At 44.9% G+C, this 105,837-nt stretch overlaps 2 protein-coding genes across 3 annotated transcripts; one reads left to right on the top strand and one right to left on the bottom strand.

The window, feature by feature from the left end:
• The first annotated feature begins 15,463 nt into the window (after positions 1–15,463).
• On the top strand, positions 15,464–49,143 carry GSK3A (glycogen synthase kinase 3 alpha). 2 transcript variants are annotated; one of them, XM_089687359.1, is made up of 12 exons: positions 15,464–15,678; positions 31,564–31,751; positions 31,874–31,957; positions 32,343–32,453; positions 32,547–32,677; positions 34,595–34,701; positions 34,840–34,937; positions 37,124–37,219; positions 37,734–37,920; positions 38,282–38,350; positions 41,244–41,299; positions 43,396–49,143. In XM_089687359.1, exons 1-11 carry the CDS (start codon positions 15,543–15,545, stop codon positions 41,282–41,284), a joined length of 1,248 nt encoding a protein of 415 aa, XP_089543485.1. In that variant the 5' UTR covers positions 15,464–15,542; the 3' UTR covers positions 41,285–41,299; positions 43,396–49,143. The 2 variants fall into 2 exon arrangements, with proteins under 2 accessions (XP_089543485.1, XP_089543486.1); XM_089687360.1 differs by lacking the exon at positions 41,244–41,299 and having other exon boundaries at positions 15,469–15,678.
• A 39,660-nt stretch (positions 49,144–88,803) lies between these two features.
• LOC149454581 (zinc finger protein 574-like) lies at positions 88,804–96,811 on the bottom strand. The gene is made up of 2 exons (XM_089687357.1): positions 96,674–96,811; positions 88,804–91,667 (listed from the first exon to the last, which is right to left on the bottom strand). Exon 2 carries the CDS (start codon positions 91,638–91,640, stop codon positions 88,887–88,889), a length of 2,754 nt encoding a protein of 917 aa, XP_089543483.1. The 5' UTR covers positions 91,641–91,667; positions 96,674–96,811; the 3' UTR covers positions 88,804–88,886.
• Between the last annotated feature and the right edge of the window lie 9,026 nt (positions 96,812–105,837).

The following is a 105,837-nucleotide window of genomic DNA, read 5'->3' as shown; positions in this document are numbered from 1 at the left end:
CTTTGCTAAAAGTTGGTAACCGTAAATAGCACGGCTGATTATCTATCTTATGTCCATTGACCTGAAGTGAATACTTTGTTGTAGTGGACATTGGAGTGGGTGGATTCTATTGACAAAGGCTGGGCATGGTTTTATCTCTCCTCCAAGGTGTTTTTCTTACTAACTTTTCCTTGTAGATGCGATAATCACACTAATGACTCACGAGTCCCAGCTGGGTGTATTTTACAGTCACCTAAGACTTCTGGAACCGGCATCTGCGAGAGCAAAAAACATTAGAGTTCTGAAGATGTGTAGTAGTTCCAGGGCTGAAAAATTGGTCTAACACTTTTGTCTAAGCCCTGGTTCACACTGATGCAGAGTTTTCTGTGCAATTCTGCACTGCGTCAGAATTGCACCATATTCGCGCGAACCGCTGCGGGTGTGTGTGTTAACCCGAAATCGGTCCGCAAAACGCGGTGCGATGTGCAGAATCTGATCACATTAGTGTGAATATCCATGCGATCCGATTCTAGTGCGGACCAAAAAAAGGTCCTGTACCTTTTTTGGTATGGTGCGATTTGAGCCATATGAAATGTATGGCTCCAATCGCAGCGCACACAATTCACATGTGATTGTGCGAATCACATGCGCTATACGGCACAAATGTCAACCCAGGCTAAGTCTGTCCAACACCAAGTCCTTCGGGGCGTCGGTCCTCCCTGGTCCGTCGGGGCATGCCCTGGGGGCGGGGGAGTCAGTCTTCTGGTCTCCCGGGGCGTTCCCCTGGGAGGGGGGGGGCGTCGGTCCTCCCTGGTCTCCCGGGGCGTTCCCCTGGGAGGGGGGGGGGCGTCGGTCCTCCCTGGTCTCCCGGGGCGTTCCCCTGGGAGGGGGGGGGGCGTCGGTCCTCCCTGGTCTCCCGGGGCGTTCCCCTGGGAGGGGGGGGGGCGTCGGTCCTCCCTGGTCTCCCGGGGCGTTCCCCTGGGGGGGGGGGGGGGCGTCGGTCCTCCCTGGTCTCCCGGGGCGTTCCCCTGGGGGGGGGGGGGGCGTCGGTCCTCCCTGGTCTCCCGGGGCGTTCCCCTGGGAGGGGGGGGGCGTCGGTCCTCCCTGGTCTCCCGGGGCGTTCCCCTGGGAGGGGGGGGGCGTCGGTCCTCCCTGGTCTCCCGGGGCGTTCCCCTGGGAGGGGGGGGGCGTCGGTCCTCCCTGGTCTCCCGGGGCGTTCCCCTGGGAGGGGGGGGGGCGTCGGTCCTCCCTGGTCTCCCGGGGCGTTCCCCTGGGAGGGGGGGGGGGGCGTCGGTCCTCCCTGGTCTCCCGGGGCGTTCCCCTGGGAGGGGGGGGGGGGCGTCGGTCCTCCCTGGTCTCCCGGGGCGTTCCCCTGGGAGGGGGGGGGGCGTCGGTCCTCCCTGGTCTCCCGGGGGGCGTTCCCCTGGGAGGGGGGGGGCGTCGGTCCTCCCTGGTCTCCCGGGGCGTTCCCCTGGGAGGGGGGCCGTCGGTCCTCCCAGGTCTCCCGGGGCGTGCCCCGGGGAGGGTGGGGGGCATCGGTCCTCCCAGGTCTCCCGGGGCGTGCCCCGGGGAGGGTGGGGGGCATTGGTCCTCCCTGTTCCATGCCTCGGGAAGGGGGGTGCTGGTCCATGCCCCGGGAAGAGGGGGGGGGGTGCCGGTCCTCCCTGGTCCGTTGCTCAGGAAGGGGGGGGGGGTGAGAACGTCGGTCCTCCCTGGTCTGTCGGGGTGAGCCTTGGGAAGGGGGGGCATCGGTCCTCCCTTGTCCGTTGGGGCGTTCGTCCTCCCCGGTCCATTGGGGCGTGCCCTGGGTGGATCTGTCCTCCCTTGCCCGTCGGGGTGTGCCCTGGCACCACCAAATCATGGGCCACTCTCGTGGTATTGTCAAAGGGTGGCCTGTCCCCTCTTGCACAGTTGGCTAATGAAGCCACCATCACAGCAGCAGGGTTAGGGGGCCACACTTTGCAAAGGTGCCTTGGTGTGGTAGTGGTGTTTGCAACATAACCTGTCATTAATTTTCCTTTTTGGAAAAGTTTGATTCGTTTTTCTTGTGCTTGGACAGCTAGCTTGAATGTTGGTGTGTTTTGTAATTTACACTGATTTTTTCCCTGCTCATACCCGCCTTCATTAGCTGGTTAAGTACTCATTGATCTCATTCAACCATCCATGGCTCCCTGCTTTATTTTGTTGAGAAATCACTTTGAAGAACCCCGCCCCCTAGCATTTCTAGCCATGGCCATTTTGAGTAAGGGCAGATGATTAATGTTGCATTTACGTCTGGTATCTGTCTGCCTTTAGTTCAGGCAGGAGGGTGTGCTTAGCTGAGAGCCCCTCCAGATGAAAGGAAAAAAATGCGCGCGTGTGCGTGTGTAAACAATATAATCTGCCCTCCTATCCTTACTAATTACTAGTTACTAATGCTAACAGCAGAAGGGGATCACAAATTAATATTGGTTGAGGGAGTTTAGTTCAGATTTTAAGTAAATGGGTGTAGAGGCACATTTTATGTTAAAGTACAAGGACACCATAAATATCATTTCTATCTTTATAGTTATGCAGTGCTCTTAGATATGTTACTAAACTGAAAGATAATTTTCTTTTTGTGATTTTGACATTTGTCACTCTTGGAACAAGTCTTCATATACGCGGTGAAGCACACCCCATTTTACGCCCCCTGCACACGGTACGGTTTGAGCATCTGCTTTTTTGGACGTAATTTCAGGCATTTGTTTTGTGAGTATTTATTTGCATATTTGTGCGTTCGTGCATCTGCGCACACAATATAGTCTTAGGGAAAATTCATTAATATTTATGCTCATATGCACATTTGTGCACATATGTGGTGTAAATGAATGACTAAAAATATTTTTTTTTTCTTTACGCGCCTGTGTGCAATGGCACTTTGTAAATATAGGGATACATTTGACCTCAGTAAAAAAAAAAATGCTGTACTGAGCTTTTTCAAGCTGCAGTGTGAAAGAGGCCTTAATGATGGGGTTAAAGCTCCACCTATTGGCAAATCTGGGTTAATGCGAACAGATTAAACGACTGTCTCCCTATGTCGTAGTTGGTTGGTAGAAAATGTTCGTTATTGGGACATAATAGAATGAAGAAAATCCTGGTCATTTTTGGCTGTTTGAGAGCTTTAGAGGGGGAGATCAGTAGCTTTGATTTCCTAAGCCTTTACAACTTTAAAACAGTAAGTTTTGCCCAAAGGCAAATATTTATTATATTGCAACATACTAGTTCTTGGGTGTGGTGGCTGCATTAATTTTCTTTTATTTTTATCTGGTGATCTGGCCAGTAGGTCTGTTTTTCAGCTGAATACGTTCTCCTGCAAATGTATCAGTTAGTGTTGAGACAAACCATTTACCACTGACGGGTGCTTATAATCTGCTTTTATTTATGTAAAACCTTTTATACCAAAAGAAAAAAAGTTGCTCAAGCTGCTTATAAAGTGTGAGCTGGAGTTTGGCTTCAGTATGTTAGTGTATGCAAGTCTGCTAGTACATCACCTTCCCCTCCAGACTGGCAATGCAGTCATCTGCTGTGCTCCTGTCTGTCTGTCTGCCTGCCTACAGAAAAGACCCTTTAGGAGGATATTGCATGCATGACACATCACACCTGGCTAGTTGTCACCGAAACAAGTCTCTTCCTGTTCTGGTGACACTTCAGACAGTTCCCTTCCATTTCATTCCTGGTAACAAGGGTCACCAGACAAATACGGGGAATCCCCATAGTGAAGACACAAAGCTGAGATGGAATTCCTTCTCCATCCATAAACCCAGATTTTTTTTTTTTTTTTTTTTTTTTTTAGTTTTGGACAGCTGAACTCTGGGATAAGCAAATATTGTCTAAATACAAGAGTTGGGTATTCATATGTATTTGTTTGAAACTTTGCCTCTGTCCAGGAGCTTCCTGTAATAAAGACTGGTCACTACTGCTCTCTCTCCTTGTGCAGGGTGACTGGTCTCGTCTCCGCCCCCTCCTGTGGTTTTCTGCAAGCAGCCTGTGGTGGGTGGAGCCTGTTGGGTCCCTCCCACGGCTCTGCTGTCTGCACCGGCTATGTACACCACAGTGATGTCTCTGCTACTTTTATATGGAAATGTCTGGGTTTGCAAAGGTGCAGAAAGTAATTTATATCTTCTGTGGCTATTGAGGAAATATATTTAGGCTCTCTTCACACGTGTGACTCCATAGTCATGCGACTTGAGTCGTAGAGAGTGCAGGAACCTTTTTAAAGTTGCTGTGATGTTGCGTAGATCCAAACGGGTGCCTTTGAAAACAATAGGCTGCGATATGTCATGTGACTGTGTCCAAAGTCTCATGACAAGTTGCACAAGTATGTGTGGAGCCTTTAGCTTTAATTTTTTCATGAATTCATCTATTTAAAATGTTACTAACCCCACAACAGTAAAATCAGTCTGTATATGTAGTAAAGCATGCTTGTTATACTCACTGTGGAATCTAGGGGGTTAATCCTCCACATCTTGTGTAAAAAAAAAAAAAAAAAAAAAAAAACCTGTTTGATCCTGTCATCTCTGATCTTTCCTTTCTTCCCTACTTCATCTCCCGATAGAACAGAGCTTTGGGGACAATCTTCACATGCTCAGTTTGGAGTGTACTGCTAGTTTTTTGTTTTTTGTTTTTTCTTCTTGGGAGGGTGCATGAAATCGGCACAGAGCCAAATCGGCACAGAGCCAAATCGGCACAGTTCAGACAGAGGTCAGGGGTTATACACCCTCATAGGACAATCGAGGGAGATTGAGAACTCCTCCTCCTACAAGCTTTAACCAATGCTCAGCTGGACACTGATAGAAGTCACACAACTGCTATTTACTGCTGATGAGAAAAGGTGTTTATATTTACTAAAATAATTGCATTTCCATGTTTTTGTACTGTGGGAGATCAGATATAGTGAATGTGGGGTCTGGGGAGAGCGGATATAGTGGAGGCGGGGTCTGGGGAGAGCAGATATAGTGGAGGCGGGGTCTGGGGAGAGCAGATATAGTGGAGGCGGGGTCTGGGAAGAGCAGATATAGTGGAGGCGGGGTCTGGGGAGAGCAGATATAGTGGAGGCGGGGTCTGGAGAGAGCAGATATAGTGGAGGCGGGGTCCCGGGAGAGCGGATATAGTGAATGCGGGGTCCCGGGAGAGCGGATATAGTGAATGCGGGGTCCCGGGAGAGCGGATATAGTGAATGCGGGGTCCCGGGAGAGCGGATATAGTGAATGCGGGGTCCCGGGAGAGCGGATATAGTGAATGCGGGGTCCCGGGAGAGCGGATATAGTGAATGCGGGGTCCCGGGAGAGCGGATATAGTGAATGCGGGGTCCCGGGAGAGCGGTTATAGTGAATGCGGGGTCCCGGGAGAGCGGATATAGTGAATGCGGGGTCCCGGGAGAGCGGATATAGTGGAGGCGGGGTCCCGGGAGAGCGGATATAGTGGAGGCGGGGTCCCGGGAGAGCGGATATAGTGGAGGCGGGGTCCCGGGAGAGCGGATATAGTGGAGGCGGGGTCCCGGGAGAGCGGATATAGTGGAGGCGGTGTCCCGGGAGAGCGGATATAGTGGAGGCGGTGTCCCGGGAGAGCGGATATAGTGGAGGCGGGGTCCCGGGAGAGCGGATATAGTGGAGGCGGGGTCCCGGGAGAGCGGATATAGTGGAGGCGGGGTCCCGGGAGAGCGGATATAGTGGAGGCGGGGTCCCGGGAGAGCGGATATAGTGGAGGCGGGGTCCGGGGAGAGCGGATATAGTGGAGGCGGGGTCCGGGGAGAGCGGATATAGTGGAGGCGGGGTCCGGGGAGAGCGGATATAGTGGAGGCGGGGTCCGGGGAGAGCGGATATAGTGGAGGCGGGGTCCGGGGAGAGCGGATATAGTGGAGGCGGGGTCCGGGGAGAGCGGATATAGTGGAGGCGGGGTCCGGGGAGAGGGGATATAGTGGAGGCTCATGTATCTGTAGCCTAGACTGGCTCTGTTGCTCCATGGATGGAGAAGTTGGGTATCCTGGTGTTGGGGATGGGAGAGGCTGTCCGACAATAACTGAAGATAGGATTCTATATATTGGGACAGTGTTAATCTGATCACGGAAGTGATTGAATAGCCTGAGATTTCACTTCAGATGTCAGAGATCAATTGTCTCCTTACTACGGGGAGATTTAGTTGGATTAGAAGAACAATGAGCAGTTAGCTTGTTTTGATAAATGTAAAATCCAGAATAGAAGGCAATCAACCTTTGCTATAAGGGAGTCTTAGTTAATTTCGTTCTCTATCTTCTCTAAATACTGTCCTTTTGTCCAAACAATCTTCACGGTCTGTTTTCCATGATCAGCCTGCTTACACTGGGGTGGTGTTGGACATAATATAGTGGAGATACTATGTCACAATTGGGATGTATTGAAGTATATTCTGCTTCGATTTTACCTTCCCTGGCCCTTCCCTTCCTCATCAACATGCTAACGAAATCCAATAGTCTTTCAGTTCCATCAAATACCTTCTTTTAGACCCAGTGACATCACTAGGCCTCTGTGCTTGTCTATGCAATGCAGACTGACCCTGTATAGTGTTTTTATACATATTTCAGTATTTTAGTGTGGAAGATTAACTTTCTGTTCGTAAAGTAACAAGTATTCACAAAAGCAGCTGAATGATGGGGGGAGGCACAGCCACCTCCTTATGATTCCCAGTGTTGGATCTGTTCAGATTACATATGCAGCTGAATCTGAGGCACCCCCCCATCACCACCACCACCTTGTATGATTATGGAGTATCCCAGACAGACGGTCTTTACTGATGGTGTTCTGGGAACCCTAAACTCTACATCTGGACGCATCAGCATTATGTGCTATGGCTGCGTACACACATTGTATGATTAGCTGCAGCCACAGTCAGCCTCTTCACCTAAAGAGCTGAGAGCACATTACGGTGATATCAAAATTTTATGTTTCTAAAATAATAAACATGTTATTAATCTGCTCTGTGCAATGATTTTACACAGAGTAGGCTTGATCCTTCTGTTTTTGGGTACTCTCTGTACTTCTGGCTACACCCCCCTCCCTCCCCCCATCCCCCTTGTGTACCAAGTGACTTGCAAGGGGGTAATCGTGTGGGCACAATCCCACGCTGCATTGTGTGCATCTATTGACACACAATGTGTGGCTCAACACCGCCTCCCCTCTCACTGGGTTTGATTGGCATCAGCGAGAGCCTATGACAGTCTAGTGAGGAGGGGGAGAGAAGCGGGGTTGCTTTTGTGCACACCACTGGACCGAGATAATGCTCGGGTATGTATTGGGGAGGTTGGGCAGCTGTACCAAAAAAAAAAAGTTTATTACCTTAATGCTAGTTATGCAGATATATTGGCTGCTGAAAATTATCGGCCAAAAATACGGTTACCTGCGTTTTGCCAATTGGAAAGGAAAAAAGGTACCAATAACGATTATTGACTTCAATGCAAAAGCGTGTCACGTTGACTTCAATGCAAAATGGCCTCTATTTAAATAGGTTTCATTTTGTGTATACTTATTTTTATTTTTTGTCCAATTTTTGTTACAATCCAGTATAGTTACATAGTTAGTCTGGCTGAAAAGACAAAGTCCATCCAGTTCAACCATTAAAAAAAAAAAAAAAAAAGTTTTATCCTACACCCACAGTTGATCCAGAGGAAGGCAAAAAAACCCAACAAAGTATGATCCAATTTGCTCCTGCAGGGAAAAAAATTCCTTCCTGATCCCCGGGAGGCAATTGGATATTCCCTGGATCGACTTTACCTATAAATGGGCAGCACAGGGGCTAAATGGTTAGCACTCCCGCCTGGCAGTACTAGGGTCGTCGGTTCGAATCCCAACCACGGCACCACCTGCCTGGAGTTTGCATGTTCTCCCTGTGCCTACGTGGGTTTCCTCCGGGTACTCCGGTTTCCTCCCACACTCCAAAGACATGCTGGTAGGTGAATTGGCCCCTGTCTAAATTGGCCCTAGTATGTGTATGTATGAATGTGAGTTAGGGACCTTAGATTGTACGCCCCTTGAGGGTTAGGGACTGATGTGAATGTACAATATATATGTAAAGCGCTGCTTAAATTGACGACGCTATAGAAGTACCTGAAATAAATAATAAATAAATGTTAGTATCCAGTTATATTCTGTGTATCCAAGAAAGAATCCAGGACTTTTTTAAAGCAATCCACTGAGCTGGCCAGAACCAACTCTTGAGGGAGTCTATTCCACATTTTCACAGCTCTTACTGTGAAGAAACCTTTCCATGTTTGGAGATTAAATCTCTTTTGCTCCAGACGTAATGAGTGCCCCCTTGTCCTCTGATGACCTCAGGGTGAATAAAAACCTAAAATAACTATTAAAAAGTCCATTATAATACAATTCTATATATATTTTTTTAAAAACTGTCCATTTCGGTTTCTAGCCATGTGCATCCTGAAGTTTTGGTTTCGGCCCAGAATTTTGGTGCACCACTGCATAGTGTTATTAAACCCACAACAGTACAAATCAGTCTGGATTTGCAGTAAAGCATGCTTGTTATACTCACTGTGATACCAAAAGGGTTAATACTCTGCATTGTGTAAAAGGGCTGTTTGATCTGGTCTTCTCTGATCCTCCCCTTCTTTCAGTGTCTCCCTCTTATCTCCAGATAAGACATATCGTGTGGAGACACTGTGCACATGCTCAGTTTGGTGTATATTGCTGGAGAGGGTTTGTTGGTTCGTTTTTTTTTTGTTTTTTTTTTTTACTTCGGAGAGTGCATGTGATCAACACAGGGCCAATCGGCACTGTCCAGACAGAGGTCAGGGTTCTGCATCCTAGAGCGAAATGAGAACTCCTCCGGCAAGCTTTAACCAGTGCTCTGCTGGACACTGATAGAAGTCACAAGACTGCTCTAACCGCTGAGAAAAGGTATTCAGCAGTTTATATTTACTAAAATAATTGCATTTCTATGTTGTATGTACTGTGGGAGACCAGATATAGTGAATGCAGGGTCCTGGGGAGACCGGATATAGTGAATGCGGGGTCCGGGGAGACCGGATATAGTGAATGCAGGGTCCGGGGAGACCGGATATAGTGAATGCGGGGTCCGGGGAGACCGGATATAGTGAATGCGGGGTCCTGGGGAGACCGGATATAGTGAATGCAGGGTCCGGGGAGACCGGATATAGTGAATGCGGGGTCCTGGGGAGACCGGATATAGTGAATGCGGGGTCCGGGGAGACCGGATATAGTGAATGCAGGGTCCGGGGAGACCGGATATAGCGAATGCAGGGTCTGGGGAGACCGGATATAGCGAATGCGGGGTCCGGGGAGACCGGATATAGCGAATGCGGGGTCCTGGGGAGACCGGATATAGCGAATGCGGGGTCCTGGGGAGACCGGATATAGCGAATGCGGGGTCCTGGGGAGACCGGATATAGCGAATGCGGGGTCCTGGGGAGACCGGATATAGCGAATGCGGGGTCCTGGGGAGACCGGATATAGCGAATGCGGGGTCCTGGGGAGACCGGATATAGCGAATGCGGGGTCCTGGGGAGACCGGATATAGCGAATGCGGGGTCCTGGGGAGACCGGATATAGCGAATGCGGGGTCCTGGGGAGACCGGATATAGCGAATGCGGGGTCCTGGGGAGACCGGATATAGCGAATGCGGGGTCCTGGGGAGACCGGATATAGCGAATGCGGGGTCCTGGGGAGACCGGATATAGCGAATGCGGGGTCCTGGGGAGACCGGATATAGCGAATGCGGGGTCCTGGGGAGACCGGATATAGCGAATGCGGGGTCCTGGGGAGACCGGATATAGCGAATGCGGGGTCCTGGGGAGACCGGATATAGCGAATGCGGGGTCCTGGGGAGACCGGATATAGCGAATGCGGGGTCCTGGGGAGACCGGATATAGCGAATGCGGGGTCCTGGGGAGACCGGATATAGCGAATGCGGGGTCCTGGGGAGACCGGATATAGCGAATGCGGGGTCCTGGGGAGACCGGATATAGCGAATGCGGGGTCCTGGGGAGACCGGATATAGCGAATGCGGGGTCCTGGGGAGACCGGATATAGCGAATGCGGGGTCCTGGGGAGACCGGATATAGCGAATGCGGGGTCCTGGGGAGACCGGATATAGCGAATGCGGGGTCCTGGGGAGACCGGATATAGCGAATGCGGGGTCCTGGGGAGACCGGATATAGCGAATGCGGGGTCCTGGGGAGACCGGATATAGCGAATGCGGGGTCCTGGGGAGACCGGATATAGCGAATGCGGGGTCCTGGGGAGACCGGATATAGCGAATGCGGGGTCCTGGGGAGACCGGATATAGCGAATGCGGGGTCCTGGGGAGACCGGATATAGCGAATGCGGGGTCCTGGGGAGACCGGATATAGCGAATGCGGGGTCCTGGGGAGACCGGATATAGCGAATGCGGGGTCCTGGGGAGACCGGATATAGCGAATGCGGGGTCCTGGGGAGACCGGATATAGCGAATGCGGGGTCCTGGGGAGACCGGATATAGCGAATGCGGGGTCCTGGGGAGACCGGATATAGCGAATGCGGGGTCCTGGGGAGACCGGATATAGCGAATGCGGGGTCCTGGGGAGACCGGATATAGCGAATGCGGGGTCCTGGGGAGACCGGATATAGCGAATGCGGGGTCCTGGGGAGACCGGATATAGCGAATGCGGGGTCCTGGGGAGACCGGATATAGCGAATGCGGGGTCCTGGGGAGACCGGATATAGCGAATGCGGGGTCCTGGGGAGACCGGATATAGCGAATGCGGGGTCCTGGGGAGACCGGATATAGCGAATGCGGGGTCCTGGGGAGACCGGATATAGCGAATGCGGGGTCCTGGGGAGACCGGATATAGCGAATGCGGGGTCCTGGGGAGACCGGATATAGCGAATGCGGGGTCCTGGGGAGACCGGATATAGCGAATGCGGGGTCCTGGGGAGACCGGATATAGCGAATGCGGGGTCCTGGGGAGACCGGATATAGCGGAGGCGGGGTCCTGGGGAGACCGGATATAGCGGAGGCGGGGTCCGGGGAGACCGGATATAGCGGAGGCGGGGTCCAGTAACCCTTTAATGCAGGCTTTAGAACCACTTTAATTTACATCTGCCCTTCTAGGCTGTAACCCTGTAAATGATCAGGAGCCCAACAGTGGTGTATGGTATGTGGTTTTTTTGTTTTTTGTGCCATGAATGGAGTTCTCCTTTAAGTTTACACATTGCTGAAAGGTTTTCTCAAAGTGGAAATGGTGATGAGAACTGTGCTTGATTTTGATGATAAAAGGAAGTTGCAGAGGAAACAAAGAAAGGAAGGAGTTTGTGTGAAGTTGGTAACATCTGGTCGGAAAACCCACACTGTGCACCTTCAGCTGTGGAGCCTTTAATTGTTTAACCATGTTTGGTGCACCACATCCTTGGGGCTGCTGAGCCTCTCGCACGACTTCATTGCAGATGCATGAATGTGGAAACTCTTCTCTGTACATTGTCTGTAACTGGAAGTGTCTGCCGGGATGTATCGGGCTTAAAGGAGATTCCAGTCTGTCATCTTCTCAAACAATGTAAAGCTGGAGATTTAAAGAACTCCAAGGATGAAATTCTTTACACTTATCTTGGTGGTGGGGAAATAAAATTATATATATATATATATATATATATATATATATATATAGTAATATCCCTACCTTTACCCTTGCACAGGCAAAGGACAGAAAATTGCCTTAAGCCGGTCATAGATTGTTTGAATCTCGGCTGGTTCAGGGACCAGCTGAAATTTGAACCATCTATGGGGCAGGCTGATTGTACCCAATTTGATTGTTGCATGACTTTGGCACAACCAGAATGTTGGGTTTTTCATGTGATTATTGCCAACAGCTGTAGCCACTAGCAATAACCGCTGCTCCCCTGGTGGGGATGGCTCTCCACACCGCTCCCACCGGGTGAACACAATAGCTCCATGGGAGGGATTCCCCCATCCACACTGACTCTGTTGATGTGGAAATCAAGTGATTATTCTTTCAACCTGTGGTTGCAAGAACAAAAATTGCATAATCTATGGCCTGCCCTAGTCCCTTTTTGTTCTGGTGTGTATATATACAATTGAAAGAGGTTTATCGGTTTTGAGAAGGTAAAAAAAAGTAAGAGCTGTGAAAATGTGGAATAGACTCCTTCAAGACTTGGTTCCGGCCAGCTCAGTGGATTGCTTTCCTCGATACACAGAATATAACTGGATACTAACATTTATAGGTAAAGTTGATCCAGGGAATATCCGATTGCTTCTCGGGGGATCCGGAAGGAATTTTCTTCCCCTGCAGGAGCAAATTGGATCATGCTTTGCTGGTTTTTTTGCCTTCCACTGGATCAACTGTGGGTATAGGATTATAACTTTTTTTTTTCCTGCCAGACTAACTATGTAACTATGCCAAAAATCTTGTTAGCTAACAACTTTGTTCTATCTGTCTGTGCCGTCATCAGTTACATTGTTCTGCGGTTTACAGAACCACATCCCTCCATTATCTTGTGAGGATGTCTGAAGCCTAGTAGACACAATCAGAAAATCGGATGTAAAATACCGCTTTCAATGCGATTTGTAATATAATCTGATCGTTGGTAGACTGCTTTCATCCAAAATTATTCGAAGGGACAAGCACAAAAATGTTTCTAGTACAATACCAGATTGTACAATTTTCATTTAATCGTCGGTACAGTTTTCGTCCGAAAATACAATACATCACTTCCAAATTTTTATTCTGTGGTACAAGAATTGGCTAGCATGCAAAAATACAGGTGATCATTTGTCCAATATTCTCATTGCATGCATACGGGGCTTGAGGGGGAATTAATGATCAGGATGACACTAATAAACCTAAGAAAACAGAATATAAAGGGCTATAGGAATTAAACTATAAACCAGGGGTCTGCAAACTTTCTGAAGAAAGGGCCATTTTATTGTCATTCATTCTTCAGAGGTGCCAGACTGTGGCCAGTGGGATTTTAAATTTTCCTGGCATCAGGGGCAGAAAACAGCACCTCATTTTGGTATTCTAAAGAGGAATAGTGGCCTATCGTTGGTAACACTAGGAAGCATAGTGGCCCATTGGTGACATTGGGAAGAATAGTGGCCCATTGGTGACACTGGGAAGAGTGGTGGCCCATTGGTGACACTGGGAAGAGTGGTGGCCCATTGGTGACATTGGGAAGAGTGGTGGCCCATTGGTGACACTGGGAAGAGTGGTGGCCCATTGGTGACACTGGGAAGAGTGGTGGCCCGTTGGTGACGCTGGGAAGAGTGGTGGCCCGTTGGTGACGCTGGGAAGAGTGGTGGCCCGTTGGTGACGCTGGGAAGAGTGGTGGCCCGTTGGTGACGCTGGGAAGAGTGGTGGCCCGTTGGTGACGCTGGGAAGAGTGGTGGCCCGTTGGTGACGCTGGGAAGAGTGGTGGCCCGTTGGTGACGCTGGGAAGAGTGGTGGCCCGTTGGTGACGCTGGGAAGAGTGGTGGCCCGTTGGTGACGCTGGGAAGAGTGGTGGCCCGTTGGTGACGCTGGGAAGAGTGGTGGCCCGTTGGTGACGCTGGGAAGAGTGGTGGCCCGTTGGTGACGCTGGGGAGAGTGGTGGCCCGTTGGTGACGCTGGGGAGAGTGGTGGCCCGTCGTTGGTGACGCTGGGGAGAGTGGTGGCCCGTCGTTGGTGACGCTGGGGAGAGTGGTGGCCCGTCGTTGGTGACGCTGGGGAGAGTGGTGGCCCGTCGTTGGTGACGCTGGGGAGAGTGGTGGCCCGTCGTTGGTGACGCTGGGGAGAGTGGTGGCCCGTCGTTGGTGACGCTGGGGAGAGTGGTGGCCCGTCGTTGGTGACGCTGGGGAGAGTGGTGGCCCGTCGTTGGTGACGCTGGGGAGAGTGGTGGCCCGTCGTTGGTGACGCTGGGGAGAGTGGTGGCCCGTCGTTGGTGACGCTGGGGAGAGTGGTGGCCCGTCGTTGGTGACGCTGGGGAGAGTGGTGGCCCGTCGTTGGTGACGCTGGGGAGAGTGGTGGCCCGTCGTTGGTGACGCTGGGGAGAGTGGTGGCCCGTCGTTGGTGACGCTGGGGAGAGTGGTGGCCCGTCGTTGGTGACGCTGGGGAGAGTGGTGGCCCGTCGTTGGTGACGCTGGGGAGAGTGGTGGCCCATCGTTGGTGACGCTGGGGAGAGTGGTGGCCCATCGTTGGTGACGCTGGGGAGAGTGGTGGCCCATCGTTGGTGACGCTGGGGAGAGTGGTGGCCCATCGTTGGTGACGCTGGGGAGAGTGGTGGCCCATCGTTGGTGACGCTGGGGAGAGTGGTGGCCCATCGTTGGTGACGCTGGGGAGAGTGGTGGCCCATCGTTGGTGACGCTGGGGAGAGTGGTGGCCCATCGTTGGTGACGCTGGGGAGAGTAGTTGCTTAGACTTCAATGGAGACTCTGCAGATAATGCATGTAGTGCATTTTTTATACGTTTTCATGCATTTGCCACATTTTTTTTATGCATTTTGTGTTTTTAATCTGCTCAGCAAGAAGTTGACCCAAAAAACATGAAAAAAAAACGCATCAAATGTATGTGCAAAAAGCACTACAAAACAGAACAAATAAAACTAGACGTAACAATTCTGAAAACCGAGAAGTTAACATTAAGGGCTCTTTCACGCGGGCGTTCCTTATGTCTGTTTTCATCTATCTGTTTATGGATGAAAAATGACACTCATGTATTTCTATGGACTAGCATACGTAAACGGATGGATAAACTGATCTGTTTTTGTGTTTGTTTTTCTTTGTGAAAATGTGACGGAACTGATGAAAAAAAAAAAACGGAACGCCCGTGTGAAAGGATCCTTGTTTCATAGTTGTCATTTTTGCCGTTCCTTATGTGATGTGGAATATTCGTTATTTGGCTACTTTCATGCTGATCCACATTGTTAGTGTTTGCATTTTTTTTGTTTTTGTTTTTACAGGACGTGTGACTTAACCATGCCAAAAAATGCAACCTGGCTGCCTTTCTACATTTTTCCTTTGATTTCAGTCAGGTGCGTTTTTGGTGTGGGTTTTTTTTTTTTTCCCTGCACCAAAAATGCAACCAAGCAGGATTTTAATAAACGGAATGGATCTGTGTGAAGAGTTCCATAAGGAATACAAGGTCACATGTTTTTTGTTTTTTTTTATTTATTTTTTTTACGTGAAAGCGGAAGAAAACGGATGAGTGTTAACAGAACCAGAACCTTAGTTGTTTTTCCCTCTCCTGTGACTTTGGATGGGGATCGCCCTTTACTGGATGTGGTGTTGTATCCTCCGGACAGCAGAGGGCGCGCTGTCTAATCCTTGCCCTGTGGCACACTGGGAAATGTAGTCTCTCGGTGTCGCCTCTCTGGTAGTTCGTGCACTCGGTCGCCCACAATCCCACGTTCCTATGTGGTGTCGTGGGGCAGGCTGGGAGTTGTAGTCAGGAGGTCGGTCGGCGCTGATTGGCGGAGGGGGGGAGAGGACTCGGGTTCCCAGGAAGCTGCGCGGCCCGGGAGTGTGTGTGTGGCGGCACCATTCAGCGTCTGCTCTCCTCGCTCCTCACTATGAGCGGCGCCAACCGGGCCCGGCCCGAGGCCTTCGGTGACCCGGCCCAGGGCGGAGCTGCCAAGGGCCCCCCCGGAGGAGCCGCGGGAGGGGCCGCCTCTGTGCCTGCCGGCTTCAGCGCCATCAAGCTGGGCAGTGAGTACCTGAGAGGGGGGTGGGGGGGCCGTGCCAATATGGCGGCGGGGGAGGGGGGGGTCGGCGACCTTATTTATATATGATGAGATATTGTGGGCCCCGGAGAGGAGGAGAGCTCCCTGTGCTGGGACTGGTGACCCCGGCATACAATGTCCTTGTTATATAAATGTTCCAGCTTAGAGGACTTCTCAGTCATGTGTGCTGGTGGGATGCAGACCTCTCCACCACCAGGAAGGGACGCTCTCTCATCCTGGGATTGGCCCCCAGGAAGGTGGCCCTTGGTGCTGGGAAGGTGGCCCCAACAGCTGGGTATCGGGGTCACTGGGTAGGTGGCACCCAAAAAGGTGACCCCTGAAGCTGGGGATGGAACCCTGGGAAGTTTTCCCCCAGTGCAGGGAATCTGGGTCCTCAGGAAGGTGGCCCTTGGAGCTTGGGATTGGCCCCCACGAACGGTGCCCCCGGTGCAGGGGTTCAGGGTCACTTGGAAGGTGGCCCCTGGAACTGGGCAACCAATCCCCAGGAACGTGGCCCCTGGAGCTGTGGACTAGCCCCCAGGAAGGTGACCCTCGGAGCTGGGGTTCAGGGTCACTGTGAAAGTGGCTCCCAGAAACATGGTCTCTGGAGCTGGGGATTGGTCCCCAGGAACATGGCCACTAGAGCTGAGGATTAGCCCCCCGGAAGGTGCCCCTCAGAGCTGGGGTTTGGTGTCACTGGCAAGGTGGCTTCTGGGAACGTGGTCCCTGGAGCTGGGGATTTGCACCCATGAACTGTGCCCCCGGCGCAGGGGATCAGGGTAACTTGGATTGGTCCCCAGGAAGGTGGCCCCATGGAGTTGGGCAACCAATCCCTAGGAACATGGCCCCTGGAGCTGAGGATTAGCCCTCCGGAAGGTGGCCCTCAGAGCTGGGGTTTGGGGTCACTGGCAAGGTGGCTTCCAGGAACGTGGTACCTGGAGCTGGGGATTTGCACCTATGAACTGTGCCTCCGGCGCAGGGGATCAGGGTAACTTGGAAGGTGGCCCCTGGAGCTGGGCAACTAATCCCCAGGAATGTGGTCCCTGAAGCTGAGGTTTAGCCCCCGGAAGGTGGCCCTCAGAGCTGGGGTTCAGGGTCACTGTGAAAGTGGTTCCCAGAAACGTGGTCTCTGGGGCTGGGGATTGGTCCCCAGGAAGGTGGCCCCATGGAGTTGGGCAACCAATCCCTAGGAACATGGCCCCTGGAGCTGAGGATTAGCCCCCCAGAAGGTGGCTCTCAGAGCTGGGGTTTGGGGTCACTGGCAAGGTGGTTTCAAGGAACGTGGTCCCTGGAGCTGGGAATTGGCACCCATGAACTGTGCCCCCGGGGCAGGGGATCAGGGTCACTTGGAAGGTGGCCCCATGGAGTTGGGCAACCAATCCCCAGAAACATGGCCCCTAGAGCTGAGGTTTAGCCCCCCCCCCCCCCAAAGGTGGCCCTCAGAGCTGGGGTTCAGGGTCACTGTGAAAGTGGCTCCCAGGAATGTGGTCCCTGGAGCTGGGGATTGTTCCCCAGGAAGGTGGCCCCATTGAGCTGGGCAACCAACCCCCGGAACCTGGCCCCTGGAGCTGAGGATTAGCCCTCTCAGAAGGTGGCCCTTGGAGCACTGGCAAGGTGGCTTCCAGGAATGTGGTCCCTGAAGCTGGAGATTGGCACTTATGAAGGAGGCCCTCAATGCAGGGGATCAGGGTCACTTAGAAGGTAACCACTGGAGAACTGGTCCCCAGGAAGGTGGTCTTCAGAGCTGAGAATTACTGGGAAGGTGGCTCCCAGGAAGGTGGCCCCTTGGAGCTGGGGAACCGGGCCCCAGTAAAGTGGCCCTCGAGGCTGGGCTTTGGGGTCATGGAGAAGGTGGTCTCCAGGGAGGTGGTCTTCGTAGCTGGGAGACTGGCCCTCAGAGCTAGGTGGCTGATCCCCAGGAAAATGGCCTTGGACCTTGTGGATCTAGTCTCAACCAAATGGTCCCCAGAGAAATTAGAGGGGAGAGCCATCAATTCATTGATCATTCCCTCCATGAGACATTGGTTGGGGGGTCAGTTGTCATCACAAGGTGATCTTGTTCATTTCATTGTGTCACCTGATCCAGGCAACACAGATGATTTATTGGACAGAGCCGGAAAGTGTCACATCCTCTGTCAGGTTATGCCCTTCCATGTCCCCATGGGGAGATTAGCCCTCATTTCCGGTCAGGGAAGGAAGTGATGGGAAATGTCTCCAGCAGGGATGCACACATCTTCAATGGAGAGTGATGAAGTGACAATGTTTGTATTGGTGGCCATGCTTTTCTGTCTGGTGACAACCATATCACCATTTCATGTATAGGTATCTCCATGGCCGGAAGTGAGAGGTAACCACTGGGGCCACATTTCATATATGGGATCATGGGAGCCTCTTCTGACAGCTGTGACCCCATTTCATGTATAGACGTCATGGTGACCGGAAGTGACTTGCCCCAGTTCCATGCATAGCTATCTCAGAAAGTAGGATGACAACCATGCCCCTATTTTTTTTTTTTCTATGTACATTGCAGTGACACGAAGGAAGAAGCTGTTCTAATCAGCTGTGCCCCTATTTCATGTACAGGTATCTTAGTGACAGGAAGTGAGAGACTTCCCTGTCTGGTGACAACCATGGCCACATTTTCTTGTATGAGTCATGGGAGACTCTTCTGTGCCCTCATTTCATGTATGGACATCACGGCGACAGGAAGTGACTCTTCCTCATGGGGTCACAGAGAAATATAAAACTAATACATTTTAAAGGCTTATGTACGTGGATGGTAGTGTCCATCGCTGACCTTTGCATCATACACAGCGTTGCAACCGACAACTGCCTTTCAGCTATTTTGCCCATAGTGCATACAGCATAGTTAATAGGACTTGCTCCATCCAAAGAAATGTGACCCAAAGTGGGTCTTAGAACCGTCCTACACACCGGCACCATTGCAAGAAAGTGGTATCTGCTGACCTACATTGTTTGTTGAACACAGAAAAATGCCTGTCCATGTGTATCCCAAATTAAAAAGGAAGAAACGATTGTGTGGAATCGGGTGACTGGTGTACGTGGATGTTCAGTATCGGTTTGTGATGCGTTCGCATCAACTTGGATGGATAAGGGTACAAGTGCGCAAAATCACGTGTGTGTATACAGTGAAGGAAATAAGTATTTGATCTCCTGCTGATTTTGAATGTTTGCCCACTCACAAAGAAATGATCAGTCTAAAAATCAAATGGTAGGTGTATTGTAACACTGAGAGATAGAATAGGAACACAAAATTCAAAAGAAATGCATGTCTAACAAATGATGACTGATTTGCATGTTCATGAGGGAAATAAGTATTTGATCCCCTTCACAAAACATGACTTAGTACTTGGTGGCAAATCCCTTGTTGGTGATCAGAGGTCAGATGTTTCCTGTAATTGGCCACCAGGTTTGCACACATCTCAGGAGGGATTTTGGCCCACTCCTCTTGGCAGATCCTCTCCAAGTCATTAAGGTTTGGTGGCTGACATTTGGCAACTTGAACTTTCATCCCCTCCACAGATTTTCATTCGGATTAAAGTCTGGAGACTGGCTAGGCCACTCCAGGACCTTAGTGTGCTTCTTCTTGAACCACTCCTTTGTTGCCTTGGCCGTGTTTTTTGGGTCATTGTCATGCTGGAACACCCATCCACGACCCATTTTCAGTGCCCTCGCTGAGGGAAGAAGGTTCTCACCCAAGATTTGATGGTACATTGCCCCGTCCTTCGTCCCTTTGATGTGGTGTAGTTGTCCTGTCCCCTTAGCAGAAAAACACCCCCAAAGCAGAATGTTTCCACCACCATGTTTCACAGTTGGGATGGTGTTCTTGGGGTCATAGGCAGCATTCCTTCTCCAAACACGGCGAGTTGAGTTGATGCCAAAGAGCTTGATTTTGGTCTCATCTGATCACAACACTTTCAACCAGTCCTCTGCATCATTCAAATGTTCAGTGGCAAACTTCAGGCGGGCCTGGACATGTGCTTTCTTGAGCAGAGGGACCTTGCGAGCACTGCAGGATTTCAATCCTTGTCGGCGTAGTGTGTTACCAATTGTTTTCTTGGTGACTGTGGTCCCAGCTGCCTGGAGATCATTGACAAGATCTTCACGTGTAGTTCTGGGATGATTCCTCACTGTTCTCATGATCATTGACACTCCACGAGGTGAGATCTTGCATGGTGCACCAGACCTAGGGAGACTGACAGTTGTTTTGTGTTTCTTCCATTTGCAAATGATTGCACCAACTGTTGTCACCTTCTCACCAAGCTGCTTGGCGATAGTTTGGTAGCCCAGTCCAGCCTTGTGTAGGTACAATCTTGTCCCTGACATCCTTGGACAGCTCTTTGGTCTTTGCCATGGTGGAGAGTTTGGAATCTGATTGATTGCTCCTGTGGGCAGGTGTCTTTTATACAGGTAACAAAACGAGATTAGCAGCACTCCCTTTAAGAGACTGCTTCTAATCTCAGCTTGTTACCTGTATGAAAGACACCTGGTAGCCAGAAATCCTGCTGAATGATAGGGGATCAAATACTTATTTCCCTCATGAACATGCAAATCAGTCATCATTTGTTAGACATGCATTTCTTTTGAATTTTTCGTTGCTATTCTGTCTGTGTTATAATACACCGAACATTCGATTTTTAGACTGATCACTTTTTGTGAGTGGGCAAATATTCAAAATCAGCAGGGGATCAAACACTTATTTGTGTGTGTGTTACAATCCTGGTTAGGGGGCGGTGTGCGTGTCCCATTCGTGGCCGTGGCTGTCAATCACTGGGTCCCGCCTGGTGATTACTGAGGATCTCCGGGAAGGAGACCGGTTTTGTTTATTAACAGTTCTCCCTGTCAGCTCGGGCACACTGCTCTGGATGGCTCTGCACAGCCATCCAAAGCAGTGTGCTTATAGTGAAGCACACAGACACTGCCCCCTAGTAAAACACTCCCAGCACACTGTGTTAACCATTTGATCACCCCTCATGTTAACACCTTCCTGCTCAGTGCCATTAGTACAGTGTCAGTGCTTTTTATTAGCACTGATCACTGTATTGGTGTCAGACACCAAGTCCGTGTATATATACCACCATTTGTAAACGCTATAACCTTCACGTAAAGCAATGAATTTTACTTGACCTGTTTGAGGAAAAAAAAATGTACTTTTTGCCATCAATTCTCGGTCTTTTTTTTTTTTTTTTTTTTTTATAGCGCAAAAAATAAAAACGCACTGGCGATCCAATACCACCGAAAGCTCAATTTGTGGGGGAAAAAAAGGATATAAATTTAATTTGGGTGCAACGTTACATGAGCGTGCAATTGTCAGTTAAAGTAACGCAGTGCCGTAATGCAAAAAATGGCCTGGTCAGGAAGGGGGGTAAATCATAAGGAGGACAAGTGGTTAAAAGCCGAAGTAAACCTCACAAAAATAAAAGGTTCAAGTCATGACAGTTGCGTGAACACAGAACCCTCCAGCGCAGCAGTCACGGCTCCCACGCATCCATCTTCACCTGGTCTTCTGGGTTTTCAGACTTTGGCTATATGAATGGCCGGGGCCGCAGTGACATCACTCCCATGCATTCATGAGGGGGCCTTGGCACAGAGCTCTGAAGGTACAGCCCAGGTATGCCATCTCTTCAGAGTGCAAGCTCCAGTGATGTCACCAGCTGCATCCTGTGTGAATATTTCCTGAACAGTCACGTTTTGGAGATCTCCTCTGTGTAGGGGTAATCCTTGTTATAGGCTTACCTGTAGGCACAAGTTATATAGTGGACTTCCACTTATAGGGCTCATTCACACCATGGCGCAGGGGCATCAGTTTTTCTGTATGTGTGCAGCAAGTGCACAACAAAATCAGTTTTGTGTCCTGTTCACACCACACTAGTATCGTGTGGATTTTTCTGCGCAGGAATCTGCAACATGTATACAGCTCATTGAAGCGCGCATAAAAACTGATGTCTCTGCGATTTGAAATCTGCATGTCAGTTTTTCTGCTTGTATAGTGTACAAGGCCTACAGGTATTAAACCCTCCAGCAGTGTTCTCATAAACGCATTAAGCATCTCCCCCCCCCCCCCCCCCCATCTAGAATTGTGTGGCCACAATATACTAATGATGCTAGAAGTTTACCAGCACCGGCTCCAACACCACTTCGCGGTCCTCAACAACCTGATAGGTGGAGCATATCCTGAGTGCATCACTAACACAGCACACTAGGGGCAGTGCAGGCGTCAACTGATGTTGCTCATTGAGAATGGAGGACCAGGGGAATGGCTTAACCACTTCCAGACCGGACACTTTTACCCCCTTCCTGTCCAGGGCAATTTTCAGCTTTTAGCGCTATCACACTTTGAATGACAATTGCGCGGTCATGCAACACTGTACCCATATGAATTTTTTACCATTTTTTTTAGATAGATAAAGCTTTATTTTGGTGGTATTTATTCACCACTGGGATTTGTATATTTTTTGCTATGTAAATGAAATGTCCAAAAAAAATTTTAAAGTGTTTTTTTTTTTTTTTATAAAATTTTGCAAATAAATAATATTTCATCATAAATCTTAGCCAAAATTTATTCCGTTATCTTTTTAGTAAAAAAAAAAAAAATCCAAATTAGTTTATACGCAAAAATTATAATTTTTAAACATTTTTTTTTTACATTTTTATTTTATCTTTTATATTTTTATTTTTTTTTTACATACTGTCACCCTAGCAGTACAGTGTCGCCATGGTGACACTGTACTACTTGTGAGGGGTGATAAAGATTTTTATTTTTTTTTTTACACTGATTGCTTTTACACCCATATAGGATGTAAAAGCAATCATTTCTCTTTCTCTCTGTGTGCATTCCTGCACTCATTGAGAAATAGTGAGCTGTGATTGGTCACAGCTTGTCACATGGTACAAGGCTTTTGTGAATAGCCTTGTACCATGTGACCTCTGTGATCATTCACAGATTTCACACATAGTAAGCAATGATGTCAGAAGTGACATCTTGCTTACTACTTTGCATGTGATCACTGATTGGCCAATCAGTGATCACATGATCGGGACCTCGTACAGAGGTCCCGTCCGACGATCGGTGTTTCACTGTGTCCGGAGGACACAGCGGGCACCGAATCGCGGTGGTGCGCGCTCCCAGGGAGCGCGCACAAGCAGGGTGCAGGGAGGCCGTTTATAGACGGCCACCCGACCCTGCAGTGCCACCGTCCGGCCGTTTATATACAACGGCCGGTCGGGAAGTGGTTAAAGGATAAGTTTTCCTTTGGAACATGTTACATGTTCCTCCCGTTTTTAGGGTGGAACATGTAACATGTTCCCATAGCTGCAACCGCCCCGTACTATCTGTCAGATATGAAAAGGCGTGGCTGTGTGGAGCTCCTTCCACTTGGCCTTGTCACTTATTCATAGTTCTGTGAGTGCCTACAAGTCCCAGCTGCCTTGGCGGCTGTTGGCTTTCAGTTTACTACCATGGCGCTGTGGAGTGCCGTGGTAGTTCATTGAGGCTTCCTGTCAGAATATCTGCTTGACTGTACGTCCCGTATGGCTAGCAAATATTCTGACAGGTCTGCAGAAGACCTGCCCGGCATCAGCGATCTACTGATCATTGGTGCGATGCTTGACGGGCTCCTTTGGACAAAAATAATAAATGCACATTTTTTTTACCTGCAAAAAAAATTTCATTTATTATTTTTGTCCAAAAACTCGCCTTGTAAAACAACCCATTCTGTTTGAAATAGAAATGAAAGGCAAAACATTTGTGTATAGATATAAAACAAATTAAAAATACTTTTTTTTTTTTTTTTGTGTGTCTGTGTTTATCACATTCCCTCTGTTCTTAACTGCATAAGAGCTGGGGGAGGGGAAACAGCACTGCACTAGTTTTCCCAGTGAATTGCTGTGCAGAGTGTTGTGTCACGACAAGTCTGATCATTGAAGGAGAGCAGACTGAGTTCCCAGCATAGCTAGAGAACTGACCATGCTGTGCTCTCCTGCTTAGTGTGGTCAGTTTTTGCATAGGAAAGCAGAAAGACTAGCAGGAACACCAGGGATTGCACACAAAGGAAGCATTACAAAGAGAACAGGGCACTTTTTAATACAAGTGAATGGTACAGCAGGCACATATCAGGAATATGAAATGTTGGGTTTACATATTCTTGAATGCCAGGACAGTGCATGTTGCTGTGGACGCATAGTGCCAGCTGGGAGTGTGCATGCAATTACGCCTCCAAGGAACAAAACAACCCAAAGACAGGAAGAAGGGTTTTGGGGAGATCTAATGCCAGGCTATCACGGGCTTAAAATGAAAATCAAACCTCAAACATGGCAACTGCTGAGGTCTGCAGCACTATATATATATGATTTTTATGATTTGATTTTAATAACTGCGAAGGATGGATTCGTATTTGTGCTTTCAGGTAAAATGCGCAGTAACACAAACTACAGGGCCATTTATTTTAAATGGCACTAAGAGCACTGTGCACAGCCATGAATCCTCTGTGTTGTGTGCTGCCCTGATGTGTAAATGCTGCAAGTCTTAACCACTTGCCTATCGGGCACTTATACCCCCTTCCTTGCCAGGCCGATTTTCAGCTTTCAGCGCTGTCACACTTTGAATGACAATTGCGTGGTCATGCAACATTGTACCTATATGAAACTTTTTTTTTTTTTTTTCACACAAATAGCTTTTTTTTTTTTGGTGGTGTTTACTCACTGCTGGGTGTTTTTTTTTTTTTTTTTTTTTTTTTTTTTTTTTTCTTTTTTTTCTTCTTTATAGTGCCAAAAATCAAAAAAAAAAAAACAATTTGAAGAAAAAAATGTTTTTCTTTGTTTCTATTACAAAATGTTGCAAACAGGTAATTGTTCTCCTTCACTGATGTGAGTTGATGAGGCTGCACTGATGGGCGGCACTGCTGGGCACTGATCGGGGCACTGTTAATCAGTACCCTGATGATCGGTGCCGATCCCTCCTCTGACAACTGCCGGTTCTCGGCAGTACTTTCCGCACGCTGTGACAACGTGCGGAAAGTGCAGCCGATAACCAGCAATTGCATTTCCCGGTGATCAGTGTGTCATTGGACAAAGATGATCACATGGTAAAAGGCCGCTGTGATTGGCCTTTTACCATATCACGTAATCAGCTGTGTCCGTAGGACACAGCGATCATGGAGATCGCTGGGCACGTGGCCCCAAGGGCACACAGGAGAGCGTGTTCTGGAAGGATGTCATATGACGTCCTTCCAGAACTGGCCGTCCGCAGAGAAGCAGTCATTCAGCTATCTGCGGTCGGTAAGTGATTAAGTCCCTTTAACCATGGAAGTGACTTATCTGCTGTATGTCCCTCCTGGTGTTCTAGTGTGACCGAGAGGCACAGGAGCAGTTTACAGCCCTGCACCCTGTCAGTACAACGTTCAGCCCCAGCCTGCCTTTTACAGAGTGGTACACTCATTCATCCCTGAATGCATGGGGTCCTAAACACAAGTGTCACTTAGTACAGCATTCAGCCTCAGCCTGCCATAGATTATCAGGCAGCAGGGCTGGACGCACTAAACGTCAGGAGGCACGCACAGCAGCTAGACTTTTCCAATGACAAATGGCCTAACGTGTTAATAAGGCCGTCCATTTAGCCCACAGTGTAGGTTTTGACATGAAAATTAATAAAGCAAGTGTGGTAGTAGTCCAGAAAGTGTGAATTGACGCTTAGGTCAGTTTTGATGAAAGGTCCAAGTCTGTGCCCTGCTATGAAATATTCCTAGGTAAAGTTGCCAATAAATACTTTAGACTCCAGCTTTTGTCAAGTTCTCCATGGCACCTGTGACCGCACAGACTCCTGGGGAAACCCGAGGATCCCAATGTTTAAGTCTGTCTTGGTGCGCTGAAACTCATCGCACTTGAACCTCCCCTGCTCCTGAATGGACAACCAGAAACTGGTATTTGACAGCCAGTCATGATGGCACCCACCACCCCATTCTTTGCAAAAGCGTTGGAACTCCAAATATGGTGAGTTTGGCTATTTTCTGGCATGAACTCAAGTTCCTTGTTTGTGGTTGCTAACCTGTTGAATTGTGTGTGTACTTGGCACAGGTGATCACCTGGCAGCACGACATTCATAGAATCCAACTACACACCTTATAGCCATGAACCACTGATGGTGCCATCATGAAGAGTCCAAACATGTCAAATGGTGGCTGTGCACCACTTACAAAAAAGGGACATTAGTCACCAATTAAAGTGACTTTCAGGGGCCACTGGGGACTCCTGACAAAGTTGCACTCTGGTGACTATCCCTTTTTGCATATTAAGTTTTGCTGGTGGCCAACTTATTTGTAACATCTTTCGTCTTTCATGGCAGACCTATCTGTGACAATAGAAGTGGTAAAGAACGATCATCACAACCTTTCTAAAATGTTCAATTTTTGCTTCCCTTTGGTGCCTAGTCATTGGACCACTGCCTTCTGGCTTTGATCATGAGGCCTTTAAATGCAAGGGACTGTTATAGGAGACTGTTGTTACAGCTGTCTTTGGTATAGTTGAATGGTAGTTTGGAAGGGGTAGGTATCTCTCTTTATTGCAGGCATGGTGTTACTCAGGTGGGCAGTACCCATATAATGACTGTTCCTGGGAATGGAGTTTTTATCCAGGCGTGTATAAGGGATCCCTGCTATCTAATTTTAGTCTTTAGTAATCTCCTGTGAGCCAGTTTGTTGTGTAATTCTGTAATTATCTTGCCTATTCACTGGCAGGTATGTAACTCAGTGATGTGGTGCTGGAGGCTAAACATGAGCGGCTGTAAAGCTTTGGCTTGAAGTTACCACGACACAAGTGGGTAAGGCTGTTTTCAGCAATATTCTGCTTCTCTTCCCAAAGACATGGCAATAAACCAGTCCTTGGGATTATCCTTTGTTCTTGGATTTTGAACAGTCGGGACGGTTGGAGTATTGTGTAAGGCTTGTCTGCAGAACTGAACAAATCCAGGACCCAAGCAGCCAGTTATTTTTTTATTTTTTTCCACTTTGCTCACTACACCGTGGAGCTGCAGACAAAATGTTTGGATAGAGTGGAAGAGCAATACCATTTTTCGGGCCTTTTCTTGTCTGCAAGCCTGTTTGGAGATTTTGCTGTACTCAAAGTTTGAAGAAATTGGTGGATTGGTTGTCTCCAGCATGAAGTCTGTGCTGGAAAGATATCCCATCACTTCCTGTTCTGACAAATTTCCCAGTAGGAACACAAATGGCAATAAAATCTGACAAAGGGTATATAATCCAAGCTCTATCAAAAACAAAACTTTTGCGGTGGCCGTTAAACTTCAGAGTTGTCTTTAACCCCTTCCTGCCATCACCTCCCAGCCATTTAAGAGGTTCTAAATGCTGGGAGGCGGAGGTGAGCATTCCGATTGGCAGCCACAGTGATCACATGATCGGAAAGCTCTGAATCGCAAGAATGCTTAGGTTCTGTTGGTTGCTGTGCAGGGGGTGAGCTCTTCAGCACAGGAAAATGTTTAAGAAAGGATGGATATATGCAGCGTGTTAGGCCACCTGCATGTATGCATACCTTTGGCCGGAAAAGGTTAAAAAGGAAGAAAAAAAATTTTGTATAGGACATTTCATTCCGACTACCAATGTTCAAACCTTTTTTTTTTTTTTTTTTTTTTTTTTTTTTTTTTTTCTGGTGCATCCTCTGTCTTCTAGGGCAGCCTTTCTCAACCAGGATGCCTTGAGGTTTCTTCAGGGGTGCCTTGGCAAAATGTCTTAAAATTGCCCAAAACCTGTATACAAGCCAGCGGGTGGAACAAGCCTGCCTTTTAGTTACACAAAGCCACGGGTTTTCGTTGTGCACCATTACAACCTTCTAACTGCCGGTGTCCTGACAACCAATGACATCAGTTGATGAGGAGGATGACTGTCGCCTGCACAGCATCCTAGTTTGACCCTCCCGTCCCTCTCCATCAGTCTTTGGGGTCACATTAGCTCAGCGATGGAGAAAAACTGAGGGAGAGGAGAAACACTGGAATACTAGTCGGTACCAGTGTGCAAAAGTGTATTTGCTTTGGAAGAATAAATCGCCTCTAATGTTGGGTGTCCTACATGTGTGGATGTTGCTGCATTATATAAAACTATTAGAATAGTTTTTTACATTTTAGAATGGGGTGCCCTTTTAAAATTATGGACAGTCTTGAGGCACCCCATTTTAGAATGGGGTGCCTCGGGACTGTCCATAATTTTAAAGGGTGCCTTGACTGAAAAAAGGTTGAGAAACACTGGTATAAACAACCAATTTTACTTAATGAAACTGATTTACTCAGTGAGTATTGTTGCGATTTGCCACAACTAATGGTACAGATGGGCTGTGATTGGCCCTGTCTGTATCCATGGGATCACTGACCTTTTTTTAAAGGGTGCCTTGACTGAAAAAAGGTTGAGAAACACTGCTCTAGGGTACTGTTTCGTCAATCTTCTGGTTGGGGAGCATGCACTCACAACATTCATCCCAGTCACATGACCAAATATATTGCACAAGCATGCATAGCCTGGCATTTCTAAAATTGGACTGTACGGATATTGGCTGTGCTGAAACGCACAGCCAGCCCCAGAGGACACCACAAAGAAGACATGCCTCTTCTCCTCTAATGGAGATGATTGACAGCAGACTTCTTTAAAGCAGCAGCAGAGGCAGGTCTACTGTGGTGTTCTCTCAGGACATTCGTTGAGGGAGGAGGAGGAACCAGAGGCAGAGGGCATCTTTGTGGTGTTCCCTCAAGATAACATTGGAGAAAGAGGAGAGGCAGATCTTCTGTGTGTTTTTCTCTCAGGCTGCCTATGTGTACCTGCAAAGGCAGTATCTTCATGCTAGCTTGTCATGATGCTGGGAGTGTGCAGAAAAGGGAAGCCCCATAGGGCCCAGCCAGCCTAGTACCAGAAAAAGGGAAAGCTTTATAAAGGGACCGCGTATAACTGCAAGAAAGGCAACATTTCAAAATTGTAGTGGTGGACTATGTTTTAAGAATTACAATAGATATCCAGACTTGTATCAAAGTAATACTGTGCACACAATTATTAGGCAAGTTGTGTTTTTGAGGATTAATTTCATTGAACATCGACAGTGCTCTCAGTCAATCCAAAATGTTAAACCTCAAACCTGAATGTTTTTAAGAAAGTAAAAGTGAGGTTTTGGCTTTCTAAGGAGAATATCTATGTGTAGACAATTGAGCAACTATTGGTGTGGAGAATTATTATGCAGCTAAATAAACGACAAATTTCCCATCTCACTTGTTTATTATTCTAACAGATTAAAACACACATTTCTGACATTAATAGAAAAAAAAAGTGACCAATATAACCAACCTTCTTTTCAATAAGTTATAAGCCTTCCATTCATGGAGTCTGTTTCTTGATGTGTTGACTATCAACTTTTTGTGCAGCAGCAACCACAGCCTTCCAGACACTGTTCAGAGAGGTGTACTGTTTTCCTTCACCATAAATCTCCCGTTTTTAAGAAGGGCCCACAAGTTCTCAATAGGGTTTAGGTCAGGTGAGGAAGGGGACCATGTCATTATTTCGTCTTTAAGGCTTTTATTGGCTAGCCACATGATGCGATGGAGCATTGTCCTGCGTACATATCATGGTTTTCTTGAAAGATGCAGACTTTTACTTGTACCACTGCTTGAATAAAATGTCTTCTAAAAACTAGCAGTAGGTTTGGGGGGGTTGATTTTGATTCAATCTTCAACCTGAAAAGGTCCAACTGGCCCATCTTTAATACCAACCCATACCAGTACCCCACCTCCACCTTGCTGACTTCTGAATCGAAGTGGAGCATTGTGCCTGTTACTGATCCGGCCACAGGCCCATCCATCTGTCCATCGAGTCTCTCATCTCATCAGTTCATAAAACCTTTTAGATATTTCTTGGCCCAGTCTTGATGTTTCAACAACTTGTGTTGGAGGATAATGGGTTCCTGGTAGCTTCATGTTTTTGATTCTTAAATATTTGGCAGTTTATTTGCATCTTTTTTTGTTTTTTTTCCTCTCAACACGTTTCTTGCGATTATGTTGACAATTTGCAACAAAACACTTGATGGTTCTGTGATCACGCCCCAATATCTTAGCAATTTCAAGAGTGCTGCATCCCTGAAAGACTTTACATTTTTTATTTTTTTTTTTCAGAGTCAGTTAAATTTTCTTTGACCAGTTTTGCTTGAGGAAAAGAAGCTGCCTAATAATTATGCACACCTTGATAGGTGTTGATCTCCTTAGGCCACACCCTCCCTCATTACACAAATTCACATCACCTGGTATGCTGAAATCCAATAAAAGTTCAAGTTTACACAGCTTGGAGTTGGACAATATGCATAAAATTGATTTGGTGAAAATACTGCTTGCCTAATTGTGCGCACAGTGTATTTGTCAACTAGCATTAGGATTAAAGTTGCCTTTTGCCCAAATAACCCAGAATTGACACTTCATAGTGTTGTAGGCACCTACTGGTGCGCATGCCTGTTTTCTGAGTTGTTGCGTTCTCATAATTCCAGAAAAATGAGGCACACTTACATAAATTCTCTCCTAAGTTGTTCTCTGCTACAGTGATAATCTGAAGTCCTTGGGTGTTTTTTTTTTGTTTTGTTTTGTTTTGTTTTTGTGTTTTTTTTTTTTTTTTTTTTTTTTTATCCCTCTCCTGTCCAGTGCGTTTTGTGGAGATCAATACTCTCCCCCTTCAGTATTTTATGGAGAATTGAAGAGCAGGGAGTGCTGTGGTCCCAACACACTTCCTGTACAAGGCTGACCATGCTGCATGTTGTATAGGTACAGTGGGTAAGCATTTTCACCACCAGAAAGGGTGTTTACTGGACAGATTTCCAGTTAAACATAATGGGGAAGTCTGAAAAAAAGAACACTAATGCAGCCACTACATCTAAGGACTGGGAAGCTACAGTATTTTTGTTCTGGAGGTTAGATGCATACAACAAAAATTGCAACTGTTTATACCTAAGGGTACCCTAAAGCGTTTCCTAGAGCAGTGGTCTCCAAAGTACAGCCCACAGGACAGATGTGGTCCTTTTGACCCTTGGGGCACTATTCCTTCCACTAGAACCAATGATGGTTTACCATTCCTTCCATTGCTGTAAATGTTGAAACACTACCACAAACTATGGGACCATATTCCTCTGATAACCACAATGGAACGACATTCCTCCACTGATACAGCGATGGTTTGCAATTCTTCATTCTGATCAAATGTTGGAACACTTTCTCCCACTGACACCAGCAAAGCGGGCACGCTTCCTGCCTCTGACACCAGTGAGGAACTATTCCTCCCATTGACAAACGCTGGGGCGTGATTTCTCCTCCTACTAAACACAAACCTTTTCTGACACTGGGGTGTTTTCTGTTCCCACTGGCCAGTCTTGTCCTCCAAATCTAAAGAATGGTAACTGGTCCTTTTGTTTTGGATTTGGAGACCTCTGTCCTAGAGCATTGATCTGTATTGTGTTAGAAGTGCAGTTTTCATCAACTAGAGAACATATGAGGCGTTATAAAATTTAAATTTCTTTATCAGACACAGGGATCAATTCTTGGACTATGGGTTATGCCGCTACTTGCAGGTGGACACTGGCAAGATGTTTGCTGGGCCTTCACCTTGTGTCCTCATATAACTGCCCACTCTGTGGCTGAGGCCACCTACAGACAACACAAATTAGGCATGCCTCCATTCAGGGATGTTACAGCAAGAGGGCCCTATGTTTAATGTGCACCCTTTTTCTAGTCTGTTTTTTTGCTTGTATCACAATGAAGTGTCCAGGGACACAGTACAATACAGGTCTTGAATGGTTTGGAATTCTGCTTAGACGTAATGTTCTCTCTTCACAGGAGACAATGGAAAAGTAACCACAGTAGTGGCCACGCCAGGCCAGGGTCCAGACCGTCCGCAGGAAGTGTCCTATACAGACATCAAAGTCATCGGCAATGGTTCATTTGGCGTGGTTTATCAAGCAAGACTTGTGGATTGTGGAGAGATGGTGGCGATTAAGAAAGTCTTGCAAGACAAGAGATTTAAGGTTAGGATCAAGCTGGCAAATTTTAAAAAATGGTTAATCTGCATCAAGACTGAGTCTTTTCTGTCAATGCTTGGGCTTTATGACTTGCATTCACTTTTTTTTTCTCTCCCTCTATTGTACAGAATCGTGAACTGCAGATCATGCGTAGATTGGATCACTGTAACATTGTGCGTCTGAGATATTTCTTCTACTCCAGCGGAGAGAAGGTCAGGCTCGCCTCCACCCACCTTATTTCCTCTCCATACTTGCACTTTACCAATTTTACTAAAATGCTTTCTGCTGTACCAAAAGGATCTGTCTGATCAGGCTTATTTTAGTTCCTTTTTATTCCCTTTTTTAAAGTGTTCAGTGTCTTTTTTTTATCTTATCCTTCTCTAGAGTCTTTCACGCTTCTGAACTATTGTAAAAGAAAAGACAATGTTCAAATTACAGTAACTCATAGAAGCTGTTCATCTCTTGGTTTATCAAACGCCAATGATTGCCTTGAGTTACTGATCCCTACTGTCTTATCCAGTAAACGCGTTTGTGTTTTAATGAAAAATTGTGTAGTATTACTGAATGTATTAGAATTCATGTGTTCTCCTCTTTTAGAAGGATGAAGTTTATCTGAACTTAGTCCTGGACTTTGTCCCAGAAACAGTCTATCGTGTTGCTCGGCACTTTGCAAAAGCCAAATCCACGCTGCCGTCCCTATATGTGAAGGTGAGTTAGGACAGAAACATGTTTGTAACGGGAGGAAGCTTGGTGGTGATTGTGGGCCTTCTGAGGATGATTGTTTCTCTCGTCCCCTCCCAGGTCTACATGTACCAGCTATTCCGTAGTCTGGCCTATATCCATTCTCAAGGTGTCTGCCATAGAGATATCAAACCACAGAACTTACTGGTTGATCCGGATACAGCAGTGCTGAAACTCTGTGACTTTGGCAGGTAAGCCTAAATTATTCATCCCTTTTTGTAAGCAATTTACATCTAGTAAGGGGTGGCTTTCTGTGTTTTCTAGTACCCATTGTGCTCGTGGAAGAACTGTAAAATACCATTTAATTGAACTTTGCCATGGCAAACAAGTTAACTAATAAAACATGGCACAGCTCACTCCTTTATTTCCTTAAAGTGGGACTGCACTGCATTTGAGCACCACTAACCAAAAATGCTATTTAACTGTTAACAGGGATGTTGGATTCCTATTGCCTGGGACATGTAGTCCTGGGCGGGTAGTTCTTTTCTACATTTAGCCCTGCTGCGGGCAAACAGCGGGCTCACCTGTCAGGTGGGAGTATTCGGAGGCAACGCTGCCGCCGATTGCTTGCACACAGTGCCAGCCTTCTCACCTATGAGATGAAGAAAAAAAGTTGAAAAAAAAAAAAACCCCTTCCTCACCTTCTGAAGACTGCTGGGGTGTATGACATGATTTGCCTACGCATGGGAACCAAGAAGTAACTGAAGACCTTAGAAAAAAAAAATGTAAAGCAAGTAAATGATATACTTTCCTATCCCTTTAGTAATGCTAGCAGCATAAGGATTAAAAATAGTCCATGTTGATGGTGAAGTTCTGCTTTAATGTGTCTCAACCCGTTGAGTTACTTTAGTACCTGTAGATAGCTGGCTGTTTGACCCTGCTGCCTGGCAGTTAGGATGTCCTGACACCTTGGTGGTGCTACAAGCCATGTGATTTGTTTGTATTGGCTCAGCAGTCCTGTTTCATATTTTGCTAAATTTCTGCTTTTACCATTGGTGTTGGATGCATAGACCATTCTTCAGGGCAACCAGTAGAGCAGCCTTGGTAGTCTCCATTTTTGTTCTAACAAGTTTTAATTTGATTTTTCTATTTATAGTAAATTGGAAAATTCCTATTTGTTGCAGGTTCAGGATTGCACACTGGCAAATAAAAATAACTATAGGTCAGCACAGAGTACAAGTTACCCTGCTATAAGCATGCCTCAGTTTTTTGTGTTTTTTTTTTTTTTGTTTTTTTGCTAGTGTCGTAGAATGATTGATTTCCTTTCTTCAGCTTGGCTGTTGTAAAGATGGACGTGTTGTGTTTTTTGTTTTTTTTTTAAATTAAAAAGGTGAGGGGTGGCCGCTAGGGGAGAGGGAGGCTTGTAAGTACACTCCCATGCACTCTCCAGCACACCGATTTGCCTTTCAGCCTTCGTTGCCCTAAGCCTTCTCGGATGTGGCCATTAAAGTGGTAGTAAACTCCCTTTTTGTTTTGTACCTATAAGTAAACCTATAATCGTGTGCCATCCATTGAGAGCTGTGCCATGGCTGTGACTCCCAAGCACATGCACAGGAGTGACGTCATCAGGGTTTGACCAAATGGCCCAAGCCCACAAACCTGGCAGGAAAACCCTGTATGAAGATAATTTCCTGCCAGCGATGACAGTGCGGTGCTGGAGGGATCCGTTTCTTGGCATAGTGTTATAATGTGCTAGTATGCGGTGCATACTAACACATTTTGACATGAGCCTGCTGGGGGACCATTTTGTTACCCGCCTTTCGGCCCCTGTACATGCACAGCTAAATTGTAAATATTCGGCAATGGGCAGGTGTAAGAATGTCTTGGCCTGGCCAATGAAGGAGGCTGGTGATCAATAACCAGAAGGTGCTAACGGGAATCTGTGGGATGTCACATCGCTGGACTGAAGGCGGGTATGATTTCTCTATAAGCAGACATACTAATTGCACTGAGAGGATTATGAAATAAATTGATGCAACATTAAAAACCTTCTTGGGTTTTATACACAAAACGACTGCTTAAGTTCAGCATTGTTACTGTGTTTTTAGGTGCAGTTAAAGATTTTTTTTATCACTCGGGAATACTTTTGTTTTTTTCAATTTTCACAGTGCAAAACAGTTAGTGAGGGGGGAGCCGAATGTGTCGTATATCTGCTCCCGCTACTATAGAGCACCGGAACTTATATTTGGAGCCACAGACTACACTGCAAACATTGGTGAGTTGGTGCCACATGAAGCCTGATCCTGGTGTCCAGGAATGTTACCTACCTGATTTTCTTTGACATACCTGTGATTATTTATAGTGGCACTCTTTTTTTTTTTTTTTTTTTTTTTTTTTTTTTTTTTTTTTTCAGACATATGGTCAGCAGGTTGTGTTCTGGCAGAGCTGCTCTTGGGTCAGCCCATTTTCCCTGGAGACAGTGGTGTGGACCAGTTGGTAGAGATCATAAAGGTCAGTGATCAGAAAATGGCTGCAGTGTTTATTTGTAACATGTTAATTGTAGTATTTATAGCGTTTACTGAAGGAGTGTATTAGATGGTCAGGTGAATTCTTGATGCCCTGGGCTCACAGGAAGTGGGTTGAATGACATTTGGCAGCATTCAGCTAGGAGGAGCAGCAGCTGCTGAATCTGTGAGTCTGCAGAGGAACGCCAAAGATCAGCTGAATAATAACAGCAAAAGCTGCTTTTTAGTTTGATATAGACCCTGGTCAGCTGATGAGGGGAGGGTGGTGGTAATGGTTCAGCAGGGACGGTTAGCCTAATAGGAGGCAAATATTACTGGACTTCCTGTCATGGACATAAAACATGGATGAATGGTACATTGTGTGTATTTAATGATTTTTCTCTTAAATTGTCAGTTATCAGATCTTCAGAAACTGACTTCTCTTCTAATCCAGGGCCATGGCTTTTTAGAAAGTGGTTCAATCCCACATAAGACCTTTGTTTCTGTTGCTTAGCTGTTTGCCTTCTGTTGATGCACCGGAGACCAACCTATGCTCTGTGCGCTGCAGATATTTTCAGGCTGTTTTGTGGCACTAGTTGATAACTAGGAGGTTGGCCTGTTCTTGCACACAGGCAATTGGGAGATGCCTTTTCATGGCAATTTAAGTTTTGAAGAGCCTGGTTATTCAGCGTATAAAAAAGCATGTGAAATGGAGCTTACATAGGGTTTGACTCAATAAAGGAGCAGTGGTGAGTCAGGGAAAGTGTGGATCAGTATTCTCTTCATTCAAGAGTCTGTCATTTTTTGCCTTTTTAGTAGATAGTGACAGTCTAACAATTTTTCCATTGGTATATTCTAAAGCTCTTGGAAGCAGCCATGCTGTTCTGTACACTTGGTCATTTAGGGTGGTAGTAAACCGCCAAAAAAAAAAAAAAATAATCTCCCTGCATCACATACTAGCACAGTATGAAAGACCTAACCTGAAAACGAAGCCCTCCCAGCAGAGCGCTGTCACAGCTCCCTGAGGCTTCCATCTTCACCCAGTCTTCCTTCTGGGTTTCGCATGCTGAGGCCATCTGGCCGAGCTGTGATGTCACTACTGCACATGCACGTAGGAGTTTCAGCCGTGGCATGGCCGTCCATTGAGAGTGCAGTGCGCATGCTCCGGTGACATCACTGCCGCTTCTACAGTAAATATCTTACACGGTGCACGTTTAGGAGATTTACAGTACCTCAAGGGAAGTCTTATTAAAGGCTTACCTGTAGGTAAAAGATACAAAAGTGGTTTTATTTGCACTTTAAAGCTCCACTCAATATGAAAAATGTTATCCTTGCAGTAGGGGCCCTGCACACAGCAAAAGAAAGGCCAACTCCAAGAACTGAACAAGGTCTACCCTTGGCAGTGACACCCCTCCCCCCTCCTGGTGCTGCAAGGGTAAAATGCTTGTTAAGCCTAAGGGGTAGAGCAAGATGCTGTATTTCCTGTTTGGATTCCCCACCCTTGCACTGTCTCCTCCCCAAAGCTATAATCTCTTGGCGCCATCACATACAGTGTAGGACTATTAACCTTGCATTGTACATGGAGGGGGTGTGACTGCAGCTGTAAATTGCTTAGAGCTGGCTTTAGGGGGACCGGTCACACAGGAGCCTGCTGGGGAAATATTTTGGCTCCTTACAACCCCTATGGGCCCCCTGAAATGCAAGGGTATTTTTTTTGTTCCCTGAGTTGGCCTTTAAATTCTTACGTGTAGGGGTAATGCTAGCCTTGGTCCTTGCCCTGGCAGACTTCCTCTGTGCTGTGCAATTGGTCACCCCCAAAGCCTTCAAGGATGTCATGAAATACAATACAGGACTAATAGTCCTGCATTGTACAGGTGGACAGTGAGTGACCCACCACAGCCTTGGGCCTCAAAGAACAGCGCCATGTATGAAATGAGTCGCGTAATTCATCTTATTCCTCTACCACTAGATCTCAAGCATGTAACCCTTGCAGTAAGGATGGAAGCCCACTGCAAAGGTAGTGTCCAGAATTAAACAACTCAGAAGATCAGCTTTGAATTGGTGAATTGTGGTCATATATGGGCAGATTGGTCATGAGACACCTTCATAGAAGTCCAGAATTAATGGAAACCTGATTTTAGTATGAGAATTAACAGGTTTTTTTTTTTCCCCCCTTTTATTTCCCTTCTCCAGGTTTTAGGAACTCCCACCAGGGAACAAATACGCGAGATGAATCCAAATTACACAGAATTCAAATTTCCACAAATAAAAGCACATCCCTGGACAAAGGTAAATGCAAACAAATATATTGCATCCCAAGTAAAATGTCAACTATAGTTACACATAACCTTTTTATAAGAGATTTCAAGATATCCACCTCCTTTACCATGTGTATAAGCAATGGAAAACTTTCATCAAAGTAGAAATCCAGGTTTGATTTCGCTTTTGCGATTTCCATTACAGAACAATGCAGCCGCTATGTGTGAAGTGATGGACTGTAGCAGCATTAACCTCTGTGTTCTGGCAGCAGTATGGGCCACTTCCGGTCTGCTGCCAGAAAGAGTTGGGCTGAGTGCTTCTCTGCCATTCAGGAGAAGCCTTGTAGTTTAATCAGTAAATTCAAGACTTCCTCTGATTGGCTGAGGTGGAAATCATGATGTCGATCACCTGCTCTCCATCTTAGCGAATAGGAGGAAGCCTTGTATTACACTAATTCAGTGTGTACTTGTTAAAATGGTACTGGAGTTCCCATTTATTTAATCCTTTCATGGGGTGTTTTTTTTTTTTTTTTTTCTTCTTCCAGGTCTTTAAGCCCCGTACCTCTCCTGAAGCCATCACGTTGTGCAGCCGGCTTTTGGAGTACACCCCAGACACCCGCCTCTCCCCACTACAGGCCTGTGCACACTCCTTCTTTGATGAGCTTCGCGACCCCAACACACGCCTACCCAGCGGCAGGGAATTGCCTCCCATGTTCAATTTCAGTTCTGTAGGTAAGATTGAAGGTTCTCCAAGAGCCTGCTGTGCAATTCTGTCCACCAATAATACGGCAGTGCAAGTAAATCTGTGTTTTACTACAAGCCAACCAAAATGCGCTTAGAGCTACATGCATGGATTGGTTGAACCTGTATGCCTGCAAAGACAGACGGCAAAGGGTGATTAAGTTGTCTTGGTTGATTTGATTGCATTTTGTTAGACCACTAGTGTGACTTCATACTGCCTCATTGCCAACACTGAAAACCTGACAACTCCAGCTACCAAAATCCTCCCTGAGGGATGATTTTAATTTCTGTAGTAATATTAAATGTATGAAGATGGTGCAAAGCTTATCATATTTTTCTTTTTTATCTACAGAACTATCAATTCAGCCCACACTGAACTCCATCCTCATACCCCCTCATGCACAATCACAGTTACATCACGGTAAGTGGCTCTGTGGTAACAGTTGATTTAGCTGTAGGGGTTTCACAGAAATATACCAGGAGAAAAATGCATAGGAAGTCTTCGTCTTTGAATGTTTTTTATATTTACCACTAGCACACAGCAGGTTGACAATGAAAACCAACAAAACCACCCAGCCTTTTATACTACAATACTGAGGTGATTGTAGCTGATTGTGATCCCTTCTAACATTCTGCTTAAAATTTGTGATTTGTAATAGTACTGTTTGGACTTTGAAGAAGGGGACCCCGAAAGCTTGTCCTCAAAATTGTATGTTAGTGCAAATAAAAGTATCACGGACAGTACTCAATTGTATACTACAATACTGAAAATGGACATGAGTTTTGACCTGTGTAGAAGTATGTTTTTGAATACACTGGTATCTGAACCATTGAGAATTATCATGCTCGCAGAGATCATTTCTGTCTCCATTTCCCATCTGCAGAGGAGGTCTACAAGCAATAGACCTAATGGTTAGGTTTTTAATAACGTCAGCACTTTTGTTTAATACAAAAAAAGGCAAAACCGTTTTATAAATGACTACACTTTGGAAGCAATAAGCTGAAAGTGGTTTAAACCATTAGTTTCTCTAAGCTTTTCCGCTTTTGAGGATGGAACAGTGGCAGTCTTGGGACATGAAGGCCGCCTCATTTTATGACACTGGTTCTGTGAGGTTCCTAGGGGTTTCCAGTTTCAGTGAAAATATGACTTAAGTCCAGGATAATCCAAAATACAACCTGGGATTTCCCAACCCAGGATACAAAGCCACTAAAATCTTGGCATGAGGTTGTTCTCTCATGCATTGGCTTGCATATAGGAGTTGCTTGCATGTTTTTCTGGGACTAAATTCTCTAGAAATCTGCCTGCCTGCATGCCAAAGGGAGAGGCAGTGTGCTCTGGAGACTGCATTCCGCACTCCCAGGGGTTTGATATCAAAGGCGACTTGCTGCTAGTGAACCCCATGTGGTGCAGGAAGGTGGTCGGGGCTGTTCAGTGGCACTTAACTCTTCTGTACTGCCTGGAAATGACATGGCCACTCTGCCCACGCAGGGCAGTGAGACTAGATGTGCAGATTTAGTCACCTTTTGTATGGATCTCCTGGTCCGCAGGATAAACTGTTTTTGGAAAAGTAAACTAGGTTAAAAAAAAAAATGGATAACTTTACTTGGTGCATTTTAGACCACAAATCTAGTAGGGAAAGAATGACTGTTTGGAGTTTTACTTTAATCATCTCCTGGATAAACTATTCACAATAGAACTACAGCAAATCTTTTTTGATAAAAGCAGGCTTTGATGTCCATGTGCCAGTTGGGGGAGGCTGGTCTTGTACACAGCCATAACAGCCTGACAAGTTTCATGCCCTACCCCTCTCTGTCCAAAAAGTCTTGTTCTCTACTTGTATGCACTTGCATGACATTAACTTAAAGTGTAATAATCATTTTTTGTCCTGACCAAATCAAACCCACCTTGTCCCCTCCACAGATGCATGCTTGGGGGGAGGGGGTGACACAACAGGGTGCACTCTCCTTGTGCATTACCGTGATATAAAATGCTTTATTATAAAATAATTAACAAGTACATATTCACAAATTACCTTTCAAACCGATACAGAGCCAAATATCAGTCCCAGGCAACGGGGGTCCTTTGGAACAGGTTACCAGTAGAAATATTTGATGCATTTCAGGAGATGCGCTCCCTTCCTCAGAGCTGAGGAAGGGAGAGTGTCTCCTGAAACACAAAAGCTATTTCTACCGGTAACCTGTTCCAAAGGACCCCCGTTGCCTGTGACTGATATATTTGGTTCCGTATCAGTTTTAATGGTCATTTTGTGAATATGCATTTGTTATTTTATAATAAAAGCATTTGATACCATGGTAATGCACGAGGAGAGTGCGCCCTGTTATGTTTTTACTTGTCGGTGTTAAGATTTCTCTATCTTCAGAGGGCTGCACCTCATCGAGGGACCGTTGCTGTGAGATACTGTGGATCATGAAGATTTGAACAGTAGTGGTCTTTGATTTCGATACAGATGCATGCTTGCCTTGGTCGGTGGCCTCCTGTCCAAGAGCATTATAGCCCGATAGATATCTGTGTGGTCATTTCCCTTTGTTTTCAGCCTCAGGACATCACCTTATAGAGGTCTATGCATAGGCACAGCCGGGACAGTGAGACTTGGTGTTGGATATAAACCACCCTCTGAGGCTGTGGGTGCCAGAGTGTTTTAAGTATATATCTGTGAAGGGGAGGCAGTGGTTTTGGTCTGGTCAGGGGAAAAAAGAAATGTAAGTGCGCGTTATTTAATTTTTTTCTTCGTGACCTCCAAATCTCAGTATAACTGCTGGCATGCTGTTTCCACAGTAATGACAGTTGCATTACATTGTAGCTGCCTTACCAGTAAGCTGTCTCTTGGCTATACATTTCATTCTGCTGCTTCTTTTGCAGATAGGGGCTCATGCATGCTGGGTGTTTAGCCCTGCATCTGAAATCCTGACCTCCCTTTTTTTTTTTTTTTTTGCTTTTTGCTTTGGGTGAAAGGCACAGGCGCACTGTCCAGCCCCACTGCCAGCAGCCTATAAAATTCTGAGATGAGGAAAGCTACTGTGACGTTCATCCCTGGGCAAAACCACTCATACCGCTCACTACACCATCCAGCCACAGTAGCTTTATGCCTTTGAGTTTCAGTCTGCTGCAGGCTGGTTGGACAGGGGCACCTGTTGCTTCCACCCGCATTAAAATGCTGCAGTCTCCTATGCCCAGCGTGCATGAGGCCTAAGATGGATGGAAAAAGATGGCCTATTGTGAAGGCAGCTGCTTCATAGCTAACCCAATAAATTGTATGTGTAATATAATTGTGCGGTGATCTCTCTGTCAACAGGGAGGGATCCGACGCATGTACAGAAGGCAGCTGTTTCATAGCCAGGGTCGACTCAGGTAATTTGATTTTCTGGACTTTGTTGTAATGATGCAAAAAGGCTGGGAAAGAGGGCTCCTAGATAACTAACAATGTTTGACAAAGTTACTTATTGAGTAGTTGGAAAGTTCACTGAATCTGGAAAGCTCTTCAATGGGTTTTGACTTGTAGACCAAAAGAGCAATCCAAAGGTTAGGTACAGCACCGGAAAGATTTTACAGGCCGGGAACAGATGGAAAGTGAACCAAGTTTTAATGTTCATTGTTAAAACCATTAGTGTGTGTCTGGGCAAGATCATAAAAACATAAGCTGTATATCTCTGTAGTACGTACATGTGCATTTCCTGTTATGCCTGTGAGAATGCAGCAAGTACGGAAAATATCTGTGGCCTCTGACCCAAATCGGTGTGATCCTAACTTATCTGAGCTGACCACTGCCTCTGTTGCTCTGAATTCCTAATTGGTGTCAGCCCTGCCTGAGTTTTTATGCGAAGACTACAGAACCTCCCGCTCCTCCCAACATTGGGGGGGGGGGGAGGTGTTCTATGGTCCAGCAGGGGACAGGACAGGCAGGGTTGGAAACACTGCTTGGGATTAGTGTAACAGAGGCAGAGTTGGCTCATTACAAGAAGCTAGGAGCGTACCTGGATTTTTGGTGTATTAAGGGCACATTTACACTAGCGGTTGTGCAACCTTTTTACTGCCCCTCAACAGTTCCCCCTTGGCTGGAGAGACAACAACCAGGGGTGTACACATGCCGCAAAGCATTGCAGACATGCATGTATAACCCCCCCCATCCCAGAATTGAACCCCATTTTCATGTTTGGTTCTGTGTGCAATGCACGCCATTGCGGAGTGGTAGTCTGGCATTTTAGGGGATTAAAAAAGGAAGTGATAAAAGGCTTCCTGACTGTCCAGTGCTGTTCAGTGAGCACTGGACAATCTGAACATGGATCACTCTTCAGAGAGCAATGCTAGTGTTAATGCGCTCTAACAGGTACCTTTCTGTATTTGCAGGTTTACTAAAGAGGCCAAACACTGATAAATGAACACATTTTTATTTCACACAGGCATGGAAACTGAACCACAGCAGTGTAGATGTCTGGAGGTGACTGCTGTACCTTAAAGTGTTACCGAACCCACAAAAGTAAAATCAGTCTGTGTATGCAGAAAAGCAGGCTTGTAGTAACCTAAGGGGTTAATCCTCTGCATTGTGTGAAAAGGCTGTTTGATCCTGTCTTCTCAGATCCTCCCCTTCCTCTGCTGTCCCCATCCATCTGCTGATAGTACAGAGCTCTAGGAGTCACCCTGAACATGCTCAGTTTAGTGTAAATGGCTAGAATTTTTTTTCCATTGGGTGCATGTGGTCAGCACAGGGCCAATCAGTGCTGTCCAGACAGAGGGTCAAGGGTTATGCAGCCTCGTAGGACAATCGGAGGAAAATGAAAACTCCTATCAGTGTTCAGCTGAGCACTGGTTTAAAGCTTGTATAAGTCACAAGACTGCTATATACTGCTGATCAGGAAAAGTTTTAGCAGTTTATATTTACTAAAATGCATTTCCATGTTCTGTGTACTGTGGGAGACCGGATATAGTGAATGCAGGGTCCGGGGAGACCGGATATAGTGAATGCAGGGTCCGGGGAGACCGGATATAGTGAATGCAGGGTCCGGGGAGACCGGATATAGTGAATGCAGGGTCCGGGGAGACCGGATATAGTGAATGCAGGGTCCGGGGAGACCGGATATAGTGAATGCAGGGTCCGGGGAGACCGGATATAGTGAATGCAGGGTCCGGGGAGACCGGATATAGTGAATGCAGGGTCCGGGGAGACCGGATATAGTGAATGCAGGGTCCGGGTTTAGTAACACTTTAAGAAACTGACAATTCTGGTGGTGGGAGCCAGTCTGTTTTCTCCCACATGGTTTCCTGTGTGCCTAATTCAGACTGTCCAGCATAGAGATGAGCCAACAGAAAAGTGAAGGATGGGAAAGATCTCCTTGTTGCACTACCAGAAATGTCAGTTTCATAAGAGCAATCAAATTTAAATGCCTAAAAAATAAAAAATGTTTTTCTTTTTAATTTTGTGTTGTTTTTTTTTTACCTTTTTTCAATAGGGGAGACAAGACCTGGATCAGACAGACTCAAAACCAGTGACGTAGCAGAGCTGAACAACTCATGAGGAGTACTCTTCCACCTCCACCCCATCTCATCAGTGCTCTTCTCACTTCCTCATCCCAGCTGACACTTGACACTACTCGTGTGCAAGAGGCATCTGGCATTATGGGGATGTCCTAGTTTATCTTCACCCTCAGCTCATCATGGACTTTTGATGATCAGCCGCGGTTTGATCGTCCACTACTGCGTTTTAACATCCCACACAAATTTTATCATTCGGAAGTCAGGGGTCCCTTTTTAACTGCACAGAAGCCGATGCCTGAAAAGCTATAAAGTGCTGCTTTGGACACCTTCAAAACACGGGTGACCTTTTGGGCATCTCGTGAATGTCAGTCCTTTGGCTTGTCATGTGGTTGCTCCTGGCCAACTTTGATCATGTTGTCAAGTGTTCAGTTGTTTCGAAGTGGGCAAAGGAACAAAGCGTATATATATTTTTTTTCTCCTATTACAATTGTCCTTTGTCCCTTGGTGTATGTATAACAGTCTCCCCTGGTTAATATAAACAGTGCTTCTCGAATGTAGAGCTGTAGGCATCATATGTTCAAATGGCTACCTGAAGGTCCCTTGAAGACTACCAGACATGGCAAATGCAGAATATGGTTGCTGTGCAGTCTGAGTGTCAGCGTAGACTAACCAGAGCACATGGTAAGATGGATGATCTGCTCTAGAATGTTTAGCACCCCGTTATAATGCAGCTACCTCTGTGGCAGCAGTTCTGGGTTTCTGCTACAGTATTTGTTCCTGAACAGCTTTTACAACCTTTTATTCTTGTTTGATGTAACTATTTGCCCTTCCTAGGACTCTAGGCCTCATGCATATACGTATCCGGTAGACTTGCAGCCAGTCACTGTCCCTTTTGTTACCTGTGCAGTTCAGAAGAATCTGGATACAACTGCAAAGTTCTTTAGACTGTATGGCCCTCATTTGTGAAAGTGCCTGAGGAAAAACTGCCTTTGGCACAGTGTTCCCCCAGAGCAATCAGGTATACTCTGTTCATTCTCTCATATGGCAGATGGAGTCTGGTCAGTGTAGAGCAGCACAAGCTGTGAAGACTGTTCTCTCATTTACTATAAATGGGACCCCTATTTGCTCATTGTGCTTTCAGCGTTTTTGTAGTCTTGGCATTGTATGCCATGCCATGTGATCACAGCTCCTAATCTGTGGAGTTTGTGTATGTTCTGGCGGTTCAGTTTTAATTGAACCTTTGTTCCTGTAAGTGCTAACTCTGCTCTAAATCCTTGTGCAGAAGTTTTAAAGGAATGCCCCCCACCCTGTCAATTGCGGCAGTTCTTGCCAGGGTGATATTGTCAGGTCCTTTCTGTTTGCTATTGCTTTCTTACCCTGCTGATAGGTGAGGCAGTCGGTCACCAAACGAGGAGTTGCAGAACACTGGTTTACCACTGGAACCTGTGAAGCGTTCTCTTCTGCCTCAGACTTGGGCATCATCCTTCTGATGTGGATTATTTGAGCTGCTTTAGATAAGTCCCTGCAATGTGATCTTTGAACTTCTAGACCTCCATTATAGGATGCAAATTTATGAAGCAGGTAGCAGAGAACGATGTGAAAATGCTCATTACTGAGCCTGGCCCCTGATTTACTGAGCCCTTGGGTAAGACTTCTAGCAGAACAGGTTCCCTTTTAAACTTGTGTTGCTAAAATGAATAGGAGCTGCCATTGCTGGATTGTTTTCTGGGGCTTTCTTCCTTTCATTCCTTCCAGCTGCCTCACTGACTTGAAACAAGTAAGTGTACATTAGTTGTCAGGGCTTCTGATATGAACATGCTTGTTCCTGGTCTGTTGGTAATGCACATTAGGAAACCTATTGGCAATGACTGCTCCATTTTTAAAATGAACTGCTTAATTTTCACCCTGGCAGTATATATATTTTATTTTCCCCCCTTGCCTCTTGGACCAGGAAAACGTCACATGTAAGCTCCAAACACTTGTCAGAATTTAGGTCTTTGGGCTCCTTCCACTCTCCCATGTTAAGACCACCAGCACAGGTTTAAAACCAGGGGTATGGGTGAGCGTATGACTTGGTACCCTAAGTATTTCAGTTGGCTCTCAGCGGCTAAATGGAGTGGAGGAAAGGCACATATATTCTGCTAGGGAAGGGAGCAGTACAAACACATAAGCTTCACTCTACTGTGTTTGGTACTAAATTAAGTCTGACATTCTCTCTAATCAAGCAATCAATAAAGCTTGTGGTTTTAAAAAGTCAAGTGCAGCTTATGTGTATGTATGCCTGGAAGGAAGAAGGCGGATCTGAGAGCCTGCGCATTCATAGTTGACTTGCGCACATGTGTGCATGGAGTGTTGTCACATAAACTTCTGGAGGAGTTGACCTTTTTATTTTGGCTTGCATGGCCAAGCTGCATGAAGAATTCATTTGAAAAACCATCCATCTTGAACAGATAGTGTAGCTGTGGGTCTCCATTTGTCTTTCATTTGTAGCTCACAGTCCATAGCTTACCACCTATTGCAGGGTCTAGCAAAGTCCAAGAACACCCTTTGGAGCCTAGCTAGTAGCAGTTGGTTACATTTACATGGACTTGTTCTGTAATGTTAGATCTTTTAACTGCTTGTCCAACCAACCTGTCCTCTTCAGTTCTTATGGACACAAGATGCTTGGACAAGCAGCGAAGTGTCTTCAATATTATAGAGCCAGTCTGACTGATTGTAACTAGCTATACCACGAGCTGCATAAATTAAAGCCTTACATCTGGCTTTCTGGAGTGCCTACATAATATTTCCATATTTCATGACCTAGTCCTTTTGTCTGCATCAGCTTCTAGTGACATGGCTGCAGTCTTTACCTCTGTTGGCCATCCAGGTTTCTCTTCGCTCAAGTTTTCATTAATCAGTGGTTGCATCTATCCAAAAATGGTTAAAATTTGTTCAGTTTGTGCTGCCAGCTTGGAATGGGTTTTGAACGCCGGATTGGACGGATATACACATCGCTGTTGAATACAGACAGGAACATCATGTGCTCTGTCCTGGCAGGAAGGAGGTTTTTAAGCATCTGCTTCAACTTTGGTAGAAAGGACAAACCTAATCTTGAGCTTTGTGCATATAGGCAGCCATTGGGGAAACGTCAACTTGACAAGATTTTATTTGTAAAAGAAATTTGTAGTGAGAGAAGTGGTCTACCATTGCTGAAAATACTAGTTATCTGGAATCCGTACTAGACAACACATGACTCCTGTCCTAATGTGCATAATTGCTGTGGGTCAGCAATTGTTTGGGTATATAGCCAGGCAATCAGTATCTGTCATATAGGAGTCATCAGTGAAGTCATTCATATGTTCTCAATATGTTTTCCGTTTAGTGGCTTCTTACTGCAAAATGTGATTAATACTGTAGCTCAAGTTGCTGAATCCATGCCCTCCTTCATGGACTTGAGTTGGCACATAAGAAAATGGGCAATGCCATCCCCTAACCTGTCAGATTGCAGGTTTAGGTTAGAAAGTTAGATGGGTTTCTCTAGCAGCCTGGTACTATTCCTTTTTAATCAACTCTATCAGAGGTGTAAAGCCATTTTAAAATAGTTTGGTTTTATTATGTTTTAGTTGCTTTTACTTGGGATAGAAGTGAAGCTGTGAGAAGCCCCTGTAATGTCTTCAGCTCTCCAGTCTCTGTAGTGCTGGTTTTAATATATAGGCTACGTTTGTTTGTTTTTAAGCTGTTTGTAGGAAGAAATTGTCCAGAAAACTGCACCTTCTTTTGGCTACTTTTTGGAACTGTATGTTCTTAGATCTTAAGAATTTGTGATTGAGGCCTGAAATGGCCTTTAGATAAATGAACGCCAATGCTTAATATCCATTATCTAAGGAAGAACAGTCTCAGTATTGCCTGACAGAGGCCAAATCAGACTCTGCCTTTTGCAGTATGTCTAAAGCAGCTTAAGATGTTTCCCCTGCTAAAGGACTTCTAAATAGCAGGTCCTTGCTAATCAAGACGTTGCAATGATCATCCAATTTTTTTATTTTTTTCTCCCTGTGTTCTCAGCATTGTAGAATGATGGAGGGGTCTGCTGAGTGGGGCACCACAGATGAGGATGCTGTCATAAATGGAGACCTTTAGTCCTTGGCCATTAAGTTGGTGATAGGCCATGGATTCATGAATTAATCTGAACTATGTGAAATATACTTGGGAGTGTTTCAGATCTACATACCAGCAAAACAAGTGAACTTAGACCTCTACATCTGAGGTATGCTCCCAAGACAAGTTCTCTTTTTGAAATACACAAATTGCTTTTCCTTCACTCGGAATCCTTTTTTTTTTTTTTTTCCTCTCCCACACTGCACTGGGTGAATGAAAGGGGTAATATAGGGGCTAAGCTTTTTGATCACTTTATGAAAACCCCGCTCAGTAGTGGACAGTCATCCTCTTGTTACCTCCTACACTCTCTGTGTTTCTGTTCTACTTCGAATCAGTGATTCTTGTCATTCTCCAGCTGACACAGGCTAATTCAAGAAGGCAGCTCGGTAGTGGTGCTAAGCATCCAATTGGATTCCAGTTTGTTGTAAGCCACGTGTGTTGGAGGACCTGTGATTGTTTGCTGTGGTTTGTTAAACTCTATAGCTTGTTGGTCTTTGCACTGCCATACTGTATAAGCCTCCAGAGTAGCTGTCTTGATCTGTACACTGTTTAGATATGGCATCCGTTGAGGATTTTGTGTTTATAGTGGAGCCAACCATGTGTTGGACTGAACTGATCAGTGTTGTGAACTGAAGCTTGCATTAGGCACTGGTACCTCAGTGATGTCATAAAGCCTTTAGGCTGAGCTGTAGGTACATTCTAGAGTTTCTCCACTTGCATGCACATTTTGTTTTGCTCCTCAGGTAAGCAGTCTCTTGAAACTGGTTCTTAGCAACAGTCTGCATGGTGCCGTGGACAGCTCTGGTCTTTGCTGTTTTACAAGATGGTGTCTTGGGTGCCTGTTTGATAAAAGCCAGTCTCCGAGTTCTCTAAGCGACACATTTCCAGAGACATTTTGGTTGCAAGCAAGGGTTCTGCATTAAGGTGGAGAAAACCTATTGAGATCAATGTCACCTTTTAAATCCAGTCCTTTGACACTTCCGTGTTTTTGTTTTAAAGCCTTTTATTGGTGACCTGTAGCTGTTCCATAAAACTGGATAATACAGGTCTGTTTTTTTCCCCTCAGCTTATCTGCTTGTCCTGGCAGCCAAAAAAAATGATCCATTTTACTTGCCACCAACACACCATCATCCCCATTTTCTGTTATTACAATCTAGTTTATTTGTGGGTCAAATTTGGAATAGTTTCCCTGCCTTTGTTCTTTGTAAATATATATATTTTCCTCATACTACAGATTCTTGTATCTGAGAATATGTAGCTATTGATTTTTGTAAATATGTTCATTTTGTTTTATTTTTCTTAATGAAAATGTTCAGTCGACTTTGATTTCTACCCTTCTGATCTCCCACCTGCCCCCTTTTTTAACCATTTTATTTTTCTCTTCCCCCCCCCCCCCCCCCTTTCTTTCCCTCAGTCCCTTCCCTTTTTATTCCTGTTTTAGAATTGAGACGTGAATACTGTATTGTTGTAGAAGCAAAACAAAAAGCCAGAATATAGTTTGGTAGAAGCCCCGGCCTCCTGTCCTCTTGTGGGCTGCTGTGGCTTCTGGAAGTGTACAGCAATCTTCAATAAATTATTGGCATGAAGACGTTCCAGTTCTTTTGTTCCATGTGTGTATGTCAGGGCTCATTCTCATTATTCTGCATGTATGGTATTGTTGAAGCGGCGATTTTCTGAAAAATCTGAACTCGGATTTACAGTCAGAAGAATTCATCCAGACTGGTATGATCCTGCCCAAAGGATGTGGATGCTCTTGTAAACTATCGCTTTGTGTGCGTTTCCAATGATGGGTATGGTTAATGTTTTGCACACACACTTTGGGCCCCTTTCTCAAGGGCCTAGAGGAGAATGGTCTGGTTGGCCTTAACTGACAGGCGGCCCCAGTCGAACCTTCCATTCTCTATGGAGTGGCGGGTATAAACAGGTGTCTCCATTTACATCTGCTGACCTCAATATGATCCACTAAAAACAGATGGGGATCCATCCCCCCCTCCTGTCTAGCAGATCAGATGGCAGTTGGGTGTAAACAGACGGGCGGTCAATATTTCTCTGACAACCCATGGAGGAAAGCAGGCTGTGTCTCTTCGGTCTGCATAAGTGCCATCTGCCTGCTCAGTGGGGATCCCTCCTAACAGAGCCTGCCCTCTGTGGAAGGGGCCTTGGACAATATTTTGGGGAGGATACATTTCTGTTGCAACATGACTGCCCCTGTGCACAAAGTCAACTCCCTACAGACGTCGTTTGAGGAGTCTTGTGTGGAGGAATTACAGTGCGCTACAGAGCCCAAACCTCAACTCTATTGAGGAAAAGAAATGTAATCTCCAAACACGGAAAGGTTTCTTCACAGTAAGAGCTGTGAAAATGTGGAATAGACTCCCTCAAGAGTTGGTTCTGGCCAGCTCCGTGGATTGCTTTTAAAGAACTGGATTGTTTTAGATACACAGAATATAACTGGATACTAACCTTTTATAGGTAAAGTTAATCCAGGGAATATCTGGGGGATCAGGAAGGAATTTTTTTTTTTTTTCTTTCCCCCAGCAGGTGCAAATTGGATCGTGCTTTGCTTGGTTTTTTATACCCAACTGTGGGTATAGGATTAACTTTTTTTTTTTTCTTCTATGGTTGAACTGGATGGACTTTTTTGTCTTTTTTTTCAGCCAGACTAACTATGTAACTATTGAACACTTTTGAAATGATTGGGAGCCAGGTAACTGGCTTGTCTCATAGGAACAGCAGGTTTCCTAACCTTAGGCAATTACTATAGACATGAGATTTGCAAACTAATGACCCATTCACATCTATGTACATGTAACACAAATGGCATGACCTAGGCTTTCACATGCACCAACATGCTTTATAACATTGGTTTTCTTGTTCACTGAGGGGCACAGGTGTTCATATACTTTTGGGTTATACTGCTGCCTATCAGGAGGACTGGACACTGGCAAACAAAATTGTAGGCTGACCCAGGATAACCCCTTCAGGGGACTTTTTCATCCTTCTTTCTGCCCATGCTTTTGGTTCTGCTTGCTACAAACGGAGATATGCTGGGTACAGCAGTGCTGATCTGGGACTGGCTTACAATTTTTTTGTTTGCCAGTATTCAGTCCTCCTGTGGGAGCAGTGTAGCCCAACAGTATCTGATTTCCTGCACCCCCCCCCCCCTCCCTCCCTTATGGATTTCTTATAGGTTTTAAAATCCTATTTTTCTTTAGAGTGTTGTAAGGGCACAAGCTTCAACAAAACCTATACTTTGCGGTGAGGGTAAAGGAAAGAAACCACTGTAACCTGGTCTGAAACCCAAACAAAAATTTGTATGAGGGCGGTTTCTTTCCACAATTTTGACTTAGTTGTAAAACAGGGGCAAACTATTCCCAGGGGACACATGTTCCAGTGCCAACTTCCCTCTCTCTTTATGGAGAGATTCGTTTTTACTTCTCTTCTATAGAACAGGAAATGAAAGCGCCTCCAAATGGACACCGATGGTAAACAAATATTACACGTTTTTGAAGTGGTTAAAACCCCTCAAGTATTAAGACAACTAGATGGTCTAAGTAGAGAAGGGAATTTTGGGGTAAATTTTGTGTTTTTAAGGTGTGCTCTTCATAAAGAGTATGCAGTTTATCAGTTCTTTGTATATGGTGGGGTTTTTTTTTTCCCTTTCCCTCAAAGTGAGAACTTGTATTGCATCTTACCAGTTCTTGTGGTAGCTGCATATTTTTGTTTTTGGGTTAGATATGCTTTAGGGCCAGTTCACACTAAATGCGTTTTCAGTTGTGTTTTTTTTTGTTCTGCATCCAAAACGCACAGAAAGTAGGTTATATGGTTGTCAATGTCATAGTTCACATCAGTGTTTGCAATTCCAGTTGCAGAAAAGTAGAACATGCTGCATTTTTTCTGCACTGTACTGGAATGCAGTGGAACGCACATGTCCCTATTTAAATTGATGAAAGAGAGGGGAAAAAAACACACTGGAAAGCACCAAAAACGCACATGCAAATATTCATCTGGACTGCATTTCTATAGTGTGAACTGGCCCTTAAAGTAGCTTATTTATTTTGAGTGGGCTTCCAGCATACATGGGGGAGGGGGTCAGAGAGACCTTGCCTGCAGTGTCTTCAGCAGCCTCATGGTGTACTGTACTGCCGGGGAGTGTATGTTGGGTGTTATTCTAACAAGGTGCTGTAACATACACTGCATTAACTTGCAGGGGGTTAGTTACTAAAACTAGCATTCAAAATCTTGTGCAGCTCTGACAAAAAAACACAAAAAAAACTAGAAGCCAATTTGTTTCTATGCAAAGTTGAAGTGAACAAGCTGAAATTAGAATCTGATTGGGTATCAGATTCTGAGTGCACCACTTTTAGTAAATCTCCCCTATGAGCCAAGCATGTTCTATGATTGGCACTGGCTCTTATAAACATTACTTTGCTGAAGAATCTGTGAATCTACCCAGCTTGAGGTGTCTGATTTTGACTTGGGTTTTTAGAAATCTGCCCCTTTCACTCTTTTCTAGTTGCTTTTGAGTGGCTCCAGGCACCAAAATAGCTATGTTTACTCTGCATAGTCAACAGGTACCGTTTTGCAATTAATCATGTTTTATTCCTGCCACGTGCCAAGGCTCTGCATTTCTGTCCCACGCATTCCATTAATGAGACTGTACTGGAACACTGCCAGACACAAACCATCGTTGTTGATCCAGTTCATTAATTACTGAGAGTTTATGCTCTGTGACCTTGAATACTTTCTGTTTAGAAAGTCATTAGCGTGTTTCTACAAGACCATCTTGCTATACAATGCAGTTCCAATTCTAAGGAAGATAACTGGGATGCCAACTGCAAAATGATCTTAATTTCATTAAAAAAAAAACAAATGCAAAGTGTGTGTGGATCAGTCTGGTCTTCTGACCTTGCCATTGTGCTCAAAAAGGAACACTTTATAGAAGGGGTCTCAACACAAAATCCTGAACTTAACCACCTTCCACCCGCCCTATAGTACAATGACGGGTGCAAGGTGGTTCTCTCGTTCTGATAGGACGTTAAATGACATCCTACCATTCTCACTGTGCATGCACGGCTCAGGGAGTGGGCGGCGATCGCTGGTGCGCTGTGTCCCTTGGACACAGCGGATCATGGAAAGAGCCGAAGATGTTGGCTCGGTCATGTGATCAGCTGTGTCCAATCACAGCTGATCACATGTAAACACGGAAATGCCGGTTATCGGTATTTATCTCCTCTTGAGCTGTCACGCTGACCGCTTGAGAGGAGAGCAGAGCCGGTAATCTGCTTTCCGCGGAGGGGACATGTACACTGATCATCAGGGCACTGATGATCAGTGTGGCCTCAGAAGTGCCACATAGTGCATACCAGTGCACATCAATGCCATATATCGGTGCCCACTGGAACTGCCTTTCAGTGCTGCCTAACATTGCCATATATCAGTGAGGCCTGTCGATGCCCATCAGTGCAACCTACCAGTGCCTTCTCATCAGTGTCCATCCCTGCAGCCTCATTAGCGCATATCGGTGAAGGAGAAAAATTACTTATTTACAAAATTGTATAATGAAAACTAAGAAATGGTTTTTTTTTTCAAAATTTTCAGTTTTTTTTTTTTTAAATTTTCAGTGGTTTTTGGTTTAAGAAAAAATAAAAATCCCAGAGGTGATTAAATACCACCCAAAGAAAGCTCTGTCTCAAAACAATGATAAAAATTTCATATGGGTACAGTGTTGCATGACCGTGCCATTGTCGTTCAAAGTGTGACAGCGCTGAAAGCTGGAAATTGGCCTGAGCAGGAAGGGGGTATAAGTGCCCTGTAGGCTGGTGGTTAATTACCAGGGGTTTTTTGTTTAGTTTTGAAGGGGGAATTTTTTTTGTTTAAATGTGTTTTGCACTCAGATGTAGTTGAAGAAAAATCTGACTATTTACTGGACTTGTTTTTATTTTTGAGAAGGGGGGAAAAAATAAATTTATCTCACATTTCGCAATCACACATTTATTCACGTCATTAGTTTTCAGGAACCTCTAGATTTGTGAGCAACTCTTTTCAAGGATGAAGCACACACAGGGCAAAAATTGGAACCAAAATATCTGATGAGCACCTTGAGAATTCCTATTATATCCCTTAAACCAGATACTGCTGTGTTATCAGAAACTGTGTCAAATATCGTCCTAGTTTTATGTTGCCCTTTTACATTAAAGTTTTTTTTTATTACTCAGGTACATTATAGCAGAGATTTGTTAACTTGTGTTCTGCCAGACTTTCTGCTCATCAGTACTCATTAGTGTATTGACTGTAGGCCCTGAATGTCAAAAGGTTGAGCATATTCAGTAATCAATCTCTGGGGGTGGATCTTCAGCTGTAGGTGAGGGGTTTTTTTGTTTTTTTTTTTTTTACATGGCAGTGCCAGATTTTCCACCAGAGAATGTTGGGTGAAAGTCACATTCATTGCTTAAGGGTAAGTTCATTCACACACAGGGCAGTGACCTTGTTCTTTTTCACACTGGGTGAACAAAAAAAATTATTCTATGGAGCGTGTTTCAATACAGCTCAGAGGTGCAGTAAAATTAGGACATGCTCCATTTTATGGCAATGCCCAGGTAGGCACTGCATGTCTCTGCAGTGAAGAAGAATAAAGTGTCACTGCACTTTTTATAAAGTTTAAAAAAAAAAACACTGATATGCTGAAATGGTCCTGCGCCTCTTCCCCTACGATTGGGAGAGGGGTGGTCATCTGCTGACCTGTATGAATAGAATCACAGTATCCTTACCAAGGCCAGAATGAAGGAGAGTGAGCAGGCTGGAATGTGAATACGAAAAAAAGGGAGATGGTGGCTGGAGAGGAAGAAATTTTAACCACTTGCCTTCCCTGCATTACGTTGACAATTGCACAGTCCTGCATCACTACATAAATGAATTGAGCTTTCTTTTGGTGGCATTTGATCACATTTGCGGTTACTTTTTGCACTATAAACAAATAGTCTGTCAATTTTGTAAAAAAAAAAAAAAAAGTCTATTTTTGCTTTAAACTATATACAATAAAAAAAAGTAAGTTTCTACATAAATTTAGGGCACAATTTATTCTGCTTTGTCTTTGCTAAAAAAAAAAAAAAAATTCTTAAGTGTATATTGGCGGTATATATACTGGAATTTTTATTATACTAGTAATGGTGGAGATCACCACCTTATAGTGGGACTGCGGTGGGCATTCTGACACTGGGTGGGCACTAACTGCTACTGACATCCCCAGTGAGAGGAACACAGTGATCAGTGCTAATAAAAAGCACTGACACTGTACTAATGACACTGGGCAGGAAGGGGTTAACATCTGGGGTGATCAAAGGGTTAACTGTGCTGTGTTTTACATTGTGTACTGTTTTTACTTAGGAGACATGCTGCTTTTTTTTTTTATTTCTTATAAAGCTCTGCTGTCCAGAGAGATACAAAGCGACATGTCCATGCTGACCGGAGAGAGATTGGTGTTGTTTACACACCTCTCTCCCCTGCCAATGATCACCGCATTCCAGCTGGGACCTGGTGAATGACATCCCCAGCAGCCAATAGTGGCGTGGGTCGAGTGGCGTATGCGCCCCCTACCTGAAATATATAGATTTTGTGCAGCTGTGCTGCCCTGTAGCAGTACTTCTGCTATAGGGTGGAGGGAAAGTGGATGTAAACCTCAGCCATAAAATTTGAACAAATCCTATCCCTCTATAGTGTGTACTTGTCCCTAGCCCGAGCATTAAATGTCAGTTCTGGCTCCTTTCCTCTGCCACAAGCATGAATAACTTCTGCCACCAAGAGAAAAAAAAAATGACGGGGGAGGGACTGCCAGATTGACAGCCTCAAGCTCTGTTCCTGTGAGGGGAGGGGGTGTCCCTTCTCTCCAATCAGCTCTTGGAGCTCTCCTTACTGAGCTCTGCAAAGTGTAAGTTCAGCTCTCTGCCCCCCTTTTTCTGAAATCTCAGACATACTATATAAATTCTGCATTTTGCATGGATGTAGGAAAGATTGCAGCTAGACAGACAGGTACAGGTGAAACTCGAAAAATTAGAATATCGTGCAAAAGTTCTTTTATTTCAGTAATGCAACTTAAAAGGTGAAACTAATATATGAGAGAGACTCATTACATGCAAAGCAAAATAGTTCAAGACGTGATTTGTCATAATTGTGATAATTATGGCTTACAGCTCATGAAAACCCCAAATCCACAATCTCAGAAAATAAGAATATTACATGCAATCAATAAAACAAGGATTGTACATAGAACAATGTCGGACCTCTGAAAAGTATAAGCATGCATATGTACTCGGTACTTGGTTTGGGCCCCTTTTGCAGCAATTACTGCCTCAATGCGGCGTGGCATGGAAGCTATCAGCCTGTGGCACTGCTGAGGTGTTATGGAAGACCAGGATTCTTCAATAGCGGGCTTCAGCTCTTCTGCATTGTTCGGTCTCATGTCTCTCATCTTTCTCTTGGCAATGCCCCATAGATTCTCTATGGAGTTCAGGTCAGGTGAGTTTGCTGGCCAATCAAGCACAGGAATCCTATGGTCATTGAACCAGGTTTTGGTGCTTTTGGCAGTGTGGGCAGGTGCCAAGTCCTGCTGGAAAATGAAGTCCGCATCCCCATAAACCTCGTCTGTAGAAGGAAGCATGAAGTGCTCCAAAATCTCCTGGTAGACGGCTGCGTTGACCCTGGACTTAATGAAGCACAGTGGACCAACACCAGCAGATGACATGGCTCCCCAAATCAACACAGACTGTGGAAACTTCACACTGGACTTCAAGCATCTTGCAGTGTGTGCCTCTCCATTCTTCCTCCATACTCTGGGTCCTTGGTTTCCAAATGAGATGCAAAAGTTTCTCTCATCAGAAAAGAGGACTTTGGACCACTGAGCAACAGACCAGGTCTGTTTTTCTTTAGCCCAGGTAAGACGCTTCTGACATTTTGTTGTTCTGGAGCGGCTTGACAAGAGGAATACGACATTTGAAGCCCATGTCCAAGATCTGTCTGTGTGTGGTGGCTCTTGATGCACTGACTCCAGCCTCAGTCCACTCCTTGTGAAAGTCCCCAACACTTTTGAATGGCCTTTTCCTGACAATCCTCTCCAGGCTGTGGTCATTCCTGCTGCTTGTGCACCTTTTTCTTCCGCACTTTTCCCTTCCACATAACTTTCTATTAATGTGCTTTGATACAGCACTTTGGGAACATCCAACTTCTTTGCAATTACCTTTTGAGGCTTTCCCTCATGGAGGTTGTCAATGATGGTTTTCTACGCAACTCTCAGGTCAGCAGTCTTTCCCATGATTGTGATTCCTACTGAACCAGACTGAGAGACCATTTAAAGACTCAGGAACCCTTTGCAGGTGTTATGGCCTAATTAGCGTGGGACACTTTTAGCCTAGAATATTGCACCTTTTCACAATGTTCTAATTTTATGAGATTGTGGATTTGGGGTTTTCATGAGCTGTAAGCCTTAGTCATCACAATTATGACAAATCACATCTTGAACTATCTTGCTTTGCATGTAATGAGTCTATCTCATATATTAGTTTCACCTTTTAAGTTGCATTACTGAAATAAATGAACTTTTGCACGATATTCTAATTTTTCGACTTTCACCTGTACAACGTGTGTAGCAGAATGTATTTCCTCTCTGTGGCACCTGAGGCTACTCACTTCACTGGATAGATATAAGGGTTTACAGCCATTTTAATTTTAGTGCTTGGTTTCACTTTTAAAGCCGACATCCAGCTGGCTGTAGGCAAGGCCTGGGAGCATCAAGAATCCTGGTTTTTGGTAGAAACATCTGCACAGTGCTGTGCAATATCTTGTAAGATTTGGAATCCTCACATTCCAAGAAGAAGGTTCTAGGCCATGTTCTCACCTAGCCAGACTTGTAAAGCTGGAGGTTGTGGGGAGTTGGGGTTTTCTTCTTCTTTTTTTTTTTTTTTTTTTTTTAATAGTTATTTAACTGTGATACACTATAGGTGTTAAACTGGTGGCTCTCTAGCTGTTGCCAAACTACAAGTCCCATGAGGCATTGCAAGATTGACAGTTACAAGCATGACTTCCAAAGGTAGAAGCATGATGGGACTTGTAGTTACACAACAGCTCGAGGGCTGCCAGTTGACACCTCTGCGCTAGAGGAAGGGGGTTTTACAAAAAAAACACCACAGACCTTACATGTTGATGCATTTGTGTTGAAACCGCAACCATTACTGACCTTTTACATGCTTGTTGCCTGGCCTGACTTGGTACAAGTATATATAGCAGGTATTTAGATTCACAAAGTTTTTGCAATGTTTAAACTCTGAAAGCTAAACCACACTTAGGAAGTGTCTTGTTACATTTCTGACTCGTAAGTTGAATAAGAATTGAAATGTATATCCTGCACCCCAATACAAAGGACTTTGTAAACAGGGCTATAGCTAAGAGTCAATAATGACGAGGAGCCAAAACAGAGACCCATTTACTGTATAAGGATAGTGAAGTCCTAGCAGAAGGATCCTTCCTCCCTCATCACCCAAGGCTTTACCTAAAAGTCAGCTCTAATTTTCAGATGTTGTCTGCAATGCCTCCTCCTGATATGGTTTTATATTGTAGTATAGCCATAAAATACATTAACATACTGTAGGTCAGGCATCACGAAATGGTGGACCTAGCCCGTTTCACCCGGACCTGATTACGCTATTAGATGCATCACCCCCCACTGCTGTTACCCCCGGTTCACATATCCATGTTTTGCGTGCAGGGAAGACGTCCCTGCGTTTCTGAAAACGCAGTCCACACGGGAACCTTGGTTCCCAGTACTGTTGCGATTTCCAGTACAGGAGCTGTGCCATTAGAATTAATGACACCCGCCTGTGGGTCCACAGTCTTCTGTGTGGGTGGTGCGGCTGCAACAGATTTTTGTGCAGATCTACAGAAGCACCACCCGCACAGATGTGAACCTAGCCTCATAACATCAGAATGGACAGCAGGAGACAGAACATTTCTGGAGCAAGTCTGGAATAATAGCACAGCATTGAACAGAGCGTGGGAGCGGGAACTGTCATAACATTTCTAGATCGGATGCAGGAAGTACAGCACAGCATTGAACAGAGTGCGGGAGCGGGAACTGTCATAACATTTCTAGATCGGATGCAGGAAGTACAGCACAGCATTGAACAGAGTGCGGGAGCGGGAACTGTCATAACATTTCTAGATCGGATGCAGGAAGTACAGCACAGCATTGAACAGAGGGCGGGAGCGGGAATGTGTCAAAACATTTCTGGACCAGATGCAGGAAGCACAGTGCAGGAGCGGGAACTGTCATAACATTTCTAGATCGGATGCAGGAAGTACAGCACAGCATTGAACAGACTGCGGGAGCGGGAACTGTCATAACATTTCTAGATCGGATGCAGGAAGTACAGCACAGCATTGAACAGAGGGCGGGAGCGGGAATGTGTCATAACATTTCTGGATCAGATGCAGGAAGCACAGTGCAGGAGCGGGAACTGTCATAACATTTCTAGATCGGATGCAGGAAGTACAGCACAGCGTTGAACAGAGTGCGGGAGCAGGAATTGTCATAACATTTCTAGATCGAATGCAGGAAGTACAGCACAGCATTGAACAGAGTGCGGGAGCGGGAACTGTCATAACATTTCTGGATCGGATGCAGGAAGCACAGCACAGCATTGAATAGAGTGTGAGAGCTGCCGCGGTTAATTTTTTAAGTTGACCAGCGTCTGATTGGAAGCAGGGCAGTGATAGCAGCCAATCACCTGCTGGTTAATACAAAAAGTTAACCCCCATAGCTCCCATGCTCTTTTCAATGCTGTGCTGCGTTTCCTGCATCCGATCCAGAAATGTTATGACAGTTCCCGCTCCCGCACTCTTTTCAATGCTGCGCTGTGCTTCCTGCATCCGATCCAGAAATGTTATGACAGCTCCCGCATTCTGTTCAATATTGTGCTGCTATTCCACACTCACTCCACAAATGTTCGGTCTTCTGCTGTCTGCTTCTGCTGTTATAAAAGCAGCAGAGGGTGGGGGAGAAAGAAGTGGCTCTGTTCACTGAGGAGCTGTGCTGCCTACACCTGATCCAGAAATGTTCCGCCTCCTGCTCCCCGCTCTAAGGTAGAGTGAAGGGGGACGGGGACACTACTCTGGCTATGTGTGTGATGTAAAGGGGGGCAAAATGTGAAGAGGGGGCAGTGCTGTGTGCATATGGTGGGGGGGTTGACACGAGAAGAGCAGATAATACTATTGTTGGGGGGGATTTGTGATGCGTGGAGGGGGGCATTGCTATGGAGGGGGAGATGTAAAGGGGGGGCAGTGTTGTGGTGGGAGGATGTGAAGGAGCAGAGGACAGTACTGTGGAGTAGGGATGTGAAGTGGGGGGTGGGGTTGATGTGAATAGAGCAGGGTATACTACTGGGGTTGGGTGTGAAGGGGGCAGTGCTGTGTGTGTGTGGTGGGGGTTTGATGTATGGGGTGGGGTAAAGTAGGGCAGGGCTGTTGGGAGAGATGTGGGGGGGGGGGGCAATGCTATGGGGGCACAGTTCTGCTGGGAGTGAAGGGGAAGAGGACAGTAGTGTGGGGTGGGGATAATGATTTTAAGGGGGGGTTGAGGACAGCTGAAAATAATGGGGGTGTACTGTAAAGGGGTGGGTGGGGGTGACGTGCAGGGGGCCTTAGAACACTACGGTGAAGGTGAAACTGATGTAAAGTTGGGGGGGAGTGAGGACACTGAAGTATAGGGAGTGTGATATACAGTAGGAGAGGGATGGAGGAAAAAAAAAATGCAGTTCGAAGAAAACTTTACTGGTTGGACTTCCATGAGTTTTAATTCAGTACCCCTGCTGTAGGTATTGGGGATGCATTGATAATCTTTTTTTGATCGGTGAGTGCAAGTACCAATACTTTGCGATTTGCATCAATACAAAATGTTGGCAATCAGGCAGTGCTGACCAATGAAAAGCTGTCTAGCCTGTACTATCATCCCTGCAAGGGAACTTTCTCTTCTCTCCTTGCAACTGTATGTAGCAAGTAGGAGGAAGGAAAACCAGTGCAAAATCATGGACCGAGTTCTACAGCTAAGAATCCAGAGGGCGGCTGCTTAATCTGCCTGATGGCCGACACCAAGATATACATCCCCACACATGCCCTTCCACTCCCCGCTCATCATGGGATTGGTGCAGGGAGGTTTCCCGCACCACTCCTGTGTGAACTCAGCCTTTGACAAGCATGGGTTCACACAGGAGCAGAGGGGAAACTGCATGCGATTTGGACAGGAATTGCACTGCATTCCTGTTCAAATTGCATGCTATTCTTTGTGATGCAATTTGCATCCTTATATTTTATATTGACACATATTGCACTGCAAAGTATCTGTTTTGGGTACCAGGAGAATTTTCACGAGTACTCCGTTTTGGAACAGATGCATCCTTAGTAGGGATGCACCAAAATCTTGGTGGCCGAAACGTTTTGGCCGAAAACACCCCTTACAGCCTGTCGGCCGATATGTGAAGGAGAAAAAAAAAAAAAGGTGCCGAAAAAACCCTGCCCCTCACCGCCTGCACTTGGTAGGCCTTACCTGAGAATCCATCGAATGATCCCAGCGCTGGGCATAAAGATTAATGAAGGAAAGATGGCCTCCACTCATCTCTATCTCCTTGGAGGACTGGAGCGATGTCACTTCCAGTTCAGCCATTTTTTTTTCTTTTAAAAGCACTAGATCAGCAATGGGCAAACTACGGCCCGCGGATGTGGCTGTCAGGATGTGTGTAGGCGGGGCAGCGTGACGAAGGGGAGGGGAGCTAGGCTCCTCTCACAGTCCGCCCTGAAGGCCGGAACGGCGCGGGAACACGGCGAGAGGAACGCGCGGAGCAAAGGTAAGTGAATTGACACGGGGGACTTGGGGACTTAATTTGGGGAATGAATTTTTATAGGGGGGATGAATTACTATGGGGGATGAGTTACTATGGGGGATGAATTACTATATGGGGGATGAATTACTATAGAGGGGATGAATTACTATAGGGGGGATGAATTACTATGGGGGATGAATTACTATAGGGGGGATGAATTACTATGGGGGATGAATTAGTATATGGGGGATGAATTACTATATGGGGGATTAATTACTATGGGGGAATATTACTATACTTACTATGGATGACACATACACATCATTCATCTACTCTTGGTCCGGCCCCCGGGTCCAATATATGAACCCATTGCGGCCCTCAAGTCAAAAAGTTTGCCCACCCCTGCACTAGATCAATGCTTTTTTTTATCTAATGCTTTACATTGCAGAGGAGAGATGTGGGCTCTTATTGACCCCACATCTCTCCATAAAGAGGACCTGTCACTAATTATTTCTTTCACATTCCTTGTGATAAGAATAAAAGTGATTAAACATTTTTTTTTAAAAGGGACAGTGCAAAAAAACGCAACAAAAACATTAAATAAATAATAATTTAAAAAAGTTTAAAGTGCCCTGTCCCCCCAGTGCTCGCACGTAGTACGTAGGCCATGCCCACATATGTAAACGGTGTTCAAACTACACACGTGAGGTATCACCACGAATGTCAGAGCAAGAGCAATAATTCTCGCACTAGACCTCCTCTGTAACTTTACACTACTAACCTGTAGAAATTTTTAAATCATCACCCATGGAGATTTTTAAGTACCGCAGTTTCACGCCATTCCACGAGCGTTTGGAATTTTAAAGCGTGACATGTTGGGTATCTATTTATTCGCCATAACATCCTCTTTCATATTTTACAAAAAAGTTGGGGTGTATATAATATATATATATATATATATATTTTTTTTTTTTTTAATCAAAGTGTATATTTTTTCCAAAAAATATATATTCATTTTTCAAAACTGTGCATTTCAGTTTCGGTTTTCAGCCAAGTGCATTTTGAATTTTCGTTTGCACCACTAATCCTTAGTAGTTATCCACTGCATTGATATGATCATAGGAAGTATTGAAGGTAAGGAGCCTGTCATTGATAACTGTTGCTGATGCAAAGCATGTAAGGAAAGCGTCCCCGAGGGAAAACTGCCTAAAGGTAAAATTCCCCTTATGTGGTAGAGATTTCCTCTCCTTTCTCTTGCCTTTGTAATAGTAAATGAATGGACATTTTTTAAGTGGTTAGTGTCCCAATGAGGTGCTGAAATACTTGAATTTTGATGTGATTGTTACATAAAGGTTCACAGCCGCACTAACACACCATCCCAAATGATCAATGGCAGTGCTCCCACCTTTTACCAAAATATTGGTGGTCAGTGACAGTAAATCCCCAACATACCAAATCATTAATGTTTAGTAACCAAACACCCTCTCCAAGCACTGGTGGACAGTGGCAGACTCATCCATCCCCCCTCCCAAATAAATGGCAATAAAAAAAGTAGCCCTCGTATGTCTGTCCCATGATTCACACTGCCTCTTTCTGATGAGATCACTGCTGGAACTTTGTAGACACTGTAGGACAGGAGCATGCTCAGTGCCAGCATACCCAGTGTTCCAATGCTCGACTCCAGGACATGTCCTGGACTAATTGGAACCTGGGATTTTGTTTACAACAGAAGTTTAGGAATATAGATTTTGTGAGCCTGATTGTCTACCAACACTAAGAAATCTTGTAGGATAGCAAAGAAAAGTTTCCTGTGCTCATGTGATCGAACTACTGTACACACATGCTACAATAAGGCAGTTTCCATACACTGTTCCTTTCACCGTTTGAAAACAAGAGCTAAAATTTTCATAAGGAGGAGGCGGAAAATGTGTCTTCTTGGATAATAGTAAAGGCTGCTCGGTTTTTAGGGACAGGAACTGCTGTAGGTGACCCAACTCTATGCTTCATTCACTGACCACTCTTATAGAAGCGACTATTACAGAACATTGTTTTCTATACAGTGTATGTTGATGTTTGTGTTTCACAGGTTGCAATGTTGGGTACATAATCAGAGACTAAAAAAAAATATATATATATACTCATACTAGGAATTTTGTTTCTAGGTAAACAAGTATACATCACATTACCAAGAGAAGTGTGACTCACCTGCAAGAAGGAAGCTGTTAAAAGGTCCTCCTAGTCCCTCCATCCTCTGTAGAGCCTCAATGTGCTACAAATTACTAACAGACCTTGAAAGTGACTGTCGCCATCATATCCTATCTGCAAGTGAGGGAATGGTCCTGTCATGGAGGTTACATGGAAACACAATTACTAGTAAAAGTAATTCCATTCTCCCCCTTATACCACCATGACAGCATTACTGGGAAAATCACCAAGCAGTACTTTGTGCCGATCATGGCTTGCAGGACTTTTCAGCTAAAGACAAGATTATCACCGTGAAACTAATCCAATCTCTAATGACAAATAAATTGAGGAGACGTTCCTTTCTCAATCTTCAAATCCGGTTCAGTCTTCCTGGATTCCAGTTCCAGGAGGGCACAGGGGCTTGGCTTCTGACCAAGTCAGTGCTAAAACCTTTCCCCATATGCTGGTAAATACCACCTTCCTCCATTCAGCAGTTCTGTCCCAGAACCTGAAAAGGCTCTACCATTGGATAATTCAGTGGCAGGGGTGGAGCTCAACTCTAAAACCAAATTAAAGTTGCTCTAAAGGCAGAAGGTTTTTTCTCTTTTTACTTTAAAGGATCAGTTCACCTTTCGTAACACGTTACACCCATATTCAGGGTGTAACATGTAACGTTCAGATCAGCCCCCGATCCCCGCTTTGACAGCTAACGAGGGATCTTCTCACCCCCCCCCCCGCGCTAGCTGTTACATTTTTAAAAAACATGACCGTGAGGGTCTCCGCCCACATGGCCGCATCACTCATTCACCATCATCTGTGAATGAGAGACTACAAGTCCAGACAGCCTTAGCAACTGTCAGCTTGTAGTCCTCAATGAACTACCATGGCACTGTGAAGCACTGTGGTCGTTCATTGATTCTTCCTGTCAGAATATCTGCTTGCTTGTACATCCCGTAGAGCAAGCAGATATTCTGACAGGTCTGCAGGAGACCTGCATGGCATCAGCGATCTACAATGCTTTCCAGGCTCCTGCAGACAAAAATAATGAATGCACATTTTTTTGCATGCAAAAATAAAAATGTGCAATTATTATTTTTTCTAAAAGGTGAACTTATCCTTTAATGCATTCTATGTATTAACCACTTGCCTGCCGTGCACTTTAACCTCCTACCTGCCCAGGCCAATTTTCAGCTTTCAGAGCTGTCGCACTTTGAATGACAATTGCGCGGTCATGCAACACTGTACCCTAACTAAATTTTTATAATTTTTTTTGAGACAGAGCTTTCTTTTGGTGGTATTTAATCACCTATGTTTGTTAAACAAACTAAAAAATACTGAAAATGTAAAAAAAAGTTTTTTTCTTAATTTCTATTATAAAATTTTGGAAATAAGTAATTTTTCTCCTTCATTGATGTGTGCTAATGGGACTGCACTGATGGGCACTGTTGAGGAGGCACTGATGGGCATTGACAGGCATCACTGATGGGCACTGAAAGGCAGCACTCACATATGGCACTGATTGGAACGGTTAGATGGCACTGACGGGCACTGATAGGCAACACTGGCACTGATATGTGGCATTGATGGGCACTGGTATGTGGCAATTACAGGTGGCAATAATGTGCACTGATGGGTCTATACTGATCATCAGTGCCCTAATGATCAGTGTAAATGTCCTCTCTGAGAAATGCTGATTACCGGCTCTCCTCTCCTCACGCAGTCACTGGCATTTCCTATTTACATGTGATCAGCTGTGATTGAACACAGCTGATCACATGACAGAGCCGACAGCATCAGCTCTTTACTCTGATAGGTGATCCGCTGTTTCCCAGGGACAGCGCACCACCGATCGGCAAACATGCGCAATTAGAGTGGGAGGATGTCATATGATGCCCTCCCAGAATGAGAGAACCGCTGCCTGCCCGTCATTTCCTTATGTGATGGGCGGGAGGTGGTTAAGGTAAAAAAAAACCTTCTGGGTGCACTTAACTGTGCTCCATCTTGATCAAGCGATGTGCATCAGAGCAGCAGCTCTCCTGGGTCACTCTCTCCTCATTGGCTCACACATCAGTCAGAGCCATTAGCTCCTGTTGTTGTCAAGCACAGCCGATGAGTCAATGAGGAGAGAGCGGGGGCAGGGCTGAGCTGCACTCTGTGTGTGAATGGACAATGTCCATTCACAGGAGCACGACTCGGGAGTGAGCCTGCTTGAGTGTCCCCACAGCAATAGACTTGCTATTGGGGGCACTCGGCATGGGCCAGGAGCCCAGACCACTGGTGGGGGACCCAAAAAGAGGAGGATCGAGGCTGCACTGTGCAAAACCATTGCACAGAGCTGATAAGTAATCCATAACTTTTTTTTCATTACAACCTTTAGAATCACTTTAAAGCTCAAATGGATACTTACAGCCACCACAAGGTGCCTGCATGTCAGCAGTATATACAGTATAGAACCTGACTGGGTCACGTTAAGGGAGGCCTGTACTGAAGTACACTATAAACTGGTATGGGGGACAACCATCTAAACTGAGTTAAGGTGTTTCCAGTGAAGTGTACTGTATATACTACAGGATACAAAGACATTTTAGATCAGGGGTGTCAAACTGGCGGCCCTCCAGCTGTTGCGAAACTACAACTCCCATCATGCCTCTGCCTATTGGAGTCATGCATGTAACTGTCAATCTTTCAATGCCTCGTGGGACTTTTAGTTTGGCAACGGCTCCCATCATGCCTCTGCCTATTGGAGTCATGCATGTAACTGTCAATCTTTCAATGCCTCGTGGGACTTTTAGTTTGGCAACGGCTCCCATCATGCCTCTGCCTTTTGGAGTCATGCTTGTAACTGTCAATCTTTCAATGCCTCATGGGACTTGTAGTTTGGCAACAGCTGGAGGGCCGCCAGTTTGACACCCATGTTTTAGATGATTGTACACTTCCAACCTCATGACAACAGTTCAGGAAAGAGCCTCTCTGTTCTAGTATGATGTCCTGCGTGCACAAAGCCAGCTCCATAAAGACATGGTTTGATGCAGTTGGTGTGGAGGAACTTGTGTGGCCTACACAGAGCCCTGACCTCAACCCAACTAAACCCCTTTGGGATTAGTGGAAACACCTACTGCGTGCCAGATCTTCTCATCTAACATCAGTACCTGACCTTACAAATGCTGTTTAGGCTGAATGGGGACTAATTCCCCCGGTATCACCTCAAAATCTCACAGAAAGCTTTCCCAGAAAAGCTGAGAATGTGACAGCCACAAAAAGGGAGGCTCATTCTATTTTTTTAAATACATATTTAAACAAATCAGACACATTTCACAAATTATGGATGACCTTAAGGACCAAAGTACCAAAAGCATTAAAGTGGAACTGTGGTCAAAACCTAGTGGAAGGAAAAGCTTTCCTTTAATTCATCTGCACACACTCAGAAACCACATTTACTACATCTACATAGTTCTAATTTAAAAATGATGCTTCTTTGTATATGTATACACAAATGTTTTGCCTTTCCATTTCTATTTTAAACTTAATAGGTTGTTTTACAAGGTGAGGGATTACATATACTTTCAGTAACACAGAGCATACATGTAGGGACTAGCAAAAGCTACACACACACACACACTCTCTGCCCAGCAATCTGAGTATTACAGATGGAGGAGAGATCTGTGTATGAACAACACAGATCTATCCCCTGTCAGCTCCTGCACACTGCTTTGTATGGCTCTGGACAGACTGAGCCATACAAAGCAGTGTGCTTACAGTGTAAAGCACACACAGCACACAATAAAACAGCACACAGTTAACCCTTTGATTGCCCCACATGGTAACCCCTTCCTGCCCAGTGTCATTAGTACAGTGTCAGTGCTTTTTATTAGCACTGATCACTGTATTGGTGTCACTGGGGATGACGATGACACCAAGTCAGTTCCCCCCCGTGTCAGAATGTCCGCCGCAGTCCTGCTATAAGTCACTGATTGCCGCCATTACTTGTAAAAAAAATATTCCAGTATATATACCGTCATTTGTAAACACTATAACGTTCACGTAAACCAATTAATTTACACGTATTGGGATTTTGTTTTTTAGCAAAGACATGGAGCAGAATACATTTTCTCCTAAATTTATGATGAAATTTGATTTTTTTTACTGGAAATGTCTAAGAGCAAAAAGTCAAAAATATTTTTTTTTTTCTAAATTGTCGGTGTTTTGTTGTTTATAGTGCAAAAAATAAAACACAGAGGCAATTAAATACCACCAAAAGAAAGCTCTATTTGTGGGGAAAAAAATTACGTAAATTTCATGAGCATAAAAGTCATTTCTTATAAAGTCACAAAACATTCCTAAATTCCAACCAATCATACATACAAACTAAGAACTGTTATACACACAGACCACGTGTATTTCAAAGTGTCAAGACAGCCATAGAAGGTTCAAATCTCAACGGGTTCAGCAGGAACTGGCTGAGATCTGAGCCATCTATGGGAAGGCTGGTTGTACCCAAATCAATCCATCGAACAACTTGGGTAGCATATCTGATTATTACATGCTATAGCCACTAGCAATAATAACTGTGTTCTCCTGGCAGGGATGGCGCCTTGCACCTCCCCCCCTCCCCACCGGGAGCACACAATAGCTCTGTGGGAGTAGGTATAGTAGAAGTAGTAGGTATACCTGGGAAATGAGGCCTTTTTAACCATAGCCATATCCAAAATATCTAAAAGAGGAGTAGGTGTGATGGTACGGGGTCCACAAACATTTGGCCATATAGTGTATGGTGTGACACAAAATAAAGCTGAGGGACACCTGTGTAAGCTGCCAGGGATATAGGCAGACCAGGCTGTACATTGTCAGCTACAGTTAGGTCCATATATATATTTGGACACGGGCACAATTTTAGATTTAATGCAGGTATTTACCAAAACACATTCAAGCTATAGTTATATAATGGATATGGGCTCAGGTTTAATTTGAGGGTATATACATCCAAATTGGAATGGTCTAGTAATTACAGCTCTTAAGAGTAGCCATCCCCCCCCCTTTTTTCAAGGGACCAAAAGTAATTGGACAATTGAATATAATCATAAATAAAATGTTCATTTTTAATATTTGGTTTTGTATCATTTACTGGCAATGACTGCCTGAAGTCTGGAACCCATGGACATTACGAAAGACTGGGTTTACTCCTTTCTGATGCTTTGCCAGGCTCTAACTGCAACTGTCTTCAGTTGTTCTTTGTTTGTGGGTCCTTCTGCCTTTAGTTTTGCCTTCAACAAGTGAAATTGAGTTGAGATCAGGTGATTGATTCGACCATTGCAGAATATTCCACTTCTTTTCCTTCAAAAGCTCCTGGGTGGTGTGCAGAGGGTTAACCTAGAAAGTTCAGTGTTTACATGTGGGTGCACCCTTTGGCATCCTATGTGTTGTATATATGGAAGCCATTTAGTATCTGAGCACAGACATATCTCTGCTTCTACTGCATAGTGCAGGTCTGCGATGACCAGGGCAAGAATGGCTGAAGTTGCTGCATTGTTCTGTTTCAATATTTTTATTAAGAAAGTTTTGTTTTAAGAATACAACAAGCTCAAGTTACGCCCATGCAGGGGCAGAGCAGAACAAAACACATAAACAGATACATCCAGCTGATTTGTATTAGTCAAATAACGAAGGAGGGACGGCAAAAAGCCGAACCAGATATTAGCAGCAGTAATCCAACATATTGCTGGAAAAAGAAGAGGAAAGAAAAAAGGTTAGAAGAAAGAAAATAAAAAAAAAAAAAAAAAAAAGGAGAAATCAGAAAGAAAACATGGAGGAAAGGGAAACTAGAAGAATCACGGATCCAGGACTAGACTGGATTGTTCTTTAACCACTTCCTTACCGGGCACTTATACCCCCTTCCTTACCGGGCACTTATACCCCCTTCCTTACCGGGCACTTATACCCCCTTCCATACCGGGCACTAATACCCCCTTCCTCACCGGGCACCTATACCCCCTTCCTTACCGGACACTTATACCCCCTTCCTTACCAGGCCAATTTTCAGCTTTCAGCGCTGTTGCACTTTGAATGACAATTACGTGGTCATGCTACATTGTACCCATATGAAATTTTTATAATTGTTTTCTCACAAATAGAGCTTTCTTTTGGTGGTATTTACATGCTACTGGGTGTTTTACTTTTTGCGCTATAAACAAAAACAGAGCAAAAAATTGGAAAAACAAAAGTTTCTTTGTTGCTATTATAAAATTTTGCAAACAGATAATTTTTCTACTTCACTGATGTGTGTTGATGAGGCTTCACTGATAGGCAGCACTGATGGGCACTGATAGGTGGCACTAAGGAGGTGGCACGGATAGGCGGCACTAATGATGGGTACTGATAGTCGGCACTGCTGGGCACTGACTGGCACAACTGCTGGGCGGCACTGCTGGGCACAGGTGGGTGGCACTGGTGGGTTGCAGTGCTGGGCACCGATCATCAGGGCACTGATCATCAGTGCCCTGATGATCGTAGCTGATCCCTGCTCTGACAACTGCCAGTTCTTGGTAGTACTTTCCTCACGCTCTGACAGCATGAGGAAAGTGCAGCCGAGAACCGGCAATTGCATTTCCCAGTGATCAGCGTGTCACTGGACATGGCTGATCACGTGGTAAAAGGCCGCTGTGATTCGTCCTTTACCACATCACGTGATCAGCTGTGTTTGTAGGACACAGCGATCATGCAGATCGCCGGGGGTGCGCAGGAAAGACCGTTCTGGGAGGACGTTATATGGTGGCTTACTACTTAATAGGAGCAGGGCTTTAGAGGGAACGCAGCTCCGGCACCTCTAGTACTGAATGTATGTAATGACAAGGGGTGTTGGGGTGTGCTGAAGGGTCTATTGATGCTGGCTGCTGGGGGAGCTATTGTTACTGGACAGGATCTATTTTTGCATGGCGGTCTATTTTTGCTGGGGAGGTATCTTGTTGTTGGTGGTGGTCTCTTGTTGCTGGGGTGGGTGTCTATTGCTGCTGGCTGCGGGGGATCTATTTTACTGCTTTTCATGTTATCACTAACAATTTCTATACAAATTAGTGAGCACCACAAAATGATACTTGGCTCTATATTCTCTAAAAGGAGCGGTACTGGGAAGTAGGTAGGAGGTGGAACCAGAAGATGTTGCTCGGAGGTGGGTAGGGGGCAGAGACAAGAAATGGCTCAGAAGGGGGGAGTTCCTGCACCTATTCTCTGAGAAAAAAAGCCCTGCATAGGAGTGATAAATGATGATGTTCTTTGTGTGCTAACCTTCTTCTATCTTCTTTATTTTGTTTTTTTTTAAACTTACCTAGTTGCCTGCATAGATCATTACTATTACCTGATGGTGCCGTCCGCCTTCTAAAACTATATACAATATATATACACACACCAAAAATGATGATCTCTAAAGTGTATCAACTTTTTTATAGTCCCCACGGCCTGCCATGTATTTATATAACACTGCAAATTTTTGCAGCACTTTACATATCTATATTTTGTACATTCACATTTTGTCTCTGCCCTGAAGAATCTTACAATCTAAGGTCTCTAACTCACATTCATACATACACTCATTAGGGCCAATTTAGACAAGTGCCAATTAACCTATCAGCATGTCTTTGGAAGGAAACCCACACAGGCACAGTGAGAACAAGCCAACTCCATGCAGGCAGTGCCAGGGTTGAGATTCAAACCAGCAATCCAAGTGCTGCTAGGCGGAAGTACTACCCATTTAGCCACTGTGCTGCCCTTGTTTACTACAATGGTGTTTCAACCTGGCTGCACCAACTGTTTTTAAGCTCCACCTACATCATAGAGGGCATGGCTGGCCAAGTTCTAGAAATAGATGTGCTGCAGGGTTCCAGCAGAACAAAGAGTGAAGAGTGAACGGTTGATGTGCCACTGGCAAATAACAATTAGAATGACAAAATTACTGATTTTCGTGTGCGTTTTTTTGGCCGTCTTCATTGGAGCGGCCAATGGAGAGTGTCTGGCAGAAGAAGGTAATATTTTTCATCTGATTTTATTTTAGAAGGGTACATTCATATATATATATATATATATATGTGGCTGAGCTATTTACTGCTCTAGTATTTGGGTTTTGGATACACTTTTGAGGTTTTTCAGCCTGTTCTTTTCAAACCTCACTAGATCTAACTTTGAGAATTAGGATGTATGTATATATATATATATATATATATATATATATATATATTGTGGCAGTGCGGTGTCCTGCCACGGTCAAAATCAAGCTGAAAACCCTGGATTCTCAACCAGGCAAGTTGAGGGGCTCCAGATAGTTGATGTATTGCAGAGGAAACTGGCTTTTCGGTTTCCTCATTTATTCATTAAGTCTGTTTTGGGATCTGGAGCCTGGAGATTTCAAAGAAATCTGGGAGGGATGAAATCTCAAATCCGGGGTCCGTGTTTTAAGAACCCCCAGCACACTGATTGTACAGGTGGGTGCAGGGCTTTTTGTAGAGGCCTAACCATGGTTCTGGGCTCCACCCCGGCAGAGGAGTCAGGAGGGCTCCACCCTGGCCAGACGGGAGGTCTCTGCCTTGGAGTCAGGTGGAAGCCAGACTAGCTGTGTGCTAGTGGCCAGCTGTGTGCGAGAGCCATATTTTGGGAAGAGTCTGCAGGAGACAGACTTAAAACTTCATACAAGCCAGGAGGCTGAATACTGTTTAATTTGCTTGATGGTGGATACCCCTGCGTGGGAAGCATTTTTGTTTATGTAACTTTTTTCTTTTAAATAAAATTGGGCAAAAAAGCCCTTAAAGAAGCGAGTTGCTGTGTGCTTTAACAAGAAGAGCTCTACCATTTTGAAGCGAGTTCCCACAATATATATATATATATATACACACACACACGCACACATATATAGAGCATATGCACATAGCGTATACATAAACAAACACATTTCACCTGCTTTGCACTGTTTTTGGACGCAGCAGGCCCTATTTCAATCTGTTTGGATTGGTGGCAAAGCAGACCAGACTCCGCCTTTTCTTGTGCAAACGCCATGTTCACCATTTGACCACATGCAGGGTTTGACATGGACTAGTAGGTCATGCCAGATTCTTGAGATTCAAACCAGCAATCCAAGTGCTGCTAGGCAGAAGCACTACCCATTTAGCCACTGTGATGTCCTTGTTTACTGCAATCGTGTCCCTGTCGTCATGGCAAGCTGGCTGCACCAACTGTTTTTAAACTCTTCCCACATCATAGAGGGCGTGGCTGGCCAAGTTCTATATAGAAGTGCCACAGGGTTCCAGCAGAGCAAAGACAAGGAGTGAAGAGTGAACAGTTGATGTGCCACTGGCAATTATCCATTAGAATGACAAAATTACTGATTTTTGTGTGCGTCTTTTTGGCCGTCTTCATTGGAGCAGCCACTGGAGAGTCTCTTCCAGAAGAAGGTAATATTTAGTCATCTGATTTTATTTTAGAAGGGATCAGTTTTTTTTTTTCATTAGAAATCTGTGCTATGTGCATCTGCCTATATATTGTATCTATCATATATATATATAAAAATATATATATAAAAGCACAGTGTATATACAAAAAAAAAAAAAAAAATATTATATATATACACACACACATACACACCTTACACTGTTTCTTTGGAAACAAAGGATTGGAATCAGTTTGGATTGGAGGCAAAGCAGACCAGACTCAGCATTTTCTTGTGCAAACGCCATGTTTTCCATTTGGACATGTGCAGCGTTTGACATGAACCAGGAGGTCATGCCAGTTTCTGCCCTTTCACAATCCTAGCAATGGGTTTTTTTCTTTTTTTTGGGGGGGGGGGGGGGATTATTTATGCTGCTTTGAAAAATTGTTTAGTACTCAATTCTCATAACTTTATATTTACAGAGATGGATGATGTTGGATTCGACATGTACCCTCAAGTTAAATGGACAAAAACAGACGAGTCTGGATCGTGGTTTTATTTGATTCTGCCAGGTTCATACTTTTTGGTGTGGATCTTTTTAGCCTGGACACAATACTACTGCAAAGTGCGGAAATCTAAAAAAAGTCGACTAAAACGTGATCCCATTGAGGTAAAGGAATTGAGAAAGAAAACAAGGGCAAAAGTACACAATCCCAATGAAGATCCCAATGAGCTGAAAGAACTCTTTGTAGAAACCCCGGGGGCAACAGGACATCATTCCAATGAAGATCCCGGCGAATTGAAGGAAGTCATTGTGGAAATACTGGGGGCCAATAAAGATCCCAGTGAGGTGAAAGGAATAACCATGGAAAAACTGGAGGCAATAGGACACCATGCCAATGAAGATCCAGGTGAGGTCTTCATTGGCAAAAAAAAATAAATATCACAGAATTTGGAAAAATAGAATAACTCTTTGAAACCCACTAAAGCTAGAAAGTCCCTCTGGTGAAGAAAGCTGATGGCAGATTTGGTGGATTCCCAACAGAATAGTTTCCTGGCTTTTGGAAACACATACAGTTGTGTTCAAAATAATAGCAGTGTGTTGAAAAAAGTGAATAAAGCTCAAAATCCTTCTAATAGCTTTTATTTCCATACACACAAATGCATTGGGAACACTACACATTCTATTCCAAATCAAAACACGAAGAACAATATATAAAATTTGTGTTGTTCCTCTAAAAAAAAAATTGAAGAAAAGTGAATATTAGACTGTTCAAAAAAATAGCAGTGTTTGTATTCTTCTTTACAAACTCAAACATTCACTATATAAACTGAAAAATGTTTGAAGATTTTGCTTTCCTTTGAATCACTTAATATTTAGTTGTAGTCGCACTGTTTCTGAGAACTGCTGTACATCTGTGTTGCATGGAGTCACCCAACTTCTGGCATCTGTGATCAGGTATTCCAGCCCAGGATGATTGGACGACATTCAACAGTTCTTCTCTATTTCTTGGTTTTGCCTCAGAAACTGCATTTTTGATGTCACCCCACAAGTTTTCTATTGGATTAAGATCCGGGGATTGGGCTGGCCACTCCATAACGTCAATCTTGTTGGTCTGGAACCAAGATGTTGCACGTTTACTGGTGTGTTTGGGGTCGTTGTCATGTTGGAACACCCATTTCAAGGGCATTTCCTCTTCAGCATAAGGCAGCATGACCTCTTCAAGTATTCTGATGTATTCAAACTGATCCATGATCCCTGGTATGCGATAAATAGGCCCAACACCGTAGTATGAGAAACATCCCCATATCATGATGCTTGCACCACCATGCTTCACTGTCTTCACAGTGTACTGTGGCTTGAATTCAGTGTTTGGGGGTCGTCTGACAAACTGTCTCCGGCCACTAGACCCAAAAAGAACAATCTTACTTTCATCAGTCCACAAAATGTTGCGCCATTTCTCTTTAGGCCAGTCAATGTGCTCTTTGGCAAATTGTAACCTCTTCAGCATGTCTTTTTTTTCAGCAGTGGGACTTTGCGGGGGCTTCTTGCAGATAGCTTGGCTTCACATAGGCGTCTTCTAATTGTAACAGTACTCACAGGTAACTCTACACCTTCTTTGATCTTCCTGCAGCTGATTGTTGGCTGAGTCCTTGCCATTTTGGCTATTCTTCTATCCATTCGAATGGTAGTTTTTTCGCTTTGCCACCTGTTTTTCAAAGAATGAATGACTTCACTAATAGAACTCCACACTGCATTTTGAACATGCCCCTTTCAATTAGTGATTCAATTACACAGAATCAGCAGCATGCATGTCATGACTGTTGGGTCTGTTGGATTTCTATTACTCTACTACACCTGCTAGTAAATTATTTGCCATGTAGAAATATCATTTCTACCAAAAACAGTGATTGATCAGGTTAGTGATGTCTGACTGCTATTATTTTGAACACAACTGTAATCCTGGTTTATTTCTTTTCACCCCAGGAGTTGCCAGCCAAAGACAAGACAGCAGGTCAGTGGGTCCTGTCATTCTAAGGAAGAGGGGAACACTGGAAGGGTATCTGGAGCTGGGTCACATTGGGCTATACCCTTCCTTCCCTTATAATCAGCCATGATGTGTCCTCTATCTTTCCCCAATGCTGTTTTTGGTCCAGGGTTATGGTTCCCAGACTAACTGCACTTCCCCTTTGCTTTGTCCTCTACCATCAGTGGTGTTGTGTGGGAGTTCTTTGCACCTACCTGCCCTAACCTTACTTTTCCCCCCATCAACCCTGGGTGTAGATGGGGGTGCCTGGCGGTTTTTCCTAAAGCTAGCCATACACTGTTAGGCTTCGTTCACACGTGGTGTACTCCAGCATACACACCACACAGGTGTTACATGCATCCCTGTGCAAGGTAGTCCCACTGATGTCAACTGGGACACAGCTGCCACACAGACACAGCCACTGCTCCCAATTTGACATCTGTGTCAGTACGAGTGCAGGACCCCGAACGCAGACAGCGTGTGCGGCCATGCACCCACACAGATTTCAAATTGGGACAATGTGAAGCCAAACATTCTCCAGCAGGCTCCTTCGACCTTTCGGCTGCTTTATCGGGAAGGAGACTGAATTAGCTTCCTTCAGTCCATGGGATTAAAGCAGAACTCTGGTCAAAATTTTTATTTTCCCATGCGGTGAGACTGTGATCACACTGCATGAGTTAACCAGTTGTTTTGTCCAGGGGTTCAAGGAAAAGCTATACTTACCCGATCCTTCAGAATCCAGTGCTCCCCCACATCCAACAATGGAATGTTCCTGCTGTCCTCATGCCCAGAGCTGGTCTATGGGTGTGATGACATCAGGAACAGTCCATTCACAAGACTGCTGGCAGCAAGAGGGGAGGCAGGAGTGGCAGGCACCGGTCTTGCAGTCTGAGGATTGGCCTATTAGGTAAGTATATCTCCACTCCCAGGGAAGTGGGGGGGGAAATGGTGTAAAGAACCTCCCACACAGCACCACTGATGGCAGTAGGCAGAGCAACCAGAAGTACAGGTAGGCCTGGAACCAGGAACCTAGACAAAACAGCATCGGTGGAAAATGAAGGGCACCTCAGTGATGATAAGGGAAGGAGGGGTATAGCCCAGCGTGACCTGATGCCAGATCTCTCCAATCGGCCCATCCGCCTTAGAATGTCAGGACTTACTGGCCTGCTCTCATCTTCTGGTTGAAGTTCTTCTTTAAAGGGGAAAGGAATTTCTTCCCTATTGGGGCTGTGCTTCCAAAGGGCTTTCCCCCTTCCTCTGGATAACACTATGCACTGCAGATCCAGGGAGTAATCTGATCGCCTTAATGGGTCAGAAAAGAATTTTTTCACAATTGGGGCTGTGCTTCAAAAGGATTTTTTGCCTTCCTCTGGATAACCCTGTGCACTGCAGATCTGGGGAGTAATCCAATTGCCTTAAAGCATTTCCTCACCGAGGTCAGTTTCTTCACTAGTTCCCAGTGCTGGCATATTAACTGTGGGCAGCTGGCTGCCCACTGCACTTTGTGAATGGTCCCACATACTTCTGGGAACTGTGACATGTCCCAGAAGGATGCAGCCGGGGGGGGTTGGGGGAGCACTTCCACTCGGATCGTCTAGGCGATCCGAACAGAAGTGGGAGCAGGTACCTGCCAAAACCTGGTACCCACTCCCCCCCAAAAAAATGATATGCTAAATATGTCAGAGGGAGGAAGAGGAAGAGCAGAACTTTCGTTTTTTGGGTGAAGTTCCACTTTAAAAGGATCAGGAAGGAATTTTTTTTCCCTATTGGGGCTATGCTTCAGAAGGGTTTTTCGCCTTCCTCTGGATAACACTGTGCACTGCAGATCCAGGGAGCAATCCGATTGCTTTAAAAGCAGTTCTTCAGTCACTTGTGCAATAATTAAAAGACGGCAGCTACAAAACTGCAGCTGCTGAATTTTAATAAACAGACCTGTCCTAGGATCCAGCGCCATCCTTACCTGCGTCGGTTTCTTCACCGGTCTTCAGTCACCGAGGCTGGCATATTAACTGTGGGCAGCTGGCTGCCCTCTGTCCATGCACGAGCCGTGCTGCGCTTTGTGAATGGACTTGTGGCATGTCCCAGAAAGATGCGGTTGAGGAGCGGGGTGGTTAGGGTATGGAGAACTTCTGCATGGATCACCTAGGCAATCTGAGCAGGGGGTTGTGGAAAGAGCGGAACTTCCCCTTTTAAAGAGTTAAGGGGAAAGGAATTTCTTCCCTATTGGGGCTGTGCTTCAGAAGGGGTTTTCACCTTCCTCTGGATAACACTGTGCAAATCCAGGGAGTAATCTGACTGCCTTATGGGGTCAGAAAGGAATTTTATCCCTATTGGGGCTGTGCTTTAGAAGGCTTTTTGCCTTCCTCTGGGTAAAGTATGGGTCTTCATAGACTTGTTACCCATTAATACCAATAAAATTATTCCAGTACTGATCTGGGCATAAAAAAAACAAAACTATTGTTGTGTGTTTTACTTTAATGGCTGTAAAAAGTTTTTTTTTGTTCTTTGCTCTTTATTATAGGAGGCAAACATTGGATTTGGTTTGTGTTTACGCTAACAATTTGGAATAAAAAAAATAGTGTCATTTCTCTGATGAGAGGCTAATAAACTGAATTATAATTTGTATTTGGTTATGGTATGGAGTTATGGTTAAGCCCAGTCCTTGTTCTTTAAGTACCTAAAAGAAAGAGGTCTAATACCCAAAAATAAACAGGCTTGTATAAAGGACATTGACCAAGCTTTACAAAAGCTTTACACACACACCCCAAAATAAATCCCAACAAGAGGCTAAAGAAAGACAACCCACACAATCATTTTTTTCATTCAACTAGCAGGTTGAACCAAAAAAAATGTACTTGATTCTCCATCCACATGCTCAATGTGGATGAGGTAATCGCTCCCACTGAGCTATTGTATTCTGAGTGGGGACACTTCCCTGCCATCAGAATACACCAATCAGCACTGCCAACTATAGCCAACAGTGCTGATCATGTGGAAAATATCCAACAGGCTGGTTGTACAGAAGGTGATCAGTAGAGTGAGATTAAGGTGAAAGGCTGATACCACCTTAGGTAAATAAAAAAAAAAAAGGTCTTGGATTACTTTACCCTAATGTAGGTTCGGAAAAGGTTCTTTACAAAAAAAGAAATGCTACTTCAAAAACACAACTGTCATATGTGATAGCCACCAAGAAGTCCACTTTGCAGGAATGATCACCCAAGGAGAGTTTCCTAATGGGGCCAAAGGCTGGTTTCTGCAGAGCAGAGAGAACCAAACGGAGATCCCAAGGAAGCACATGGTGCTGTAAATGTATCCCTGACAAGTCACCGCCCCACTTTTCCACTTCACCCAATCAGAGAACATGTGGTATTCATTCAGAGATCGCTTTGCATTTTCTCAATGGAGCCTGTCCTGAGCAGGCAATATCCTGTGTTTACAAAGCAGCATGGCAGACACCCAGCATGGGACCTTGAAACTAGGGGAGATCACTGTAGTGGCAATGTCTACTACAGTGATTACCAGCTTCTAGAGAGATGGTATATGCATAGTTACTATGCTGATCCATGCTGGACCAATGTAACTAATCTAAAATTGTCCATGCTTCGAATTCTTCTTTAAGGTCTGAGAACATGGGATCTTAGGGAGGCAAATTTGTTTCCTGGAAAGAAAACCTTTGCCTATGATTATTATACAGTATTTATATAGCGCCAACAGTTTGCTCAGCGCTGTACATTATAATGGGAGACAGTACAGTAACAACACAGTACAATACACGAGGGGTCCGAGTGCCCTGCTCCTTGGAGCTTACAATCTAGGAGGGAGGGGATAGTGGTACAGGAGGAAATAGCTGTGGGGGATGGAGTGGTAGGAAGAGTGGAGGAGATCGGCAGTTAGGTGAGGGTGGGGTAGGCTTCCCTGAAGAGATGGGTTTTCAGGGTGCGCCTAAAGGTGAGGAGGGTAGGCGACAGTCTGATGGATTGGGGTAGTGAGTTCCAGAGGATGGGGGAAGCCCTGGAGAAGTCCTGGAGATGAGCATGGGAGGAGGAGACCAGGGAACTAGAGAGTAGGTGGCCTTGTGAGGAGCGGAGAGTTCGTTTTGGGTGGTATATGGATATAAGGTCAGTGATGTTGTTTGGGGCAATGTTATGGACAGCTTTGTACGTCAATGTTAGTAATTTGAATTTTATGCATTGGGCAATCGGAAGCCAGTGGAGGGATTGGCAGAGAGGGGTGGCGGATACGGAGCGATTAGTAAGGTGGATGAGTCTGGCCGCATAATTCAGGATAGACTGAAGCGGGGATAGCCTGTGATGAGGTAAGCCGGGGAGGAGGGAGTTACAGTAGTCGTGATATAATAAGGGAGGGAATGAGTTTCTTAGTAGTTTCTGGGGTTAGGAACAGACATATTTTGCGGAGGTGGAGTCTACATGAATTTGTCAGCGATTGGACCTGGGGCTAGGACAGACTGGAGTCTAGAATGACACCTAGTACTCTGGCTTGCGGGGTGGGACTGATGGACTGATGGAGGCGTTGTTGGTCGTGATGGAGAAGTCGGGGGGGCGCAGGCTGGGGGGAAAACTAGGAGCTCGGTTTTGGACAGGTTTAATTTGAGGAAGTGGAGTGACATCCAATCTGATAGGTTGTTCAGTAGGCTAGTGATGCGAACGGAGACTGAAGGCGTGAGGCGAGGGGTAGAGAGATAGATTTGTGTGTCATCGGCATAGAGATGGTAGTTGAAGCTGTAGGAGTGTATCAGTTGGCCAAGGGAGGAGGTGTAGATGGAGAAGAGAAGGGGCCCTAGGACGGAACCTTGAGGGATGCCAACAGAGAGGGGGAGTGAGGGGGAGGTGGCAGCGTTATAGGTAACACTGAAGGAGCGCTGTGATAGATAGGAAGAGAGCTAGGAGAGAGCGGAGTCTGAGACCAAGAGAGTATAGTTTTTTGAGGAGGAGGGGGTGGTCGACCATGTCAAAAGCCGCGGAGAGGTCGGGGAGTAGGAGCACTGAGCAGTGGCCATTAGCTTTGGCGGTTAGCAGATCGTTGGTGAGTTTGAGTAGGGCGGTTTCGGTGGAGTATAGTGGACGGAAGCCAGACTGTAGGGGATCAAGGAGGTTATTGTAGGTGAGGTGGGAACTCAGGCGATTATAGACTAAGCGCTCAGAGTTTGGATGTATATGGCAGCAGGGAGATGGGTCTAAGGTTGTTTAGGTCGGTGGGATCCAGGGAGGGATTTTTAAGTATGGGAGTGATGTGGGCGTGCTTCCGAGGGGAGGGGAATACACCAGTAGAGAGGGAGAGATTAAAGATGTGAGTGAGGGAGCATAGGATGGAGGAGGAGGGTGACTGTAGGAGTTGTGTGGGGACAGGGTCCAGGGGGCAGGTGGTAAGGCAAACTTCAGAGAAGACCTTAGTGACCTCTTCAGTGGTAGCAAGGTCGAAGGAGTGGAGTGTCGAGGGGGTTTTAGGGTGAGGAATGTTAGGTGGGGTGGAGGTCTGGACAGTGGCGAGGTCGAAGGAGTGGAGTGTTGAGGGGGTTTTTCGTGTGAGGGATGCTAGGTGGGGTGGAAGTCTGAGCAGTGGCAATGTCCCTACGAATTGCGTCGATCTTGCTTTGGAAGTGGTTAGCAATCTTGTGGGCGGTGAGTGAGGTACTGGGTGGAGGTGGGGGTAAAGAGAGTAGAGAGTTAAAAGTAGAGAAGAGCTGGCGAGGACTGGAGGAGAGGGTATTGATGAGGGTTACAAAGTAGGCTTGCTTGGCAGCATGGAGGGAGGAAGTGTAGGTGAGGAATGATGAGTCTAGAATGAGGCGTATGTATTTCAAGATGAAGGAAAGCTAAACAGGAGACTTTTGAAAGTGGATTACCCAGCAAATGCTTGAAAAATCTGCATTGTGATTTGGACTTATGCAGTTAGAAGGTTGACAAGGTACCCAGTGCCCTGAATGCCCCCATATTGTTAAGAAGGTGAGCAGGGGTACAAGCACCTTTGTGAATTTTCTGGAAACAAAGACTAGGTCAAATGACAGCACGACAAACCGGATGTTTGCCTCCTACTGCGAAGTGCAGAAAGCACTACTAAGGTGGGTATATGTGAATAGGTAGGTAGGCATCTTAAATGCCTACCAATGGCAGATATTCCCCTTATCTCAGAGAGGCAATTACTGACCTTGTAGATTCAATGTCAAACTGTGGTTTAAGGATTTTTAGTCCATAATAAAAGACATACTCCCACTGGATTTTGGTACCACGAAAAGGTTTAGTAAGAATCCTATAAACCTTTTTGTCTAGGGGGACTGGAACGATTGCTTCCTGGGACAAAAGATCATTCAGGACAGTCTGCAAATTGGACCATCTTTGGCTAGATGTTGGCTGGTTTTAGAGAAGAAAAATAATGACAGTTTAAAACTATTTTTGTACACTTTTAAGGCCATCAATTGAATTCATAGGGATGCAAACTGCAACAGATGTCCCCCACTCTTAAGTGAGGACATCCCTTCATTATGAAGAAAGTTTATGGGTAGACTTTATGAACATTGCATTCCAAGTCTTGCGCCGAAAAAGGGGCCGATTTTTGGCTTTGAAGATCTAGCCAGGGGGAAGAGTGATAGATGCTCTTCCTTTGGAGTAAGTAAAAGCCCCAAAGGGTATGAGGTTTTGGAAAATTCCATTGTAGAAAAAGGGCATTTCCTCCAGTCACTTCTTTAATGAACTTGTCAAGTACATCACCAAAGATGTCCTCCCTCAAAAGGCATGTCTGCAGCAACCACTAATGAAGGAACATCTTTTAAAGGGACAGTAAGATGTTCACAACCTCTTCCCGTCCTGCCCATTGCCGATTAATGGCCGGAAGGGAGCGCTGCCGATGCGGGGGGACTTTAGAAACGCCCACCCCCGCATCCATTGCCTGTGCGCACTCCCCAGGAGCGCACAGCACTGTGATCTGTGACCACTGTGTCCGCCGTACACAGTGGAACACAGATCGCTGTACAGGACCTCTGTGTGAGGTCCCGATTCATGTGATCCCTGATTGGCCAATGAGGGATCACATGAACAGTAGTAAACAATGATGTCACTTCCTGACATCATTGTTTGCTACTTGTGAAATCTGTGAATGATCACAGAGGTCACAAGGTACAAGGCTATTCACAACAGCCTTGTACCATGTGACAAGCTGTGCCCAATCACAGCTCTCACAGTATTTCTCAATGGAGTTTTGTATAAAGCCATATCAGGTATATAAGAGCCTAGAAGTGGTGAGAAATCTTCTGCAGCCTTCTCTGGCATGGTCTCCATGTCCTCTTCATTCTTCAATGTTTTTACCACTTTTGTGGCATAGATTCACTCCTAAGGTAAAGATGGAGAAGAAGCCAAGTGCTTTTGAGCTTTGGCTGTAAATGGCTGCATTAAAAGGTAATTCACGGTCCAAAAAAGTCACAGTTGCAAAGAAATCTACCTTTGTCAGATAGGCTACTGGCTGCATGCCTGAAATAGAGCTAGAATCAGATGCAGGGGTCCCCCCCTATAAAGGTTTAAAAAAAAAAAAAAAAAAAAAAAAAGGGGCCTGCTCTGGTGCAAGGAAAACATTGTCGCCCCGTGGAGTTTGAGTGCATTGCAATCCAGCAGCTTGAGTTTTTGCCGTGGTTCCCTAGACCTGGTTTCTGACATTGCCATCAGTGAGGGCGTTACCCTGTGGGATACTCACAAAATAGGGTATGTCCATATAAGGATACACAGCATCCTAGGTATTGACCATCCTGTAACCAAGTCCTCATGGCAAAAGGAAAGGAAGAAGTTTGAGTACCTTATAAGGGCCCTGGGCAAATGTGGTGGTAAAAGTGTGACCTGTGGTGTGATGTAACACCTAGATATCTGACTGAGGTAAACCCTTCATAATTAAATTTTTACCACCAACTTTGAAAGTTTAAAACATCCAATTAGTAAATAAACTCGAAAACATTACTATTCGGGGGACACCTTTGTAAGTGTGCTGCCAGTAATTCAGATATGGAGTTTCATACTCGCTGTAAAGCTACAGTACTAGTCCGATAACCAGGATGAACTCATCCTACCTTTCTACGTCACTTGTACTTAGATTCAGGCTTTATCCATCATAGCAAAAAGAGCCCGGAAGGGGTCTTCAGGGACTGGAAACCCTAGGAGTGAACCGTTGCCCTGCACCTAGATTACACCCCAACTATACTCCTTACACTCAGTGCCAAGTGAGTGCCCAGGCTGCATCAAGTGTCTGAAGAAACCTTACAGGCCTTCTCCATAGCATGGGGTTCAGGTTCCAATGTATTACCGAGGCTAGATTGATCCGGATATAGGGTTTTCGGCTGTTATAGTAGAAAGCAGCGAAGAGTTATTTAAAGAATCCAAATTGAAGAAAACTAGTTAACAAAATATTTTCCAAGGGGGGTGGAGAGAGAAGAGTCTATCACCTAAGGACACTAGAAAAAACAGAGGACTCATCGAATGGGGTGGGGTTGTAAAAAATGCACCCATGGGGCATGCCTAACAAAACTTTTCCCAATGTCCCAGGAGTCCAATCACCTGTAAAGTAGAAACATATTACCCAGGGTCTATGAAGATCCAGCCTGTGCTCTGTACTATAAGATATGATTTTTTTTTAAATGCAACTAATAGAGAACCGTGAATTTGAATTGACCCCAGCCTCCTGTACTCCTGTACGAGGGGGTAGGGGCAGTTCTACGATAGGCAAATTAAGCTCTGCTATATGAGAAAGCTGTGAGATGACCTCTATGCCAAGACTTGTGGCTGTTTTGAGAGCAAAGGGAGGCCCTACCAAACATTAGGTGTATTTAGCTGTCAGGGTGGAGTTCAGCTCAAAGGCCCAAATACAGCCCTGTTTCTCACTGTTAGGCCCCATGTACACGGCACACATCTGAACGATGGAAACTGACTGCTGGAAAACGTAGGTTAAAAAAAGTCTGTTTAGTTGGTTTGCATAACGTGTTTGTGTGTTTTTAAGCACAGGAGAACCTCCCAAATGGCCAGAATGCACTGAAAAGTGGTAAATTATTAACCATTTCAGACTGTTTCAGAGAAACAGAGAGAGTAGAAGCAGAGACAGCAGTATGTGTTGATATTAGCTTAGGTGTGAGTTGCTCATTAACATTTCTTTTGTTTCCAAGGGTGGGAAAGGTGTCTGATGGAGTAAGCCATTAAGGCCACCTGGCAGGGGTCTTCATGAGGAATTTGAGGTGTGAATGGTCATTAACATATCATTTGTTTCCAAGGGTGGGAGAGGTCTGAGGTGTGAATTGGTCATTACAATGTATGCCAAGCTTGGTAGAAACATCCTGTGTTTAGTGTTTTGTCCATCCGAGTACCATGAAAACGCTTTGCATGCGTTTTTCATGTTGAAAAAAGGCTCTGGCCAGCAACGGAACTGAAAGAATTCAAAAAATTTTCCAAATGCAAATGCTTATAAACACGATTTGCTGCGTTTACAAGCGTTTTGCATTTGAAACGCTGATAAAATCTACTGCTGAACGCAAGTTTTCTGCGTTCAAAAAAACAACTGTAAACTCAAATGCCTGTAAACGAAGGTGTGTACATGGACACACAGGAAAACATTAGGGTGAGTTCAGCTGAACAGCTCCTAAACATGAGTTTATCAGCTGCAGTGTACATGAGCCTTAGATGGTAAAAAGTTACTAACTCATGTTTTTATTGCTATCTGTATGCCACTTAACATAAGCCTGCTGGAAAAGTATGGGTTTACCATTGTTGGCCTCCTGAGAATGCTCATTTTCTGCTCATGTCTGGCAAATAAACACTTGAGTCATTGACCTTTCTCAAACATTCTTTAAATGAAGCCAAGGCATTAACCTGATAGCCAGTCCGTTTACATCCAGCTGTCATCTGATTCGATCTATTAGACCCAGTGGTCTCCAAACTATGGCCCATGGGCCAAATGCAGCCCTTTGCTTGCCTCTATCCAGCCCTCGGGGTACTATTCCTCCCACTGACAACCAAGGATGGGGCACTATTCATCCCACTGACAACCAAGGATGGGGCACTATTCATCCCACTGACACCAAGGATGGGGCACTGTTCCTCCTAGTAATACCAATGATGGGGCACTATTCCTCCTAGTAATACCAATGATGGAGCACTATTCATCCCACTGACACCAATGATGGGGCACTGTTCCTTAAACTAATACCAATGACTGGACATTATTCCTCCTTCCATGGACTACAAGCACTGTGTCATTTGTTTTTTGTTTTTTTTTTACTCATACTGATGCTGGGGCATTTTCTACTCCTACTGGGCCCTCCTAAAGTCTGAAGGACCATAAAGCGGCCCTTTGTTTAGAAAGTCTGGAGACGCCTGCATTAGACAGATGGGGAACACCCGCCTGCATTCGATCTGATACGCTGTTTTTAGCATCAATGACCGTGTGCAGTCTTTTGTAATAGTTGTCTGAGGCCCCGAATTCTTGCAGGAGGTATAGCTGTCCATTCGTCTTGGCCAAATGGCTCCGGGTTATGCAAAGTCTTTGGTCATCTTGCATGAACCGCACATTTGAGATCTCCTTAGAGTGGGTCGATATTAAGGTCAGGAGCCTGATGGCCACTCCAGAACCTTCACCTTTTTCTGCTGTAACCACTGGAGGGTTAACTTGGCCTTGTGCTTAGGGTCCTTGACGTGCTGGAAAGTTCAAGAGTGTCCCATGCGCAGCTTTTGTACAGTAGAATGCAAATTGCCTTCCAGTATTTTCTGATACCATACTGCATTCATCTTGCCATCAATTTACATAAGATTTCCTATGCCTTCAGAGCTCACACACCCCCAAAACATCAGTGAGCCAAGCAAATATGATAATAAATGGGTTCATATGATCACTATCCTTTAAATAAAAAAAAGACAGTGTTTTTTGGCATAATCAGTCATATTTCAATATCCATGCAAAAATTTCACAATTTCTGCCAGGGGATGAAAATTTTGGGCACAACTGTATATGCATATGTGAGACTCTAGTGGCACAATAGCTAAAGCATATATTGTAGGTAGAAGAATGGTGGCATACAGTACGCATGCCATGCATACAATGAGTAGATTCATGGTCTATTTAAAGCGGAACTAAAGTCTCCATAGTTAACTGTCCAACGGCCTTCCACTGGCATCTTCTTCTGAGTGCTGGTCTTTTGGCTCTCCTCTGGCCAGCAGGGAATTGCGTCACTGCTGCTTATGCACAGAAGGCTGTCATCCCAGTACTGTAAGCAGAACTACAGATGGCAAGTAGGCAGGTAGGGGCATTTTATTGCAAAAGAGACGGCGCATGTTTATTCTGCAATAAAAGCCTGACTGCTCGGTGTTTTCTACAGTGGGACTTTAGTTCCATTTTAGGTAAACCCCTCCTCACTTTTAGAGCGATTTGGCAACATCCACCATTCGCCTTGGTGCACTTAGGCCCTTTTCACACAGGGGGACTGATTTGGGTCTGTGTCAGTTTTTCTCAATGGGGAGGCGGATGTAAATGGACATGTCTGCAGACATTTGAACAGGGGTCACTTCATGTGTTTACTTGTTGCCATGTTTTGTTTTATGATTGTGCCATTCTGTTATGACCTACAGCTGAATGTGAATCCCATAAGAAATAAAAGAAATGTGTTTTGCCTGCTCACTCATGTTTTATTTAAAAATGGTACATCCTGTATATTACCAATTCTCCAAGGGTATGCAAACTTTTCAGCACAACTGTACACCTCTGAACAATTCTCTGAAAATCTCATTACATTAGATACACAAAATATTCTCCAGAGCTAACACTTTATCTGAGCCTACCTTAAAGAAGAACTTCATTAAAAATAGTCAGGGACTGCTTAGCAACCAGCAACTGTTGAAAAAATAAACACTTCATTGAAAAGTATGTAATTACAGTATAACCTCTATCCACAGTTGTCACTTCTGCATCTCCCTTCCTCTATTCATAGCAGTCATCTCTGCATACCCCAATCAGTTTTAAAGGCCAATTTCACAAAAAAAAATAAAATAAATAAAATGCACTTTTTGCAGGTGATAGAATGTCATTTTTCTTCTAAGGAACTTGCAGAGCATTGCACCTGTTAGCAGCAGATCGCAGGTGCAATGTCAGGCTCCTACATATGTTCAGTAGTTATCTGCCCATAGCTCCTGTACAGTTAGACTGTTACTGAAGTGCACGCATTAGTGTCCTTGCAGTTCATTGAGAACTACAAGCTTTATGCCGCAGTGGCACAGGACTTGTAGTCCATTTATGCACAGATTCCTGTGAATGAATGACACGGTTGTGTTTTTAAATTATGATAGTGGGTGCAGGGAGAGGAACCCCCACCAGCTGTCAGGGGCAATCAGGGAGTGTAGAAACTGGAGCACAGTAACATGTTACTAAAGGTGAACGTAGCCTTTAACCTCTGCATCCTCCTTCCTCCATCCACAGTTGTAACCTCAACATCCTCATTTCCCAATCTATAGTGGTCACCTCTGCACACCTAATCCCCCCCGTCCAATGATCACCTGTTCTTGTATAGCTTACAAATTCACTTCACCCCTCTTCTGCACAGTAGCTGCTGACTTTTGTGAACAGAGCACGGAGCATAGTAACCAAACAGATATCTTGATACTGCAGCCAGTCAGGATAGGTCTGACACTGAAAAGGACAATATCAGAAGTTCCCAGTTGTCTACAGTCATTAAGATATAGTACTGGTTACACATTTCAGTGAACGAATGATTAAATTGTCTGAACTGTGGGATCATATACAATTCTCTTACAGTGGCTGTTATCCCACCCCTGTCACAATATGTTTATAGACTAGGTCAGCCATCCAGGTTTGACCAATTCTAGTACTGATCCAGAAACTGTATACAATTTCCTGGAAGTTCCCAGGAGTGGCACTGAAGGAATCTGTCTGACAGCAGTGAAACCTGATATGGGCCCTCACCACTCAATTCAAAACAAAAAAAAGTTAGTTACCTAGCAATTCCATTTTCATAAAATTTCCAGGACAGCAGAGAATCCATTTGCAGTCCTGGAAGATGAAATGGGAAGGGAGCTTTGGCTATAGATACACTTTAAACAGCAATAAGGTTTTGGCTATAGTCTAATCCAGACAATAACAGATCCAGGGAGACCTAACTTTAAATTAGTGAATTGCTGGCATGTTCATATGCTGCCAGTGTCCTCGTGTGACATATTGGATTGCAACAACTTCCACATAGTATTACCGGCTTGTGAAGTAAAAAGGACCACAAAGTGTTTATAAATATAAGCCTTTTATGTCAGGAATAAATACATCCTGTTCTACTAAGCTAGTTACAGTATGAACAGTGAGGATCATTATAAAGTCACATCTTCCACCTGCAAATTTCCTTCCAGTGCCGCCTGGTAAATCTCAATAGTCTCAGCCAGGGGCAGTGGTTCCACACTCTCAATAATAGCTATGGGCTCTCCGAGTTCTGTGCACATGATTGTCTGTTGTGGCTGGACCATTAGATTTTGGTGAGTTTTGCGGTGGCTTCGCAAGTTGGAGAGCGTTTTGAAGCTCTTGTTGCAGTCAAGACAGGAGTGAGGTCTGTCATTACTGTGGACATGTCTGTGTTCTGCCAGGTGAAGTGACTGCACAAAGGTCTTGCCACAATCCTTGCAGCAAAACGGTCTTTCCCCTGTATGTAAGCGGCGGTGCTCCCTCAAGTGGGCAGCTTGCCGGAAGTTTTTACCACAATCCAGGCAGGGAAATGGGCGTTCTCCAGTGTGAACACGCTGGTGCAACTGTAAACTGAAAGACGCGACAAATGCTTTTCCGCAAGTGCTGCACTTATGGGGTCGGACCCCGGAATGCCACTGTTGGTGTCGTGTTACGCCTCTCTGGCTGGTGAAACACTTGCCGCAGACATGACACTTAAACGGTCGCTGACCTGTATGGAGTAAGAGATGGAGATTCAAACTGGAACTAGAGTTCAGTTTTTTGTTACACGTGGGACATTTATACTGACACAACTTTTTGCTGCGACAAGTGTGTTCTGCAAGTTTTGATTCTTCCGGAAAAACAACCGCGCACTCTTTGCAGTAGATCAGAACTTTGCCTTGGTGCTCTAACTGGTGCAGCTGCATTAATTTCTTGCGTAAAAAGGTCCTACCACAATCGGGGCATTTGTAAGGAAGGATGCCAGTGTGTCTGATCTGGTGCAATGCAAGCTTGGAAGCTCTGTTGAATTCTAATCCACAGATCTTACAAGGGAATGGATTGGAGCCAGTGTGCAGAGCACGATGTTGCTGCAGATTAGAGCTCTGAGTGAAAGAACGGCCACAGAGGTCACATTTGTAGGGTCGCTCCCCCGTGTGTACAAGGTGATGCCGTGTTAGGTTGGCCAAGGAGCCAAAGGTCTTGCCACAGTCCGTACACTGGAAGGGCCGCTCACCTGTGTGGGTGCGCATGTGGTTTCGCAAGTGCACCTGTTTCTTGAAATACTTGCTACAGACGCTGCATTTGTGCTTTCTTTCCATAGCGTGAACTACTTGTCTGTGTTGCATCATTTTCAAGTGGGTTGGGAAGTCCTTGTTGCATTGAGCACACTTAAAAGTCTGAGCCGGACTTCCTGAGCCATTACGTGGCTCCGTTGTCAAAATGTGTGCATTAAACCCATTTTCTTGGGACTGTGCCTTTTGAGCCACATTGTTTGTAGCGGTTTGTTCAGGAAGAAGCTTGGAAGCAGATACATTTGCAGGAGGCATAGCAATCAAAGTGCGGGGAGAATCAGAGCGAACTAAAGGTCTCTCTTGCATGATAGAGGGTTTGCCCTGCTTTGGGGCGAGTACACCGCTTTTACCAGAATGTGTCCTTCGGTGATACAAAAACTTAGTCATGTTACTGAAAGTTTTGCCACAGTGGCAGCGATGCAGGGGGTCCGATGTATGGCTTTTCCGGTGCAAGATCAAGGTAATCTCCGTCCCAAAGCCCAAACCACAGTCAACACAAAGGTAGAGAGCCTCCCCCCGATGTACCCTCATGTGCTTCTCCAAAGAGGTCTCCTTCTTGAACACTCTGTAGCAATTTGGGCACTGCAAGTTCCCTTCCACATGCACACGACGATGGGACTGCAATCGGTTGGCAGAGGTAAAGAAACGGTCACAGTCAGGGCATGGAAACTCCACGGTGTGCTGTTCTTTGCGATGTTTCCGAAGGTACTTTGCTGTAATGAACTCTTTCTTGCATTCTTGACAGCGGTAAACTCGTTGCACTAACCCCATGCCTTCTCCAACCATTTCTTCATTTTCATTCATCATCCAGTCTTTTCTTAATTTCTCAATAATACTGGGTGAGGGTGCAGTATTTTCTGAGTTACTGTACAAGGGAGAAGCAGAGCTTTCTTTCTCCGACTCAGTAAAGTGTCGACCCTGATGCTCAAGAAATTCCTCAGGGGTATGGAATACTTGGAGGCACTCAGAGCATTCATATGGGTGCATCTCCGAGATCTGTACCATTTCGCTCTTCACAGGTGAACTTTCAGTCGCTACTGTGGGGCCTGCTTGTGGTCCAGGCAGTACGTCACTCTCTGTGGTTTCAACCACAGCTGGAACTTCAACGCTCCAACCATTTAAAGTCCTCTCATCCAGGAGAACATTCTGCAGGCTAAGCAAGGCTTGGATACCAGTTCCAGTTTGCAGAACAACACTTTGTTGAGGTGTCTGCTCTGGTTTCTCATGCTTTTGGCGGTGAGCTACCCACAACTCAGGGGATGTAAAGAGTTCTTTACAGTCAGAGCACTGGTAGTGTATTTGGCTATTTCCCAATGATGGAGAGGAGGGGGTCTGTGGAAATTCCCGCATGTGCATCTCCTGGTGATGTAGAAGCTCATCTGGTGACAAGAGAACTTGCCCACATTCCAAACATTGGTACTGGCTTTCCTGGACCAGACCTTGCAGCTCTCCCAACTCCAGGGAAACATCCTGAGACACTGCTGCTTGCACACCTCCACCAACATGATTTTGTTGGTGAACCAAGACATCTTCCAATGTATTGTAGAGAAGACCACACTCTGAGCACATATACTGGTGCTGGAATACAACTGGAGCCTGGACACTCTCTGCCATGGCCGATGAGAGGTTACTGTCAAAAATCTGTTAAGAATAAAAAAAATAATAATAATAAAATAATCATATCAAAAGCAGTGCCATCAATAAATTAATTAGCAACGTAGCCCCAAAAAGTACAGGCATTTAACGTGAACCTGTGCATTGCTGATGCAGAGTGAGTTCACTAAACTTCAAAACTCCCACTAAAATAATCCAAACTGATTTGTGAAGCCACAGCATTACATAAATTCCAAGTAACCTTGTGCTTTGGGTATTATATTAACAGACTAGTACGGTCTTATAAATGCTTAAACATATTTATGTCACAAGCAGACCTTTGGATGAGAGGCCAGAATCTAATGTGGATTGCTACTTTGCCAAACAGACCACACAAAACCATAAGATACATACACAAGCAGCTATTTTGTGGCACATCAATGGATTTGTCATTTATCTTTGATGCTCACCCTCAAACCTTTTGCCCAGGTGGCACATATGTATTAAATGCACCTGTTGGATGGGGTAAGGGAAGGCTGTGCTTACTGTATAATAAATATTGGCCAGTTTTGATGCATCAATTCACAATGAGGAAAGCTTGAAGTTTATTCAATACTTATTTGTTTATATGTAAAGTGTTGCGTAAATTAACGGCGCTATATAAGTATCTGTAAGAAAAAAAAATGGCCATCAAAGAAAACCTCTCTATAGAATCGTGAAGGCAGCCATTGTAGACTGTGAACTACATCTGAAATCTTAGTAGTCTCTCTGGTTGATTCAATTGCTTCAATGCTGTTGTCAGTAGCTGGTTCTTGCAGTCTATAATCCCCCAATCTGTACTGTATTCTTCAAATGCTCCAATGGAGATTCAAGGAGGAGACGTGACATGCAGCGTCTGGTAATGGATGAATCTAGGATCCAGGGGCTTATTTTGCATGCTTTTAATGTTTGAAACCTGCCAGTATATACTCAAACCCAATAAGCCACCTCCTATTTTTTTTTCTCATCTGAGGTTTCAATTGCTGCTCTTTCAGTTCAGGTCTCCAGTTTGAGGGATTTGTGAACCATGTGAATGAAAATACTGGAGTCTAGAGATTTCAAGGAATTCATTTAAAGAAGTTTCCTTACTCCAACTCATGCAACTGCAACTACTGAAATGTAAGCCCCCTTCCTAGCTAAATCTCCCCATGTCATCTTTGGCAATCTACTCAAATGCTGACCCTTGCTCTGAAATCACACCTCAGAACAAATCCCCAACAACCTTTTTCGTCTGTAACATGTATGGAAGAAAAAAAAAAATCTAAAAGATGTAAGCGCTCCAATCTACAGGCCAAGCACATCGGCTTTGTTCCATGCCTAGCTACAAAAAAAAAAAAAAAAAATCACAGAAGAAGAGAATTTGGTTTCTGCTCTCAGGCCTATTTTCAGAGAAGAATCTGAAGAAATTGCACTCAAATACTTCACATTCGAACTTTGGGAATGTAAAAATCCAAAGACGTTAGATGACTTTAAATACCTACAACACCAACAGGACCAGGGGAAACCTAAATACTATTGGTATAGGCAGCAGATATCTAAGGACACCATTAATGAGGGGGAGAAGCTATTAGCCATGACTGGATTTATGGCTAATAACCCAATGCCTTATCTCCACAAGATTTAAGTGTCATCAGGAACATCTACTAACACAATGCATGCATGACTACAAATCAAAGGATTCGATCTCCTAGATTGTAAGCTCTAACAAGCTGGGCCCTCCGTTTCCTCTTGTACCAAATTGTATTGTAACTGTAATGTCTACCTTCATTTTGTAAAGCGCTGCGCAAACTGTCGGCGCTATATAAATCCTGTATAATAACTGACCAACTCCTGTTATTTCATAACAAAGTATAGCTAGTATAACTAAAAGGCAAAACTTTTTTTTTTTTTTAGTCTTGGATAGAGTGTAGAGTGATTAGAACCCCTGTCAGTTTTTAATGTCTGTACCCTCATTAGGGAGATTCCCCCTCTATGTCTGTTTACCATTATCAGTAAAAGTGAAAGTAAAAGAAAATCCCAAATTTTTCGGCTGTCACCATAAAAGTAATAAAAAGGTGAAATCTTCCAATGGGGACACTATTTCTGGTGACCTAGGGGTCCTTGAGGAACTCTCTTAGTTTGCAGGGAGTTCCTCTCACTTCCTGTTTGGTTATGAGACAAAAAGTAAAGGGAAATCTCCCCAATGGGACACAAATGATGAAAAAAAAAAAATCTGTCAGGTTATAGCCCTCCCTTGCTCTATCCAAAATGAAAAAAAAAAAAAACGTTTTGCCCATAGTTCTATTTTAACTACCTCAATACCGGGCACTTTCACCCCCTTCCTGCCAAGGCCAATTTTCAACTTGCAGCACTGTCACACTTTGAATGACAATTGCGTAACCATGCAACACTGTACCCAACTTAAATTTGTATCATTTTTTCACACAAATAGATCAATCCTGATGTACTGATGGCCCATCTCATTTTTTCTTGAGGTCCAAAAATGTCCGGACAGTACAGATACCCCCCAAATTACCCCTTTCTGGAGAGTAGACAGTCTGAGGTATTTAGTAGGAAGCATGGCACATTTTTTGAAATTGTAGTTTTTTTTTTTTTATCATAACTTCTTTGAAAATTAAGAAATTTAATTTTTTTATTCCTATTTTATTTTTACCATACTGTCACCAATGTAGTACAGAGTTATATAACTGGTGCGGTGCTGATCAGGTACATCAGTATAAAAAAAAAAAAAAAGTTTATATTTTTTTCAGTTTTTGTGGGTTTTTTTTTCACCCACGACTAGAGCAATACAGTGTTACCATAGTAGCACTGTACTACTCTGGGCAAGTGAACAGGATTTTTTTTCTACACATTAGGATTGCTTATACCTGTGAATTTTACTGGTATAAACCAGCCTCTCTCAACCAGGGTGCCTTGAGGTTTCTTCAGGATGCCTTGGTAAAATGTCTGCAAATTGCCCAATACTTGTATACAAGCCAGCGGGTGGAACAAGCCTGCCTTTTAGTTACACAAAGCCACAGGTTTTCATTGTGCACCATTAAGACATTCTAGCCTCCGGCGTCTTGACAACCAATGATAACATCAGCTGATAAGGAGGATGTCAGCTGCCAGCACAGCATTCTAGTTTGACCCACCCCTCTCCATCAGTGTTGGGGTCACATTAGCTCAGTGATGGAGAAAAACTGAGGGAGAGGAGAAACACTGGAGTACTAGTGAGTACCAGTGTGCAAAAGTGTATTTGCTTTGGAAGAATAAATCACCTGTAATGTTGGGTGTCCTACATGTGTGGATGTTGCTGCGTTATATAACACTATTAGTTTTTCACATTTTAGAATGGGGTGCCCTTTTAAAATTATAAACAGTCTTGAGGCACCCTATTTTAGAATGGGGTGCCTCGGGGCTGTCCATAATTTTAAAGGGTGCCTTGACTGAAAAAAGATTGAGAAACACTGGTATAAACAACCAATTTTACTTAATGAAACTGATTTACTCAGTGAGTATTGTTGCGATTAGCCACAACTAATGGTACAGATGGGCTGTGATTGGCCCTGTCTGTATCCATGGGATCACTGTGACCAATCCCATGGTACAGATGGGCTGTGATTGGCCCTGTCGGAATCCCTGTGACCAATCCCATGGTACAGATGGGCTGTGATTGGGCCTGCCTGTATCCACGTGATCAATCCCATGGTACAGATGGGCTGTGATTGGCCCTGCCTGTATCCACGTGATCAATCCCATGGTACAGATGTGTTGTGATTGGCCTTGCTTGTATCCACGTGATCAATCCCATGGTACAGATGTGTTGTGATTGGCCTTGCCTGTATCCACGTGATCAATCCCATGGTACAGATGTGTTGCGATTGGCCCTGTCTGTATCCACGTGATCAATCCCATGGTACAGATGTGCTGCGATTGGCCCTGTCTGTATCCACGTGATCAATCCCATGGTACAGATGTGTTGCGATTGGCCCTGTCTGTATCCACGTGATCAATCCCATGGTACAGATGTGTTGCGATTGGCCCTGTCTGTATCCACGTGATCAATCCCATGGTACAGATGTGTTGCGATTGGCCCTGTCTGTATCCACGTGATCAATCCCATGGTACAGATGTGTTGCGATTGGCCCTGTCTGTATCCACGTGATCAATCCCATGGTACAGATGTGCTGTGATTGGCCCTGTCTGTATCCATGTGATCATTGTGACCAATCACAGCTAGTAACACAATTTGTAAGCAAAGAATGGCATGAAAAGAAGCCATTCATTATTTACATGTGTCACGTGATCTGCTGTGATTGGTCCCAATCACATGGTACCGGCAGTGGACTGGTGATCAGTCACACAGCCAGTAACAGATCGTGACGCAGTGCAGCCCCACGCAAGGTTCATTTTGGAAGGACCTCATAGAACGACCACCCCGGAATGACAAAAGTTCCACCCGGCCAGGAACTGGTTAATATGCAATTTCTTGCATTAAGCCTCATAATGATGACGGTGCCCAGGGGGCCCATTTGTTGATAACTATACTTCCTGTAGCAAAACGGAGCCCAATGAGTTATGTATGCGATTCCACAAACCCAGCAATGCATTGCACATTACCAGATGTTAAACCAATACATCCTCCATGTTAAAGTAACGCTCGATGCGATTTGCCAGCACATGACATGCTTGCTTTCTGCTAGATTTGTATTTCTGCATTACCACATAGAGACTGGTCCCTGGAACCCAGATGCCCAGTGTTCTGAATTCTGCATACAAATGATAAAAAGGTCACGTGAGTACAACCCTGGAACCTCCACCTTCCAAAACAGGGCAGAAGCGGCCGTTCCATTGACAGGGCCCTTCTCCTACCTACTCAGCGTTAAACGAGTAGAACACTACGGCAACCAGGACCACAGAGGTCCCGGGTCATGAACACACAGCGCCCCCCGCCTTCTCTATGGGCAACCTCAGTCCACTATAGAAACACAACCTCCTCCCCCAGTGTCCCCGGTCCCCTCACCAGTACTCACACAGCGGCCCTCAGCTTACACCTTCTCAGCCGCGCTCACTCCGAGAACCCACCAACATCCCCTCTCCTGACTGGCTGTCCCGTCACCACCAATCACAGCGGTCCGGGACTAAAGCGCTTTAACGTGACGTAACGGCAGCTAGAACGAGGCAAGCCAATAACGGCGCGTCCCTGAGCTGACGCTTCCTAGTGGACGGCTGGACAGGTCATGTGATCTGACAAGAGCTGAAGCCAAGTTGGAATCCGGGGGCGGGGCTCCAGGTTACAGACAGGTGGGGGGAGGTGCCGTCTGCTTATTTTTGTTTTTAAGTAACCAATGAAAGGAGAGATTTCCTAAAATCAAGTCACATGGGGAACTCCAGTTTTATGGGGGTTTTCAGCCCCAAGCCATTTCTGGCACTTTTTGTTTTCAGTTTAAAATCAGTTTCTTACAACCCCCAAACATGATGTATTTTTTAAACACTCGCCCTCCAGAGGATTTACCCCCCTTCCAGACCAGGCAATTTTTTGCGTTACGGCGTTGCGTCAATTTAACTGACAATTGTGCAGTCATGCAACGCTGCACCCAAATGAAATTTACGTCCTTTTTTCCCCCCCGAATTGAGCTTTCTTTCGGTGGTATTTGATCTCCTGTGCGTTTTTTTGATTTTTTGCTATTAAACATGTCCATTAAAAAATCAAATTTCATCATAAATTTACATCAAAATGTATTCTGCTCTATGTCTTTGCTAAAAAAAAATCCCAATCTGTGTAAATAATTGATTTACGTGAAAGTTATAGCGTTTACAAATGCTGGTATATATAATGGGATTTTTTAGTTTGTTTTTTTCATTTTTACTAGTAATGGCGGCGATCAGCGACTTATAGCGGGACTGCGGCGGACATTCTGACACTGGGGGGAACTGACTTGGTGTCAATTACATCCCAAATGACACCAATACAGTGATCAGTGCTAACAAAAAGCACTGACACTGTACTAATGGCACTGGGCAGGAAGGAGTTAACATGAGGGGCGATCAAAGGGTTAACTGTGTGCTCGGTGTGTTTTACTAGGGGGTGGGATGTGTGTGTTTCACTGTAATCACACTGCTCTGGATGGCTGTGCTGTGCACAGCCATCCAGAGCAGTGTGCCCGAGCTGACAGGTAGGAGGACTGTTAGTAAACAAAACAGTCCTCCCCCCTGTCGGTGATTGTTGGAAATCACTGGGTGCTGGCGAGTAATCACTGGCCGGGGCCCAGTGATTGACAGCTGTGGCCATGACTGGCAGCACAGGTAGGACACACGCGGCTTGCACGCGCCCCCCTGCCCGGAAATGCAAAGTCACACATATATACGTGATTTTGTGCACCCGTGCTGCCCTGTAGCAGTATTTCTACTACAGTGCGGCCGGGAAGCGGTTAAAGGCTGAGTTAATCTTTTGAAAATAAATAAATAAATGCAAATTTATTTTTTGCAGGTAAAAAAATGTGCATTTATAATTTTTTGTTTTCTGGAACCTGTAAAGCATTGCACTCACAATCAGTAGATCGCAGGTGCAATGTTAGGCTCCTGCAGACACTCAGGATTGCTGTCTGCCCATACTTCCAATACGATCATGCATTTACTTGAGAGCAGGAAGATCAATGGACTACGAGATCGCTCACCAGTGCCTTCGCAGTTCATTCAGAACTACAAGCCATCGGCCACAATGGCTGACAATACCTGTAGGCATTAATTCACAGGAAACTGTGAATGAATAATGTGACTGTGTGTGTGTGTGTGTGGGTGGGGGGCTTAGTTCACATGAACCAAGCTTTTGCTCAAGAGCTAAGGCCACCACTGCTATCCAACACTGATAGGTATGTCAGAAATAATTTCCTCTGCTGGGTACTGTGGTTCCTCCTACTGGTCGCTAATTCACTACATTACACAGTAGTGGCGTAAAGCCGGAAGGAGGAACCATATCACCCAGCAGAAGTATAAGGCATTGCAGTGTGCAGTATGTAAACTCAATATCCCTGTTTTTTAATTGCAAAATTTGCTATATATATGGTGTGCAGAAGGTTCATCCAGAATATTTAGTGTGAACATGCCACACACCCCTAGCACATCATGGGTTATATATATGTAAAAGCTATTGGGAGTTGAGCACAGGTACTGTATATCTTAGTTCTATTGCACGGCAGGTCAGTGACCAGACCTGATCTTTGTATCTCTCATACAATCTATGTCTATTCACCCCAAAATGGAGCTGTATCCACTGGAGCATTTGCATTTTGCAGAGCAGAGTAGGTACTGGCCAGAGAGACACAATGAGAACAGTATGATCTGGAGCTTAACCAGGACCAAGCGTAATGCAAACAATATGTAAGGTAGGCTTTATAAATCCGGATTATTCTTACAAATTCCTTATAAATCCTAGAATTCCACAAGATACTAAAAATCCAAAGAGGCACAGGTGGCAGCCGTCCGCAGAGAGGGAAGACAGTATAGGAACAACAGGAGGCACCAGCTGTGTATAAAGATGGTTTATTAAAAGTGGTTAAAAACACTCACAAGATGGCTAAAAACTTCAGGATCATCAGATAGTAGGTCCTTAGCTCACACCTAGCAGGGTCCGCCACTGTCATCTAGGCTAGAAGATAGAAGAATGGAGCCGGGACACTCGGTATACATCAGGAAATGCACCGGAACCAATGTGGAATGCATGGGCGGAAGTGACATCACCGGAAGGAGGAGTGGTTCGGGATCAGTGTCAGGCTATGCACTCGGAGCTGCTTGCTCCTTCTAAAGGCTAGAGATTTGGTGTAACAGAAAATAACCCCCATAGACCATATTAGTCCGGTATCCCAAATTAGAAAGAGACCGTATGGGCACACTGTTTACCAGCCTATTCTCAACTGCTCTGCTCAGTATTGTCAGTTTTTGCAGCTGAATACCAGAAGCTAAAAAGGGGAATTCCTTCTTTAGAGGTACTTCATATTCCCCACCAATTCTTCACCATTGTATAGTTCAGGCAGACAGTATTGAAATTTGATCTGTATGAATGACTCCAAAAATGTTATCTTTATTCATGGTCATAATAATAAAAAAGATAATCCCTCGTTCAGTGCTGGCTGTCCCAGGAACACATTCACTGACAACACCGCCAAACCCCAACCTGAGCTCCTGGCCGGAGAGAGATTACTTTGACGCAGTTGGCCAGTTTAAATATGTATTGCAATGGTTTGCTGTCTCCCTGGTGCCAGGATTTGGCATGTGGTGGACCGGGTTGATAAATTACTGGGAGGTGCTGGGCATGACCCAGCTGTTTTGGTCCATGTTGGAACCAATGACAGAATACATGGAAGGTGGAGGTTCCTTAAGAATCAATTTAAAGAACTAGGCTGCAAGTTGAAGGGAAGGACCTCCAAAGTGATATTCTCTGAAATATTACCTGTGCCATGCGCAACTCAGGAAAGACAGGGGGAGATTAGTGAACTCAATGCATGGCTGAAGACCTGGTGTAAGAGGGAAGGATTTGGGTTTCTAGAGCACTGGGCTGCCTTTTCATTGGGGTACAACCTATATGCTAGAGATGGTTTGCACCTAAATGGAAGGGGGTCTGCTGTGCTGGGGGAGAGGTTTATGGGGAGGCTGGAGGAGTATTTAAACTAGGATCGTGGGGGGAGGGTGAATTAACTTATATTGTAGCAGACAGATCAGACAAGGGTCAGTCGTTATTTGTGGATAGAATGGGGAAAGATGGGGGGAAGGCTATGGAAGATGATAAGAACGTTCCCATGTTACAAACAACCATTGGAATTGGTACCATTTGTATAAAAAAAAAAATATGAAAAACACGTGTGCACAAGGTGTCAATGAATTAAGGTGTTCACCAATGCCAGAAGTCTGCCAAGCAAATTAGGTGAGTTGGAAGCTTGGGTGCAGAAAGAGAACTATAATTTAATTGGTATTGCTGAATCTTGTCTTCATTCTTCACATGACTGGGCCGTTAATATTCCTGGCTATGTTCTCTTTCGGAGAGACAGGGTAAATAGGAAAGGTGTGGTGTCTGTCTCTATGTCAGAAGTGATCTCAGAGCGAATGTGAAAGGGGACCTAGTTGATGGAGAGTGTGATGAGGCTGAAGCATTATGGGTGGAACTGAACATGGGGGTGCGTACTACAAAGGTAATCACTGGAGTTTGTTATAGGCCTCCCAGTGTTAATGAGGAGGTGGAGACTCAGCTCCTTGCATAGATCGAAAGGGCTGCAAGGGCTGGGACAGTGATAATAATGGGGGATTTTAACTACACGGAAATTGACTAGAGTAATGGTACTGCAGGAACAGTCAAATGGCAAACATTTATAAACCTACTACAGGACAATTTTATGGTAGAGTTCATAGAAGCCCCAACTAGGAATGATGCTCTGCTGGACCTGGTAATCTCAAACTATGCAGAGCCTATTACAAATGTCCACATAAAAGAACATCTGGGTAGCAGTGACTATAACATGTTTTAATTTATTGTTAACTGTAAACAGCAAGCACATACGGGAAAAATAAAAATGCTCAACTATAAGAGAGCTAATTTTCCAAGGCTAAGAGCTGCTCTCCAAGATTTAGACTGGGAGGGAATATTGGCATCGATGAACACAACACAGAAATGGGAGTTCTTCAAAAAGACTGTATGTGAACACACTGCAATATACATTCCCATGGGCAACAAGTTTAAAAGGCTAAAAATCAAACCTATGTGGCTTACGGCCAAAGTTAACAAAGCTATAGATAATAAGAAAAGAGCTTTTATTAAATATAAAAATGAAGGAATGCTATTAGTGTTTAAACATTACAAAGAATATAACAGAATATGTAACAAGGAAATAAAGGCCGCAAAAATTTAAAAAGAATGACAGATTGCAAAAGATAGCAGGACAAACCCCAAAAGTCTTCAAATATATTAACAGTAAAAAGGTCCGATCCAAGCATGTAAGCCCTTTACAAAATAATCTAGAGTGGGTGACTGGGGACAAAGAGAAGGCAAATTTATTAAATACCTTCTTCAGCTCTGTGTATACATGGGGGAGCTCTTGTCCATAATGGCCATGGTATTGACAGCTCCAGATGATCCACATTGGCTCACAATTGATATCCAAAAATATTTAGACAGAATAAAGGTGAAAAAAGCATCTGGATCGGATGGCATACACCCATGGGTCCTTAACAGCTTCCCGTCCGCCCTATAGCAGAAATTATGCTACAGGGTGGCACGGGTGCACAAAATCACGTATATATATATATGCGTGATTTTGCATTTCGCGGCTGTCAAACACCGGGTCCCGGCCAGTGATTACTCACCGAGGATCTCCAACAGGGAGGAGAACTGTTTGTAAACAAAATAGTTCTTTTCCCTGTCAGCTTGTGCACACTGCTTTGCATGCTGTGCACAGCAGAGCCATACAAAGCAGTGTGCTTACAGTGAAGCACAAACACAGGGCCCCATAGTAAAACACACCCAGCACACAGTTAACTCTTTGATCGTCCCTCATGTTAACTCCTTCCTGCCCAGTGCCATTAGTACAGTGTCAGTGTTTTTTTATCACTGTATTGGGGATGTCAGTGAAACCTTTCAGTTCCCCCAGTGTCAGAATGCCCGCTGCAGTCCCGCTGGAAGTCGCCGATCACCGCCATTACTAGCAAAAATTTAAAAAAAATTAAAAAATTCCAGTATGCATACGACCATTTGTAAATGCTATAACTTTCACGTAAACCAATTAATTTACACATGTTGGGATTATTTTTTAGCAAAGACGTGTAGCAGAATACATTTTGGCCTACATTTATGACGAAATTTGATTTTTAAAATTTTTTTACTGCACATGTTTAATAGCAAAAAGTCAACAATATTGTTTTTTTCTGAAAATTGTCTGTCTTTTTTTTTATAACGCAAAAAATAAAAAACGTACAGGTGATCAAATACCACCAAAAGAAAGCTCAATTCATGGGAAAAAAAGGACGTAAATTTCACTTGGGTGCAGTGTTGCATGACCGCGCTATTGTCAGTTAAATAATGCAGAACCGTAACGCAAAAAATGGCCCAGTCAGGAAGGGGGGTAAATCCTCAGGAGGGCAAGTGGTTAAAGAGTTGAGCTCTGTCATTTCAAAGCCATTGTTTCTAATTTTTAGGGATTCTTTATTGACTGGCATAGTACCACTGGATTGGGGTAAGGCCAATGTGGGGCCAATATTTAAAAAGGGGTCAAAATCTTTGCCAAGTAATTATAGACCTGTTAGTTTAACCCCTTCCCGCCGGCACCTCCCGGCTCTTTAAGAGCTTCAGAAGCCGGGAGGCGGGGCGGGTAGGGCGTGGTTTAGGGATCATGTGACCGCCGTGACGCGTCTTCACGGCGGTCACATGATCAGGAAAGATCTCGATCGAAAGAGCAGACTGGGACGTTTCCGTGTGTACTGGACATGTGTGCTGGGAGCGCGCAGCACATATGTTTTTTCTTACCTGAACGCAAATGTGCGGCCGCTCGCCGTCTAGGCCCATATTTGGGCGCGGCCGGCGTAAAGTGGTTAACATCTATAGTTGGGCCGATACATAGACCACGTAGATGAGTTCTTGCTGGAAGAAAATATTTTAAGCAACAGACAGCATGGATTCATGAAAGACAGAAGTTGTCAAACAAATCGGATTTCTTTTTATGAGGAGGTGAGCAAAACCTTAGACAGAGGGGTGGTGGTAGATGTGGTATACTTGGACAGAGGGGTGGCGGTGGACGTGGTATACTTGGACAGAGGGGTGGCGGTGGACGTGGTATACTTGGACAGAGGGGTGGCGGTGGATGTGGTATACTTGGATAGAGGGGTGGCGGTGGACGTGGTATACTTGGACAGAGGTGTGGCGGTGGACGTGGGAAACTTGGACAGAGCGGTGGCGGTGGATGTGGTATACTTAGACAGAGGGGTGGAGGTGGATGTGGTATACTTGGACAGAGAGGTGGCGGTGGACATGGTATATTTGGACAGAGGGGTGGCGATGGACGTGGTATACTTGGATTTTGCAAATGCGTTTGACACAGTTCCCCACACACTGCTAATGTGTAAGGCAAAGTCTACAGACTTGGAAAAATCTGTATGTAAATGGATAGAAAACTGGCTAAAAGATCATATTCAAAGAGTAGTGGTTAATGATTCATACTCTGAATGGTCTAGGGTGTCAGTGGTGTACCCCAAGGTTCAGTGTTGGGACCCTTACTTTTTAATATCTTTATAAACAATATGGGGTCTGGGATTAAAAATACCATTTCAGTCTTTGCAGATGACACCAAACTGTGCAGAGGAATAACGTCCTTACAGGATGTCTCCAATTTACAAGCCGACCTCAGTGCACTGTTTAATTGGGAAACTATGTGGCAAATGAGGTTTAATGTTCATAAATGTAAGGTTCTGCACTTGGGGGCTAAGAATATGCATGCATCATACATACTGGGGTGGGGGATACACCTGGGGGAATCAATGGTGAAGGATCTGGGGGTTCTGGTAGATCACAAGCTTAATAATGGTATGCATGCTAAGCTGCGGTTTCTAAAGTGAGCAAAATCTTCTCTTGTATTAGGAGAGGTATAGACTCCAGAGAGAGAAATATAATTTTACCCCGGTACAAATCATTAGTAAGACCTCATCTGGAATATGCAGTTCAGTTTTGGGCACCAATTCACAAAAAGAACATTGGGGAACTGGAGAAAGTACAAAGAAGGGCAACCAAACTGATAAGAGGCATGGAGGAGCTCAGTTATGAGGAAAGATTAGAGGAACTGAATTTATTCTCTCTTGAGAAGAGGAGATTAAGGGAGGAATATGATCTCCATGTATAATAGATAAGGGGGGATATGATCACCATGTATAATACATAAGGGGGGATATGATCACCATGTATAATACATAAGGGGGGATATGATCTCCATGTATAATACATAAGGGGGATATGATCTCCATGTATAATACATAAGGGGGGATATGATCTCCATGTATAAATACATCAGTGGTTCATATAGTGAACTCGGTGAAGCGTTATTCACCTTGAGGTCATCACAGAGGACAAGGGGGCACTCTTTACGTCTGGAGGAAAATAAATTTAATCTCCAAATACGGAAAGGTTTCTTCACAGTAAGAGCTGTGAAAATGTGGAATAGACTACCTCAAGAGTTGGTTATGGCCAGCTCAGTGGATTGCTTTAAAAAAAGGCCTGGATTCTTTCTTGGATACACAGAATATACAGTTAGGTCCATATATATTTGGACACAGGTAGAATTTTAGTTTTTTTCAGGTATTTGCCAAAACATATTCAAGCTATAGTTCTATAATAGATATGGGCTGAAATTGCACACTCTCAGGTTTAATTTGAGGGTATGTACATCCAAATTGGAGGAAGGGTTTAGGAATTACAGCTCTTAAGAGTAGCCACCCCCCCTTTTAAAAGGGACCAAAAGTAATTGGACAATGGAATCAAAAGCTGTTTCATGGTCAGGTATTGGCTACTCCTTCATTATTTCTTCATCAATTAAGCAGGTAAAAGGTCTGGAGTTGATAAGTGTGGTATTTGCATTTGGAATATATTGCTGTGAACCTACATCATGCATTCAAAGGAGCTGTCCATGCAAATGAAACAGGCCATTGTAAGGCTTCAAAAATGAAACAAAGAGAGATCGCAGCAACATTAGGAGTGGCCAGATCAACAGTTTTTTACATTCTGAGGAAAGAAGAATGCACTGGTGAGCTCCTCTTCTCGGGTCTCCCACTGGCGCTCCTGGTTCCTCCCTTCTGTCGGGTGCCCCCATAGCAAGCAGCTTGCTATGGGGGCACCCGAGTAGGGGCGCTCCCTTGGCAAAGCTCTGCTCTCAGAGCCTTTACACCCACTGCTGCCTCAGCCAATCATGAGTGAGAGTTCCCAGAGAACTGAGGCTCTTGTGGGCATCACTGGATCGGGATGGTGTTCAGGTAAGTGTTAAGGGGGGCTGTTGTACCCAGAAAGTTTTTTTTACCTTCATGTATACAATGGATGAAGGTAAAAAACCTTGAGCCTTTAGAACCACTTTAAGCTTCATCCATGTGAATATTTACAACTGCTCCCATCCACCACTGTGCTCACACCGTGCTCACCTCAATGAATTGACCTACAAAACATGTAAGTTCAATA

The sequence above is a fragment of the Staurois parvus genome, unplaced genomic scaffold, assembly GCF_062004578.1.
Source record: "Staurois parvus isolate SC_StPar_1 unplaced genomic scaffold, SC_StPar_1.0 ptg000423l, whole genome shotgun sequence".
NCBI lineage: Eukaryota > Metazoa > Chordata > Amphibia > Anura > Ranidae > Staurois > Staurois parvus.
The sequence above is the reverse complement of the archived record's forward strand: the minus strand, read 5'-3'. Positions and strand labels throughout refer to the sequence as shown.

Bases quoted from the DNA above. Each gene is read 5' to 3' on its own strand.
- GSK3A (XM_089687360.1), top strand. From the start codon at position 15,543: ATGAGCGGCGCCAACCGGGCCCGGCCCGAGGCCTTCGGTGACCCGGCC. The intron at 32,678-34,594 runs GTAAGCCTAAAT...CAATTTTCACAG, and splicing joins AAACTCTGTGACTTTGGCAG to TGCAAAACAGTTAGTGAGGG. The intron at 34,938-37,123 runs GTCAGTGATCAG...TCCCTTCTCCAG, and splicing joins AGTTGGTAGAGATCATAAAG to GTTTTAGGAACTCCCACCAG.
- LOC149454581 (XM_089687357.1), bottom strand. From the start codon at position 91,640: ATGGCAGAGAGTGTCCAGGCTCCAGTTGTATTCCAGCACCAGTATATG.